The 144,179-nt window shown below is 45.7% G+C and overlaps 1 protein-coding gene and 1 long non-coding RNA gene across 3 annotated transcripts; both read right to left on the bottom strand.

The window, feature by feature from the left end:
* Positions 1-43,599: 43,599 nt before the first annotated feature.
* Tfap2a (transcription factor AP-2 alpha) lies at positions 43,600-57,628 on the bottom strand. The gene is made up of 7 exons (XM_075970953.1): positions 56,730-57,628; positions 55,046-55,480; positions 51,856-51,907; positions 49,787-50,018; positions 47,901-48,019; positions 45,820-45,961; positions 43,600-44,211 (listed from the first exon to the last, which is right to left on the bottom strand). Exons 1-7 carry the CDS (start codon positions 56,754-56,756, stop codon positions 43,923-43,925), a joined length of 1,296 nt encoding a protein of 431 aa, XP_075827068.1. The 5' UTR covers positions 56,757-57,628; the 3' UTR covers positions 43,600-43,922.
* Positions 57,629-79,649: 22,021 nt separating this feature from the next.
* Positions 79,650-141,829, bottom strand: LOC142848769 (uncharacterized). Of its 2 annotated transcripts, none has more exons than XR_012910470.1 (6): positions 141,329-141,829; positions 102,608-102,962; positions 99,689-99,823; positions 91,912-92,068; positions 90,240-90,374; positions 79,650-80,363 (listed from the first exon to the last, which is right to left on the bottom strand). It is a non-coding gene; the product is annotated as an uncharacterized LOC142848769 (long non-coding RNA). The 2 variants fall into 2 exon arrangements; XR_012910471.1 differs by having other exon boundaries at positions 141,386-141,829.
* Positions 141,830-144,179: the final 2,350 nt, after the last annotated feature.

The raw sequence follows: 144,179 nt of genomic DNA, 5'->3' as shown, positions 1-144,179 counted from the left end.
AGGCCAATATCTCCCTTTTCTGTAGCATGCACTCATTAGTTCAACAAAAATGTCAGGGAAATTAGGCATGTGAGAGGTGAGAAAGAAAGATCATGAGTTCAAGACCAGCCTGGGCTACATAGTGGGGCCTTGTCTTTAAAATGACAATATGAGGGCTGGAGAGATGGCTCAGAGGGTAAGAGCACTGGCTGCTCTTTGAGAAGAATCAGATTCAATTCCCAGCACCCACACGGAGGCCCAAAATCATCTGTAATTCCAACTCCAGGGGATATGACGTCCTTTTCTGGCCTCCTTGAGCACTGCATGGATGTGGTGCACAGACATATATTCAGGTCTACACACACACACACATAAAATAAAAATAAGTAACCCTCCCCCAAAGATTAAGAAATGGGATTTAACAATAAAACGATGGTATAAGGGCTAGGAATTTAGATCAGTGGGTAAGAGCACCTATGCAATCATAGGGACCTGAGTTTAGAGCCCCTAATAACATGTAAAGAGCTGGGCGTGACTGTACACAATATAACCCCAGCACTGTGGGGAAAACAGGCAGGAGGACTGCTGCCATTTGACGGCCACCAGCCTAGCTGGAAAAACAATTAGATCTAAGTTCAGTGAGAAGCTATGTCTACAGGGACTAAGGTGGAGACCGATGGATAAGATATTCAATGTTCTCTTCTGGGCTCTGTACACACATGCACATGTACACACACACACACTGATGAGTACCTAGTAGGCAGACAGGATGAAATGCAGCCTGGTCCCTATTCTTAAATTTCCCCCTGATTAGTGTTTTCATTGCCTAAAGCTTTTTCAGTTTTAGGGTTCTATTAAAATTCTATCACAGGGCACTGGGGAGATGACTCAGAAGTTTAAAGCACTTGCTGCCCTTGCAGGAGGCCCAGGTACAGTTCCTAGCACCCACACAGTGGCAAGCAACTGTTAACTTCAGACCCAAAGGATCTGACCCCCTTTCCTGGCCACTGCATGAATGTGATGCATACAGATACGGCCATGTAGGTGGAACACCCATATACATAAAAAAAATCTTTTTTGGTAAGCAACAGCCTGGCTTTTAAAAGCAAGCCACACCCACGTGGAGTGTAGAGCACTATTTTGACAGGGTTCAGAAGTATTTGATCACTAGCTAATTAGAAATTTAAGCAAGAAGGTAATAGTCATGAGGCCCAGCAATTCGCAGGGTAACCTGTACTTTTCTGTAATCTGGAAAACAACATAAACGACTCTCCCAGACATTCTCACTTACAGCTTAGTGAATAAAAAGGAAACTGTTTTAAAATTTTTATTATGTTTAGTGTGTGTGTGTGTGTGTGTGTGTGTGTGTGTGGTGTGTGTAACACAGACCTTGTGAGAAAATCAGAGGACAACATCCAAGAATCTGCTCTCTCCCTCTACTGTGTGTGCCCAGGTATGGAAGCCAGGTTTTCAGCATTGGGAGCAAGTGCCTTTACCAATTGAGCCCTCCCACTAGACCAAAAAAAAGTCAACTATTAAAAAAAAAAACTAGAAACATTTTACCTGTGTATTCCAAATTCTCAAGAAGTTATAATCGTAGTTAAATGTACCATATACAGAAATCCTTTGGGAATCTAGAATTTGAGTTACATTTTGAACTGCCATTATAATATTATATAGTTTTAAGAGATTTTTCCATTAACTCAGGGTTTGGGTTTGTTTTAACACACCACGTGGGAACATGGAGGTTGAACTCGCAGGCTCAGAGCAAGAAATAAACAACCGCCACGCCAGTGTTTCCTAAAGTGAGCAAATCTGCCAGTGTTGGTGGTGGCGGGCTGTTTCCCACACAAGCGGCTCTGCTCCTCAGAGCCCAAAGCCCATATGCTGTGATGCTCAAACCTGCAGAGCCAAGCTGTGCCAAGCAGTACCACCTGGAAAGACAAAAATGTAAAAACAACACAGAAAGCAAACCTGAACTCGACCTTCCAGATGCAGAAAGAGCATCATTCTGTCTGTTTCTCCATAAAGTGCCTGGCGTAAAAGGGACAGTGTGATGTCACACATGTGATCGCTCAAACAATCGCCTTTAAAGCCTTGGTTTTGCCTTTCTCACCTCCCCTACCCAACAGGTAGCCAAGATGACAACCCTCACGGTGTGGCGGTAGGAGCAAACTATGTGAGTCTCCAGCCCTCCCCCAGAAAGTCCCCACCCACACAGGAGAGCAGATCCCTGTCAGCAACCCTACTATTACTCCCTGCCTGGCCAGCTTTGTTTCCGTGTTGCTACAGCGTGCATAGTTCCCATGGGTGCTAATGGGACTTCCCCGCAGACACATAAAAGAGCAGCACCTTGAGCCTGAGCAGAAAGGACCTTCTGCTGAACTCAGACATTAGCTCATTAATTGTCTTCACAGCCTGATGAAGTAACTAGGGGCCAAGTATTATGGTGTCTGGTACCAGATAGAGAAATTGAGAAACATCTTGTGTGGAACAAAAGCAGATATTTAACAACAGAACTGAGTTAAAGGCCTCGGATCCCCAAGAATTCGGGGCTGGAGGGATGGTTCAATGGGTCAGACTCTTTTTGGGTAAGGTTAAAGACTTGTATTTGGATCCTCAGAACCTACACAAAGCTGGGCATTGTAGGGTATGCATCTGTAATCCCCAGGGCACTGATGGTAAGATAGGGGGACAGAGTCAGGAGAGTCCTTAAAAGCTCGCAGGTCAGCTAATCTGTTATATGCAGAATGAAGAATAAGAAACCTGTCTCAAAGTGCAAGACGACAGTCAATATCCTAGGTTATCCTCCGATAGTCACATACATACCCACAGTAACACATGCATGCCTGAACATGCACACACACACACATGCACACGTGCACACACATACCAAAGAGAGATGAGATTTAATAACAGATAGATAGATAGATAGATAGATAGATAGATAGATAGATAGATAGATAGATAGACAGACAGACAGACAGACAGACAGACAGACAGACAGACAGATGAATATGGAGCCAATCTGTCCGGGGCAGAAGCCATACTGCCATCCTGAATCCTTGAGATTCAGCCTTTCTGAATAAGAACACTCAAACACACATGACAAATTTCAAAGCCACTATGAAAATGTAAAATATCTCCTCATTCATAATGCTTGTACTGATTATATGTTTCGATAGAATATTATTTTCTATACATTGGCTTAAATCAAAGTGTAATTAAATTTAATTTCATCTGCTTCTTTTCTTTTTTTTTTTGTATTTTTTTTTGGCCTATTTATAGCTTCCACTATTTTTACACTGGGCAGAGCTGACCTGGAGTCTAATGAACACCTTTTCACTGCCACATGTAATCCTCTGATGCTCAGAATTTATTTTTGATAAAGGGTCCTGGCTTCTAGTCTCACCTCTACTGCCATCTACTACCAAGCTGCTTAACCTTGACTAAGTTGCTCAGCCCATTTCTATGGCCTTCAATTTCTTCCTTAAATAAAGGTGAAGTTAGGAATTTTGAACAATTGGTTCCAAAGACCTGGCAATGCATCCCTTGGAAATGACTTGGATTCTGCACTTCTGCATCCCGACCAGATTCCAGACAAGTCCTCAGATGTTCATTTTTAAAACAAAACACGGAGCTGTCTTCCTGTTTAGAGGTTCTACTCAGTTTTCAATGGGGTCCAGATAAAAGGATTGTGGGACATGGCAAGGGAACATGAGACCAACTTCCAGAAGCAGGCACACCCAAGAAATGTGACAAACCTAGAAACAGGATTTCTTTGGTCCAATGATTGGATTTCTCTATCAGTCAGGACGGCTTGGTTATGCTGCATAAGAAACAATTGCATCTCCAAGGATGACACAAAACAAATGACTATTCCTCAATTGTGCTGTTTGTCCATTATGAATAATCAGGAGAGTTCTCACCATAACCTCTGAGAACTCAGGCCAATGGAGAGTGACTGCCACAAGCAGTACCAGGGGTTATTCATGATGGAAACCTTGTGACCCCGATCATTTCTCTTCTATTTCATTAGTAGCTTATTAACCAGAATTGCTTTTGTGGTCCTGTGAACTGAAAGAGAGCCAAGAAGTTCAATCCTACTGCCTGACTTTGCTTTCTGTTAACTCTAACAAAATACCTGAGATCTGAATAATTAATAAAGAAAGGAGATTATCAAGATGGCTCAGCAGTTAAAAGCACTTGCTGCTCTTGCAAAGACCAGAGATTGTTGCACAGCACCCAAGTTGGGCAGCTCATAACTGCCTGTAACTCCAGCTCCCTCTCTGGCCTTCCCAGGCACCCACAGGCACATGCATGCACACACACATACACACACACACACACACACACACACAAACACACACACTTCAAGTAAATCTTTAAAAGAAAAGAGATTTGTGTAGTTCATAATTATGGAGGGAGAAAAGTTCAAGGGCACAGGGTTGCCACCTGTTTGACAGGTAGAAAATGCCTCAAGGTGTACTCCAACATGGGAAAGCCAGTTTCCATAAAGCAAAGATATGTGGGCAGAGGAAACAAAAGCATAATCAAATGTTTCTTTCCCACCCGCCAGTTCTCAAATAAGCACTCTGAGGCTTATATTAATTGTAAATACTTGACCAGTAGCTCATGCTTATTATTAATTTGCTCTTACATTTTAAGTTAATCCATATTCCTTATTTATGCTCTGCCATGTGGTAGTACCTTTATTAACATAACATGTTCATCTCCTGCTCCCTCTGCAGGTACTGGCACAATTAGGAGGTATAGCTTTGTTGGAGTGAGTACGGCCTTGTTGAAGGAAAGGTATTGCTGTGGGGGCAGGTTTTGAGGTTTCCGATACTCAGGATCTTATTCAATATCTCGGTTGACTTTTCGTTGCCTGCAAGATGTAAGACTCTCACCTATTACCCCAGCACCATGTCTGTCTGCACGCCATCATGCTACGCACCATGATGATAATAGTCTGAAGCCTCTGAAACAGTAAACGAGCTATCCCAAAGAAATTTTCTTTATAAGATTTGCCATGGTCATGGTGTCTCTTCACAGCAATAGAAACCCTAACTATGACACCATCCTATGAGATTATGGGGGCCAATTACATCCAAATGGCTACAGATGGCCTCGTGCCATGGTGTATACTGCCAAGCCTGCAATGCATAGGACAAGCTGACCCGCTGGAAATAGCAGAAATTGCTGCTAGAATCTGCAAGGGAATTTCTTTCTTCCCCCACAAGACCTCAGAGTTTGTTCTTAGAACCTTTACATAATTAGATGAAGTCCTCCTACATCCACTAACATGTTAGCTTCATCTGCGAAACACCTGCAGTGCATCATCCAGACAAGAGTTTGATAACACAATTGCAGACAACGGGCTAGCCAAGGGGATGTCTACACCAAGCCTTGCATATTGAAATATCACATTGTACCTCACAGACACATACACCATTACACAGAATCAGAACCTGTGGACTTGGATCTAGATCAGTAATAACACTGGGTTCAATCCACAACACATGGAAATTTTTAATGTTTATGGAAATGGAAATGCCAATGAGTGTGATTTGATCCTTATACACTTCATTTGTGAACTAAGTTATTTTACGGTACCCCGTAAATAGATACATCTTAAACAATAATCTTCTGGGTCTGGCGACACCGTTCTGTAATCTCAGCTACTGGGGAAGCTGAGGGAGGAGGATCAAACTTTCAAGGCCTGTCTGGGCTACAAAGTGAGTTCATGGCCAGCTTAAAAACTTAGTGAGACCTTGTTGTAGCATGAATTCTAATTAGTATTAATAATAAAATCATGGAGTCAGATATTAGGAGGTAAAAGCTGAAAAGGCAGAGAAGCAGTGCAGCCAAGCCGCTAGAGACCTTTTACCTCTACTGATGCTCACACTGAAAGGGCAATCGTGTCGTCAGGCTTGCCTCCTCAGACTGCACCTCAGACTGCATCCTCGCACTGTCTGTCTCCACCAAACTTCAAATTTCAGGGGTGATCCTGAGACTGCAGGGCCAAAAATCAGACTGCACTGAGCTCCTGTCTCCTCCCACTTTATACTCCTCTCTCCATCCAGCCCTGTCACCCATCTCCGCCTCCCTAGTGCTGAGATGTAAGGCGTGGGATCCCAAGTGCTGGGATCACCTTTGCGTGAGTTCTGTTTCTCTTTTAAACAGATTCAATCTCACGTAGACTGGGGTGGCCTTGAACTAACAGAGATCCCTCTCCCTCCTGGAATTAAATGTGTGTGACACCCACCACTGCCTGGCCTCTAGTGGCTTAGCTATGCACTCTGATCTTCAGACAAGCTTCAGACAAGTTTGTTAAAACACAAACATAGCTTGTCTTAGAATTAAAAGTAGCCAAGGTTGACCAGATAGATCACTAGGTAAAAACACCACCACACCTGATGACCTGAGTTTAATTCTCAGGTCTCAGATGGTAAAAGAGAGAAAACCAACTTCTACAAGTCGTTTTCTGATCTCCATACATGCTAAGTGCACCCCATTCTCATCCCACCAACACAGAATAAATAAATAAAATGTATCTTTTTAATTTAAGTAAAATAAAAAAAAAGTAGTCAGGTATAGTTTTTTTTTATTTTTATTTATTTATTTATTTATTAAGGATTTCTGCCTCCCCCCCCATCCGCCTCCCATTAATTCCAACACTCAGGAAGCAGATGCAGGCAGATCTCTACACATTTGAGGCTAGCCTGGTCTACATATTGAATTCCAGGCTAGCCAGAACTATATAGGGAGAGCTTGCCTCAATAAACAAATTAGTTAAATAAATAAAAAGTAAAAAGGAGGTTAGGATATACCTCAGCGATAGAGTACTCACCTAGCACGTTTGAGACCCCGGATTCACTTTCCAGTACTGAAAAAAGGAAGTGTATCAAAATGATGCCACATTGGTCCTTTGATTAATAATGTCCATTCTTAACCCCTCTGCCTTGGCCTGCTTAGTCTCCCCCTGTGAAAACTAATGTTTTCTACTGTGAAGCAAACACTGAGGGTTGGTTACTTCACATCCATGGAATATTTTAATCAGTCTTCTACCTTGAAAATCGAAACGTCAACTTTTAGAGCCCAATCTTGTTGCCATCTCCCTTTCTGTCTACCCTGGCAGTCAGACAAGTTCAGAAGAGAACCCAGACAAAACTGAAAAATGGCATTCTCCTCGAGTCCTAGCACTAATTCACTAGCATATGTATCCAAAGTATCACAATTAGCCAGTGCCCCCAGGATAATGGGACCTTACAGAAAACCAATATGATGATTCCTGCCTTCCCATGATCCAATAAAATACCTGACATAGCAGGCGATAAATAAATGCATGCTGAAAGCTGTGCCTTGCATAGTCAATGTTTTCAAAGGCCTGGGGGCTAAAGACATGAGTCTGGTCATGGTCTTGTTTTTAGTGATTTTGGTTGGTTGGTTGGTTGGTTGGTTGGTTGGTTGATTGGTTGATTGGTAAGTGGTTGGTGGATGGATGGGTGGGTGGGTATATGGTTATTGGGTGATTGTTCAGTGGTTGGTTGGTTGATAAGTAGTTGTTTGGTTGGTTAGTGAGTGGTTGGTTGGTTGACAAATGGTTGGTTGGTTGGTTTGTGGGCAGGTGGTTGGTTGGTTTTAATTAAAAAATAAAATGAGACTCACAGCTAGAGAGATGACTTAGCAGTTAAGAACAATTATTCTATTCCAGAGTATTCCAGTTCAGTCAACAGTGCCCACATCAAATGGCTCATAACTGACTTTAATTCCAGCTTCAAGCAATCCAACACTGTCTTCTGGCCTCTGCAGACACCTGCACTCATGTTAGGTACATTAACACAGATATACACACATACATGCTAATAAAAATGAAAGTAATTCTTTTTAAATTGAGAGTCTTAGGCTAAGAAATATTCATGGAAGAGAGAGTGGGGACTGTCTACTTCAGATCATCAAAAACTGGAATTTTCAGCTGCGCAAGATCTCCTGCCTAGCAGGTAGAAGACTCTGTGTTTGGTCCCCAGCACCACAAACACAAGATGAACACAAGAAAGCTTGAATTCCAAGAGTGCAATAGAAAAGCCAAGCATCTATTAAACATAGCTTTGTTTGTTGGTTTGGTTGGGTGGCTGGTTGGTTGGTTGGTTTTTTGAGACAATGTTTCTCTGGGTAGCCTTGACTGTCCTGGAACTTGCTTTGTAGATCAGGCTAGCCTCAAACTCATGGAGATCCACCTACCTCTGCTGAGGTTTACGCCACCACCACCCAGTTTATAAAGCATAATTTAATCCATTGACTCATTTATGTCATAGGAAAGGAAAAGCAAACAAGCAACACAAATGCAAATCAAGTCTCTACCATTAGAGCCGGGCGGTGGTGGCGCACGCCTTTAATCCCAGCACTCGGGAGGCAGAGGCAGGCGGATCTCTGTGAGTTCGAGACCAGCCTGGTCTACAAGAGCTAGTTCCAGGATAGGCTCCAAAACCACAGAGAAACCCTGTCTCGAAAAACCAAAAAAAAAAAAAAAAAAAAAAAAAAAATCAAGTCTCTACCATTAGAAACCTTGCCTGGCCGCCGAAGACAAAACCCTGAGTAGAACAAATAAAAAGCGAAGAAGAGAGGTCCCATCACAACTCGTCATGGCGATCCAGCAGCAGAGAGATTGTGGTATACAGAGGTCTTCAAAGATGAGCCCAGTTTGGAAAGAACATATCAAACCAAGGTACTTTTGGAAGGTTTTTTCCTTGATGGGCTCCAGCCAAAGCCCTGTGTGTTACCTGGCAGCTGAAAGTTGTGTAGGTTCACACAAGCACCTGGCAGAAGAAGGGCTAGGGATAGGAGACATTTCCCAGCAGCCAGTGCAAGTTGAAACAACCTGAGTGCCCTCAGCCTGAGGCAGGGAAGTGGGCCTTGTCACCTACCTGATTTTCCCAAGGCTCTGAGCTGTTCATCTGCCAGGATCCCAAACTCCTCCAACAGGTCTTAGAGGGTGACTCACCTCGTTTCTGATTCACAGAGGGATGCTGTCTGTCGTTCCCATTTCTCCTGTGGTATTTAGTCACATAGCAGCACTCTTGAAAGGCATCATTCTTCCGAGCCTGTCTGAGAATGTGACCATCAAAGGCAGAATGTAAAGTCTCCCTTGATATCCATGATCTACTTTCCTCGCAGGAGGTTAGACCGTGGCTTACTGTTAAGTGTTCATCTTCTGTTTTACCACTGCCCCCTCCCAGCATGCTGAAGACTTGGCATCTTTTAGGGCATAAAACAACAATGCCAGAAGATCCCTGTTATTCCCATAGTTCATTTTCATACTGAATGAATCTGATTTGATTTACTGGTTCCTTGAACTCACCCTTCTAGAGATTTTTGTGTCAAGTTTATTGACCCTGAAAAACGTGTCAATTCTGAAACCTCCCTACCTGGTTGTTTTCCAAGGTAACTACTACTGTCATGCCATCAAGAGTGGCATTTATGCCAGACAGTGGTAGTCCACACCTTTAACCCCAGCACTCAGGAGGCAGAAGCAGGTGGAAATCTGAGTTGGAGGCTAGCCCGGTCTACAGAGTGAGTTCCAGAACAGCCAGAGCTGTTCAAACCCTGTCTTGAAAACCAAAAGATAAAAAAGAAAGAAAATACAAAAAAATCCAAAAAAGAAAGAAAGAGAGAGAGAGGGATGGAGGAAGAGAGGGAGGCATTTACTATCAAAAACTATTTTTACAAAGAAAACTAAGGGGATCTAAGGTTTGTTGCTTTCTTTTGTTTTGCTTTCTATTAACAATAGTATCAACTAGAGGGGAAAAAACCAATAGAGCATCAGAGATTCAGTCCCATCTAGGAAATCAACAGTAGGTCCTAAAGATCTATCAAGATGTAGTTTGGTGCCGGGAGGTAATGGTGTACACTTTTAATCCCAGCTCAAAAGAAGCAGAGACAGATGGAGCTGAGTTCAAGGCCAGCCTGGTCTACAGAGCAAGTTTAGACAGCCAGAGCTACCAAAAGAAACCCTGTCTCAAAGCACAAACAAACGTAGTTTGGAGCTTCAGAGACTCTAACAACTGAGTCAAATAGGGTGATATGTGCCTGTAATCCCAGCCCTCAGGAGACCAGGGATGATGAATTGGAGGACAACCTGGGCTACATAGTGAGTCTGAGGGGAAAGATGGAAGCTATAGTTTAGATGGTAAATTGTCCAGTGACCTAAGCATTAAAGGAAGGTAGTGGCTCTTAAAGTATGAAACCTAATGGAAGGTTTTAGGTCACTGGGGACACACCCTTGAAGGGACAGTGAGACTCTAGCTCCTCCTTCTTCCTCTATTACTTTCTAGTCCCAGCCGCGGAGAGGGGAGGACTTGTTCCAACATGTGTTCCCACAATCGTACCACCACGTGCTCAAAGGGCAAGCATTGAGGGGAAACCTCCAAACCTTTGGGGCAAAACAAACATTTCTCCCTTACCCAATGGCATATTTGTTGTAGCGATGAGACATTGACTGGGAAAGCCTGAAAATCTTAGATTGAGGAATTTGGCATCATTCACTACAAGTCTGAAAGAGCAAACCTAGTGGAAATACCTTCAGAACCTAAGGAAAAGAAGAATTTATCCAAGTCAGAAAAGATGCCCTGGAACATTCCAGAGAGGATTAAGATTGTCAAAGCCAAAGACTGTTTCAACACTAGTAGCTTGACTAGACAAGGTTTTGATAAAGCCTCTTTTACTCCTTTGAAATGTTGGTGGAGAAATAGAAGCTGGATTAAAACACAGTTCTAGGTAAGCCAAACTCAGGCTAATGACCTACTCAAAAATATTTCCTTCCTGTGGGTAGGTAGTCCTTTGATGTAAACAAAGCCCCCTGGCCTCAACCAATAGCAGGAGGCTATTGAGCAGCATAGAAAAGTGTGTGTGTGTGTGTGTGTGTGTGTGTGTGTGTGTGTGTGTGTGTGGTGTCGTAAGAACATGCTCCACTGCCAAGCCACGCCCCTAAGTTTACAGTATGCCTTTGGTGCTGGAGATTAAACTTAGGGCCTACAAATGCTAAACCCACGTTCTACTCCTGAGCTATATACCCCAGCTCCTTTTCTGATTGTGTTAATGTGACCTTCTATAACAGAAGTCAGCATGGACTCAAGCTGTATATAATGAAAATGCAGAGGCCATGGGGACTTAATGTTCATTTAACTTCAATTAACTTATAAAACATAAAAAATTTCATATAAATAATGTCACCCACATTATTGTCCATAGGTAAATCAATGTTCTTTCTCTTCTTTCATTCCTTCCTGTTTCATTTTGATTTTATAAGTACAGTCTGAATTTATAAACCAGGCTGTCTTTAAACTTCTAATCCTCCTGCCTCAACCTCCCACATGTTAGGATTACAAGTGTACACCATCTTACTGGGTCTTTTGACATTCTTAGGCAGGAGGAGGCTTCTTGGCTCACTTCTGTCCCTATTATTTCTGATACCTCCGTGGAATGCCCTTCTGTATACTGTGAATATGTTTTATTACCATTGGTTAATAAAGACCATGCTTTGGCCTATGGCAGGGCAGAATATAGCTAGACAGAAAATTCAAACAAAGAGACAGGGAGAAAGAAGGTGGAGCCTATATAGATGCAAGCAGCCATGAAAGCAAGATGTAAGGTAACAAGCCACGAGCCTCATGGTAAAATATAGACTAATAGAAATGGGTTAATTCAGTTATAAGAGCTAGTTAATAGTAAGCCTGAACTAATAAACCAAACAGAATGTAATTAATATTAAGCCTGTTGAGTGGCTATTTTAAAAGTGGCTGTGGGACCAGGCAGGACGAGAAACCACCAGCGACATACCTCGTTCATTAGGTGCGCACTCGGTGACATAAACAACATCAAAATGCTTCTGTAACCTAAAGCCTAAAGACCAAAGATGGTAACTAGGGCCCTACACTCAGTACATTACCTACATATATCTACCAGCAATGTCAATACCTCTCCCTGCATGTAGCTTCCTTCTCAGGAAACCTGGTGCATACTTTGCTGAACAGTTATTCAATTAAAAGATAAATGAATTCATTTTGTGCCCTTGTAGTTTTTATCATAGTTGACTTTTCCTAAGATTAAATTAAGAGGGTTTTTGCCTGGAAACGAGTCCACAGAGAGCTTCAATATATGGTTTTCTGAAGAGCAGGCTCCAGTTACATATATCTTTAACAGAGGCTGTTATCCCGGAGACTCGTTGGAATCACGAAGAATACACACTGTGAATTCCACAGCTCCTGGTTCTGTTGCTGATGTGATATTAAGAGGCAACATGATTACTAATTTATGAGGTGCTATTGTTATCAACTCTAGGCCATGGGGAAGTATCCCAGGGCAGTTAGGGTCTGAACAAGGCATAAATACAAGCATCACTGCCCTGCAGTTGGCAGTGCTGGCAGCAAAAACTGGTGGTACAAAAGCGATCAAGGGTGATGGTTCAATGTAGGACGTCAAAGAGCAAGGGACCTAGCAAAATTTAGATGTCAAAATGACAAAAACGACCCAAGATCCTGATGGAAAATAATTGGTACTTATTTGCATATAATTTCGTATATGTTTGGTAAGTTAATTGAGGTCAAAATGAACATTAAATTCCCCTTGGCTCATGTATTTTTTTGAATGTATCCTCAGTCCCCTGCAGCCTCTGTTGAAGGAGGTCACACTAACCCACGCACAGAAGGCATGAAAGGGAGACTAGTATAGCATAGCAATCGAGTGTGTGCTTAGCATTCTCTTTTCTTTCTTTCATTCTTTCTTTCTTTCTTTCTTTCTGTTGTTTTTTAAGACAAGGTTTCTCTGTGTAGCTCTGACTATCCTGGAACTCGCTCTGGAGACCAGGCTGGCCTTGAATTCATACTAAGATCCACTTGCCCTTGCCTCCCTAATACTGGGATTAAAGACATGTGCCACCACCTCCTGGCATGTTTAGCATTCTTAAGTCACTAAAAAAATTAAAAATCTCCTTGGTCCTGCCTAAGCCCCAAGTTTTTACTCTTCTGTGCTGCTAAATTTCCTGGTCTAGCATCTCTCATCTCTTACTCATCTTCTCCTCCACTCCCTTCCCCTATCCAGATGGGAATCCAAACCAGGACCTGTGTTTGCGAAGCAGGTACTTTGCCAGTGAGCTACATCCTCAATTCTCCCGTGTCCTCCTTAATATCAAGGTACCGGTCAGAGCATTTACAATCAGCCAATATTTACCAGTACTCCTCAAGACATTCCTTACTTTTCAAACAACGCATCTGAAATGCAAAGAGGTTGAGTATATAGGCCAAACCTCCAGCTGATAACAGGGATTCACATCAAGCCCGTGACTCTGAAAGCCACACTTTTAATTAACCCCATGCTGGACTGAGCCACTCCTGCAGGTATGGGAGCACCAAGTTCACCATACTCAGATGGCTGTCTAAGAGCTGGACACCTGTCACTCTGAGCATCCCACCTGGCTGTGCAGCATCTAGGAGATGGCAGACACATTGAAGGTCATCCTGCTCAAATGCCCTTCCCTACCAGCCAAAAAGAGCACCCGGGGATTCAGAAGCTTGCCTCCTCGGGCTACCCTGATTTCCAAGAATGCATAATTTGCAAGGTGAGAAGCTCTGACATTCCCAGCCTCCATTGACATATTTCTCCTACAACTTAGTGCAGAGAATTACAGTGTTCTCACACTGAGGTAGATAGAGGGTGACCTTAAAAAGAAACCTTATGCCTTTGTGCTTCCTCTCTGCATTAACAATGAGGCACAAGTACTTCTCTGTTGTTGGAGGCCGCTTGCTCATTCCCAGCTGCCCAGACATGAAATAATCACTCAGAAACCATATTATTTGCAATACTGTTTGGCGTGTAACTTACACGCATTTCTGGCTAATTCTGTCTCTCTACTCCGCCTTCTTCCTCCCAGCATTCAGTTCAGTCTTCCCTGCCTAGCTCTACTCTACCCTATCACAGGTCAAAACAGCTTCTTTATTCATTAACCAATAAAAGCAACACAAATACAAAAGGACTTCCTACACCACTTCTCATCAAGAGGGGATGGAAACGATAAGATGAAAAACTGATGTGTAATAAGAATAAAAATTTGTAATGTATATAAATTAACCAATATCATCAATGACCACAGTATAGAGACAAGATTAGGTAAGCTCATAAGGTGGTTTGAATGGGATGTCCCCATAGTCCATGACATTTGAACACTTGGTCCCCAGTTCATGGTGTTGTAGAAGAGGTTTGGGAGATGGAGTCTTGCTGGAGGAAGTATGTCACCAGAGGCAGATTTTGAGAGTTTAAAAGTTCAAACTATGTGGAGTTCATTCTATTTCATGCTTGTGATTTAAGACGTGAGTTCTCACCAGGTGTGGTGGGAGCTAGGGAGGCAGAAGTAGACCTCTGTGAGTTCCAGGTCAATCTGGTCTACATAGTGAGTTCCAGGACAGCCAGAGCTATATAGAGAAACCCTTTCTAAATGAAATAAATAAATACATACGTACAGAATTAAGAGGTAAGCACTTAGCTTACTGTTCTGTCCCACTTCTCTATGCTTCTTTAAATTCTATTCTCTATTTCTTTTTTTTAACTAGTTTTTTATTTTTTTTAATGATTTACTTAACTTTATTTTACGTGCGTTGGTGTGAAGGTGTCAGATCTCGTGGAACTGCATTTTCAGACAGTTGTAAGCTACCATGTGGGTGCTGGGAATTGAACCTGGGTCCTCTGGAAGAGCAGTCAGTGCTCTTAACCGCTGAACCATCTCTCCAGCCCCTCTATTCTCTATTTCTAAGTGCTCACAATCATGTATCCACCTGTGGTGAAATTTTTTTCTCACAGGTTCCTCACATTCTCCTCCGTACATCTGGTTACTTCTCTGGCGTTTTTTGGGATTCACAGAGCAGCCTCTCGTCTGGGCACCGTTATATTGGGGTCCATTCCCAACATAAACTGTCTCTCTGTACCGGCGTGGAGGCACAAGAATAAAGACAACACTCACATGGTTTTATCAGGAGGGAGATTCTCAGTGATCCCTCATGAAATCCTGAGTTCACACCCTGAAAATTCCTCTGTGTTTATTCTCCAAACAGCCTTCTATACCAAAACCGAAACTGAGGGGAAAATTCATTAGCATTCTGTTTCCTAGGTAACCAGGTGAATGTCCCTGGTCACGTCCACATCTTTGACCACACCTTTCTATGCCCATTTTGTCACGTCTCCCTATCTTCCTGACACGTAAGCCTGAATTAATATCTCTATCCCAGGCATCCTCCAAATTACAAAGGAGCAGAACAACATCCTGACGCTTTGTTAGGGTAGCGACAGCCTGTCTGCAAGGCTGTGTGACCACCTCAGGTGTGAACTATGGCCTGAGAGACTGGCTGCCATGCCATGTAGAAATACGGGCCTACACTGTTCCAACTGCCATGCTTTCCCGCTGCCTTTCTTCCCTGCCATGATGGTGATGAACTAATTCCTCTGGAACTGTGAGCCCAACTTCTTTCTACAAGTTGCCTTGGTCAGGGTGTTTTATTACAACCATAGAAAAGTAACTAAAACAGATGGGAAACAAATGGACCAAGAGACTCTTGGTTGTGTATTGCTCTGTAGATGTTTACCTGTGAGCCATGTGAATATATTATATATTCTAAAGTCAAGCCCTGTCCCAGCAAGCTGGCTCAGCAGGTATAGGTACCTGCCCTCAAGACTCACAACCTGAGTTTCATCCCTGGCATCCATGTTGTGGAAGGAAATAACTGGCTCCCACAAGTTCTTCTCTGTCTTTCACACATGAGCCATATGTGTTGCCCATAGACAGAAAGACAGACGGACACACTCACAAATAAATAAATAAATAAGTAAATGTAATAAAATAATTAAAACATAAATCAAAAGCCAAGCACAAGGATTTTTAAATTATAAGAATTGCTGTCTTAAATATTGACATTGATTACCTGAGACTGAGAACTCAAACATGAGAGGACAATAATTAAATACCACAAGCTAAGTCACTTAAAAGAACAATAATGTGATCACTTATAGATCAAATTCTACAAATCCACATTTAGGGATCCTGTTAAAAGCTCATGACTTATGGCCAGTACTCCCTAAACTCTGATTATTGTTCTACTCTCTGCCTCTGTCCTCATGTGACATGTCACCTGTCTTTCTGTGTCCAAATTCCCTTTTTATGAAGATTCCTGTTGCCTAAGGGCTTCTTCTCTCCAGTATGATCTAAAATTAAGAAAGTGATCTTCAAGAACCCACTTTCCACAGGAGATGTCATTCTGAGAACTGTTGTGGAACATTATTTTAAGATGTATTTCATTCATTTATGCTGTGAAACATTTGTTTCATGATGCAAAGATGTGTTACATTCTTTTACGTTACATTTGTTTAACTCTGTGAAGTGGAGTTAGATACTTCGCCTATCTAAAACACCTGATTGGTCTAATCAAGAGTTAAACAGCCAATAACTGGCAGGCAGAGATGTAGGAGAAGGCTGCTTATTCATTTCCCGGCTGCCGAGACCTAAAATAATCACACAGAAACTATATTAATTGCAACACTGTTTGGTCGATAGCTTAAGCGTATTTCCAGCTAGCTCTTGCATCTTTAATTAATCCATTTCTATTGTTTTATATTTCACCATGAGGCTCATGGTTTACTGGTACTTCCGTATGGGCATCTTTCTCCTCCAGCAGCTACATGGCATCTTTTTCACTCTGCCTACTTTTCTCCCAGCATTCAGCTTGGTTTTCCCTCCTAGCTCTATTCTGCCCTGTACAGGACCAAAGCAGCTTTATTCATTAACAAAACACATTCACAGCATACAGAAAGGAATCCCACACCACAGAGAGAATAAAGAGGAGGAGAAATCTAGGAAAAGTAAGATCAAGGAGTGAGAAAAGATGCCACCCAGCCACACAACCAGACATGGAATAAGAAGGAAATAAAAGTTATACAGAAATAGGGAAAGGTAAAATCTCAAAGGCAAAAGATAGGTGGGATAATTTAAGTCAAAAAAGGTTGTCAAGAAACAAGCCAAGTTAAGACCAAAGTTTTATAAAAATAAAAAGTCTCCATGTATGATTATTTGGGAACTAGGTGGTGGCCCCCCAAAAATCCAAAGAGTAAGGAGTAACATATCCAAATATAGAGGACTTCACAACATTTTGGGAGACAAGCTCCAAGCAACCCATCACAAACAGGGTGGGGAGAAATTTCTGAGTTTTCTTTCATACAGTTTTAAATATATACATATATCATGTGCCAAAAGAAACACAGGACATTTAAAACTTTTTAAAGACTTTAATCACAAATTAATTAATACATGACTGCAAAGGGTCATTCTCTATTCTGGCTAAATTCCACAACCTTGCTGTACCAGAATTCTCCGGCCAGGCAGTGGTCATGCATTCCATGCGGTTAATCCCAGCACTTGGGAGGCAGATCTCTATGAGTTTGGGGCCAGCCTGGTCTACAGAGTGAGTTCCAGGACAGCCAGGGCTGTTACACAGAGAAACCCTGTCTTGTAAAATAAAAAAAAATTCTCTAGAAAAGGAGTGGGTTCAGTTGGGAGGGGAAGTGGGGAGTAATTGGGAGGAATAGAGGGAGCAAGTCTATTGTTAGGGTTTCTATTGCTGTGATGAAACACCACAACCAAAGCAGCATGGGGAAGAAAGGGTTTGTTCAGCTTCTGCTCCACATCACAGTTCATCATCAAAGGAAGTCAAGACAGGAACTCAAGCAGGACAGGAACCTGGAGGCAGGAGCTAATGCAGAGGCCACAGAAGGGTGCTGCTTGCTGGCTTATTACCTCATGGCTTGTTCAGCCTGCTTTCTTACAGAACCCAGGACCACAGGCCCAGGGATGACACCATCCATAAAAGGCTGGGCTTCTCTCACCAATCACTAATTAAGAAAATGCCCTAAAGACTGAGTATGGCCCAATCTTATGGAAGCATTTTCTTAATTGAGGCTCCCTTCACTCTGATGACCCTAGCTTGTGTCAAGTTGACAAAAAAAAATCCTAGCTAGTACAGAGGGGAAACTCTAATCTGGGTCTATTATATGGGAAAAAAATCATTTTTTCCTTTTTTTTCTTACAATTTTTTGAGACAAGATTTCTTTATATAGTCCTGACTGTCTTGGAATTCAATCTGTAGGCAAGGTTGGCCTCAAAAAGATCCACCTGACTCTGCCTTTCAGAGTGCAGGGATTAAAAGGTATGCTAGCACAACAGGTGAGACAATAATCTATTTTCAATAGAAGAGGGAGGAAGAGTTCTGTTTATACCTGCTTAATTTGAAGTTGGTTTTGCTGAGGTGGGGCATATTTTTGTTTGTGTGTTTCTTTCCCAGGATACTCACACACACACACACACACCTCCACACCAGGGAAGTGCATGCATGCTTACACAAACCTTCAGCAGTTCTGCTGTTTTCACTACTTTGATGCAATCACAAGGGGACCCACACCTCACCCCCTCCCAGAGTCCTTCACCCAGGGCACCACTCATATCGGTTTTGTATTCTTCTCTTACAAATACAGGAAAGGGGCATAGAAGCATCACCTACGATCCTCCTTTTCTGCATTTACTAATTACCTAATAATACCTAATCGTTCCATCATTGATTCTGATGACATTCATTCGCCTAGAAAGCCGTGAGAGATTTCAGCAGCAAAAAGGCACACAACCGCTGATACTTCAGTGGTGATATGCTGGAGGAATTGGTCGGTTACAGAGGACAAGCAGGGGCTGGAGAGAAGCCTCAGCAGTCAAGAGCACTGACTGCTCTTCCAGAGGACCCTGGTTCAATTCTCAGCACCCACATGGCAGCTCGTAACTGCCTGGAACTCCAGTTTCAGGGGATCTGACACCGTCACACAGACATACATGCAGGCAAGACGCGATGTGTATGAAATAAAAATAAATTACAATGAAAGAGTGATTAAATTGTGTGCCAGCAACAATTTAGTATTTGGGGAAAGGCTAACTATCCTTGGGTATGGGTGGCACATGCCCTTATTCCCAGCACTCGGGAGGCAGAGGCAGTCAGGGCTCTAAGTTCAAGGCCAGCCTGGTGTAGAGAGCAAGTTCCAGCACAGCAAGTACTGTTACACAGATAAACCCTATATCAAAAGGGGGGGGCGGAGAGGAGACAGTATGGTGGAACATGCCTGTAGTCCCAGCACTCAGGAAACTGAGGTAAGGGGACTGTCAGGAGTCTGGGATCAGTTTGAGCTCCTGTGTAAAACTCTCTCTCAAAAAAAAAAAAAAAGAAAGGAAAGAAAAGAAAAGAAAAGAAAAGAAAAGAAAAGAAAAGAAAGTAAACACCTAACTATGAAACCGAAAAACTGAAGCCAGTTTAACACATGAAGAACTAAGTTTAGTTAGCTAGTTTCAGGCCATCCATCTTTCCGTCCATTCATCTGTCTGTCCATCTTTCCATCTATTCATCTGTCTGTGCACCCATACATGAAAATGTCTTCTCTAAATGTACATCCTTCCTGCTAATCTCACCTGATGCTTTTGTCTAATGATTTCCACTATAAAACAGGGAAACTTTCGCTCACTATACCAATTGTATCAGCAGATGCAGCTCAGCAGTAGAGCACACATCTGGCCTACACTAGGCATGTTCATCGCCAGCACTGGAAAAGAAGAAGAATCTGTTTGACCACATCTATGTGTCATATATATAGTCACACACACACACACACACACACACACACACACACACACCCTGGCAAGCCTGGAGCTCCCTTTTTAGACCAGGCTGGCCTCGAACTTACAGAGGTCCACCTGCCCCTGCCTTCCAAGCCTTGGGATTAAAGACGTGTGCCACCACACCGGCTTTACCTAGCACTCTTGGTTGTCCTGATGTGCTACATTCTGTCAATCTCCATGTGGAGTGGAGACAGAAACAAACTTTATCTGCCCTTAATAAACTCACCATCTGGTGAAGGAAACAGACTTTAACAGTGAACGTGCACGCTTTGTTAACTAGAATGGCATCGTACCTGGAGCGCTCATGGTGGCACGTTGAATAACTTGATGATAAAGATAAGGACTACTCAATAAACACTGATGGCACTCCTAGGCTTATGCGGTTTTAAGCAAAATTAAGGCAATGTTAAAGTTACAAGGCACGTGCACTAAAAAGTGAATGGGAGAGAGAAATGTTGCTGATGGAGGAGGCACTCAAGATATGGGTGCTGGGGTGTGGCACGGAGGTAGGACTTTTCTCTAGCGTGTTTTACATCACCAGCCCTGCCAAACAAAGATGCTACATGATGTAAATTTAATGGATAGGAATAAATTCTGAAATTTCTTTGATAAGAACAGTGAGATTCTGGGCTGAGCAAGGACAGGACAGAACCCCGTAAGTTCTTGACGCATCAAAAACACAGCAGAAGCTTGGGGCTTCTCTGCCTGTGGCCTTTGAAGTTCTTTCATGAGACAAAAGGTCCAGGAAATCAGTTTAGGCGAGGTCAAAGCCAGCTTAAGAGGTGTAAAAAGAAAGGGAGCTCCTGGAGGCTGGTGGAAAAGCGTTTGGTATAACTGAACTTGGGCTCGGGAATATAATTGTCACGTGAAATCCCCCACTTAAACATAGTATGGACTGCGGAGGGGGTGGGGAGACTAGATCTGGGGATATCAGGAAGGAAATACCTGTGGGTCATTCTCGAGCACACTGTACAACCACCATGAGGTTTCAAGGCACTCTCTATTTCATCTTGTCTAGTCAGGATGTCAAGGACATGTATATAAGACACTATAAGCCAGGCAGTAGTGGTGCATGCCTTTAGTCCCAGCACTTGGAAGGCAGAGACAGGTTAGTTCAAGGTCAGCTTGGTCTACAGAGAGAGCTCCACGACAGCCAGGGCCACATAAAGAAACCCTGTCTCAAAAAAAAAAAGCAAGGGGGGGGAGACACTATATATAATTATGTCCATACTACAGATGAGAAAAATGGAGCCACACCCATAGGAAGTAGCTTACCCACAGTTGAACACTGCCCGCCCATCAGCTTCCGGATCAAGGATCTTTCCCCGAGACCTCAGCCAACCAGCTTCAAGCAGGTCCATCTTTAGTTCATACTGGGAGCTAGTCACTCAAAAGCAGCTTGTGTTATAACTAAAACATTTTGTCTTAGTTAGGGTTTCTCTTACTGCAATGAAACACCACAACCAAAAAGCAAGTTGGGGAGGAAAGGGTTTACTTGGCTTACATTTCAGTATTGCTGTTCATCACTGAAGAAAGTCAGGACAGGAACTCAAAACAGAGCAGGATCCTGGAAGCAGAAGCTGATGCAGAGGCCATGGAGGGGAGCTGATTACTGATTTGCTTCCCCGAGCTTGCTCAGCCTGCTTTCTTATAGAATCCAAAACCAGCAGCCCAGGAATGGCACCACCCACCATGGACTGGACCCTCCTCTATTGATGAATGAATGAGAAAATGCCTTACAGCTGGATCTCATCGATGTATGCCCTCAGCTGACGCTCCTTCTTCTGATGGCTCTAGCTTGTGTCAAGTTGACACACAAAACCAGCCAGTACACCTTTGAAATACTTGGAAGTTTAAAATCCAGTGTCCTGGATCAATGGTTAAGAGCAGTTGCTGTTCTTGCACAGCGTGGGAAGTTGGGGTGTGGTCTGAACAGATCACAACTGTCTATAATTTTAGTCCCGAGGAATCAGACATCCTCTGCTGGCATCTTTGAGGCACCAAGCATGCACATGGTATACATACATGCATCATACATGCATGCCAGCAAACACTCATACACAGAAAATAAAAATAAGTAATCTTTTTCAGTCCAGTGCCCCTTCCCTTCCCTCTCCTTCTCTCTCTCTCTCTCTCTCTCTCTCTCTCTCTCTCTCTCTCTCTCTCTCTCTCTCTCTCTCTCTCAGATCCAGAGTGAAGCAAATGTTAGTAGTCAACTTTTAAACTTTTGAAATGGTGTCATTAAAGGAGTACCAGCCACAATAACATGACTACAATCGAACAGTCAGCCCTGATATGGTGTGAATGGGAAGAATTGTTGCTCCGTTAGCAGAGGAATGCGGGTCAGCCTTCTCAGGCCTCCCTTGTTGCCTCGTCTGCCGCGCTAACAAGTGGCTTTTGTGTCCCTGTCTGGGTGACTATGGGATGCAACTGAGCAAGCCCTCACTTCACACGGAGGGTTTCTGTGTAACGGTTTATATCTACCCGTGGCCCTCTCTGCAGCCCTCTGACCTGTGGGGATTGAAAAGCTATTCCAGAGGGAGACACTGTGGGCTGGAGACTTTTCTCAGTCTGTGGCCTTGGTTTGGGAAGTCGCTAACTCCCAGCGGGATTGCCTTTGTACTTGGTTGGCAGGTTTTCGGCTCGCACAGCCTACCAGGTTCATGGCCTCCTCCGGCACTTTACAACTATTCTGGCTGTCTTTGTGGGTGGCAGGGCTTTTTATTTTTTAAACTTTAGTGAAGGGGAAACAGGGGTTGTTATCATTCTTTGTAAATGGGGCCATTTCGGGGAAAGGGATTTCGGAGACCATTTTTGGGCCCCTCTCCCTCAGGCCACCCTTCTCCCATTACTCAGTAATTATCATTATTTCTGCTTTCTTGATTGTTCGAGTCCAGCTTTTAGTACACTTTCCAAATTTGTCGTATGTTCCACCACTTCTGTCTTTATACAGTGAAAAATTCCTTCCAAGCCAGTCTCCAAAACTCCCACGTCTCGAGCTCAGCAATTTCTCAGGTTAAGCTTTGGACGAGATGTAGAAGAGGTAATTACAGCTAGTCCAAAGAATAAAAACTCCAAACCAAAAGAATAAATTACGGACAGCCTGGGGAGGAGGCTCATTGCTGTCTCTGTATATTAAAATCTGGTCCCTTACTCTCTGCGGGACTGGAGGGGAGCTTGCCCACCCCACAGCCATCTGTTTCCAAATGATAACGCGAGAATTCATTTGGGCCAATCCCAACCATCTTCAGGTACCGGCGCTTTATCTAGAAACTTAGTTTTCCAGTGGAGAAACTGAGACCAGAAGTTAACCCCAGAGATAACCTATGTCTGAGGCAGCTACAGATGCAGTTGAGAATTCAGTTAGCTTTTTTCTGAGATATTGGGGTAGGGGTATCTCTACCAAGACAAGGATCTGGTCTATTTTGTGGAAGTGTTGATGATCGAACCCAACACTCCTGTATGCTAAGCATGCAGTCAGGAGTGTTTTTTTTCCTTTTGTTTGTTTCTTATTTTGTTTATTTGTTTGTTTTTCAAACTAGGATTTCTCTATGTAGCCCTGACTGTCCTGGAACTCACTGTGTAGACCAGGCTGATCTTGAACTCAGGATCCTTCTGCCTCAGCCTCCAAGTGCTGGGATTGAAGGTGTGTACCACCACACCCACCATAAAGTGTTTTTCACTAGTAAAATAATGAGAAATTTTGGAGATATGAGCCAGGCTGGCCTAGAACTCACAAAGAACTGCCTGTCTCTGCCGCCTCCTAAGTGCTTGAATTAAAGGAGTGTCCAACTATCCCTGGATTGCCTTTTTTTCACATTTTTAAAAATAAATTATGTGTATGAGTTTTCTTTATATGTATGCATGTATGTGCAACACACGCATGCCTGGTACCTAAGGAGGACAGAAGAAGGCATAGGATCCCTTAGAACTGGATTTGTGGATGATAGTTAGCCACCCATGGGTGTTAGGAATTGAACCCAGCTTCCCTATAAGAGCATTAAATGCTCTTAATCACTGAGTCATCTCTCCAGGCCCACCACCAATGCTTTAAAATATGTATTATTTTATTTTATGTATATTAATGCTTTGGCCACATGTATGTCTATTACTAAATGCATGTCTGAGCTGGTCAGAAGAAGGCATCGGAGTCCTTGGAGCTGGAGTTACAGACAGTTGTGAGCTGCCACGTAGAGGCTGGGAATTGAACCTGGGTCCTCTGGAAGAACAGCCAGTGCTCTTAACTGCTGAACCAGCCAGCTCTCCACCTTCCATCTTCCACCTCGTTGCTGGGTTTTAGCCAGTTGCTCCAGTCTCTTTTTGCCCCCTCGGTGCTGGGTTGAGCTCATTCCTCACCCATGTTTTCCCCCAGTGTGCCCCCATCACAGTACCGCTGGTCTTAAACAGAAGCAACCACAATTCCTGAGTAAAATTTTTCCAGCTTGCCCAATGGCTCACCAGCTTTTTATTTCATTATCAGCTCCTCCAAGGAGAAGAAAATAAATTCAATTTAAAATCTAACAAGAGAAATTGAATCAGAAGGAAAACGGTGTTGTTAGATAGGGGTGAGCACAGAGGATCACAGATCATTGTAGTAGCTGAGATTATTTTGTTCCCCCAAGAGACAATTTTTGCCCCTTTCAGGGCAACGTCATCCCAGTTGGGAACACATTCCCTAGCCTAATTCCATATATCAAAATGACTAAGTTCCACTGGATGTATAAAACATTACTGTTCTTTTGTTGTACCCCTCCCCAACAAGCACACACACCCAAAACCAGCCTAGAAATTTCTAAATAAAACTTTTTTAATCCTATCAATGGAATTCAAATTTGAGCAGATGCAAGAACGAAGTATGGAAACCGATGGTTGTAACCCCTAGGAAGCCAGAGCGCCTTGCTAGATCTGCCTCTTCCTTGATTGATGAGAGTTTCAAACATTAAAGACACCTCCAGGTGTTGCCCCAGACAAGGAACTAGTGTGCAGAGACACTAAAGGGTTTCAGAACCCACAGGTTTACCCACGTTTTGAAGGATGACAGGTGCAGGAGGCAGTCACAGAGACCCGGTGTTTGTTTGATGTCTTTGTGGCCATTCCTCTAGTAGACACAATACGGTGTGGGAAGTAGTAATTATGTCGTCTCAGAGCAGCATTGCAAATTTCCGCACAAAAATGAACACTTAACCTTTCTCACTGTAGCGCCTGGACCAATTGCTAAGAGCGCAGGCAACAGCAGGGCTAATGGCCCGGGCAAGGCAGAACAGAGCACCCTGCAATTAAAAGGGAGGAGGAAAACCCAAAGGAAAATTGTGGAGGTGGGCAGTGGGCTCACCCACTCTTGCCAAGCCTAAGACCCCACAAGATGCAGGAGGAAAAAAAAAAACAACTCACCTTATCCCAACAACTATTTCCTTCATTTAGCCAAGCCCATCACCTCCGGCACCCCAAAGCAACACTCAGCGGAAGCTCAGTCAACTGTGGCTGCTGCAGAGTAGGCTTTGAGAAACTCAAGCGGCACAGATAAGAAGGCATGAAAAGATAAGTGTGAGAACGCAGTCACGGACGGGGTTAGCACTTCACAAGCAGCTAGGAAAGCTAAGATGCCTGTGGAACTCCTCCAGACTTGTGTCCCAGAGACTGGAGTTCCAGGTGGGGCACTGTCGGTCATCCCTGCGTGTCTGAGAGACACTGGATTTGCCTCCTCTCAGCTTTCTTTCTCTCATTAAAAAGTATAAAAGGCAAAGTCTGGAGCTGTAGTTCTGTGGCGCAGCCTGTGTAGCCACAGAGGACTGGGGGAACCATAGACTTTCTCATCAAAGATGGCTGACAGTTTACGCACTCACTGATCACAGTAGCTGACGAAAGATGATGGGCTGAAATATACAAGAGGAGAGGAGGGAACTCTGAGAGAGACGAGAGAAATAGGAATGCGTGGAAGTGGAAGGGAAGGGAAGGCTATCTGTGAGGAGAAAAAGAAAGAGAAAAATGGGAGACGGGACTAATGGAGGAGGGGAGTAAGGGGGTTGTGAGAATAAGACCAAAGTGTGTGTGTGTGTGTGTGTGTGTGTGTGTGTGTGTGTGTGAGAGAGAGAGAGAGAGAGAGAGAGAGAGAGAGAGAGAGAGAGAGAGAGAGTCAAAATGGCCCAATATACTGGATGTAGTGATTCAGGTGTCTAGCCTGCATTCAAGAGAGGCAGGCTGATCTCTATGAGTTCCAGGTTAGCCTGATCTACACAGCAAGTTTCAAACCAGATGGAGTCGTAGAGTAAACTCTGTCTCAAAACAAGCAAGCAAACCAAAAAGAAAAAAAGAACTGTAATGAGATCCACCAATTTGTAAGCTAACTTTTAAAATACATGAAAATTTGAGTTCTAGGCCAGCCTCATCTACACAATGAGTTTCAGGCCAGCTGGGAAAACATATTAAGACCCTGCCTCAAAGATAGATAGATAGATAGATAGATAGATAGATAGATAGATAGATAGATAGATAGATAGATAGATAAAATAACACATGGAATATTAATATGTGCAAGTCAAGTTTTTTATTTTTTTGTTTTTGTTTTTCAAGATAGGGTTTCTTTAGCTTTGGAGCTAGAAAGTCCTGGAACTAGCGAACTAGCTCTTGTAGACCAGGCTGGCATCGAACTCACAGAGATCTGCCTGCCTCTGCTTCCCAAGCGCTGGGACTAAGGGTGTGCATCACCACCGCCTGGCTCAAAATGACTTTTGATAGACTTTTCTCTAGCTCTTGAAGAGAAAGAGGAGCCAAGGGTGGCAGCACACACCTGTCATTCCTGCATTCAGGAGGTAGAATTAGGAAGATTGGGAGTCCAAGGCCAGTTTCACCACCAAGTCAAGTTTGAGGGGATTGCCTGAGACCCTGTCTCAACCAAACAAAACAGAGGAAGACAGAAGCAGACAGAGAAGCATCAAAGTACGATTTGCTTAGTGTAACCTTGTGATCAAATGCATTTGTGGAATACTGACCATACTGTGCCCTTGAGATTCACAGTCTCACTTTGGAATGTTATCAAGATTTCTTTAACCCGATTTAGTTAACCTCCTGCCGTAGATCTTCTCAATTTTTTTTTTGTCAACACACACCAAGGAAGGCATAAAAATACCCAAATAAAGTTGGAGTGTAGATCAATGGTAGAACTGGTGCTTAGCACCTGATAGGCCCTGGGTTCAATCCCAGAGAGAACGGAAGGGAGGGAGGAGGGAAGAGGGAGGAAGGTAGAGGGGGAGAAGAAACTCACCTGCTCTGGACCTCACGCTCTGGTTTCCTGGAGTGACCATGAGCTTGGCTGTCCTCTTCCTCTACATGGGAAGGTGCCTTTCTCCACACAGGGTCTGATGAATCTTGAGTCTATAGCAAGCTATCCCTGACAAAAAGGAGCAATTCCGAACTCTGCTGTCCATCTGACCTGCCCTCTTCTGTGCCTCTAGATGTTTGTTGTCGCTGCTGCTGATGCACCTGCCAGGGAGGCTGCCTAGTCCCTGTGTAGAGAAGAAGCTGCCAGTGGCCTACCTGGAAGGGGTCCAATGGAGCATGGCTGCCCTGGGCCTCAGCCACCTGGTCAGTGGTAAGGCCATTGTTACAGCTGCTGTTTTAATTACGAGTGGAGGTTAAGCGGCACCTTCCTTCCTCTGCCTCCCTTCAGCGGCAATGATGTATGGTTACTTTTTGGTAACTGGATTTCATTAACATTTATGAACTCTCATAAAGTAGTAGAAAAAGCAATTTGTGTGGAAGAATTTTCCACCTCATTAAACAGTGTTCTTTGGTGGGGGGGGGGGGGTCAAGCTGATATTTTGTTGTTGTAATTTTTTTTTTCTTTTTGTAGGTCCTTTGTCCTTCCCTTAGCCCTGGGGGAGTAGCGGGGGTGAAAGGAGAGCTGCCCACATACAACTAGGTCCCTGAAATCCTAGAGAGAGCATGCTCTAGGGAGGGTAGGTTTTCCACACGCAGCGGGCTTTTAGCACTCCCCAGAGCCTAGGTACACACACCCTTTCCTCCTGAACCAAATCCCACTCCTTTGTGATGGGACCTGATTGAGGGCCACCTGCAGTTACTGTCTGCAACTGGCTACCACACACATCTGGGACCTAAGAGGACTCAGGCTACCTGACCTTGAATAGGTCTCCAGCATCTGGGAAATCAGGCTTCCAGACACTGGAGGAGAAAGGCCTTGGCTCTATCTTCTCAGTATGGGAGTTATATGATCCCATTGTGTTTTGTGCACACAAAATGCTCCAAAAGGAGATAGGAAGTGTTTTTACTGGACCAAGGGTGACACCTCCATTGTGGCTGTACCCGAAACGCCTCACCCACTTCCAGGTCAGGATTCCTATAAACAAGAGCACTGCTAAACCCTGGCCCTGGGGGTGCAACTGAGGTTTTTTTCCACTGCTGGTCCAAGGAAATTGGGGGGAGGGCGGGGTGTGGCCAAACTGTCAGGGAAAGTAGCTAGAGACACTCTCCTTTCTAGGTAGATCCACCCCTAAACGCCCAAGAGGAAGGAAATATGCCTCACCAGAACCCCAAGATGTCACTGCCTGAGGGCATTAAGGGTGACAGGTGCTGGGAGAATTTAACATGCAAAGACTCTAGCTCATTCTCTAGACTAAATGTAAACAGTAGTTCAAACCCAAGAATCTGTATGTTCCCTATGACAAGGAAGCAAAAGCTCTCCCCCCCCCCCCCAAAAAAAAAAGAAAGAAAAGGGAAAAAGTAGTTATTTGACCCTGGGAGCATGCTGAAATCAGTTAGTATTAGTGGAACCTCTGAAGCCTTCAGGTGACCAGGACAGGCCCAAAAGCATCTGCCATCTATTCTGGGAAGAGGTCTGTATAGATCCCCCACCACCACTCCAGGCTACACAGATCTGCTGAGTCAGCCATGGGGCGCCCCGCTTAGCTGTTTCCAGGCGGTGGGGGACTGTGCTCCCTTGACTGGTGTATGGACTGGGTGGTGTAATGATTGTTTTGTTTTCTAATATGTAATTACTCTTTGTCGTCGCTATTACGAATTCACTGAGCTTGACTGGAAAAGCAAGATGGAATCAAATTTGGGGTTGGGATCCAATGCGTGGGAAACACTGGCTTCTCCCCATGCCTAGAACAAACATGGACCCTCCTGGCATCCCTAGCTCATCAAAAGGGGGAGAGTCTGGGGCCACCTCAAAAAATAGAGGCTATCAAACCTGATTCCATACCTCACATTCATTATCCCCAAAATGACTCTGAATAGGGAATTCCTAAGGAGCCTTGCTTCCACTATTTTTTTCCCCTTTTTGAAATAAGGTCCCACGTATCACGAATGGACCCTCTGTATGTAGCCTATGACAACCTTGAACTGCCAATCCTCCTAGTCCATCTCCAGAGTGCTGGGCTTACAGAAATACACCATCATATTCAGTTTATGTGGCTCTAGGATTTGAACCCACGGCTTCCAGAATGTTGGGCAAGCACTCTAACTCATGGAACTGAGTACATAACTGGTTCTTTTTTTCCCTTTTGAAATCTCTCCAGTGTGTTTATAAGAAACAGGAGGGTGGATAGGAAGGAGGGAAAGGAAAGGGAGGAGGGAGATTGAGGTGTTCTTGTTTGGATGCTGAGAACCCCTTTTCCCACTTTCTTTAACTCGCCCTGCCTGAGTTAATCCCTAGAAATAGTACAGCTTCAGCACTCCTTACCCTGCTTTGCTAGCCTCATTCTCTCCACCCAGGGATGCAACCGCTCCTGCCTTGGCTCCTGCCTTGGCTCCTGCCTTGGCTCCTGCCTCGCAAGGAGCTTCACCCTTAGGTCAGGAAAACGGACAAAGAACAGACTCCACGCTCTTGTCTCCCAGGAACCCAACACTGTAGGGTCACACTAGCAGAGGCTCCAGGCCACCAACAAGGTTCAGCGCTCTACTGAACAGTCACCCCTGATTTGCGCTGCCTCCGGCCAATCGTGCCTGTCTAGGATAACCTAGTGGTCAGCCCACAAGAAGAACCTGCCGATCCTGACCAGAAACGGGAGATCCCCAGCCATTTCTTTACCCATTTGTCCCACAAACTGTCAGAGTAACTCTGTCTCCTTGGCGGCCAAGAGAAGAATGTGTTAACAATTCTTCGCTGGGGAGTCTCCCCAGCCCCAAATATATCATTTTATGCTTTACCGACGCCAACCTCTGGTCCCTAACCTCAGCCACCTTCTCTCGTTGAAATATGCACATCGCTCTTCAATAATTCAGATACCTGGGAGATTGGACAACTATAATTTTTTTCCAAACACCCCAGCATCCGGGCTGTCATTCATCATTCTTCTGTTTTATTTGAGATGGGCTTTGTGTGTTTAGCGGCCCTACCCTGTCCCATTTGCATGCGACTGTTTAATGGGCATTTATTTTAGCTTTGAAGATCTGCTTTAAAAACCTAAACCCAGAAAAGAGGGAACTTCGCTTCTCTTGTGATTCAAGTAGATTTGCCTTTGGGGCCCATTGCTCTGAGCAGAAGGGCCCTGCGGGTCCTGATTACACATGAATTTTGATTCTGGGCTGGGGCACGTTGTGGAGATGGTTCAGCTTCCTCAGTCTCATGGTTTCTTTATAACCAACCATGCTCCGGTCGGTATTCGTGTAGGACACAAGTAATTGTGCCCCAAATGTTTAAATAAATCACTGATGAGTGAAATCACTCGTGCTCACTTAAAGTGCAATGTGATTAAAAGATTATGAGTTTGAAGCTAATATCTTTGTCTCCCGGTTCCTGGACCCAAATCTTGACATCAGAAATTTATCAACAACCACTGTCTTGAAATGTCCAGATACAATAGGTTTTCTATGACCAGTACATTAAAGCAAACCTCTCAAAAATAAAAATGGTGTGCGCGCGCTCGAACATTCATTATGGCAATCGTGGTTTTCTGAGAAAAAGATGGAAGATATACAGAGGCAATGGGGAGAGGGTGCTAGCTTGTGGCATCTTTTATTTAAAAAAAAAAAGTACACGAGAAGGGGAGGGGGCGCCTGTGACGGGCGCTACGTCTGCGAGCTGATTACTGGGGTTCTGAAAGCCGCTCCATTCCTCGCACGGTGGGTAAGTCCTTTATCGGGGGAAGCCCCGGCCTCGCCCGCAGCCATCCGTCGCCCGGAGGCGCTCGCTGGGCCGGGGCGCGGGAGCTGCTCGGCGACTCGGTAATGACCCGGGTTCGCCGCAGCTGCGCCCTGACCCTTTGTGATGGCGCCGATAGCGCTCGGATGAAATTATGTCCTTCTCCGGGTGTGAAATTACCATGTTTATTAATTGAGCTAGACATTAGCTCTACCTTTTCTTTCTAAGCCGTGAAAATTTGTGATTCAGAGCAAATGGTTCTCCGACAGACGCGGTGCTCCATGTCCCACTCCACCCCTCCCCTCCCCTCCCCTCCCCTGGCTTCCCCACTCCTCCCTTCCCCTCTTTTCTCTTCCCCCTCCCTTTCCCTGCTCCAACTCCCTTCCCCCACGTCCCAGGCAGTTCGCGAGAGAGCTTTCTAGATGCTGGTACCCCGGAACTCAAAGACAGCAAGGCAGCAGGCCTGCGAGCGCATGTTCATGGTCGTGAGCACACGGGGACGTTTTCCTCTTCTACGAGTGTTATCAAAAGTAACAACAACCCCCGAGTCTGAATTACAGCTTCGCCCTCAGAATTCCTGATCAGTAAAACCCAAATCGGCTTCAGGACAAAGAAACATCAATCAGCGACAAAGACAGATTTAGCGTATTAAATCTTTATTAAAGTGAAGTCATTCTTATTGGAATGATGTATTGGGTTACAGAAAGATTGGATTTTTTTTCCCCCTGACGCTAGGGATGGAGACGTTGGTAGTGGAAAGCCGCCAGCTTTGCAGCCCGCCCTGGATGTTCTGGGTTGCGATTGGGTGCCCTGGACTCTGAGGGGGAGAAGGGGTGTCCCTAGCCGGGCAACAAAATTTGGACTCTTCTCACCCATTCCGGTGCACCTTCCCTCCTGCCAGCCTGCACCTTGAAGGCCTGAAAATCAAGCATAACCCTGACCTTCCTCCCACCCACCCCCAGAAACTTTTCCCTTTGGTTTCTAAAATAGGGAAACTGAGGTATTGCTGGCATTAGGTTGTTCTTCAGTTTGAGAAATCTAAGTCTCCGGAGGCCTAGGAAAGAGAAAGATTATTCTGGTTTTTTCAAACAAGACCCTGCTTTGCATAACCTAAAGGAAGTCCCAGTGCCCGGAGTCAGTATATTTGCTCCCAGGAGGCTCTAGGTCGGTCTCCGCCTTCCTTCCTTCCCTGGGGCAGGATTGAAGGCAGGAGCTGGTGCCTTGACGCCTAAGGAGGACTCTCAATTAAATCGGCCGGACCGAACAGCAGTCAGCGTAAGCCTAGTGAAGAGAACTCGGGCTCAGAGGGAAGTCCTCTTGCCCCAGGGATGAGCTGCCCAGAGTTTTCCGCGCTCAGCTTGCGGAAAAACGCTCGAATTCTTATCTCCCCAGGAGCAAACGGAGGAGGTGGGTCTCCAAAACTGCCCGCAGCTTTACCGAGTGGCAGCCTCAACTCCAACAAGATGCATTTGTGTCTCTCCACCTTCAGACACGCAGACATCCACGCCGACTGGAAGACTGAAAATGAACTGTTGGAATCAATTTCCTTGGAATACTCAACTTCTTTTTCTATCATATTTCAGCAACGGGCTGAACGTTCTAGCCAGTTGATTCAATTTAATATTTGCATAACCAACCGGAGAAGGTGGCAGACCCGATGAATGGATCTCTTGTTTGTTGTCACTGTGTATGTGTTGTGAGGTTGAGTTTTTAAACATGGGTAGGGGGAAGGGTGTCTAGGACTGTGCTGACTTCCCAACCCTCAAGAACAGAGAAGCTGCTGATGACCTGAAGACAGACGATCGACCCTCCCCACCCCAAGGTGCTCGCTGCCCTTCCTGCCATATGCCTGCAGAATTCTCCCCAATATTCACTAATGGGGCCTTTCCCTCGCTCACTTCATAGATCTTAGACGGCCTTAGCAAAACGTTTAAAATCATTTGGTAGCAAGGCAGGGGGACAATGCTGTCCCTTACTTTGCTCATAGGAAAGAGACAAACAGCCTTTTCTAAAATAGAGGCCGTTTTAATAGGATTCCAGCCAGGGCACTAATTAAATATTTCACAGCTCCCCAACTTAATGTGCTAACACTGAGAATTTTTTCCACCAAATCATACAAATTGGCCTTCTCTAACGCCAGCCCCCACCCCTTCCATACTCACCGCCCCCCCCACCCACACACACTCACAGTACCACAAACTCCTACCAACCGGTTTTCTGAATGGCATTACAAAGAATTTTGTTAAAGAAAGGCCAGACTAATTGCTGCCAGAAGACCAGGCTCTTGGAGAAGTCTGGTTTCCATAAACCAGATTCAGTAAAGGCTGTGGTTAAACCTCAGCCTGTGGAAGGCTCTTAAGGTTTCCCCAGCAAAGGAGGGAAACACAAAGAAACACCAAGCTCAGCCAAAGTTCTGGAGGGCGGGGCGATAGGGGGGGACAGAAGAGTTATCTGAACTCTTGTTTCCTCTACATCTCTTCCCTCAGAAGAAGGCTCTCAAACTTTCACACTCCACCTCCCCACACAGCCCGCAAAGGACACCTCACAATTACTCACTGACTTGATTGTCACTGGCTGTGACACTCTTAACTAATGGTTGGGACCCGAGCTAGCAAGTATATAGAAGGCTTGTTATTTTTAAGACATACAGGAATCCAATGCCCAGTCAGTCCCTGTCTGCTACTTTTGCTCAGAACAAAAGCCCCCCTGAATAGCAAGCAGGTGGCTCTCCCCTCTTTGACTCAGTCCCTGGGAAGCACAGGCGCCCCTGAAGATTATAAGGGAGTACCACTCCTGGAATCCTTGCCTCTGGTCTCCCTGAGCCCGACAAGCAGGATGTCGCTTGCCTTTCTAACCAGAGTTAGAAAATTGTCTTCTGGGTGGGGGTCGTCGAGGTCTCGACCTTTGCACATTTAAAAAGGTAGAAGTCCAAAAAAAAAAAAAAGATCTTGTTATTGGGGAGCTGGTTTCATTTTAGGTTTTCCTGATCTAAATTTTCCTCTGGTCTCTTGTTCTTAAAGAGGTGTGGTCCCAGTGCTGGTTAGACACGCCCCCCCAACCACACCGTTTCCTAATTATGGGTCTCCCCCAAGCCCATCTCATTCCAGTTGATCCAGGAAGATGGAACTACCTGATCATATGTCACGATGAAAAGAAAGGAAAAACTCAAACCAGGCCTGGAAGCAACGGCCTATGAACCCAGCATGGGCAGGGGCAGGCAAGAAGCGAGCTCTCCAGGTCATCCTCAGCCCCAGAGCAAGGCAGTCTGGGCTGTCTGAGACCTCACCTCAACCACCAAACCAGAGAAACCCACTCAGTTTCCGTTTCATGAGCATCATGGGAACCCTCAAGTGTATTTAGCTTGGAAGAAAGAGCTTCAGTTTTGGGGGAGGGGGACTTGTTATTCCTATTATCCCTGATACTTAGAGGAACACCTTTCCTTTTTTGAAGTATTGTCTTGCTGAACATTTTCATCCACCTGGCTACGGAAGGCAGAGAGGGAAAGAGGAAGACTCTGCAGTGTTTAGTAAGTGCACTCTCCCCTCCTGGCTAGGTGTTCTTAGCCTTTGCCATCCTGGTGGCTCCTACTTGACCTCCTTCCCAAGATTCTTAGCGTTTCTTCTTAACACACAGCCCTGACCATGTAGGTGCAGGTACAGAAGAGGGGCAGTGGGCTAAGCAAGTAAATACCAATTTTAAAATCATTCTCTAGACAGTCATCATGGTTGGGATGTCCAGAGAAAGCATCCTTTCCCTGATTGCAATCACTGACAACATTGATGCTGTCCAACAAAGAATACTTCCCATTGTCTAGGTCCTGGAGTACTCAACCCCCTACCCATGACACACACCCTTCGCTTCCCATCAGAGTCATTTTAGCGATTTAAAGAAGCGTGTTTCCAATCATGGGCTAAAATGTGATTGTGGAAATTGACTTAGAACACTTACCTAGCCATTGACTGGACTTAACTGGGTAACCTAGTCAGCTGCCCCCAACAGTTTCCTCAGACTTAGGAAATAGGCCAATGGGGTTGCTGTTGAAGATCCATGCAGCTCTATACCTCACCAGATCAAGTACTTCAGCCTAAGAATGGGCAAGCGCTGCTCAAATGCTCCAGGGAGTTTCACAACTTCAAGACCTGCTGGTTCTAAATCTGCAGGATGAGGGGTGTGCCCAATAGCACCGCCTTCTTCCTCTTGACTATCATGAAACAAATGGCTGCAGAAAGGAAACTATCCATGTCATGGAGCTCAGTCCCGATGTAGAGTGATTTGGGGTTTGAAATCTGTTCTTTACCCCCATGCTCTCATCTTATTAGTTAGCAGCAAGGATCTTTCTCCTAGCAGAACTACTGCGGCTTCTGCCTGTGTGTATTTGCATAATAATTGCTACACAAAACCAAGCCTCATGCTTCCTTTTATATATTTGCTTTCTTTTTTTTTCCTCTAGCATAGAAAAATTTTTAATCGTTTCTCGGGTCTTTTCTAGCGTTTTTTTTTTCACTCTGTCATCACCTCCCCTTCCTCTCTCCAAAAACTCAGAATACAGTGAAAACATTGACTAAGAGAGTGTGTGCAGCATTCGCTGTTACCAAGAGGGTGGTACCATCAGGTAGAAAGGGCCACAAACAACTTTTATTGGCGCCTGTCACTGGCAACAGAAGAGATGTGATCTGTATGGAGAAATCAGCCCCAGGAATTTTTGTCTCAGCTTTCAGAGGCAGAGCCCACCAGTGATATCCTTCAGGCAGGGTCTCTCCTTGCCCTCTGCTGTCTTTGCTGAACTGGCTTCTGCCGGTCTTTTCATCCCACCAGGTTGGCCAAATGGTTCGGAGAAGCAATTCATTTCTGAGATTTCAAGGAAAAAAATAAACAAATAACTAAGATGAAACACGTTTTCCGCTTTGAATGCGACCTTTGACCTTTTCTTTCCAGTACACCTGACACCGGGGGACTTACGAGGCGAGTTCGGCTTTGGGTCTGGCCTGCTGATTCTGGCTCGCCCGCCCTCCCTCCCACCCTTCCTCCATCCCTCCCTCCGTTCGTCTCTCTCTCTCTCTCTCTCTCTCTCTCTCTCTCTCTCTCTCTCTCTCTCTCTCTCTCTCTCTCTCTCTCTCTCTCCCTCCCTCCCCTCCCCTCCCCACCACTGAACTCAGTGAAAAGTTGTAGCTATGAACGTAGCTCCCAGCTCAGGGCCAAGGGAGGCCGGCAAAACACTCAGGGTGTTTTGTTAAATGCTCCCGTCGTTCGCACGGGCTGGGACTTGATAAAAGGAGACAGTTTTCTGAAAAGATTTGATTGAAATGGCGTGTGCCAGGGCTGATGGGAGCCAGCGAGGGACAAAGCGCAGAGAATCCATGGACACTCGAGCAATTACGCCTCCACGCTGAAGGTGGATTAGCGCGCTGGAAAGAAGCATATGTTTGGCCCGGGGCGACACTTCCCCCCGGCTGAGCTTAGAGAATGGGAACGCGGAGAGCGGCTGGACCCGGAATATCAACTATCTGCGAAGCCCCCCTCCTTTATACAACCCAGCTTGTCTCCCCGCCCCCGTCCCCGAAAAGTCAGAGTGGGTTTTACAAAGAATAGAGAAAGAGGAAAGAAGTGGAGGGAGAGGTGGAGGAGGATGAGAGAAGAGGAAGGAGGGAAGGATGGACAGACCGACCGAAGGAGAGGAAGTGGAGAGGGTGTATCTCAGAGGTGCAAATGGGCCAAATATTTGTGCCACCCAAGCCTTTCTTCTCGGGTCGTACAACTGAGAGACTCGGGCTTGGATGTGGAAACCCAGAACAAGTCAGATGAACGGCGTTTCCACACTGTTAACTAGTTTAGGCTGAGATGTTCTCTCAAACCGGTACTGGAAGATGAATTAAATTGTTAAAATAAACAGAAAGATCTTGATGGGTACAGTATAGAGTCAATGGACAAGTGCCCCTGGACCCGCGACGTTCTAAGTGTAGGGGAAGAAAGGCCTAGGGACAAGTGTGAGGCAGAAATCGGTGCCATGGGCTAAAGGCTGACAGCTCCCAGAAGACAGTGGCAGAGAGAGAGGGTGTGCGCGGGGAGCCGGCCTGTTTACAGTCCTGGGCTAAGGGTGAGGGAACTTGGTGACGTCCTGGGTCTGGTGGAGCCACAAAATTTCCCAAATCCTGCCTTCAGTCATTAATTAGAGTCGATCCCCCCTAAAAAGGGGGCCCTGAGAACCCTAACTCCAAACCTTCCAGCTCTCTCTGAACCCCACCACCACCACCACCCCCCATCCAGGCAGAATAATCCTGGAGGTGGAGGCATTTCAAAAGGGTTTCAAACCTCTTTCTCAGACCTGTGCTTCAGTTTAATTGAATCTAACCTGGGTGCTCAGGTGGCAGGCGACCTCCCAGCTGCATTCTCCTAACTATAGCTGCTGTAGGAGCCCCAACCTTGTCCCTCTCTAGCCCCATGGGCACCCCAGGTTGGGCTTGAACCTCCCACCCGCATAGCACCTCCACCTCAAAACCAACAAAATCACTTTGTGAATTGCCCCCAGTACAAGGAGCTCTAACCAGGGTGGCTTGTGGAAATGGGGTGGGGGGAGCCGGGGTGACTTTAGCAGAAGGATTGCTGGATAAACCCCCCCTCCCCCCGGCCAGGAGGTGCACAAGGTACAGCCCCCCTCCAAGGATGATTCCCTTCAGTGGACAAAAGCACAGCCCAGACTTGGGGCTCCAAAAAAGACAAGGGGCATCTTGAAATAGGATTTGGTAGCTGACAAAGCAAACGGAAATTTGATCCTAGCATTAACTCGGTGCCTCAGGAAAAAAAAATTTATTTTAAGCTGTATTAGCTAAATTTAGTGTGTGTGTGTGTGTGTGTGTGTGTGTGTGTGTGTGTGTGTGTGTATTCCATATCCCCAGGACACGCTGGAGTTTTAAGAGCAATGGTCTAGAGAGAGTAAGTACCCAGAGATTTCTTCCTGGATAGAAAAGGTGGTCCAGGTTGGTGAAGTTGAAAGTCTGATTGACTGGGAACTTCAGCTCAATGGATGGGATCACATGGAGGATTTGTGTTTAAGATTGTTGTTGGAACTCAAAAGGTGGAGGTCCTCTTTGTCTGGTTTTGTTTCTGGGGTGCTGCTGATGGACCTTAGCACCCCAAGATCTAGCAAAGTGCCTTATCACAGAGTCTCCTCCTTCTCAGTGACAAAGCATGACCTTTATTTCCACAGGGCAAATCATTGCATGATTTGAGTCACTTTAGAAAAAGAAAAAAAAATCCTTCCTTGCAATTGAAGATATCCCCACTTGTAAGTTAATGGCACTGTGGAAATGGCAAGTCCATCCACAAAGCTCAAGATTAGCAGACTATTCCTGTGAAAGACAGAGAGGAAGGAAGAGCCTGCTCTAACGTATGGGAATCTCTCATGTCCTTCCACACTTTGCTCCCCCATGCTAGCATTGCTGTTTTGTCCAGAAAGAAGCATGCTCCGTGAAAACTAAATTGTTGCTGCTCCCTCCCTGCCATGAAAGACAAAACAAAAGCACAACCTTGCAAAACATAAAGTTTTGTTTCTGAGCCCCTCCACCCATCCTACAACCCCATTTCCCTCCTCTTTTTATATACAGCAGACTTTCTGTCTTCAACTGGGAACTGTCCACATACTTGAATTACACACTTTTCTGGTCCAGCATACTTCTATCTCCCCACCCTACAGACAACCCTGCAGTCCAATTATTTCTTTGGAGATAGCTTGATTTGGTTGGGAATATGTCTAATCCATGTCCTCACATCCATGTTCCATTCATTTACACTGCTCACTTGTTTCTAAATTGTCTATCCTGACTTCGTTCATCCCTACCTCCGGAGAGGCAGTTAACTCAACTCCGATCATTAATGGATCATTAATGACACCTTTAGTTCTGACTCGTGGTTCCCTAGGTTATTAAAGATCTGCATCTCCTAGAAGGAATGCTCAAGAGGGATACACTTTCAGTTTCTAGTCCCAGGTGGGCCAAAGGGAGGACAGATTAGCAGGGAGCAGAGGTGACATATTTGTACAGTTCAGCTATTGAGCCAAGTTTAGTCTAGGAAAGAATGGCTCGTTGAAAGTTACAAGGACAGATATTCCAATATATCCTAAGACAGGATGTAGAAGTGTGAGTGATTTTATTCTTCTAGGGTGGAGCGATTGACCTTTGCTGGGAGGTGGCTTTTGTGTTCCTAGATTATCTTTTCTCTCCCCTTCCTCCTTCCCTTCTCCCCTCCCTCCCTCTTCCCATTCAGCAGTTAGCAATAAGGAAATGTGGATCTGTTTCTTCAAGTCTCCAGTTTGGATAATCAAATAAATAAGAGCAAATTTCAATCATCTTGTCTTGGTTGCAGCCATCTCTGCACCTGTATGTAACTCGGGGATGGAAATGCTGGCTATTTGTATTGTTACTTCTGCCTCTAGTGAGTTGACCTGATTTTTATAGCCCTTTTACCCAGGCAGTGAAGGTTCTTTCCCCCACCCAGCCTCCCCTCCACCCCATCACTGAGTGGCTTAAAAGATCTGTAACTGGGCTGAAGCAGCTGTTGGCTTCATGCCCTCCTCTAACTTGATTATTCTTTGGACACGTTAGGCAAGCATTAGTGATTGATAATGACGCTAATTAACCCCTTTCCTTTCCAAAGAGTAAACGGCTGCCAGCAGGATGCTGCAAACAATAAATATAAAACACTGCATACATCAATATCTGCTTAAAGCACAACTTCATTTGGGCACATGCAACTGTACTGCTTTGCTTAACAGTTCCTATTTAATTCGTGCACTTCTCAAAAAGCCCTAGGGTGGGAGACAAGGGAAGAGCTGGAGTTAAGAAGGTAGCCTATGACTTTAAGACCACAAAATGCTGTGTACCTGTCCAACAAAGTAAAACTCTAATAGAAACCATGCAGGTCTTTTTTTTTTAATTTCAAGTCTATACTTTTAAAATGGAGTAATCCATCTTTGTTTTTAACCTATTTAAACTTAGAACAAGCCTGGTGACCATATGCTTTTTTTTTTTCTTTATGAGGAAACTCTCCTCCCTTACATAGAATTATTGTGAACACCCTTTGGGTTGGAAGAACTGGAGACATTGGTTTTTTTAGAGTAGATAAAATTTGGATTTTAAGCAGGATTTGGAGGAATCCAGGTAAATTGGATTTGATTGTGCAGTCTAACATAACCTGAGTTGTAAAGAAACGTACATTAAATTTGGAATTTTGATAAATGAATATTCCTAGCAAGTGAATAAAATGTATTCAATTAACTAAAACCCTGTGCACTTCTGAACTGAAGTGGAATCGACTGTAATTGATTTATTTGAAACCAGAGGTTAAGGACTGAATTAGCTAAGTACAACTGGGTATTTCAGCCACTGACTTCTCAAATGTCAAATCCCTTCTATTTTAAATATTATTTCAGCTGCGGGGCATTGCAGTCCTGATGGTAGTTCCATCAAGAACACAAATTGTATTAATATTCGATTTTGGGGAGGAGTGGGTTGGATTGTGCTTTTTAAAGGGAGTATAGAGGGGGTGACTCTGACTAGCCACCTAGAAAGAGCATTGTGTTTCCATGAAAATTGGGTGTAGTAATTAGCATAGTCTGGCGAGCATCTTTATAATTCAACTATGTATCCTGATCTGGTCTAATCCAAAGAAAATCTTTGTTGTTAGCATGTAAACACTGGGCCTGTTAAGCAATCCTCACATGTTTGGGAGGATTAAGTTACAACAGAAAAAGCCAAAATTCATATAGCCCTTGGTTATCTCAATTTAAAAAAATTATAATCACCTCCTGTAATGTTCATAACTCCTTTTAATTTTATTGTTTAAAAACAATGGCAATATCATGAGTCCCACTGCAAAATAAAAATTACTGATTCTCCGCATTTGTGGACCATTGTTTATTTTCACCATGTCCTGTTCCAGCCACCATTTCCTTTCTGTCTTTTCCTGGGATGCAAAGATTATATTGGGTTCAGGTTTTCCAACATAACAAGCATCTGTAAATCCAGCTCTGAATGAATGGTATTTAATAAGATTGTTTTCGTTTTAAAATGAGTATTTATGTGTCATTGGAGAAAGAGCAGCAATGTAAGGCTGTTTACGAATGCTATTGTGCCTGAGGTTAGGATCCCCCACACAATCTGAGATGCAGCCAAGAAAAGCAGTCCTGATAGACAATGCTTCACTTCACCTGCTACGACGCTGTGTGCACTTCATTTCTGTCAACAGTATGTACAGTTAGGGTTCATTCGCCTCATTATTTTGTTACATCTACGTTACAGTTAACCAGTCTCTCTAGGAAATAATAAATAACCGCTTTAAAAAAAAAAAACAATTGCCGCGTTGCGTTCTGAGAATACACTTTCCATCGGAAATGGTTTTTAACCCACTATTGTTATGAATTCTCTGGCTTTGGAAAATAGAATTTAAACCCCACCAACTCTCGTTGGTTGGTGGAGATTGATTTCACACTGCCTTCCGTAAGGAGATTAGAAGGAAAAGGTTGCAAAAATGGACACTCGGGAAAGACCTTTGCCTTCTCGTCCTCAGCATGCCAAAGCACAGGGACACAAGTCATTTCTTCTCCGCATGGCCATCTACACAGGTTCCCTCTAAACCTTCCACCTAGCTAACCTCCGTATTTCTGTTAAAATATTTTTTTAAAAAAAAGTCAAATAAAAAGCCACCTCACTTCCAAGGCAAAGAATTACAAATTCCATTTACAAAAGCTCTGGACTCGCCATCTTCCTGTGCAAGAAAGTCCTCCCTTTTCCCCAGAGCAGGCACACAGTTCTGTTATTGTGGAAGACAGATAGGAAAGCCTTGCATGGGCCGCCCTCCCCCACCCCTTCCACCTCACTTCTGAGGCTGTGTGTTTCTGAAAGGTCCAAGGAGGAACCAGTGGAGATAGAAAAGGGTGTGTCTGCATTTGGGAAGGGGGTGTGGTGTCGAGATTCTGGGGACCCACCTACTTTGCCATTCCCCTCACTGGCTCCAGTAGTGAATTCATCTCCAAATGAAATATTAAAGTAAATGGGGGCAACTGGTCTCTCTTTTTGTGGACTCTGTACCTTTCTGGCACCTTTCCTCCTCCCAGGGAAATAGGGTTAGCTTAAGCCATAAAAGCCTAGGCAAACAAGGGAAGATGAAAATGCGCATCTCCTTTGTGCTAGTGAACTAATCATTTCCCATTTGAGTTTTCTTCAGAGACAGATTGGAATGCAGTTATGGGAGGGAGAGCGTCTTTGGTCCTTCCACATGCCACCAGCTTTGTCATTCCTAGCGTTTAGTTCTGAGGGCTTAAATACGTTGGCTTCCAAAATGCAAATGAAAAGCTAAAGGATCAACATAAATAAAATAAAACTTTATTTTTAATAATAAAGTTAATGCCCCCAGTCAGGAAGCAATAGTACGTCATTCCTTTAGCAGTACAAACAATCTTTTATCCAAAAGAATACATTGGGTTTTATTGTGTCATTTGTCTGAATACAGACTCAGTGGAATATCTAAATGATACCCTGCTCTGAACTCCAAGTTGAAAGTAAGTTTTTATTATACTTGAGGGAAACAATGGGTTCAGCTGCTTATTGCAAAGAGCAATTGCCAAGGGAGAGTTAAACTCAATTACTGTAACCATACTGAATAAAAAATACTGCCAAGAACAAAAATACGCCTGGGTAAAGACAGCCACTGAATAAAAAAAATCGACATAAAGCGTATCAAATATTTATTTATCTGGGCAACAAAGGACTATGATACATTGACAGGCATGGAAACTACTGCCAGCGCAACTCAGCACAGTACATCGAGAACTGCTTCCAATAGTGGCCAGTGAAGACGCAGAATACCAGGTGGTCACCAATGCTTGAAGTTGAACAAAAAGGGAGAGAGAGAGAGAGAGAGAGAGAGAGAGAGAGAGAGAAAGAGAGAGAGAGCAGTGCACAGAGAAATCCCTAACCCTTGGTTTAAAGACAATATTCATTTATTGCTCAGAGGACACTTTTAAGGGAGCACAAGGAACTCAAATAAACTTTATTTTTCTCCCCACGATTCCATAGGAGGGTTATCAAACCATTAAAAAAAAATCTCTCCAATGATGTCCCAATATCACTCTGTTTTTTTTCCTTTCAGTTCAATGAAAATCTAAATGGAATACTAATTATATATAAAATTTTATTTTACTTTTAAAAAGTTTTGTTCAGCTGTTTCATCATCATCATTAACATGCTACCAAGGGGCTAAATTCATGAATTCCAGAAGGGGAGGGGGGAAATCACCCAAACCCTGGGTTTCTAAGTAAGTAAAACCACATGAAGAACTAATAGGGAGGCTCCAAAACCCACTAAACAGGAGGTAAACGAGATCACCAGATAAATAAAAAAAAAAAGGTTTAAAACAGACTCACCATATTTACAAATCCCATTAAATTACACATAAATAAATATATACAGAGACGTGAACACTGATTCCCTTATAGAAGTGTGGATTGTGTCATCAGAGGACGTTCAAGTGGGCACCTTGCAGAGACAACCTCTACAACTGAAGACAGGACATAGAACTTCTGTATTTGTGTTCAAGTTTATTCACAATACTGATAAAAATGTCATCATCCTCTTTGCCTTTTTTTAAAGTATGGCTACAATCTGAAGTATGCAAGGGAAGGCGATGAGTTAGTCCCATGAAGCTCATATATTTTTAATTTTTTTAACGTTCTTTTTTTTTTTAGAAAAAAAAGTTTTAATGTTTGTTGTTGATTTGATTTAAAAAAAAAAAAAGGTTCACAAACGCGACAGAACTTTTCTTTGCTGGCTTCAGGACCTGTTCTGTTCTTTTAGGCTCCAGATGAGGGAAAGGGAGTGTAGGTGCTGATGGGGAAGTTGAGGCAGGGCGCTTGAGTAGGCAGCGGCTGCCTCGCTGGCAGTCGAGAGAGCAGTCCCGAGGACCGGGGACGAGGGGCGGCGCGGCAGCGCGGCGTAGCAGCAGCAGTAGGAATGGCTGGTCCCGGAGCTGTCACCTGCCGGGTGGGGGAAGGGCGAGTGGGGGGCGCGGGGCCGGTGAGGCGGGTGGGCGCGGGGTGGGAGGAGAGCCTCACTTTCTGTGTTTCTCTTCTTTGTCACTGCTTTTGGCGCTGTTGTCCGTGTGGCTGTTGGGGTTGTTGCTGAGGTACATTTTGTCCATGGCCTTGAGGGCCTCGGTGAGATAGTTCTGCAGGGCGGTGACCGCTGCACACACCGCCGGGCTGCCGAAGCCATGGGAGATGAGGTTGAAGTGGGTCAAGCAACTCTGGATGCCAGGCTCCAGGATAGGATTGGGCCGCGAGTTCCCCAGGGGAGATCGGTCCTGGGCCAGCAGGTCAGTGAACTCTTTACAGATCTGTCTGCATTGGGAACAGAGAGCAAGGTGAAGCTCCAGTCAGGCCTTAGAGGCAGAGGAAAAAGCATCTCTCCCTGCGGGTCACCTCTGCCACCTAGGCCCCACCACCACCCCCAGGACCCTAGACCAGGCACTCAGAAGGATGAAGCCTGTCACTGCTAAACCATCTCTCCTCCCTTAAATGGATCCCCTTCCTACCTCAAAAAGACCTTCCCTTCTCACCCCACCCCCCAGGCACAACAAACTTCTGCCTGGATCTTTCTCATTCACAGCAAACACCCTGAACATAGGAAAGCATATTACAGGCTAGGGCTAGATGAGGGCAAAGTAGAGTTGCACCGGAAGTTAGAAACACAAGTGTCCCTCTTCAGGACTGTAGAACCATCAGTTTGCTTTTCAAAATATCACCGGAGTTGGCCTCCCACACCCCCAAAGGAACCACAGTCAGAGGTGGTGGACTGGCGTCTGCTCTCACTGACCTTCAAACCAAGTGAGGTTTGAATTTCGACAGAAAGGCAAATTTGGCTTTTTAAAAACAACAGCAGGGCTGGGGAGAGAGCTCACTGGGTAAAGGCTTGACCATACTGCTAAGGACCTGAGTTCGGATCCCCAGAACTCATGCAAAAGTCCAACTTGAAGGCTTATATCTGCAATCCCAAGACTGGATGACAGAGACGGGGTGCCCCAGTGATTTGGTGGTCAGCAAATCTAGTAGAAAATGTGAGCTCTCGGGTGACAGACTGTCTCAAAGACCCAGGAAGTCTGGCTGGCCCTGGAAGCCAGCTCTATAGCAGGCCTTCCTGCGATGGTGACCCAGGAAGCAATGTCACCAGGCCCAAGCCTCAGCCTCACAATTCTCTGCTGCTGTGCCCTCCGTCGACACCAGCTTTGGATAATTAAGGACTTCTCAACACGCCTTCTAAGTTTCCAGAAAACATATCAAGACAGTCATTTTCTCTTTAATCAGGAGAAGTCTATTCAGCCCAGGCACCTATAGGAAGATAAACTTGGGCCATCTTGAAACCCGTTTGACAGCTTTCCTGTAGGCTAAAACTACAGGTGAAGTGTGACCGTGCAGCTATCTGTCTCTGCATGTGTGTGTGTGGGGAGGGGGGTAACTTTGGAGGCTAGAAGAGAATGGAAAAATGGAATCCGGATTAGAGGTGAAAGTACAGCAGTTTTGGATGGCACATTTTCCAGGTCCCGGCTTCATCTTTGCCCTTGGAGAACATGCTGATAAAGACAAAATGTGGACCTAGGCTAGCCTGGTGGGTACCTTTGAGGACTTGAATCTGTTGGGTTTTTTTTCCATGAAACAATGCTGTCACAAATCCACACCCTTTCAGTGACATGCCTGCCACATACCACACACACTCCCATTCAGTTAAAAGTTAGCAAATAAGACAGAGACTAGAGTGAGGGGGAACACAGGGCGCACACTGACAAAACACTCTGCTTCCTCGAGGAAGCAGACTGTGCTCATTCAAGTCTGTGCCCTGCCCTCAGTATTCCCAGCAAAAGCTGCTCCATAAGAATGGAAAAGAGAAGAAAGCACAGGCTAAGATTCTTTTGACAGTGAACAGCCTAGACCCAGCAGAGGTAAATGCCTTACTTTGTAGCCAGGAGCATGTTTTTTCTTGTCACTTGCTCATTGGGATCGGAATGTTGTCGGTTGAGAAATTCCGCTACTGCTTTGGCAGGAAATTCAGTTTCGCACACGTACCCAAAGTCCCTGGCTAGGTGGACTGCTTCTCCTGGCAAGAGGTAGGAGGAGGGAAGAAGTAAGGGCCAGAGAAGGAAGAAATTGGGATCAAAGTTCCCTTCCCTCTCCACGCCCAACTCCCTTAACTTTCTTCCCTAAAAGTTGGAAGGAACAGAAACCCCTTGTTTTCTTACTTTAGACATTTCTCCTCTGTGAGACCTGGAGACTGTACTCACCCGTGAAAGTGCCAAGTTGGCTTACAAGGTCAAAATGGTTTGAGAATGTTAATCCTCCCTTTTTGCCCCCTACCCATCCCTAACTGGTTTCCCCAACTTCCGCTTGAAAATGGCCCCCGCTGTCCCAAACTCACACCTCTCAACACATTCATCAATGATGTTTCATAATTACTCCTCGAGCTTTTCAGCAAGGGAACAACTGAGAGTTTACATTTTAACTTGATCACATATAATTATCTGTTCATCCAAGCCGATTAACCAGGAGGATTTGAGGGTCACTCCACTGAGTCTGTCTGTGTTGTTGATTTTCGAATCTTTGGTTTTAATTTCCTGAACCAGTTGGTTTTTACTGCAGGGCTTCCTGCCATTAGCTCCAGCTCCGGAAGAACGCATGCGCCAATTAGAGCATCAAAGCCCTCTCCACAGAGCTTGTTTCCATAAAATGGAGCGGATCACAAACAATAACAGTTCTCCAGAAACTGCCTCCCCACTGCAGCTCTCAACCCCCAGACCCAGACCAACTCTCACACTCCATCCTCAGCTGCCACCACCACTTGCATGATGTATAATTTGGGGGGTAGGATATGAATAGTGGGTTTTCTACAGACTACCATTATTTTAATATAATGTATTTGAATTTTGGGACCTGAACAATGGCTGGGATTGTTTTTTTTCTTTTTTAAATTACATTCTCATCATATTCAACACCATTTAACACATAGAAATCATAGCGTTCCTCCCCAGAAGCATTTGTTTCAGATGCTTTCTAGAAACTTCCAAAAAAAACTTGTATGCAGTGGCAGTATCTCCCCCAACACACTATGCAAATCAGATAAATCTGCCTCACTGAAATACGAATGCGGCCTTAAAACTGCCTGGGAATAATAAATCACCAACTTTTTATTTTACTATTAACATGAGATATAACAGGCCACAAAGAAAAGCACAAGAAAATCATGCATTCACCCCAGCCCTGAATCCCAACCTTACACCAACTGAATATCAGAAAAAGTTAGGAATCTAGGAGGCAGGAATGTGAGCAGATTCTGGCGACAGGTTTTGTATAACTGGACAGGGATGGTGTTTTGGCTTAAGGAATTTGGAAGGGTGTGTGCTAAAAAACCTGCCACAAGAAACTCTTTGACAATGTGTCTGCCTCTTTTTCTCTTCTGTATCTGACCATCCAAATTCTAAAATTGCTCACTTTCTTCCCCTCCTGGAGAGAAAGAAGCACAGTGAAGCAAGAGATGAGAAAGTATATGTTTATTAAACAACAACCTACAAGGGCTTTGAACCCTGAGCTTTCAGGATGGTCTTAAATCAGGATGCAGGTCAAAGATTCCCAAATTAATTCAGGAAGTAATGGTCACGCATTTCTCAAATGCAGATGTCAGAATCACTTAGGTGATTTACCGCTGAGCTCTTTAGAGGAGGCAGGAACCCTGGGAGTGTGTAACTCTTAGATCTGTGCATTGTTTAGGTCACATTTGTGCTGAGGACAGGGCAAGTTTGTGGAGGGAGGAAGAGCAACATGCAGGCATGAGTGTATATAAATAGGTTCTGGACATTTTGTTTTGTTTTGTTTCTTGTTTTTCCTTGACATCCCAGAATTCTGCTCACTTCCAGTTACAGTTATATTCCATGGAAAGGTGAAACCATCCAAGTCCACAAAACATACTCCAATATCTGGCCACTAAATATTATCCATTTGCCCAGACAACAATTCCCTTCTAGTTAGCAAGTGGATTCGCTTACCTTCCACTAGAGATGTAAGCAGGGTTACATTGGCAGCTTTGCGTCTCCCTGCTGGCAGATTTAATCCTATTTTATCCAGTTTTTCTCTTAAAGATCTTCCTCCATTCTTAGACTTCGCCCTGTTTCATAAACACAAGGAGACAGGGATTTATAAAATACTGACTTGCTCTTCGTCACATTAAAGCCATTTTGAATACTTCCTGAAACATGTTCTTAAAAACTGAGAGGCGGGACCCCAAGGCAGGGGACAAGAGCCTAAGGAACTAACTGTACAGAAAGATCATAGGAGATAAAGGCTTGTCCAACTGTAAAGCACCCACTGTGTTCAGTTACAGTTGCAACTACTGTGGCAGGTTGGGAGCTTTTCACTTTCCAGTTCTCTGAAGAACAACACACACAGACAGACACACACACACATCTGAACTCTGGAGTTGGAGACATTCTTGAGATCAGCTGATAGCTGCGTGTTTTCCCTGTTGCTACAAGAACATAAAGCCCAGTGGGGTCTTTAAATTGTCTTCACAAGGTCTGCTGTTAGGTTGTTCCCAGTAACCAAAGTTATCATCACGCTCACATTTCATACTCTGGCTTTGGTCCCAATGGGAAATGCATCTCGACAACTGTTTACACGCCACGTCAGGAGCGTAACTGGAAATGTCAAAAGGATGAGGGCTGATAGCAGCCTTCAAAAGTCTCCCCGATTTCAGAGACAATGGAGGCACTTCTAAATAGATGTCTAAATAGACTCCCATAATCAGAAAGTGGTTAAGATAAATTGTTTAAATAAAACAGCAAATTAATTAATTTCAGATTTTATTCCCTACTCAAGTGGTTCTTTAATTGTGTGGATTAGATTATACTCCCTTAGGTAAGCAGTCTCCGATATTGGTGATGGGGGAAGGGGAGGAAAAAGCAGAGGGCAGAGAAAGATCTGTGACAGTAAAAGAGCTCAGGGAGAAAAAAAAAACAAATGACTGAACGAAAATGGGAGTCGCTGATATTAAATCTGCAAAACCCTCTAAGAGGATGTAGGTGGGCTGTACCCACCAAGGCCCACCTCCAGGGAGAAAAGTTAGACAGTGAATTATGGTCTTATATGGAGAAGATAGTAAGAGACATACTTTTTGGTCAAAACTAATAGTAAGTCTACAACTCACACCGTTGGGTAGACTTCTAAGATGGAGATGGACACACAACTGGCCCTTGTGAAATCTTATCTACTAAAGGGCTCACTCCACCTCAGAGAGGTGAGAATCCTTTGTTAACGGATGCAGTCCCCGAGAGCGACTACATATAATGAATAGAAACTGGAAATGCGCCCTGATCACTGCCTGTCACATATCACAGTAAATCAGAACCCTCAAAAGCCATTGCCTCTGGGGTTGGGGGTAGGGGATGCCTTCAGGAGGGAGATGCCAGCAACCAGGGTAGGAGAAGCATGCAGCAAGCAGAAGTCATTCTCTTGCTTTACTTGGGAACCAGGCTCCACTCAAGGGCGGCCGGTTCCCATCAGAGACCCTACAGTGTGGTAAGGCAAAGCAAGGAGCCCAGAAGTTTTCCTGAGCTTGTAACCTGTGCGCAACCAGGGAAAAGGCAGCTGCACGGCGCCCCATGGCTGTCAAGGCAGGGATTGAGCCCACAGCAGTGAGAGCAGCGCGTGCGTGCTGAAGAAAGCCGAGTCCCCGGAGTGCGCAGGCGCGCCGCCTCACACCCCCCCCCCCCTCATTTCTAGCCCCGCCCACCAGGCTCCCCTCTCCTCCCCGCCCCTTTTCCTGCCAGCGTGCCGGACCGCTACTGCCCCGCGCAGGCGCACTGGGGCCGCGTCCGCAGGGCGGGGCGGGGCGAGGTGGGCGGGACGGGGCGAGGTGGGCGGGGCCGAGCCTCACCTCCGCAGCACTCCGCCCAACAGCGACGCGTTGAGACACTCCGGCGGTGAGAGGCGCCGCTGTACTTCCGCCACCGTGACCTTGTACTTCGAGGTGGAGCTGAGGAGCGACAAGCGACCCGGAACTGAACAGAAGACTTCGTTGGGGTTCACCACGCCACCGAAGAGGTTGTCCTTGTTGATGGGGATGGCGGAGACGGCGTTGCTGTTGGACTTGGACAGGGACACAGGGCCTGCGGAGACAGACGCGCGTGTTGAGGGGACCGGCCGACCGCGCGCTGCTCAGCTCAAGAATCCCGCAGAGGCTTCCTGCCATCAGCCTTGCTGCTAGCTGTCTAGAGGTGGCTGGTGCTGTCGCTACCCCCGGGGCTCGCGGAGGGCTCCGGAGAGATGGAGATGGTGTTTGTTTGGGGAGACAGCGGGTGGGTTTCATGTGCAAACCCCAGGGCAGGGTTGATGTGGTCCGGGTTTTGCGGACGAAAGGCTCAGTGCGGAAAGAAATTGCCGTTAAAACCAGCGGATAGCTTCGATGGCTGCTGCAGCCAGTAAATGAATATTCCATTTAGCTGACTGGCAAGTGGCGGATTCTGTTGTCACACACAACACGAACGTCTTTTCACCGATAGACCCTATGTTCCATTTTGAAAGACACTCGGGTTTTGGAGATCATTCCAAGCCCAGTTTTGAACGGGACTCAAGAATAGGCCTACAGTTGAACACTAGGAATGCAACCTTTTGTTGAGCAAATACTAAATGAACCCTGTCTGCCTAAGTCCCTTCAAAGGGATAGGGGATAGGACATCCAATCAGTTAAAACCATAAGCTCTTCATTGTTGGACCTACCATTGTTAGAAAACAAATTCAAGCAAAACGAGGTGTCTATTTCTTAACACCAATATAATTCAGATGCATCGGCAACCATTTAAGTACAATGCATTTGAGTCTTAAAATTCCACATGGAGACATATAATAATAAACACACAGTCTCATCACAACGCTTCTCATGTTTTTTGTTATTGTTATTGTTTGTTTTGTTTTGCTAATGGGGATATTCTAGTCGTATGGGGAGGTGAGGGACTCTAGGTTTTGGATAGATCACTTGTGACATTAATAGCTCTGGGGAGGCTAATAGAGACAATAGGAGTTAAACGAACTCTTGAGAGATTACTAATAAAAGAGCCAATTATCATGTCGACTTGGAAAGAGCACCTCTTAAGATTTATCCCTTGTACATCTAATTTGACATGACAAAGACTTCACAAATGCAAAAAATGAAACTTTAAACTAGCTAACAATATACTGATTGGAGTTAGAAATGAGAACATTTTCTCTACCATCGTCCTCTGGTGGTGCCTAGAACCCTGAAATTATTTCCCCCATAACAACAAAAAAAAATACTGCTACTGCATTTAATGCAAGAAACTTTATTTCTGCCCACTAAGCACAATGCAGATGATAAATTCATTCAAACCACGTAACACATTTTTAACAATCTCTTTTCTAAATACGTAGGTCAATAGTGGCATCTTCAAGATGCCACTTTTGACCAAAAGCTAAATTTTTGTTAACCTAATTCTCCAAGTTTTAAAGCCCTGAGACTCCATCAAGAGACTAGAAACAAAATCAGAGAGCATGCAAGTTTTCTTCCCCCAATAGAGTGCTTTTTTTCATCTGTCTTTTCATTAATATTAAATTATTTGTATTATTTCAGCTTGATACACTTTTTAACCCTCATGGCCTTTAACTCCACACAATGAATTAACTATGAAACCATTTCCAAATTGAAATGCCACTTCCAAATCAGGTCAACTATGGCACATTTCATTGTGTCCAAATATGATTAAACTAAATTCAGCGCCGAAATCGTGATCTGAACAAAGCTAGCCTGTTGCCATTACCAAGATCCCGAAAGCCGGTTCTTTAAGCGCTGTTCTTCTGTGCCTATCTATTTGCTAATTCTGAGCCTTTAGGAAATCCTATTTGAAAAAAAATAAATACAGCCCGGAAAGTTCTTTTAAATAGCACTCTGCCTGTAAGGACATGCTTGGAATGCAGAAGGAAATGGCTTACCTTTCTTAATTACAGTTTGATCTGGGATGTTAATACCGGGGTCTTCTACATGCTGCAACAAAAGGATACACATGAATGTAAGTGTATAATCAAAACAAAAGGAAATGAATATTCCCTGGAAGGTGGGGGAGGGGAAGGTGGAGGCTGGGAGTGCCCCCCCCCCCGCATAATGACATTTATATATAAACATCTCATCTTGGCTTACTGAATTTAGAGGTTTAAAACTCGAGAGGTTTCACTGTATGCCCACAGCCCATTTTTCCCTCTCCCCCCCCCCCCCCCCCCGCCACAACCCCTGCAGATAATCCACATTGAAGAGGACGGGAAGGGGAATAAAACTTTCTTTGAAAATTAAATGAAGTTTGGGAGTTCCTAATCTTTCTCACAGGCATCTCAACCTTTAGAAATATACCTAGCTTTAGCAGCTCTAAGCAGCTCAGGAACCTCAGGGATCCCAGTGTACAGGCAGCCAAGGCCAAGGAAACACAATAGAAGATATGACAGGGGCGGGAGCAAGAGCAGATTGTTGGAAACCCAGCAGGTAACGCAACAAAGCACCAACACACACACACACACACACACACACACACACACACACCTTCACTCAAGGAAAACTAGAAATAATTTTTTTTTAAAAAAAAAAAAGCTGCTGCCTACAGTAAATCTGGCAGGAATGTGGAACTATGGAACTATCAGGGACAAAAAGCCTCTGAGGCTGCCTTCCCGTTGTCCAGCAGCAGTGTGGGGCGCCCCCCCCTTCTCTGTCTCTCTCGTCTCCCTCTCTTTTTACAGATGGATGGGTATACGTGTGCATGTGTGTATGTGTGTGTGCTAGAATCAAAACATGATTAGAAAGTAAAATGAAATCATGTTTTCTAATGCAGAAACTGACAGGCAATATAATGTCTGGCTGTGTTTACAAATTAGCACCAGGGTTGCTGAGAGAGAAGATTTCGCAATCGTTACCAAGCACAGGCATTGCCATTTAAAAAACTATTACTTCCTTCTCTAGTCTTTGTCCAACAATAATACTGATTCGAACATTTTCCATTCTGTCTTGGATTTATGCTCCTGTTAATTGTGCCTGATCGCAATGATTCCGGGTGGATGGTACTAAGTTGCTTTATTACAGGTTTTATTATACTCAATGCTCTCATTTGTAACTTGCCTAAAGTGCTTCTGGATTTAAGTATAATTAAATTGAGAAATGTTCAGAAATGACTACCGCTGCAGTTCTTGTGTTTTAACTATATGGGGAAATATGATCCCTTTATGCATGCACCCTAAACCCATAAAGTAAATGTACTGTGGCATAATACTTTTATTTCTGTTATTTCTAGCTAGACCTTGTCCAAACAGAGAAGACTGTTAAGTTTAAAACCCCACTGAGATATTAATGAGTAAATAATTTTCACCATTGACTTGATTTTCTTAAATATTTAGCAGTCATTCTTATTAAAAGTTAACTGTGGCAGCAATGAGAAAATTGAAAACAACCCTTTTCCTGACCCAAATTCCTTTGAAAGATCTTTTTTTTCCCTTGAAAGGTGGGGGAGGGTGGGAAGAACAGCAACTGAGTTTCTTGTTTTTATATGATCATTTGGTAAATTTCTCCTACTGACCAATTTCAGCACAAAGAGTGACCACACAGCTATAAAGAATCCCCACCAACCACAGGATATTTTTGCAGAAGTAAACCTATTTCCAATGCACAGGCTTAAGATACTATTTTGCTATTGGAGTGTTCCCAGAAAGCAGGCAAAGAAAAGAATTCAGAGACTCTATGAGAACGAAAACTAAAATAATCATAACTTCGAGTTTTGTTCAAAATTAATTTTATGAAATATTGCCTCAGATTCACTAAGCATCATTTTCTAAAAACATATAAATATGAACACACACACACAACACACACACAACTCACTAAGCCTTGCATTGGATCAAGTGCCTGCTTTCCTGTGTTCCATGCAAGGCTGTTAAGCATAACTAACAAATTTCAGTGATTAACTGGGCTAAATGAGAGAGGTAATAAATTTTCTATTTTCCTGTAGAACTTCAAGAACGTTTTAAATCTGCCAGGCAATCAGGTAAGTTCATGTGGCCGTTTTCCTTACAATCTAATTCGGCAATCATTAAACTGTCAACAGACATACCGCTGCTATATTTGATGCAGTAATTTGAAATAGCATTTAAGCAAAAATCACATCCAGATACATTTCCTTTCCAAAGAAAAGTACCTTTAATAGAAGCTTTTACAGCGTTTAATATATATATATATTAAATATATATATATATATATATATATATATACTAATTCCATTTCAGGAAGATTGTGAGAAAACCATAAATTTATAGAGCTGAAGTTGAGATGCTGGCTGCAATTTAATTTTAAAAAGTATTTTCAAATTATCAATAGCCTGAGTTACATTGTAAACAGTACATGTGCTGAGGCCGTCCTTATTTAGAAATCATTTTAAACCGTATTTATTGATAACTGAATTAGAACTCAACGCAGCGCCCAATAGTCTCCAAACATTTAATTGAATATGCAGTGTAGCAGATTCTGATAGGCGTTGGGAACCTAGCTAATGATTTATGAGGTCACCACTTAGCACCCCCAGGAAGAGAAGAAAGCTGCATTTTAAGGTCCCTGTGCTTGGATTTGCTACTTGCTTCCCTTTGATCAGGATAGGGGAGGCATAACTTCTGGGTTTCACTAATGCTTATAAAACCCGGTTCAAGGACCTTTTTCCTGAGTCTCTCACACTTTCTTTTACTTTGTGAGCGCCTTTGAGCAGCAGCTCTCTGGGCTAAATTTAACCTCTCTCCTAGAACAGCGAGAAATCCCCACGACACATTCAGCAATGGAATTAAATCCTCCCCCACAATCTACACAATTTATTGTCAAGGAGAGAGACGCTACAATGAAAGGTGACAAACGCCTGATCTTTTTCTGTGTTGGCTCGAAGTGGTGACCCAGGCATTGTTGTGCGAGCCCCAGGAAGCATTGTTCTCAATTACTTTTTCATCTTTAAATCCAGTGATTTAAGTGAATATCACTTCCAGTCCCAATTAAATTATTATTGAGGAAAACCAAGGCCCGGCAGGCCTGGGCTCCGTGAAGCTTCCGGGAGGGCAGGTGAGCCTAGGGCTGCGTTCCCTCCCCGCGGCCCGCAGTACCGCCTCTTACCGGGACGTCCTCGATGGCGTGAGGTAAGGAGTGAATCGGGAGGTCCCCGAGCCCGGAACCGAGCCCGTGTGGGCCGTGCAGGAGGTCCTCGTGCCGCCGGTAGTCCCTGCGAGGGTCCAGGCCCGACAGCTGGTGGGGTAACCCCCGGTGCGTGTGCAAGAGCCCAGACTCCTGGCTCTGCCTCTGGCCGGGCCAGCCCGGGTGCTGCGGCTGTGGCTGGGCGTGCAGGGGGTTCAGGCTGTAGGGGTCGTTGACGTGGGAGTAAGGATCTTGCGACTGAGGGTAGATGGGCTGGTAGGGCGGGGGGAAGTAGGGAGGCTGGAAGTCGGCATTGGGGGTATGGGACAGCGGCGGGGCGCTGGTGTAGGGAGATTGACCTACAGTGCCCAGCTGGGGCAACCGTGCAGTCCCGTTGCTGGTGCCGTCGTGACGGTCCTGGAAGAAAGCAAGACGAAAGGGAAAGAATAAGAAATGAGCGCAGAGTTAGCTGCCCCCACTAAATCCATTCCCCAAGCCGCTGTGGGGAAATCACCCATTCCCCTCCGCAGGACGCTGGGGGGGGGGGGGTGTCTATGCTACATTTGTTCGCATTGGAAAATACCCAAGAAGTGGAGCAGGCCTTTCCAAAACACGCAAAGAAATCAGAATATGTATATCTAGGGGTACAGCAGACTCTCCCAGACATTCTTCTCCAAGGAGGAAAGGAGATGCAAAAAGGATGTCCTGTAGTATAGCCCTTAATACACGCAGTACCAAACCTCCCTTAAGCAAAATTCAAACAGCCACTAAATATTAAACAGCAGAAGCGGCCTTTGCTTTTCCCGGATCTGAACCTGTCTGCCACTGCGTTATTGTTTACTCTTCCTTTAATCTGGAGGGGGAAAATCATAAACCTTCAAAGACTATTACCATTTCACGACTATTTAAATAGAAACATGTTTCGCACAGGGGCCGTAAGAAAGCACACGTTTAAATTACCAGCTTAAAGGCTTTAACTGCATGGTTGAAGTGGGGCGGAGGGGGGGGGGTCTGTCTTTTCAGCTTCCTCTGTTAGGAGGTTTTTACACGGCAGGGTTGTTTTATGATATGAATGGGGAGTAAGGGACGCCGAGCCAGGGTTTAAAATAGACAGATCTGCCTTACCGGATTCTTTTTAAAAGAAAGAGGAGCACCCCGGGGCGGAGGCCCCCGCCCCTTCCACCCCAGCCCCAAAGGGCAAAAGAAACCCCTAACTTTACGTTCAAAGCAAGCCAAGAGTGGGTTCCAGAGACCCGGAACCCTCCAAGGTTCAGCCTCAAGGCCCCGGGCTAGGGGACGCACCGCGGCGTCTTTCACTCCCCTACAGACGGATTAAGCATCAGAAGTGGAGAGCGGCGCTGGAACAAGCGAAGACACAAGGAAATAAAGAGGAACCAGGCGAGAAACTGGCCCAGGGAAAGAGCTGCGGGGTAGGTTTGCGTGAGCCGAGGGGTCCAGCAGGGATAGGGTAGTGACGACGCGTTGGTTTTGGGGGATGGAAAGAGCTAGAGTAAGGAGGAAAGGGGGATAGGAATGCAAATGGAAAGAGTTGTCCACAAGGAACCCGGGCCGAGAAGCCCTGGATCTCGGGCAGTAATTCGGCTGCGGGTTTCGGGAACAGAATTCCTAAGGAAACAGGGATGGGTGGGGGTGGGGTGGGACTCACCATAGCTGAAAAACTGTGAACTAACATCTGCGAAGAGTCTGGGGTAACCAGTCAGGGTGGAAAAAAAACAAAAACAAAAACAAAACAAAAATGCCAAAAACCACCACGCCTGGAGCACCCGGCGGCCCGGCGGCCCGAGAGAGCCCCACACAAAAGACTCTGAGAGCCCCGCGCCACCCAGGACTCCAGTCACCGCGCGGACGCTCCCGCGAGCGCCGGAGCCCCACTCGGATCCATCCGAACTTGTACCACCGAGTCGCGCGGCGCCTTCAGCTGGTCAAACCCACGATCCTGCCGCGATCGGTTAAGATTCAAAGTTCTTTAAGAAAAAAACAAAAACACCAACCAAACAAAAAATGCAAAAAAAAAGAGAGAGAAAAGTGTGTGTGAGTGTGTGTGTGCGTGCGTGTGTGAAGTGTGTGTGTGTCTGTGAGTGTTCCTTAATCCGTGTCTCCCCTCTTTTCTTAGCGGCGGCTTCACTTCAGCTTCTAATAACCGCGCTGGGCAGCGTTCCTGGAGCCTCCTAATAGCAGATATTCATGACTATTAATATTACACGAATACTTAATAAGGGAAGAATGCCTGGAAATCGAGCGTGAAGCGGAGAGGCAACTCGCGCCGGAGCCGGCTCTCAATGCAGTCATTGACGGGAGTCTCAGTGTAGCAAATCGGAGGTGGGGAGAGGGTGCGCGAGAGACAAAAAGCGGGCGACGGAGGGAGCGGGCGAGCGTGCGGGGGGCCGCGGCGCGGCGTCTGGCGAATCACAGCGAAGGGGCAACATTTTAAAAGGTTGCAGGGCCTGCAAAAGTGAAAGAGAAAGAAGGCGAGAGAGGGAGGCCGAGGGGCGAGAGCGCGAAGAGGGAGGATGTGTCTGCGTGCGTGCGCGAGAAAGAAAGTGTGGGCGACAAGAGGAGAGAGGAGAGGAGAGAGGGAGGGAGGGAGGAAGGAGGGAGCTCCGGGGAGGAGGAAGGGAGGGCAGGAGGGAGGGAGGGGGAGGAGGGGGCCGAGCCGGAGCTGCGGAGGGGGAGCCCGCGGGGGAGGGGGAGGGGAGAGGAAGCGAGGGAGGACAATCGGACCTAAAAGGCTAGGGCAGACCTCGGGATGGAGCGGGGGTCGCGCGCCGCGGGCTGGAGCTCCCGGGGCCCGCGCGCGGCTGCCCACCGGGTTCTGCGTCTGGGAGGTGCTTCCCGCCGCTCTCCGGCCGCGGGATTCTCTGCTGCGCGGCGGGGCCTGGGACTCGGGACTCGGCTGCCCGCTGACGCGCTGCTCCTCCATGACCAGGCGTCCCGCCTGAGACCGGTCCGCCCGCTTCTCCAACCCTTGTCTTCCGCCCGGTCGCTAGCTGCCTTCCCTAGGACCTCGGGGCCGTGAGCTCCTCGCCTGCGACTGTTCCGATCTCGCCTGGTCCCTGGACCCGGTTCCGGGAGCGGGAGCCCGGACGCAGCCCCGGGCGCGCACAGACGCGAAGCGGCACAGCCTAGGCGCCTCTGGCAAGGGCTCGCGGCTCCCGGCACAAACCCGTCGGACTGGCTGGGCCACTCCCGCCGACACCCCCCAGATGACAGGGCTAGCTCTCCCCGCGCGTCGCCGCTGCCAGTCTGCCCGCCCGGTTGTCGGAACAAGCGGCACCTCGCCTCTTGCGTGTCCCTGCAGAGCCTCAGCCAAATCAGACAACTCCAAGCCCGTTCGGAAACCCGAAATCCCTGCTCTAGCGCTAGCTAACCCGCCGCCACCAAAGTTGTTCAAATTGCCCAGACTTTTTTTTCTCCTTTCCTACTCCATTCTCATCACCCACCCACTCTCACCCACCTCCAGAGTCTCTCTGGGGGTCCAAATTCATCTCACCCCCTACCCCTCGAGACCCCTTGGGTGTGTGGAACCACGCGAGGGCTATCAACCCTCCCACTCAGGACCCCGGCAACCAGAACTGAGTTTTAGGCTCCGAGAAAGTAAAAAAAAAAAAATTCTCCAGGCTGGGGAAGGAACTCAGAACCCTAAGAAAGGAACTGTTCTAAGAGAGAATCAGTGGTGCCCAGGCCTGTCGGCAAAAGGCACCCTTAGCCTCTAAAACAAAGTGTCTGGTCCTACGTCGGCTCCCCGCGCCCCTCCTGGCCCGCCACAGGAGCCCTCAGAGATGCGCAGATCCTGATGGGGTGCCACCTGGTGTCCCATCCACCTGGTTGGGGATGGGAAGGGGTAAAGGGGGTGCCACAAAGGAGAAAGATGCAAGATAGTATAAAAAAAGGAAAAAGGGAGGGAGTGGGTGACACTTCCTTCACACAAACCCAGTTCCTGATTTCAAGACAGAATCCTTGCCTCTGTGCCCGCGCACAGACGCTTCTGCCGGAACCCCCAGCTCAAAATGCCAAAGGGAAAAGAAATAAAGCAAAAGAAGAACAGCAGATGTCAAGACTACTACATATTTATTTGGATAATCACGGGTCTCCCAGCCCTCCACTGCACCACGCGCTCATCAACTCCTTTCAATGGGGTTTGTAAAACCAAGGTCGAGACCCGGATCCCTGCAAGCGGAAGGTTCTTTTTCCATGCCTCCCTGGCTGTTTCAAAAGTCATGCTCTGGGACCCTGAGTTTTAAAATATATCCCCAAGGGGAGTGCTCTGTGGTCCCAGCGGACTCTCGAAAACCGGAGGTGATCCACAGTCACGCCAGGATTCTCAGGGTCCCGCAGCTAAGCGCCCGCAGGCACAAGTTTCCCCCTGACACAGAGAGGCCGGTAGTGCTTCTGCACCCAGCCACCACCATTGGGGTGTGTCCACCCCATAGCTCGGCGGGAGAAACTGCTTAGAACTTCAAGGAACGTAGGAGCTAAGCAGTGAGCCCAGAGGCCGACTTGAGGGCTCCCAAGCTGAACTCGCTAACAGGGAGGTGCGGCCCAGGTCAGAGCGAAGTGTGTGGACCCTTCTCCAAATGCAAGAAGGGAACCTCTTTAGAAAGAACAGAATGAATGAAAGAAAAGAGAATATTAATCTCAGAGAGTAGGTGAAAGTGGGAACATTTTCTTTTTTCTTCCTGCTACTGTGGGTGCCCCCAGATTCTTGCTCAGGAGACACTGGAGTGCGCAGGCACGTGCTTAGTTGCCAGCAATTGTTTAAAAAAAAAAAAAAAGCTTGTCTCTTAGTTCCACTCTCAGGCAAACCCAAAAGTAAGCAGAAAAAAAGGGGGCGGAAAGTGGGACACGAGCTTCAAAGGACAAAAGTGAAAGAAGCAAGAACCATGTCCACCCTCTCCCGCTTCTCCCCGTGCTCTATGGGCGAATTCGAGGGGCGGGCGCAGCGCTGGTGAAAGTTTTTTCCACCCGCATTTCGCAGCTAGCTGCATGGAGAGGAGGAGGAGAGGGAGGGTCGATCTCCAAGCCAGTGGCCGCAAGGATGACTGAGCCGGCGCCGCGCTTACCTCACAGTCTTCGTACTTGATATTATCCGTCAGTTTCCAAAGCATTTTCATGGATCGGCGTGATCGGATTTGCCCCTCTGCGCCTCGCACCCCAGCGGAGCTACTCTCTAGGTTAGCGCAAAGTGCGGGCTGCGGGCGGTGAGCACAAGAGGAGGAGGAGGAGAGGAGGGCGAGGAGGAGGAGAAGGGTAGGAAGGAGGAGGAGGGAGAGGAGGAGGAGGGCCAGGAGGAGAAGGGCGAGGAGGGAGGAGGAGAGAAGGGTTAGAGAGCTCCCGTGTGCGCTCGGAGATCTCCCTCTAATGGTAGAAACTTTTCCCTTTTCCTGCTCTTCACCAACAGCCTAATCGCCTCATTAGCATATCAACAATAGTCCAATTGCTCGCCAGGACCACAATCTGCCGCCCGCCGCTCCGACCCAGGTATAAAGGCCTCTTCAAGCCGCGAACTTGCTCCCAGAGCACACGTCCGCACGCCTGTCTGCTAGCCCAACAGCTCTGCCCAAAGCTCCATCACCCTCCCTTGCTCCAGAGGCCCCTAGCCTGGCCCAATTTCATCCCTTTTCCCTTCGCCTGTCTTCGGATCCTGCCAGCCAAAGATGCCTTGGATAAAGCTCCGTAGTACGCAGGGTACCACCGGCGGCGCCAAGAGACCAACTTTTAGTGTCCCCTACCCCTGCTGCTACAGCCGCCACTATCCGATCTGCTTTTCGTCCCCGTCCGATTTTATTAGAAACCATTATCCCTTTCGCAATGAATCGTAACCACCAAACCAGGACCAGCAAAGTCACTCCAGGATTTTTGCCCAACTGGAGATCGCCTCCGCTTGTGGCTGTTACCCCCTCGGGCTGCAGCGCCCTGGGAGTTTTATTAGCTTTGCGCTTTCCCCCAGGTTGGAGATTCTGCCAACCGGCTCCGGTGGCTCGGTTGGGGTTTGCGATCTCCTAATTGCTACGTGTAAAATAAAAGTTGTACCCTGAAGAGGTTACTCGACAGCTACGGGGGTTGAATGATTGTGCTCCCGTTTGTGTGAAGCTGGAGCGAACTGACAATTCATCGGCGTGTTTGGGCAGCAAGGTTTCCCAGGTGCAGCGTGGACAAGAACATAATTCGGATGGCGGTATACAGCCGCTTCTGGAGGGAGCCAAAAAGCAGAGCCAGGAGCGTCTGAGACTCTCCGTGCCGTGTCAAACGTGCATCAAAATAAATCACTGGGAACCAACTCTTCCGGTGCTAATCGGCTCCAGTTTTCCCAAGATTCTCCTTTTTAATTAAAGAAGGACGCGATCCTTCATGATTTGATGTTACTAACGCCGGCACGTTGGCGGCGCAATGGCCGGCTGGTGAAGAACCCGAAGGAGACACCCCCTTGGCCAAGTTGACCACTCCCCACTCTCCAGTTCCACTCAGGGGTTTACTCGCTCCACCGGGGGACCCTTCCTCCCTTTTAGTAATTATTTTAAAACTAAGAAAGAAACCCTTAAAGACTTTAATGTAATAGTTTGATACGCAGGCATTTCTCTGGCTCAGTTTTCCCACTAGCACTCTAAAAAGTATTTTCGTCTTTCTCCTCTTAATCGTGGAGAAGTGCTCGGCAGCAGCAGATCTTATCAGAGACTTCTGACTCACCTGGTTCTTTTCTCTGTTTCTTTTCTTTTTTTTATTTTTGTTCCCCCCCCCCGCAGAAAATCTCTAGGTCTCCCCTATTATTTCTATAGTGAATCTATCATGGGAGTGAAAACTTCGTGGAATCCAAGCGTTCAGTAACAGGTGGAAGAAAGGCAAGAGAGGGAAGAAGACCACCTGAAGCTGAAGGGGAGCAATTCTTCTTTCTTGAGATCCTACCTTGCTACACCTCCCCCCTCCCCAAAGAAAAAGCCAGAGCCAAGGCCAGAGGTGACAAGTGAATTCAAATGACCGGCTCCTCCCTAGAGATGACTTCTCACAGTTAAGCAGTTATTTGACTGATGGGTCTAGAAGCTTGGCACCCCACTCCGTCCCAAAAATGGTCAACAATCCAAGCCAGACCCTGCAAGGTTTTCCCCAAGGCCTGCTGAGCAGCAAAGTGGCTTGAATCCTGGAGCCCAACCTCTGGGAGGAGCCAGTACCTCCACTTTCCCAGAGGCAGCGACAGCAGGGTGCCCTGTGACCTGTAGGCCCGCTCCTAGGCCTTCGAGCATGGGTTTTTACGTCCTGCGAACTAGGACTTGCCAGGGTGCTTGAGGGAACTCTTAAGTTTCGCTTTCTTTTCCTTCCGTTGTGACTTAGAGGGAAAGGCGTTTGGGGTTTAGATCCTCTCCTATCGAACCCTCATCCCCTCACCTTTTCCTCGCTGCTCAGTGCCCCGCAGATTTCTGGCTCTAAACCAGCTATGGGCTACTAAACTGTTGTTGTATTCCCCCCAGGGGCACCATTGACGTGCAGATTGGGGCCTGGCAGCTCAGTGCCGCCGCCACCAGCGGTGTGGGCACTGATGAAAGAAGGCTGGGGAGAGCAGTCGGATAGCCCCCGAGTCAGGCGAAGCTCACGCTTGCACGGGCTTCATTACTATAATCCATCCCATTGCAGTCAGTGCCCCATCTGGGCAAGGGCCCTGGTTCCCTGGGACAGCAACGCTAAGCCTGGAGTTAGGGCTGAGGATGTAGGCCTGACCTGAGAAAATGAACTCTATCTCGAGACAGTGACACCAAGGAGAAACAAAGAAACACCAGGACCAGAATTATCTTCTGTATGATCGTCAACATCCATCGAGTCGTGGGGGGCGGGGGTATGCTCGAGTGACCAAGCCTGGTGGATGTAGTCCCGTGGGACTCAAAGCCACCAGCTCCAGCCTCTTGTCAAACCTTAAGGCTCTCTCAGCAGCAGGCCTTGGACTCTACCATTCCCGAGGCCTGGTCCCAGCCTCAGCCGACCCTGGGTGATGGGCACCTTCCCACGCCTTGCAGAGGTCTTCAAAATTTACTGAAAACTGTCCCAAGCTTCAGCAACCAGAAGGAGAGTTAAGTCCACACCGTGTGGGGAGGGCAGGGAGTGGAGCTTTAGCATTTTGGCTTGGAGTGGGACTCCCATCCTTAAAAAGTCAACCTAAGTTTGTGGAAGGAGTATTATTTAGTAGTTTGGACTACGGAGGGAGCATAAAAACATCCACTTGACAAATAAAAGTAAGAAATATAAGAGGAAAACAAACGCAAAGCTTCCTTTCTCCAACTCCTGGAAATATAATGAAGACGACACCTCTCAGAACTTTAGGGCGGAACTCTCAGGCAAAAAGAGAGAGGGAGGGGGAAAAAAAGCAAGGCTAACTCCAGGGCCTTGCCCTGGGAGGAGCAAAGTTTTCAGCTCGGGCTTTTCTTTGGGAAGGTCGAAGCCTTTGGTTCAAATTGCCCCTTAAGCTTGTGGCTTACAGGATCTCCTCGCTCTAACCAGGCCTCTGTTGGCTGGGGCAAAAACAAGGCCCCGCGGTTCCTATTATGAAATCCCCGACCGGGGAGAGGTGACTTGCTACTTCAACCTGGCTGGAGCCTCCCTTGTTTCCCTGAAAGGATAATGTGTGAAAACACGTTCCCGGGGCGGGCGCCGGGGTCTGGGGCTCAGGAAAGGCCAGTAAAAAGCGTCTATCCGCCTTGGGGGTGTCCTCGGCCAGGCAGGGTTACCTTTAACAGGCTTTAGTACTGAAAATTGCAGTCTTTATTCACCACCCACAATTCTGTAGTCCAAGAACCAAAAACCCATCCTAGGAAGTTGAATGAGCTAGTCGTTAAACTTTGGGCAAACTTTAAAAAAGTGTCTCTCAAGAAAATGTCACCGGGCTCTATTCAGTCTTCCGGAACCCCTTTCACCCACCCCAGACGTCCCCCAAATGCAGGGATACCAACCGGACAGGTGCACCAGAACCCCACCCGGTCTCGCAGCCCTGGGGTCTAAGGGCGAGGCAGGCACAGCTATGGGGAACCCACACCTCCAGGCCTGCGTCCCTCCCCGCTTCTTAATTAGTCATGCACCTAAGTTTCTGTTGGGGTGAGGGTGGGAAAATGGCTGGAGATCAAGCCACAAGTGACCCCAGGGGCCACCTGGCCACCTGTGGAACGTGCGCTGGACTTTTCCCCGGACTCCGGCCCGGAGGGCGGCACTCTTGTCCCCCAGCGCTGAGGCTGTCGCCTGCGCAGGTTTATCCAGTCTTCTGTCTCCTGGGAGCACTCTTGGGCGCTGCCAGGCGTGCCTCACCAAGGACTCCCCTGCCCAGGGCCACGGCGCTTCTTCTCCGCCTCCCCACTCCCGGCCCCCTCCTCCGCTCCACCCCCGCCCACCTCGGCCCCAGCCAAGGCAAACCCCCGTACCTGCCAGTCCCCCATTTTGGCAAGTATGGACATCGCGTCTCGGCGCTCCAGGCGACGGATCCCCGCCAGGCATGGGCTGGAGGGCTCTGCCTGGCCCGCTCCCTGGAATCGCTTAGGCAAATCCTTCTTTTTTTACCTGCTCACCAACATCTCACCTGGTCATAAAGAGCTGGGTTGCTACCTGCCGACGCATGCGCGCTGGCCTAGGAATTTACTCCGCCAGCCCTAGTCCCAGCACCTCTCAGAGCTGACCTGGGAAGTGATGAATTTATAGCCACGGCAATCTCACCATCAGCTCCAGCTTTTCCCAACAGCCCTAACCCGCTTTCCCGGTCAGTCCCTGGCCAGTGAACCGAAGCCAGGGACTGGCTGCTGAAGGCTGCTGAGTCCCACGCGAGTGTGAGCGCGTGTTTGAGCAGTCGTGTAGTGGGGACGTCTGCAAGCTCATTCCACCTTTCCCTTGGCCCCGGAACTTTTGGGTTAGAGGTGGGGGATGGGCTGGGGGATGGGCCAGACCCGAAGAAGGGCCCTGACCTAGAGTCGGGGCACACCTGGACGCTAGCGATGGGAATGGGTCCCCGCCCCCTCCTCCTCATCCGCCCACGGGCTTCAAGGCACGGCCTGCCTTAGCGGATCTGGCTGCCACCCCCAGGGCGGCCCCCGCGGTGGATTCCAGATCAAATGTTGCTCAATAGGTGAAGATATTCGCAATTCTGCTTCATTTCTGTCTCCGATATTTAGTCTCCTCCCATGGGCAGAGGAGGAGTCGGGGGAGAACCACAAACACACACATGCTCTTTTATGTCGGAATATTTAACAGTTAAGTAAAAAGCCCACAAGCCCACGTCCACGGTTCCGGGTCGAACCCACACCCCAACGCCCCATACGACTTCCGGACTCTTTATCTTTTTCATTAAAAACTTTTAAAAGCGAGAGTGGGGCGTTGGTGGCTCTGGGCTCGGCAGTTGAGGTTTTAGGGTTGGGGTTTGCTTTCCCATGACAGATAAAATCGCTCAAGTGACTTCACTCCTGCTTCTAATTAGAGGGGAGTTTAAAAGAAGCCACAGGATTTGGGGCTCCCATCTTGCTCATCTCGGTCAGCAATCACACCTGGCCAGGAACGAGGCGAGGAGATTCGCCCGGGGGTGGGCGCCCTGCTCCCACAGGGAACTGCGGCAGCCCAATTCCCCGGGAACCATGAGATCTCCGGTTATACGGAGCTCAGGCCTGGAGTACCTGGGACAGACCCAATCATTCTCCCGTGGCTACCATCGCCGAGACTTGAGGAGGAACAAAGAACCGGTCTCAAACCATTTCTCTGACAAGTCAGCAAATGTATGTAAAAGGTCAGCTGCAAACGGCAGCGCGAAGAAGACGTCTCCACCCCAAAACTCCTCCTTCCTATCCGGTCGGGGAGGCAGGTCTAGATGGTGCACCCCGCTTGAGTGTCAAGGGGAGGAGTGTTGCTGTCTCTCCTTGGAGTCCCTTCAGCATTTTAATCGTCCCTTAATCTGCTGGCCTTTCATCTCAGTGCCGATTTTCTACTTGATTGGAAACTTTCTTGGACCCGTCTTAAAACCTTGCTCAACAACTTTGTTTGTAGGTGGAGTTTTTGGGTTGTTTTCCCTTTATTTTGTTTTAGAGACAATTAATAGTCAAAAGGTGTCTTAAACTCATGAATGTCTACACTGAATCCTCCCATTTTGTTTTTGTTTCTTGTTTGTTTTTTCAAACAGGCTGAACCCCCCTTTTTTTAGTCCAGGACAGACGTGGAGGAAGTACTTGTAGCTCCTTGCGATTCCCCTGGGGGTCCCTGTGCTCCTTTACAGGTGAGCAGTGATTACCGATCCCGGCAGCCTTGCCGGCCCCTAATACAAATGGAACCATCGCGCACCCCCAGAGTGGGCCCGGCCCTGAAACACCAAACAGGATTGTGCCAGGGCTGGGGTGGAGCATGAGGATCTCCATCTTTACCCTAGTGTTTTGTGTTGGCGATGCACGCAGGAAGAGGCAAGCAAGGCTGTCGGTGGTGGTGTGTACAAAGTCAGTCGCTGCTCAGAGCGGTCAGGGAAACTGGAAATCAAAGAGCCTGAGACTTGGAAAGGAGAGTCTTGGGGATCCTTCATCAGAAGATGGAGGGTGGAGAAAGAAGATCGGAAGAGAGAAAAGATCTAGAATTTAGCTTTCCTGGAAAACTTCAGTTCTGCCCTATTCAGTTGTTGATTGTGTCTTGGGCAAATTTCTGAAGTTATCTGAAACTCGGTTTCCTCATTTCAAAGCGGATAATTGGTGAGAATTCAGGAGGGGAGCCTGAGAAAAATCCCTTCAGGAAGTTGCATGACCTTCGCTGAGCACTGGAGAGTCTGTCTACCTAGCTCCCACAAGGAGGTTCAATCCTACCACTCCAAACACACCTTGGATTCATAGCACCCCCAAACCAGTTCAATTGAAGACGAGGCCAGCTCCATTTTAGACCCCTCCCAGGACTCCCTCCTCAGAGTCCAGTCCATTCAAACTTTTTCTGAATCCTGTTCCCCAGACACCCCCTTGCAACTTCACAGCCTTTCCATAATGTACCCTCTCTCCTCTCTCTTCACCCATCGGGCTGCAGAGGGCTCGAACACCAGCAGTGCTCAGGACAGCATTGAAGGGCTGACCTGAGCCGCTCCCCAACATCCCCCCTCCCCGGCTTCATCTGAATTTAGGCTTACAGCGGCTCTCCTAGACAGGCAGCAGTACCCAGTACCGGAGCCGGTAGACTCCGCAACTAATAGGGCCTTATGACTTAGCACCAGACTGCAAACTTTCTGTGCGGGGGGGGGGGGGGGAGAGGTAGAGAAGACCGAGTGACAGGTGGCATGCAGTTCCAGCTGCAGGTAGAGCTGAGCTGGGGCTCTGCCAGGCCTGGGGTATCAAATACCCAGGAATCCATTTCTCTCTCCTTTAGCGCCACCAGCCCCGAAACCGCAAAAGGAATCCCCAACTAAGATTATTCTGTGCACCTCATTTTCATCCACCCCGGGGCCACCATGACTTCTCATTTGTGTCTGGTGCAGTGCTTCCACCGCTGGCCCCTGGAGCTCCTTAAAACTACTTGGGAACCTGAAGAGTCGGTTAACTCTAAAGTCGCTGGTGTGGTGACCTGTGTGTGGTTCGCTTTCCCATTTGGGGATCAGAAATCAATGAGCAAGTCCACAGCACCGCCCTCTCTCCAAGCAGTGCCTCATCTTTCTGGTTGCCCTTGGGCCAGAGAAAGTTCAACTCAACTTTGAATAGTAAACTAGTTCTTAGGGTCCCGAGTCAGGAAAAGAGGGGGGGGGGAGTTGTGGGGAGAGGAGAGTGGTGTTTTCCCACAGTACCTGAGGCCTTCATTGGAAGCAATGTCTCCAGGGCCCCAAAGCCCTCTGGACTCTCCAGAAGGATTAAGGCAAAAGAAGAGGATTACCAGAAAACCACAGGAGAAGGAAACTCTACCGCTTTGCAAAGGTGCCTAGAGAGAAGATGCTGAAACGAGGACTTGCGACCTCGAAGTGCATCCGGGCAATCTTATATTGACGTTCCCAGATGTCAGAAAGAGCCAACGTGTGCCAAAGGTCCTAGGTGTGCACCAGAAGGAAGGAAGGGCCAGTGACTGGGAATGTGGTCTGAAGGCTGAAAGAGTGCGCCGCCACTCGGTGGAGACCTTTCACGCCGGGCCTCCGGGCTCTCTCTGCCCTGGGCGACAGGTGCAACGGTTGCCTCGGCCGACCGCTGTGCCAGGGCGGCTGGTGCACTGGTGCGGAACCACTATCGGAACGAGTTTGTGCTTCTGTTTACAAAGCAATCCTGCCATCAAAAGAGGAACAAAATCACCACTTATCACACCCTGTCATAAAGTGATCTGCCCGGGAGCGAAACTCTGCAGAACCGCGTGGTGCTGGGGGTGAGGGGGACAGAAGAAGGGGGACTAACCTCGTGTAAAGTAAATCGTTTGGCCACAGCGAGCCCCTTCGTGTCCTGTCCTGTCAGACCGAGAAAGAACCAAGGTACCTCGGCTTTGGAGCTTCAGGGGGAGAGTTTAGGGGGCGCCTAGGATTGGGCCTGGCAAGGTGCAGCGTTTTCTTTCCTAGCTCTTTGGAATGAGCCCACCTGCTGTTCCCTAACTCCAATGCTAACTTTCCCCAAGTCTTCAGATTCCCTTAAGGCCCTTTAAAATAGGTGTGTGTGTGTGTGTGTGTGTGTGTGTGTGTGTGTGTGTGTGAATTCTTGGAAACTGTGCCTCCCTTTTAGTGTTCTTGGCTGCAGGGTTCTCACGAAACTCGTGACTGGTCCCAGTAGATATCGCCTCTTTTACTTGAGGTCATTCTTCTGATTGTGTATTGGAGGAGAAAAAAATTGAAGTAAACCCCGTTGGTACCCACTAAATGTCAAGGCAAAATTGGAAAGGTTGATGTCCTAAGAAACCCCAAGAGATTCTTGCTTGGAGTCTTCGAAGCATTTCTAGGTCTTTGTGAAGCCAAGTTAACATGCTGGGGTAACTGGGGGGTCCACCAGACACCTCTGCCTGCCTCTCCACTGCGAGAAAAGGGGGTCCTTCCCTTTAGATGGCCTCTTATTAATCTAGGCATCACTTTTCACAACCTACTATAACCCTCTGAGTTGGTATCCGAACATTCAAAACTGTGCCCCCCACAACCCTGGCCATTCTATCCCCCGTGGAGATTTCTTGAAGGGCTAGCATCCATGAAGCGTACGAATCACCCATATTTGGCAGTCTGTGCATGCAAGCCACCCTGAAATTGGGAGCTTCTGTCTCTGTCATTCCAGCCTGTGGCCACTAGCCTTTCAGAGCTGGGAGGCAGGGGTGTGCCACTGTTGGCCTCTAAAAGGCTAGCTGAGCCCAGGGTGAGAAAAGGAGTTATAAGCTTGCCCCAGATCTGGCAGTATTTCCAATGTGGAATTTTCATTTGCACTTGCTGAAGGCCCAGGAGAAACAGTGCCACCGTTATGACTCTCATACAGCCCGTGAAAGCCGAGTCAGTGCTATGCATGAGTCCTGGAGCCAGATCTCTGTCAGATGCAGCAGTGTGCTTCCCATGGAGCTGTGGAATTTAGGCTGGAAGATCTTCAAAAAAAACCCAAATGTGAGGCCACCCAGCCTCCTCTCCAGTTAAAAAGCTTTCAGGGGAGCAAAGCATGAGTAAGGCGCCCTGGCTTTCAGGCTCGGCTCTGCAGCGAGGTCGCCTGCGGAGATTTCCAGCATGGATGCTTTCTGACGCAGTTACATAAGAATGTCTTCAAGCAGGAATGGAGCAAAGATAGTTTAAGAGGATTTAACTCCATGACACTGGCCTAGCCTGCGAGGCCCTGGGTTTGATTGATCCAGCACTGAAGAAGAGGAAAAACAAAAGAACACAACAGGTACTGCCAGCCTGCAAGGGGGAGCTCGTCGGATTCTCCAAGTCCTCAGATGCCACTTTACCTAACTCTGCTGAAAATTGTGGGAATTTGTCCTGGCAATCAATATTTTAATCAGCTGCTTTCCTTGCCTACCCCTCAGACCGCTACTACACACTCGAAGCAATTTTTTAGAATAGATTTAAAAAAAACTTTTATTTAAATGTGTGTTGTGTGAAGGTGACTGCAGAGGTCAGAAGAAGGTTTAGGATCCCTTGGGTATTGTGAGTTGCCCGTTGAGAGTCCCCGAACCTGATCCAGGGTCCTTTGGACAGCAACAAGTGCTCCTAATTAGTGTGTCCACAGAGGCTGACTTTTAAAATCGGCAGCTTCACTTCATTTTTGGCCCCTAAATTATGCGGAGGGGAATTTCTCTCTTGGTCCCATCCTGTCTTCTAACTTTTCTGGCTGACCACTATCGTGTTCTGTCGCAGCGCCTTCTCCAGCACCCTCTCTCTCCTGGGACATTTTCTTTCCTTTTCTTTTCTTTTTCTTTGTGCAAAGGTGCTTTTCTGGTCCCAGCAGCTCCATTGACTTTTCCTGCACCAGCCTGCCGGACTAGGCGGCACGGGCAGTTTTGCACAATAACCCTAAGGCAACATCTGCTAGCCAGGGGGCTCTGCACGCAGCTCTTGGCCTTCGGGCAGCTTATTCTGCAAGAAGACGTGGGTCTCTATGGTTCTGCCATGCCTCTGGTGGAGTCTGGCCCCTAGTTGCAGTTTCTTTACTTGAATTGTACCTTACGTGAGCAAACAGGTGGGTGTCGTCTGCTGGCGCCGTAATGGAGACACCAGCGGCTTCTGGCCAGCTGAACGTCCCAACAACTCTGCTCCTCCCAGCTCCAGGGGGAGCTAGGGCCGGTGGCGAGAGTCCAGCTTGGGGGCGGCGCCGAGCACAGGGCGCCCCCTCGGGATGGACGGTCCCCGCTGCGCACTACGGCGCCAAATCCTGCCGGGCCAGGGGGCGGGGAGCCGATCTGGCTCCTTCCCATTCAGAATTTAGAGGGTGGTGGAGACAGAGAGTCTCCTAAATTGAAGCAAGTCTCCTGGAAGTCTGGGAAGGAAGCCTCAAAACTTCTGCCATGCAAAATCCGGGCTGTCGCCTGAGCTCTGTCCTGAGTTCCTTAATCCAGCCAGGTCTTTCCATTTACTTTCCCCGCAGCGGCTAGGGACGTGGGGGAATCCGAGTCCCGCACAAGCGTGGATAAGATTGCATTTGCTCTCAATTCATCTTAAATGACTGCCTGAGCTGCAAGGCGTGGCCTGGGACTTCTCAAGTTGTTACTCTAATCTGGAAATACCCGATAGGCCTTTCTTTTTGAAAAGTGGAGACACTTGCTTTGCCTCTTCCATCTCCTTAAAGGGTCCACCTGATGCTGATGGTGCTAGGCAGCTGATCCTCGGACCCCACAGTTCTCCCAGCACAAACCTCGGGTGCCATTAAAAGCAAAGTTCTTTATTTGGGTCTCTCCCTCCCCACACCCCACCCTCCACCGCGTTGTCTTCTTTTTCTCTTTTCTTTTCTAGACAGGAGTTCAGTACACAGTCCAGGCTGGCTTCACATGCTCTTTGCAATCCTCCTGTCTCAGCTCCCCTCCTCCAATACTGGAATTACAGATGGGAGCCAGTCCTAGCGCCAGTAATTTGTTGTTGTTGTTGTTGTTTGGTTTTTGGTTTTCCAAGACAGGGTTTCTCTGTGTAGCTATTCTGGCTGTCCTGGAACTGTGCCATGTAGACCAGGCAGTCCTCAAACTCAGAGATGTGCCTGCCTTTGCTTGAGTACTGGGATCAAGGGTGTGCCCCACCACTGCCAAGCCAAGCTAAGTTCTTTTCCTTTCTCTCTTTCCTTCCTCCCACCCACCCTCCCTCCCTCCCGCCTTCTTTCATCTTTTTGCTATTTTGTTTTGCTTTGTGAGGCAGGGTCTCTCCCTGGCTTACGGGAGTGAACTCACTATGCAGACTCTCAGAATTTGGCCTGTCTCTGCTTCCCAAGTGCTGTGATTAAGGGCTGGACCCCAAAGCCTTGCTAGGCAATTTCTTAACATCAGACACTTGTTTATTTTTTACTGTAAAAACAGCTTTTAGTGCTGGACTTTATGAGACTATTTATGGACAATCACAAAATGTCAAACCAGACACCTCTGGGTTTCAGATATAACTGGATTTTCAGTCTGGGGAGTTGTGCTGTGTTTTTAGGCATTCCATCCCACCACCACCACCCCAATAAAACAGTATTTAACACTGCTTTGGCACTTAGGGAGACCTTCTGCTAGCACTGGATTATCCTCTATCTTCCTTTTAAACACAGTAAGTTTTATTCAGATTTTAAATTGGCAGTTTAACAAAGCCAGATCAAATACATGGCACTGGAGTGGGAGGAGGCTGGGGGATTTTTGACAGACCCTCTGACATCATCTGCTTTCTAACATAAACCCTCTGGTACCCAAGCTCACAATGTAAATTGTGTAACCTTGTTAATTAGATCATTTCCGCCACAGGGCTGGGAATGCGAGAGTTTCACCATTTGCCTTTGAAGAGCAGTGCTCAGAAGAAGGGAAAGGACTGCTCTGCCCCCCCTCACCGGCCCCCATGAATGATCGAGAACAAATACACAAACCTGACAATTTATACACACTTTCTGACTTTGAGAATTACTATGTAAAATACGCAAATTATAGGATACTAGGATAATTGTGGCCTTCAGCCCAAATAGTTTATTTCTAATTATGAAAAACTGGTTTTCATTTGCCTCGGGAACTTCTAAAGGCACAGCTGTGCATGACACTTGGTTGAGCAAGGGTTTTACAGCAGCAGTGGGCTCTTCTTAGTTCCTATTTTAATTTTTTGAAAAATTTAATTTGAATGAAAGTCGTACGTGTACTAAATAAAGAATATGTACTTAAAACTGTCTCCTGTTATTAGAATATTCAGGCAACTATTACGTAAGATGCAGGGTAAGTAGAAGCATGTAAAGACACATATCCAGGCCGAGTATTTCTATTTCATTCAAATATTTAATACAAAAGAATCCTAGGATGTCAGCATTAGTTTTAACATATATATATACACACACATATATATATGTGTGTGTGTGTGTGTGTGTGTGTGTGTGTGTGTGTTCTTAGTTTTACTACTAGAAGGAGAGGCTATCAAATGGGCAGTCTTTGGCTTTGGCAAGTTCCAGTGTGTCGAGAGGCCAGCATGCAATAGGGAAAATTTGACTTGTGGTGTTTGAGGTTAAACAGTGGCTTGGCTCAAAGAGTCAGAACTCGGTACATTTTCCATCATTTTATCCCGAGGAAGAAGACACCCGAATTAGACATTGAGAGCCTTAGGGATTTTATCATAAGGGCCCTTGTAAAGTTTTCAGTGTGCATTTACTGAACTCTCTACAAACGTATATACCAATCCCAGCTCACCCATGTTTAATGATCCCAGAGGGACTTAGGCTCTTGTGGTAGGAGCAGTCAGATCTAGATGCCCAGGCTGGCAGCCCTCCCTCTCTACACACATTTCCTAAAGGAGCTAACGCACTAACGTGCGTCTGGAATTTGAGACTTCACTAGAATATCTTTTTGACTAATGAATGTTTGTAAACTTGGGGGTGGGGCTGAATGAACAATTTTGTTATGTATCCATTGCTCAAAGTGGGCAAGAAATGGGCAGAATGGAGAGGCAGAACCCAAGCTTTGATTTTGGACAACGTTAAGAAAAGGCTCTTCTCCGCTGTGTAGTACTCCATTGTGTACCACATTTTCCTTATCCATTCTTCGGTCGAGGGGCATCTAGGTTGTTTCCAGGTTCTGGCTATGACAAACAAAGCTGCTATGAACATAGTTGAGCATATGTCCTTGTGATACGATTGAGCATTCTTTGGATATATACCCAAAAGTGGTATTGCTGGGTCTTGAAGAAGGTTGTTTCCTAATTTTCTGAGAAATCACCAGACAGATATCCAAAGGGGCTGTACCAGCTTACACTCCCACCAGCACAGGCAAATGGATGGAGTTAGAAAACATCATTTTGAATGAGGTAACCCAGACCCAGAAAGACAATTATCATATGTACGCACTCATAAGTGGCTTTTAAACATAAAGCAAAGAAAACCAGCCTACAATCACAATCCCAGAAAACCTAGAAAACAATGAGGACCCTAAGAGAGACATACATGGATCTAATCTACATGGGAAGTAATAAAAGACAAGATCTCATGAGTAAATTGGGAGCATGGGAACCATGAGAGAAGGTTGAAGGGGAGGGGAGAGGCAGGGAGGGGAGCAGAGAAAAATGTATAGCTCAATAAAATCAATTTAAAAATATAAAACAATTAAAAAAGAAGGGCTCTTCACTTCACTGTTGACTCTCTCTCTCTCTCTCTCTCTCTCTCTCTCTCTCTCTCTCTCTCTGTGTGTGTGTGTGTGTGTGTGTGTGTGTGTGTGTATTGTATGTATGTATGTGAATATGATTTCCAGCAATGAGCTCAATCTCCTTTGAAAAGAAAGTCAGGGAATGTGAAAGTCACCTGATTATGCAAACCTGCTCCTGTACCTGCCTGCGTTTTTAAGGTGCCTGAAAGAGTTGAAGCAGTGTCTTAGGGGTTAAGAATATTTGATGTTTGGTTTACAGAGCAAGTTCTAGGACAGCTGGGACCACACAGAGAAATTCTGTCTCAAAAAAAAAAAAAAACTTAATGCTCTCCCAGAGGACCAGGTTCAGTTCCCATCACTCAAATGGCAGCTCACAATCTCCTGCAACTCCAGTTTCAGGCCTCCAAGGGCACCAGGAACATAGTTGCACAGATAAACGTGTAGGCACAGACACAGATGCAGGCAAAAGACTCATTCATATATATATACACACACATATATAACGACTAAATAAATAAATACTTTTAAATGATAAATTCTTTAAAAAAGAATGAATATTTTGTGATTATAAAGTGCCAGTATTCTCGGTATGTCCTGCACCATCCCCTCCAGTCTGTCCAGCCCCATCCCCCACCCTCATTTTGTTTCCTGCAAGCAATCCTTTTGTCTTAGCCTTCTGAGTACCTGCAGCTACAAACACATGCCACCTTGTCCTGGAACTCTCTCTGTAGACCAGGCTGACCTCAAACTCACAGTGATCCACCTGCCCCTGCCCTCATCCCCAGTGCTGGGATTAAAGGCATGTGCAACCACTGTCCCAGCAAGTTTCTTGCTTCTTAATCTGCACATCACACTAAACCTTATACTTTATGGAAGGATGTGATTCAAAATTAGCATTCAAAAGGGGACAGGCTTTCAGCTTCTATTTTAGCATTTATTTTTTTGTTTTATTTTATTGTGTACATGTGCACGTTTGTAAAGGCCAGGGGACAGCAGAAGTCTACTTTCTCCTACTATGTGGGTCCCAGGGGCTGAACTCAGGCTGGGGTAGCAATCACCCTTTCCTGCTAGTCCCTTTTCCCAGCCCACTTGTCCTATTTTACTAAGGAGCGCTTTTCACCATTTCTTAGCAAAAATACGTTTGGAAACAGATTGAACTATGGTGCAGAACACGTCTTCTGACAGCCCCAACCCCTCGTTGAAAAGTACAAGTAACAAACAGTCTCAGGGCTATCAAATAAACAAGCCCAAGTCAAAAGCTCTGGTAATTCTTTTCCAAACATGTAGTGATGTGTTGGCCAACGAACCGGACGTTTTCCCTAAACCTTTGCTGCCCTCTTGTGTCCCTTCAGAGAACTGATGGTTAAAGAAAGCTAAATCCTGTTCATGCAGGATTTTGCAGGAAACAGTTCACAGTTTAGGTCCCCAGAAGCACAGTCAGAGAAACCTTGGAAGGAGTCATTGATCACAGAAAGTACAACCAGAAGAATATGGAAATGGAGGGGAGGTCCGGCCTTTGCCACCAACTTCTGGGATAATACATTGCTCAATCCCTCTGCCCCAAGCTCTTCAAACTTGAACCCAATAGCAACCTGCTCCGGGAAGATAAGGCACATCTTCTCTGAGGTCTCATCTAATTTTTAGATTCTGACATTCTCCGGGAGGTTAAAAAGAGAGACTTGAAAAACCCCGTTCCCCACTTCTAGCCAAGCCATGAACTTAGAGGACACTGTGCCAAAAGCTTGTGAATGAGTTTCCTGTTTCGTCATCGGAATCCATGACCTCGGCTCTCTGTCATCTTGGCAAACCTGCATCAGTGTCTGAGTAGCTCTGGCAAGAAGGAATTCATTTCTGTAATGGCCAGCCTTTGTGCTCTGTCCCGCTGTGACTTCAAAATGAAATTGGTCGTCTGTGACTACAGGAGGAATCAGGAAGGTGCTGTCTCTCCCCGTTCCTCCCAGGGTTTTTTTGTTTTTTTTTTTTTATCAGGCAACCAGGTGTCTAAAGAGAGGACAGGACCCTCCTTTGCTTAAAGGGATGAATCTTGACTTAAGAGTCACACTTCCGGGCAAACCAGATGGTTCTTCGGATAAAAGCACTTGCAGCCAAACCCAGCAACGGGAGTTCAATTCCTGGGAGCCACATGGTGGAACAGAACACACCGAGAAAGCTGTCCTTGGAACTCCATACTCTGGAGACGTGGCCGCCTGCGCCACAACACTTTGTGGAATTTGTTCTCTCTTTCCACCATGTGTATTCCAGAGATTGCACTCAGGTCAGTGGGCGTGGCAGTCAACATCTTTACCCACGGAGTCATGGAGTCATCACGCCTACCCCTCCCCACACCCCCCAAAAAGATTCACACAACTTACTGACTCATATTCCTGTCTGGAGAAATTCAGATTCTTCTGGGGATTCTATAAGCAGTCCTAGACCAGGGCTCGTTGGTTAAGAGGCACACTGCTCTTCCAGAGGGTCTGAGTTTGGATGTCGGCCCCCATGTCGAGTGGCTCACAACTGCTTGTACCTCCAGCTCTAGGGGATTCCATGCTTCTGACTTCAGAAGATACCCACATTCGGGTGCACACAGAGCTCCCCATTTACATGACCAAAATAATAAAATAAATCTTTAAACAGAAAAAAAAACATACTAAGGCCAGAGCTACCTGCAAAGACTCAGGCTCAACTGGTTTAGACTTTGACAGCTTTAGAAAACTTCAAGCATATGCAGGCTGGATCACAAATCAGGTTATGTACAAATTTGGGGGGAGAGGGTAGAGAGGGAGGCAAGGTCTCATGTGTTCCAGGTAGGTCTCACTGGCTATGATGTTAAGGCTCACCTTGAACCCCTCATTTCCCTGTTTCCACATTCTAAGTGCTAGGATTACAGGCATGCAACACCATGTCTGGTTTAGACCAGTATCTGCCACCCCACCTGGTTCCTGTGATGCCAGGGATTGAACTCACGACTTCGTGCCCTCTATACAAGCATCGTACCAACTGAGCTGCGTCTCCAGCCCAGTCTGTACAGGTCTCAAAGCTATTTTGACTTGATTATCATTATTAATGCTATTATTATAGAGTTTTTTGTGATAGGGTCTTGCTAAAAATAGCTCAGACTGGCCCAATCCCTGCAGTCCTTTTGCCTCAGACTTCTGAATGTGTTGGTGACCTAGATTCCATATGGCAAGCTTGGTGATCCAAGCTTAACTACCACCTGGCTTGACATCACAGTCATTAAATTGTTACTACCATATCGACTCTTTCTGATTGTTCTTAACACTTACATTTATCATTGATGTGTTTGAAATTCCTTCATTCAAATCTATTTTTCTTCTGTCTTTACCCTCTTTCTGTAATCACTATGCTTATTTGTATGTGCATTTGAGTGTGTGTTTGAGCGTGTGTTTTTTTAAATATTCATTTTATTTATTATGTATACAATATTCTGTCTACATGTATGCCTTCAGGCCAGAAGAGGGCACCAGACCTCATTACAGATGGTTGTGAGCCACCATGTGGTTGCTGGGATTTGAACTCAGGACCTTTGGAAAAAGCAGGCAATGCTCTTAACCACTGAGCCATCTCTCCAGCAGCCTTGAGTATGTGTTTGAGCGTGTGTTTGAGAGTGTTTTTGAGCGTGTGTGTCTGAGCATGTGTTTGAGCGTGTGTTTGAGGGTGTGTTTGAGCGTGTGTTTGAGCGTGTGTTTGAGCATGGTGCAAATGTAGAACTGAAAGTACCTCATTTATGGGTCCTCACTTTCCACCCTGTTCAAAACCAGGTCTTCGTTGTTTACCTGTTTCAGTAGGTACCTGAAATTCACTGGCAGGCTAGACGCACCCAAATGAGCTCTGTATTTAGGGAAAGAACACAAATATGACCATCAAAAAAAGTGAAGGGTGAGCAAAGAAGATGTCCAGTGTAGACTTCTGGCTTTTATACACACAGGCACAAACATGTACATAACCCACCCACCCCACACACACACTCCAAAAAAAAAAAAAAGAAAGAAAGAAAGAAAGAAAGAGAAAGAGAAGAAAAGAAGAGAAAAGAAAAAGAGACCACCAACATCCATTAATGAATGCTACGTTTCTGATTATAGGATTCCAAATCATGGTCATATTTAGAAGCCGACTTCATTTATAGTGTGTCAGTAGCAGATAGAGCAAAGGCTAGCCTACTGTGTCTGACAAGGTAAAGGACCAAGTGATCACACCCTCAGCTGCATACAGAAACCTAACCCTAGTTATTGGCATTCTTATGTTTCCTGAATGCGTGAGCTTATCAGTAAGATGTGGATCTTGCAGTGCAGATCAGATGCACATACATCTGTGCTCCTATCTGAAAGAGTTATTACTGATCAGCATCCTAAACTTTAAGAGTTAAGAAATCCCAGCCCCAAAAGCAGGAAGGAAAAACACACACACACACACACACACACACACACACACACACACACACACACTTGAAGTTAACCCAGTCCGATTTTCAGCTTCTCCATTACCAGGTGGCCTAACAAGCGGCTGAATGTTTACAGAGCAGAAAATGCCCCTGTGTTCTCACCTAAATCACAGACTTGTTATTTGGCTTCTTTCATCGGTGGCATTTGATGAACAGCATTATTGATAAGGTTGACTGTTATTGGCGGTATCTGGGGTCAAGGATGTGTGGACTCACAGTCATGAACTCATCCTGAGGGTCACAGTTTAATCTGATAGGAAAGCAAGGTCCTGGAGCTGTTTGGGTTCTAGTCTTCATCCCTACAATTCTGCCACTCTGGCCATGATCCCTAGATTCCAAACCTTATTCCCAGGCTTTGATTATATCTTTTCCAAATCTCCACGATGGGATTTGGTATCCTACAGCCCTCCCCAAAGGCCTGTATCCATGCTTCACAGTGTTTCCCCCAGCACTGGGCAACTGCACTCAGAGAACCCGAATCTAACGTCAGCTACCCACAAACTGCCTGGATGTCCTGGGCAGGTTTCTTCTTGTCCTGGAGTCATATTTCCCAACCAGGAATGCAAGGTTGTCAGTCTTAGTGATTTCTGAGCCTTCTCCAGATGTACAGGCCCCACAAGTCCCCCAGCAACTTAGACTGGCAACGATGGTCCAGCTGAAACACACAGGTGAGAAAGCACAGTTTGGGAGGCTGGAAGAAACCAGGGGATGTCTTCTGTCACCTCCCCAGGAGATAATTCAGAACACAGCAGTACCGACCCCATTTAGATTTGCCATTATTTCTGTAGGAGGCAAAGCAATTTTACTGCTTCATCTCTCACGCTCTAAAATCCAAGTGACTTCTCTCTGGTACAGAAATAAGGTCAAAACTACCTTGTTGATTCATCATCTTCTGTGAGGAGAAGTATATGAGAACATGCCAAGGACATCCAAGAATGTCAAATGTAAAAATTAGGTGTTCCGTTAAGGGAATTGAATTATATAAGCCCTGAATGAATTCTGCATAATAATCAATATAATTGCTTATGTTATTTTTTTATTAAAATTCTGTGATTTGGTAAACCATAATTAGTGTTACAGTGTTATGCATCATCTATGCAAATAATCATGTTGTGGTTGCATATTCAAATGCACAGAAGTTACCGGTGGTGCACGCCTTTAATCCCAGCAACCAGGAGACATAGGCAGACAGGTCTCTGAGAGTTTGAGGCCAGCCTGGTCTACAGATAGAGTTCCAAGACCGCTAGGGCTGCACAGAGAAACCTTGTCTCGAAAAAACGATCACCAAAAAAAAAAAAAAAAGTACAAAAGTTCTATTAAAAACACGTTTGTTTTAGCCATATGCACTTAAACCCGGAAAAGCAGGAGACTTGATCACCTCATCTTCACAGTAATCAGAAAAACCACCAGTAAGTTAAAGCTCCGCCTGTTTTCCAGTTCCTGCTGTGATTGGCTGCTGCTCTTCACAGCATCCTTCAGTATTTCCTGCTGCAGTTGATTTTCTTGGGGCAGTGACCAAATTCCTATCACCGGCAATTTAAGGCTTTTTTGTTTCCGGAGAATTCGACCAGAAGGCTCCATGGGAGCAGGAGCGAGACCGTGAGAGGCTCTTCCCTCACACACCTGTAGATCAAGAAGCAGAGAAAGGGGAATGTGGGCCGCACTCTGGTTCCCCGAATGGGATGGTGCTACCAGTGTTCCCTCCTCTATTCGGTCTGCTTTGGAAACGCTCTCCCAGATACACCTGAAGGTGTGCCTCATCGGTGTGGTTTGATTCTGAAACATCCTCCCTAGGATCCTGTTTTGAACACTTTCTCCATCAGGCTGTAGTGTCTAGCTGGTGAAAGTCACGAGGGGGAGAGCCTCGAAGATTATATCTTCCCCTTCCTGTTTTAAGTGAACATCCACAAAAACACATTTATGGAGAGGAAAACATAAGAGGCCACAAGTAGCTTGCTGGGTGACTGTCCACTTGCTATCTGTACCTCTAAATCTTGTCTTACTTACCAAATGGGCTCTGGATGGGCTCAGTGGGTAGAGTCCTTGCCTAGCAATCACAATGTCCTGAGCTTGATTCACAGAGATGCTTAAATTAGGTTGGTGGCTTACACCTATGATTCCAAAACTTAGGAGCTGTATGAAGATTAGAAGTTCAAGGATATTCTTGGCTCCAAAGAGAGTTGGGATCTAGCCTGGACTACATGAGTCTCTGTCTGTCACCCCCATAAAAGACAGCACAAGTTATGGCTACAGCTATTCCTCTGGGAAAGGAATGTCATGAGGAGTGTCCTCAGCCTGGCCAGCTCCCTCCTCTTGTGTCTTGACTCTGAGCCTAGCAGTTTTCCTAACAGTGTCTGCTTGTTGTGGGGTATTTGATCACAGTGTGGAGATGTGTCTCTACCAAGGCACCTTCTGATTGGTTTAATGTAGAGCTGAATGGCCAATAGCTATGCAGGAAGAAGATAGGTTGGACTTCAGGGACTTTGGGAAGAATAGAGGTGGAATTTGCCATCAAGATGCAGAGGGAGGCCAGACAGTGGTGGCGCACGCCTTTAATCCTAGCACTCGGGAGGCAGAGGCAGGCGGATCTCTGTGAGTTCGAGACCAGCCTGGTCTACAAGAGCTAGTTCCAGGACAGGCTCCAAAACCACAGAGAAACCCTGTCTCGAAAAACCAAAAAAAAAAAAAAAAAAAAAAAAAAAAAAAAAAAAAAAAAAAAAAAAGAAAAGAAAAAGATGCAGAGGGAGTCAGAAGTATGGTACTGAGGAGAGGTAACGGGTCACATGGCACTCCGGACAAAGGCTGCAGAGCCAATACTGAGCCATTGTGCTCGGGAGCCCAGCCACAGACCCTTGGAGCTCAGACATTTGTTCTCTCATACTTCCAGAAGCTGCAAGTTCAAGCTCCAAGTGCCTCCCAGGCTGCCCGTTTCTGATGCAGTCATTCCGGTTTGAAAGCAACTATGTTCTTTTTGCATTTTTTTTACTTTATATTTCATCTATTTGCTGACATATATATGAGTCTTACGATGTTGCTCACAATTGCTTCTTGGCTCAGATTCCTGTGATCTGGGATGACAGGTCCATAAGATATGTGCAACTAGATAGTGACTCTCTTGTAGTGTCCTCATGTGACAATCTACCCCTCCCTCTCTCTATATGTGTGAGAGAGATTGAGTTCTTCCTCTCCTTCCTTCCCTCCTTTCTTCCTCTTCCCCTTTCTCCTTTCCTCCTCCTCTTTTTCTTCTTTTGCTGGTGGCATCAGATCCCAGGCTCTTGCCATGCTAAGCACCTTCTTGTCTCTGAGCAACACCCCCAACCCTTCCTCCTCTTCTTATAAGAACACTAACCTTGGCAGATTGGGACCCCGACACTAGACCTCATACAGTTTTATCTTTCTAAATCCCTATTTCCAAATACAACCATATTTTGGGTTCCTGCTTGGGCCTATGATTGTGTGAAGGAACACGACTATATCAACAAAGCCACCAGAGATCAACCCACCATCTACTCACTCCTTAGAGGTTGTTATTGCTGGGGTTTTGTTGTTGTTCTTGTTGTTCCTTTGTGGTTTTTATTGTTTTATAATTTATAGCATGAGCCATAATCAAAACACATACGTGTCATTCACAAATTTTAAAAGATATTTAACCAAACTATAATCAGCAGCTTCAGGCAGTCACTGTTTAACAAAAGTTAGGCAACACCGCCATCTAGTGGAAAAATTTCAAAGCCTGTTTATTGGATTTTTGTTTAATTTTGTCAGTACCTTAACTTATCTATGTCTATCTTTTTTTTTTCCTTTACTTTTTTTTGGGGGGTGGGGGAAGGAAAGGGTTTATTTTGCTTTCATTTTCATATCACCATTCATCATCAAAGGCAGTCAGGACAGGAACCCAAACAGGGAAGAGTCCTGGAAGCAGGAGGTGATGCAGAGGCCATGGAGGAATGCTGCTTACTTGCTAGCAGCGTACCTCATGGTTTGCTCAACCTGCTTTCTTATGGAACCTAGGATCAACATCCTAAGGTGGTACTACCTACAATGGGCTAGGCCCTCCCCCATCGATCACTAATTAAGAAATGCCCTACAGACTTGCCTATACCCTGATCTTATGAAGGCCTTTTCTTTCTTTTTTTATTGTTTATTTACTTTATTTTATGTACACTGGTTAACGGAAGTAAAAGATGCCCTGGCTTTTAGTTTAATCTAACCAATATTGGAAGACATATACAAGGATCCTAACAGCACAGGTTTTACGTGACTCCAGGATCCAGTCCAAACTTGTACCTCTTAATTGTACACCTGTCAGGTGTAAATTTGTAAAGTATACACCTGTAAACTATATGTATGTAAAGTGCGTACCTGAAAGTATAGTAAACCTGTAATGTGTGTACCTGTAAAGTGTGCAGCTCTAAAGTGTCTACTTGTAAAGTTTGAACCAGTAAAGAGTACACCTGTACTGTGTATCCCTGACAAGTGTGTACCTGTAAAGTGCACTTAAAAGTCGGATTTAAGTGATTGAAACACTGATTTCAGATACACACAACATGACTGGTTCAAAAAAAATACTAGAACTTACTATTTATTTCATTATATTTTTTAAGGTAATTTTTAAAGGAATTGAACCCAAGTCCTGGCACCCTACCTGGAATCTCCCTGGGACTTTAAATTTCAATCTTTTTTTTGTTTTGTTTGTTTGTTTGAGGGGAATTTGATTTTGTGTGGATGGCTGTTTTCCTTGCATGTATGCCTTTGCACCGTGTATTTGCAGTGATGTTTTGTTTGTAATCTAACAAATAAAGCCTGCCTGAAAATCAGAGTGCAGAGCTAAACCACTAGCTTAGCTAGTTAGCTAAATTAGCCTCTCGTTAGCCACAAAGGCCAAGCAGTGGTAGCACATACCTTTAACCCCAGCACACAGGAAACAGAGGCTGATGGATCTTTGTGAGTTCAAGGCCACCCTGGGATACACGAGATTAAATCTGTCTAAAAGAGAAACAGAGCTCACACAAAGGTAATCCCAGTACTTGGGAGACACAAGCTTTTAATCCCAGCACTAGGGAGGTGGAGACAGAAGTGATGTGGCTGGACGGAGAGAGGAATATAAAGTAGGAGGAGACAGGAGCTCAGATGCAGTCTGAGGATTCGATCTGAGCATGCAGTCTTAGGCTTTGCAGAGAGGATTCATAGAGACAGGGTCGCCCCTTTGGTCTGAGCGTTGGTAGAGGTAAGAACTCTAGTTGCTGGCCATTCTGCTTCTCTGATCTTCAGCATTAAACCCCTATATCTGACTCTGGGGTTTTATTATTAAGAACAATTAGAATTTGTGCTACAAGTATCTGCAGTGTCCATGGGGGAGAGAACCAAGAGGGCACCAGATCCTCTGGAGCTGAGGTTTCAGATAGTTGTGAGCTATTCTGTGGGTGCTGGGAACCAAACCTAGGAGCCTCTAGATACTGTGGAACGACCTTTGTACATTGTAAATATGTATTACTCTCATCAGTGAATAAAGAACTGACTGGCCTATCGCTGGGCAGGAAGAGATTGATCAGGAGAGCCAGGCTAGGAGGATGCTGGGTAGAAGAAGGGCAGAGTCTGAGAAGTCATGAGCAGATACTGAGGGAAGCAAGATGAATGTGCCGTGTTGAACAAAGGTACCACCACATGGCAAAGAGTAGACAAGACACATGGGTTAATTTAAAATGTAAGAGTTAGCTATGCCGGGCGGTGGTGGCGCACGCCTTTAATCCCAGCACTCGGGAGGCAGAGGCAGGCGGATCTCTGTGAGTTCGAGACCAGCCTGGTCTACAAGAGCTAGTTCCAGGACAGGCTCCAAAACCACAGAGAAACCCTGTCTCGAAAAACCAAAAAAAAAAAAAAAAAAAAAAAGAGTTAGCTAGTAGCCAGCCTAAGCTTTCAGTAGAGCATTTATAATAAGAAGTTCTCTTGTAGATATGTGCAAACTGGCTGGTAGGAAAGAAAGGTCCACCTACGTCTGTAAGATCCAGAAGTGCTCTTAACAGCTGAGCCATATCTCCAACCCCTTCAATTTTTACATTTTTAAATTAGCACATCAAGAGTTAAATTTCATTTTGGCATTTTAAAAACAAAATTGGCTTTGATTGTTCCTCCCCCTTACTCAACCCCAATTCTTCCTTTACACCCTCTCAGTCCCAGGAGTCTTCCAAAAAACAAAATGAACCAATCAAGGTGGACTGGTGAGTAGGGAACAGGACAGGGAGATGGACAGGTGTGTGGACTGGGGAATTTGGAATCTGGCAGTGACAGAGCCAGCTGGGAAGCGTGTAACTTGTACAGCCTCTTCAACCCTTGGCTGCGTTCAAAAGCTTTCTTAACAACACCTTGTCAAACTGGTAGTGAATTCAAAGTTCCAATAGCGAGGCTGGAGAAATATCTCATCAGTTAAGTGCACCCCTCCTTTGGCAGAGGACCTGGGCTCAATTCCCAGCACCCACTTGGTGGTTCACAACTATCTGGAACTTCAGTGCCAGGGGATCTGATGTCCTCTTCTGGCCTCTGCAGGCACCAGCAAAGGCATGTGTTCCCGCTACCCCCTACTCCAACTCCCCCACTCTCCCACCTCCCCAGCCCTTGCCATAGAAAGTGTTCTTATGAGGCTGGGACAGCATGTGGGTGGTGGTGTTCAAGATGTGACTCCAAATGAAAGCAATGTCATTGTACTTGTTCGTATCTTCTAAGGTGACACGAAATAAATGCCCTTTGAATGAATGATGAGAACGAATGATAGGAACAGCCCCCCATTAATAACTAAAAACAAACAGCACAGGAGACATGAGTGTGCTAGATCTGGTGGTACAGTCTGTAAGTATTCCAGCCAGTCAGAAAGCTAAGGCGGGGAGATCTCAAGTTTAAGTCCCACCTGGGTAACTTTGAGGTCCCGTGGTTGTGAGCTGCCATGTGGGTGCTGGGAACTGAACCTAGGTCCTCTACACAAGCAGGAAGTGCTCTTAACTGTGGAGGCAATATTCTTGATGAAAGTTCATTTGAAGGGATTAATTTGAAATAAATTCTAACTCTGACCACTTTTCAATAAACAGCTTCCTTCTGCAGCTTTCCTATAGACACACCATCTCTTTGCTATATATTTCCTATAGACACACCATCTAATATTGCCTTCGTTCCCACCTATTTAGTGTACTATTGCGTCCAGCTTGTTTCTAGACTCAGTGCAATGTTTATAGAACGTATCTTCTACATAAAAATCAGAGAGGAAACTGGGAGCATGGTTCAGTGGGAGAGCACTTGCTTAGCATGTGTGCAACCCTGGGTAAGATCCCCAACACTGCAATAAACAAACATTAAAAAAATAAAAATAAAGGAAACAAAGAAAAAGCTGTAGAGAATGTGTTTTGAGACTGATAAATTTCTAAGTCATCCTCCAGTTAACACAGCAGATTCCAGTTGTATTTACTCTCCCTGGTGTTGGTGGTCTTCAAATGCATCCACTACATTAGGAAGGCAAGGAGCAAATACTGCTATCTTTATGCAGCAATGAGCAACATGGAACATTTAAAATAATATGCATTCATAAACAAGAGCAACAATAGCATGGCAGGGAGGTTAAGGATGTTATGACACGGCTGCACAGGGAGAACCCAAATGGCTTTCTGCAACCAGGCACTCTCAAGACTCATCCATATTCAGCGACAGCCAGAGCATGCCAGTAAGCTCAGCAAATTGCAACCAAAGAGAAGTGTTATTTCCCCGCATCTGCTTGTGCAAAGTGCATAAAATACCTAATGTAATGTGTGTTCACTTCAATCCTGTTTCTGTTTCTCTGCCGGTGACTTTTTGTTGAAGTCAATATGTATAATTGAGAATCACTTGCATGCATTTGCTAGAACTAAAAGACAGAGACCCAGGCTAAACGTGTATTTTGATGTCACTGGGGCAATTTTCCATGGCTCACCCTTCTGATTTCTGGAAGTGTGAAACCCCCGTGTGTTGACAACTCTATCCCATGATGAGGACCAAAAGGAATACTGAGGTGTCTTTGATTCTAAGGAAGAACATGGGACCTGGTCTGGGGGCACAAGTTTTTAATTCCTGCACTTCGGAGGCAGAGGTGGGCAGATCTCTGTGAGTTCAAGGCCAGCCAGGGCTACATAATGAGACCCTGTTTCAACCCCTCCTTACTTTTTCCTACCCCATCCCACTCCAAAAAAAGAAAGAAAGCAGTTTTTTGGGCTAACTCCTTTTGAGAAAGAAAACGAAGGGGAAGTGATAGAATTGTATTTTAATTTTTAAAAAAGGAAGGTGCAGGGGCCACCTTCTTGAAAGAAGTGTGTTTTCTAGCCTGGCCATGTTGGAAGCACCTGGAGCTGGATAGAAAGAACCTGGATGCATTGTAGACTATGAATCTTCATGGCAACAAGATCTTGAGCTGATGGTTTAAACAGTGAACCTGGAAAAGCACCATTTGCCAACAAAGCGCTAAAGGCCCACAGTGACCTTGTCTTAGCTACGGATTCTATTACTGTGAAGAGACACCGTGACCACGGCAACTCTTATCAAGAAAACATTTCATTGGGGTGGTTTACAGTGTCAGGTTTAGTCCATTATCATCATAATGCGACATGGTAGTGTGCAGGCAGACGTGGTGCTGGAGCTGAGATTCCTAAATCTCGATAGCGCAGGCAACAGGAAGTGGTCTGCTTCACTGGGCGTGGCTTAAGCAAATCCCACCCACAGTGACAATTCCTCCATCAAGGCCACACCTCCTAATAGTGCCACTCCCTTTGGGGGCCATTTTCTTTCAAACCACCACAGACGTGCAGAGCCTGATGCACAGCATGGGGCAACTAATGATGATGTCACAGACTTGCATTTGGAGTAAATACTACCCAAGTGTTCTCAGGACCTGAATAGAAAATCAAACTAAGTGGCATGATGTCAATTAGCTTGGTTGAGCATCAGTTCACAATGTGTACACATGTTAAAAAAAAAAAGCACAGCTACACCTTGAACATGGACAATTATATTCCAATAAGCACGAGAAAAGGCCCGAGGTACACAGCCTTTTCAGCAGCCAACTTAGCTAAAACAAAGGTTAAAGCCAGTTTGCTCTATAAGCAAAAGCAAGCTCTGGCTCTTTTTCTTTGTTTTCTATAGTGTTCCCTGAGCCTTGAGGTAGAGGTTGATACAGATGTCCCACTTAGAGCCCAGCACTCAACAGTCACTTAGTCTCAGCCCTGTGACCAACTATGAGTCTCTGCATTGACTGATGCCCTCTGCAGAGAGACACGTCTCTGGCAAACCCTATGGGCATAAATGTAAATAAGGATAATTTATCATTACTTCATAACATAGTTATGAAAATCCAATGAAATAAAATATCCAATTAATAATAGATATCATCACCATATATTTTTATAATCAGTAAGGTATGCTGCAAGGGTCAGTAAAGAAGTGGTTCCCAACCTGTGGGTTGCAACTCCTTTGGGGGGTAGTCATGTGACACTTTCACAGGGGCCACATATCAAATACTTACAATATGATTCATAACAGTAGCAAAATTACAATTACGAAGTAACAATGAAAATAATTGCATGGTTAGATGCTGTAGGAAATCCTTCAGCCAGTAGCCTTTAAGTTACCTGCCCACTTGGGTGTGGCCTAGTATGTGCTCCCTCTGGATTTAGATGCTCTTCCCCATTTGAGCAGAGGACTGTGATCGGTGAGTCTACCTCTAAATAAATAATCCTTTATTATACTCAATTCTGAGCTAGTGTGGGATTTCCATCTTCAGTTAGAGACCACCCGCAACAAGTTTTCTTGCCAGACTATCTTTGGACCGCCAGTCCTCAAACAACAACATGGAAACTTATTGTTGTTTATGAAAGCGTAGCCTTTAGCTCAAGCTTGTCTCAACTAGCTCTTATAACTTAAATTAACCCATTTATATTAACTTATCTTCTGCCACAAGGTGTTACCTCTCTTCCAGCTTGCACCTCCTGCTTCCTCTCCATGTCTTGCTGGCGACTCCTATGCACTTAGATTCTTCTTCCCTCTCAGTTCCTCTCTCTACTGGGAAGTCCCACCTATTCTCCTCTGCCTAGCTATTGGACATTGAGCTCTTTATTAAAACCAATCAGAAAGTGTCTTAGGCAGAGACAAATCTTTACAGTGTAAACAAATATTCTGCAACAATCACCACAACATGGGGAACAATATTAAAGGGTGGCAGCATTAGGAAGGTTGAGAACCATTGCTCTAAAACATTAATTAGAACCCACTAAATCTTTACCAATGGTGAGTAGGGGGATATTTCATTGATGGGCCTAGAGGGTGAAATGAAGGCCCAGGAAGGTGGCGCAGCAGTGGGGTATTTAGTTAGTAGACAAGGCCCTGGGTTCAATCCCCAACCCTGAAGGGGAAATGAAATCATAGCTGCTTTCAGTCTCAGCTGTTTCTCTATTTTTGATAACAGAAAACAGAGCCAGGCAGAGGCACTGGGTCTTCTCTGTAAACCATGCTGGTGATGTATATCCGTGATCACCTGTCTTCTGCCATCTGTGACTCTGCTCTACCTTATTGAGATGAATGTCAGAGTACTTATTCTTTTCTATGACATCTTTCTCTAACACTCTCCTACAACCCTCTCTCAACACAGGGTCTCTCTATGAATCAGGAAGTCACAGTCCAGCTAGTGTGACTTAGACACAAGCTCTCTAGATCTGCCCGTCTCTGGCCCCTAGAGACAGCTATTTATGTGGGTGCTGGGGATTCAAACTCCGGTCCTCATGCTTGCAGAACACAAGCTTTTACTTGGTGAAGGATTTACCCAACTTCCTTTGGAATTTATTTTACTAAATTTTAGTTTATCTTTGTGTATATTCCTGGGTACCATGTGCATGGCTCATGTGTAGAGGACAAAGGATAACTTGAGGGAGTCCGTTCTCTCCTTCTGTGTGGGTCCCAGGGATTAAATTGAGGTCATAAGGTTTGGTGGCAGGCATGTTTACCCACTGAACCATCTCACCACCTCTCATTATCTCAAATGTATTTTTAGATTTTGGTACTGCAGGTAGAAACCATGCTCAGAACTCACTTTACCACAGAGCCAGCCCCCAGGCCCACAAAGAACAAATGCTTCATTTCTCTGGTTGCTTTTGAACATTCTGAGCATTCATTCAGTAAACTCACACAGAGCCCTTGTTATGGCCTGTGGTGGGCCTAGAGGACTCAGCTGACAAAACTTCTGCCATGATGGAGATCACTTTCCAACAGGAGCCTTAGGAAAATGTAAAACTCAGAAAAGAGCATTTTCCAGATTCACTAACCCATTACCTCATCACATGCAGCATGGTAGAAGACAAACATGTTTCTGGTACCACTGACTTCAGCTCCTCTGCCCCTCCCCTTCCTAGCCTCCTGGTTCTATACCCAGGTTTAGTGTCTGCCCACTCCACTCGGTCAATGTGGGTTAGTACTCTTTCCATTGCCGTGACAATGTACCTAAGACAACTTAAAAAGAGGGTCCGTTTACTTGGCTCACAGTTCCAGAAGTTTGCATGCAGTTGCTTTTAGCCCTTGGCCAAGCTTCAATCATGACACAATTGGGTGGTGGCTTGCCTCATGGTGGCTGGGGATCTGAAAGAAAGTGAAAGGGACAGAGCTGTTATGGGATAGTCTCTTTGTACACTGCAACTATGTGTCTCGGCCAAGGCACCTTCTGACTGGTTGAATCAAGAGCTGAATGGCCAATAGCTAGGCAGGAAAGGATAGGCGGGACTTCCAGGGAGAAAGAGGAAGAGGAAATGAATCTAGGCACTCAAAGATACCTGTGAGACACAAGCCAAATCTGATGTACAGAATGAAGGAGATTTAAAAAAAAAAAAAAGTCATGTGGCAGAATGTAGATTTATAAAAGCAGGTTAATTTACATTATAAGAGCTAGTTGGGGACAAGCCTAAAAAAAAGGCTAAGCTTTCATAATTAAGACAAAGTCTCTGTGTTATTATTTGGAGGCTGGCGATCCAAAGGTATTCCAACAAGAAAGCTTGCTACATTTGGTGCCCAAAGTGGGGCATGACCACATAGATAGACTGAGAAGTCACGCCAGCCAGTGCCGCTACCTGGACCTCTCTGTACGCAGTCAAAACAGTTGGCTGATGCTCACAGGGACTCTGGAAGGTGGACTCAGCAACTTTCCAGAGCTGGGGTAGTAAATGCAACTCTGGGGCCAATACCCACCAGCATGAGGCTATACTGAGGGGGCAGAGCCAGCCACCAGCAGCACTCTGCAGCAGGGTCAGGGAAAACTACAAGTGCATGGCTGCAGACATGCAAAAAGTCAGGTCCAGACCAAAAAAATTCTCTAAGCGGGTACAATATGTTTAAAAATGTGCTTAGGTATTAAATAAAGAAAAGAAAATGAATATAGACAGTCACAGAAAAGAAATGTTTAAAAACGATAAAGTCTTTAAAGAAAGCAAAAAGTAATATCAGAAGAATAAGCCACATAAAGATGGAAAATATACAGGTTGTCTGGACCCTGTATGGTACTTTATTGATTTTAATTTTTTGAATGCTGATGAGCAAAGCATAAATGCTGTGAGAGATATTGGATTATAGAAAAAAGTTATTAAATTAAACCAGTCTCTCTCTCTCTCTCTCTATATATATATATATATATATATATATATATATATATATATATATATATATATTGTGTTGCAGCTGCACAATTTTAAGTCGGACATTCAGAATGGAGAGGTTAAAAAAAAGGCACATGGCAGAACATAGTTCAATAAAAGGTTAATTTAAGTTATAAGAGCTAGTTGAGAACAAGCCTAAGCTAAGGTCAGGCTCTCAAAATTAATAAGAAGTCCCTGTGTCGTTATTTAGGGGCTGGCGGTCCAAAGATAGTCTGACAAAAAGCTTGCTGCACATAACACAAAGTGCACCCTTCAAGGCCTGTCACCAGAGACTTCTGACAGCCGGTCTGACCTCCTAACTCTTCCACACACTCCCAGTAGCCCGCTAGCTATGACTCCATTGATGGTGTCAGAGTGCTTGCAATCTTATCGAAAGCCCCACGGGCCCCATCTCTGAACACCACTGCACTGGGTGCCAAGCTTTTAATGCATTTGTTTTGGCAGACACGGCTAGATGTAATGGTACACACCTGTGATCCCAGCAATGCATGGGATGGGGAGGCAAGAATCAGGAGTTCCAGCTTGAACTACAGATGCAATCTTTCTCAAAATTCAGAGCAGTGGGGCTAGTGACATGGGTAGCGGTGTTTGCTGACAAACCTGAAGACCTGAGCTTAATCCCTGGGACTTAAGTGGGAGAAGGAGAGAGTCAGTTCTGGCAAGTTGTCCTTTGACCTCTGCACAAGCACAATGGCAACTGAACCCACATATTTATGCGTACACGCACACAAAAATAAGTAAATGTAAATAGAAAATAAACTCCGGATGTCAGTATAACATCAGTTTAATTCTGGAGAACACTGAGTTCATCACTGGAGTGAGTTTGGATCTAAAAGAAAAAGGCTCCAAACCTGTAGCCCTCGCTGTCCCCGCCCCCCAGTCCACTGAGGCCAGTCTCACAAACCGCCTTAGACATACCACATCTGAACTGCAGCTCCCAAGTCTGGAAAGTCCGTGACCTAAGCACCAGAGTATCCAGTATCTGGTGAGAGCTCCCTATATAGACTCATCTTTGTGTTTTGTCCTCACTTGACTGGGCTTGCTCCTCCCCCTCCCTCCTTATCCCTCCTCCCCGCCCCTTCTTCTCAGTGCTGGAATTCAGAGTCTTGTACACAGTAGACAAGCTCCCTACCACAGAGACACACCCAGTTCCCACAGACCTGAGGAATGCAGACGTCACAGATGCCTCAACCCTCTCGTGGCAACACTGGCTGGGTGAGCCCTGGCAAGAAGTGGGAGGATCCAAGCCTCTCCTTTCCTGCCCACGGAAGCAGCACTTCTCATGGGCAGACTCGCTTGCAAACCTTTCCATAACGGCACCCTGCAAGAGCATGCCCGCTTTCCGGGCATCCACTCCTTTCCATATCCTTATTTCTAAATGAGTCAGAGCCCAGTGAGTTCCAGGGGAAGAGGTATGGAACATTTGCACCCTAGTTTTCTTATACATACACACGAGAAAGCATGGTTTTGCTAATGAGCAACTATAAACCTGGAAAAAAAAGCATATGGAAGTAGATTTAAAAAGAGTTGGGTAGTAAGTTGTGGTAGAGTGTTTGTTTGTAAGTACAAGATATGAGGTTCCATATCTACACACACATATAAACACAGAGAGAGTCAGAGAGACAGAGACAGACAGAGACAGGGAGACAGAGAGACAGAGAGAGAGAGAGAGAGAGAGAGAGAGAGAGAGAGAGAGAGAGAGAGAGAAAGAGAGAGAGAGCTCTCACAGTGCACCAGCTAGGATTCTATATTTAGCAAGTGTGTTGGTGAGGTTTCGTTGCCAACTTGACACAAAAGGTCTCCAGGGATTTAGGCTTCTGAGCATATCCATAAGCATTTTTTTACTATATTAATTGAGATAGGAAGCCTTGCCCACTGTGAGAGGCTCCTTTCCCTAGGCAGGGGCTTCGGGACTATATACAAGTAGAGGAAGCAAACTGAGCCCCATCATGCATGCCCTCATTCATAGCTCTCCGCTTTTGGCTGTGGGTGGATATGATGAGACTTGCCGCCTTGACTTTCCTGCAGTAAACTTCCCTGCAGTAATGGACCTACAGCCTGGAACTGTGGGCCGGACAAACGCTCTCTCCCCAAGTTTTTTTTTTAATATATAAATATTTATTTATCGTGTATACAGTGTTCTGTCTGCTTGTATGACTGCAGGCCAGAAGAGGGCGCCAATCTCATTACAGGTGGTGGTGAGTAACCATGTGGTTGCTGGGAATTGAACTCAGGACCTCTGGAAGAACAGTCAGTGCTCTTAACCGCTGAGCCATCTCTCCAGCCCCTCCCTAAGTTTTCATTGGGGTCTTTTACAACAGCAACAGGAACAGAAAGTAAGACACCGTGTTGGCTGAAGCTTCAGGACGCGGCTTGAACAATTTGCCTGGTAAATCGGGTAACACTTCATTCAATGCTGTAATAATACTAAGATGCCAACCCTCTTTTTAGTGCTGAGGAAGGCTCTCAAGGGAAGAGCACTGCAGTGGACAGACAGCAAGTTTAACCGCATGTGATTGGTAATCGCCATGCCCTCCAACAGTGCTTCAGTCTGAGGGCTGGGGACACTCTGCACTCTCTTCCGTGATGGACTGTGCAGCCTGTCAGATGTTAGTCCGCTTGCGTTTCTCTACCTCTACATGTAGGAGTGGGGGTTGCATGCATGTTTGTATGTGGAGGTCAGAAGACAACCTTGAGTCTTCTTCCTCAGGCACAGTACAGACAGGGTCTCTCACTAGCCTAGGACTCACCAAGTAGGCTAGGCTGGCTGGCCAGTGGACAACAGGGATCTCAGCCTCCATCTTTCCAGCACTGAGATGACAAATTCTTGATATTATACCTGGCTTTCTCTCTGTCTCTCTCCGTCTCTCTGTCTCTCTCTGTCTCTCTGTCTCTCTCTGTCTCTCTCTGTGTGTCTCTCTGTCTCTGTCTCTCTCTGTCTCTCTTTCTCTCTCTGTCTCTCTCTCTCTCTCAGTTTGGACTGTGAGGGTCCTGCACATGCTAGGAAAGCATTCTGCCCACCCCCAGTTCTCTTTCCCACTTTTTATTTTCAGGTGGAATCTCACTACGTTTCCCAGGCTAGTCTTGAACATATTCTGTAGCTGAGGCAATATTTGAACTGTGATCTTCTTGCCTCAGCTTCTTGAGTACCTAAGATATAGGCTGACACCACCAAGCTTGGCTCAGAGACATTTTATTTGTCAAACTTTGGCAATGAAATATGACAGCTTATTTAAACATTACTTGAGCTAAGGACAAATGACTCTGTTTGGCCTTACATGGGACATCTTTATCATTCCACTCTTCCGCTCCCACGTACCCTGGGAAAGGCTGTGGGAGCATCCTGGGAGAGGGAACAGAAAGGATGCAAGAGCTGGAAGATGAGGATGAAGGCTGTGAAACGCTATCTACGGACATGATACAGACATTGCACTCATGAACCCCCAGTAGTGGTGGCTGCCTCCACGAGAGCTGTAGATCAAGCCAGTTAAAATCCAGCATGGGCCGGGTGGTGGCGGTGGTGGTGGTGGTGCATGCCTTTAATAGGAGGCAGAGGTAGGCGGATCTCTGATTTCGAGGTGAGCCGGGACTATAGAGTGAGTTTCGGGATGCCCAGGGATACAAAGAGAAACCACGAGTCAAAAGAGACAGATGCAGAGAAGTTAAATAAAATGGAGAGTTTTATGGGGAATGCATAGATAATACTGGGAGGCAGGAATAGAATAGAGTTTGTGGGTAGCCTGGGGGCAGGTGGGCAGGGAAAGAGGGTGGGGGTCAGGTGGGGGAGGGAGGGAGGGAAGGAGAAAAGGAAGGAGGGAGGGAGGTAGGGAGATATGACTGAAATAGGTGGGCATTCGGGGGGCAATATGGAAACCTAGGGCAGTGGAAACTTTCTGGAACCTATGAGATTGACCCTAGAGAGAACTTCTGGTAAGGGAGAATACAGAGCCTGAACCAGCCATCTTCTGTAAGCAGGCTAGGCTTCCCGCGGTGGCACGGGGACACCAGGCAGCCGCAAGGTCTATGGCCTCCAACCTGCCCTGCCTGCAAGATGAGCAGTGGCAATGGAGGCTTGGAGCTTGTGGGAGGGGCCAACCAATGGCTGGTCTAAGCTGAGGTCCTCACCATGCTAGGAAACCCGAGCCTGACACTGCCTAGATGGCCAGGATCCGGAAGCTAGGCGGCTCAGAGACCTGGGGTCTGGGGTAGAACCAAACATTACTGACAAAAAAAAAGTCAATGAAATGATTCCTGATGATATCCTGCTATACTCCGAGATCAGGGCCTAGCCAAATCATCATCAGAGAGACTTCCTCCAGCAGCTGATGGGAGCAGAGACAGAGCTCCCCAGCCAAGGATTAGGCGGAACTCAGGGAACTCTGCAGAATAGGTGGAGGAAGGATTGTAGGACCCAGAGGGGTCAAGGACACGAGGAGAACTCGGCTCACAGAATCAAATAAGCAGGGCTCATAGGGACTCACAGAGACTGAAGTGGCACTCACAGAACCTGCGTGGGTCTCCCCTGGGCCCTCTATATATATGCTGTGGTCCCTTAGCTAGGGTGTTTGTTGGGCTCCTAACAATGGGAATGGGGGTTTCTCAGACTCTTTTGCCTGCTTATGGGACCTATTTCCTTCTACTGGGTTGCCTTTTCCAGCCTTGATATGAGGGCTTGTGCGTTCATTTATTTAAACACATTATCTGCAAGGTCTTCATAAACAAAACATGGCTACCTGTGATTTTTAACAAAACTGACATTAGTACATAAATAATAAAAGAAAAGCCCAGAACATGGATGAACAGCGAAGTCTCTGGAGCAGGAGACGGAAGGCCAGACATGAGGAGAGCTGTTCCATTGCTATTCCATTTTCAACACTAATTAAAATTCTTTGCTGTTGGGGGCTGACATAGGCCCTGAATTTCCTGTAACCAATTTGTTAGGCTTGCAGCTGCTCTGAGCAAAACACCTTGTTTTCCTGGGTTTGCAGCTGCTCTGAGCACGAGACCCTCAGGAGTTCCTGATGGCCGAGGAGTGGTTTATGGTGGGTTTGGCTGGGGTGTAGCTATCAGTTAAGGATCCATATAGAAGCCCCTCTGGTACACAATAAAATTGACATTCTTGTTTCAAGGATGACCCATGTCTCTGTGCGTCTTTGTGTGTTTAAATCTCCAGGCCCTTGCCCGGCTGGTGAATGGTCTCGTAGTGCAGGCGCCACACTATACGTGTAGTACCGTAATACACATAGTAGATGGTACACTTTGCACTACACCAAGAAGGCACACACCTTACACACTGGAAGGTGTAAAATGCCACTAAGTGTGAGATGCAGGCGGGATACACTGCCTCCAGCAAGACCATCTCTCCTCAGCCTCCCCCAACAGTGCGAGCAATTGGGGACCACGCATTCAAACGCTGGAGACTGTGGGAGACACGTTATTCAAACCGCCATGGTGAAAGGCCCAGTTGGAAGGCAGTAAGGAGAAGAATCAAAGGATGACCTGGACACTCTGTTCCAGCCTCTTCACACGCCCTCTCCCTCACACACACTCCTGCACACACCTGTACCACACACCCACATAAATAAATAAATACACAGAACTGTAATTGTTTGATTTTGGTTTTTTTTGTTGTTGTTTTCGTTTTGTTTGTTGTCTTTTTGAGACAGAGTCTCACTAGTAGCTCTGACTGTCCTAGAACTTACCACGTTGACCTGACTGGCCTTGAACTCCCAGAGATCCACCCGCCTCTGCCTCCTAAGTACTATAATTAAAGGCACGCACCGCTACAGCCAGCTGTATGAGAATTATAATTGAAATGGGATGGAATGCTAGTTGTCAGGGCCTGGGAGGGCGTGGAAGGGAAGGTCAATAGGCGCAAAATATCAGCTTTGCTATATGAAGAGGTCTTCGGCCATGTGAGTGGATTTCATATCACAGACCTGTACACCTAAAAATAACTTTTCTGCTGTGTGTATTTTTGCACGCACAACATCTGTCTGTGTTCTATGCGCTACCATACAGTTTGCGAGCTTCTGAGCTTCAGACAAGGGGCTGGAGGTTGAAACATACAAAGACACACACAGAGAGACAGAAACACTGGTAAGAAGCCTTATTTTCAATAGCACCATGGAGGCTTATATACCCAACAGTCAGGTGGGCCAACAGGTGAAAACCTTATCCTCTGATCCTCAAGGCCAAGGCAACACGTGCTCGCGAAGCAGAGCTGGTAAACAACTTTGACACAGCTTTCAGTAACTCAAATCAGAAGGAAAGTAAAGATCTCTAGCAGGGAAGAGCAGCTGGAGGCCAGGACTCCAAATGGTCCCAACATATTTTGACAAGCCCCCCCAAACCCCCTTCATAATTCACATATGCACAGTTTCAACCGAGCTTTGTTAACTCTCCCGACTCTGTCACTAATGCCCTCTGGGAGGATTTTTGTCTTTGGGATTTGTCTTCCTGCAGTAGGATGCCACCTCATAGTCTATGCTTGTGCCCAGTTCCCAGCTGCCTCCTTCCGCCTGCCCAGTGCTGGGATGAAAGGTGTGGACCACCACACCCAGCTAGCCTGAGAAATCTGAATAGTGGGATAGGTCTAATAACACCACTCACACGGGCCGCCACAGTCGCAGCCTTCCTAGGTCACCAAAAAGAGCTTTCCTGGGTGACTCTTGAGTGTCTTGGTTTACCCATATGGAATCCATCCAGTGGTCTGTACCCAGACAGATTCACTGTGAAGAAGCCCAGGCAAGGGCTCTACCGATAGGACTTGCCGATCCTGCCGTTTGCAAAGAAAAAGAAAAACATGCCTCTTTAGTCCATATCCGGGGCGTCTGGAGCATCGACCAAAACGCTACTGGCCTGATAGGCCATTGGGATGGACTCCTGGGGGCAATGGATCTCTAGTGGGGGCCCACACACAGGAACCAGGCGTTGTCCTGAAAAAAGAGAGGGTGATTGGACTTTCCTTCAGAACAAGCAGCTAGGGTCTTCCTCTGACGTTTCTAAATTAAAGTTCTTAACAAGTTTCTGAAATGACTGCCAACAAGTCAAACCGGACTCAATTGTAATTCATAATATAACCTGCAGATGGCGACACACCACTACTCTTTCTGCCTTTCTCGCTCCCTCCTCTGCATCAGAGCTGAGCAAGGCATCCCACCATAGGGAAGTGCTTCGAAAAGCCAGTTCATGCTCCAGGGATGGATCCTGATCCCACTGCCAGGGGCTCCTTAAACAGACCAAGCTGCACAACCGTCTCCCATATGCAGAGGGCCTAGCTCAGTCCCATGCACAGCCTGACACTCCTAATCATCCTGTCTCAGCTGCTGGCATGCTGGGATCACGGGTGTGAGCCACTATGCTCAACTCTGTAAGTATGCAGTGCTTCCGAATGGAACATATTAACAATGCCTTAATTTTTAAGTGGTCACAGTGCCATGGAATTGCAAAATATTGAATCAGAGATGAAAACTAATGCTTCCTACACATTCTTTTCTACCAGGCTTTAACCTTGCTTTTAACTTTTATTTTTAGGCAGGACCTCTCTGTGTTGACCACTTTGGCCTCAAACTCACAGAGATCCACCTGCCTCAGCCTCCAAAGTGCAGGGGTTAAAGGCATGCACCCAGCTAACCCTTACCACATCCAGCTGACCTCCACCATGCCCAGCTGATCTCCACCATGCCCAGCTGACCCCTATTATGCCCAGCTGACCCCCACCATGCCCAGCTGACCTCCACCATGCCCAGCTGACCCCCACCATGCCCAGCTGACCCCCACCACGTCCAACCAATCCCCACCACGCCCAGCTGACTTCCACTATGCCCAGATGACCCCCACCATGCCCAGCTGACCTCCACTATGCCCAGATGACCCCCACCATGCCCAGATGACCCCCACCATGCCCAGCTGACCTCCACCATGCCCAGATGACCCCCACCATGCCCAGCTGACCCCCCCATGCCCAGCTGACCTCCACCATGCCCAGATGACCCCCACCATGCCCAGATGACCCCCCATGCCCAGCTGACGCCCCCATGCCCAGCTGACCTCCACCATGCCCAGCTGACCTCCACTATGCCCAGATGACCCCCACCATGCCCAGATGACCCCCCATGCCCAGCTGACCCCCACCATGCCCAGCTAACCCCCACCATGCCCAATTGACCCTTCCTGTGATTTTGAGCCTCCTTTTGGGGTGAAAGAAGACTGGGTGGGGGGAGGGGCTTTTGGGCAGTAGCTTACCCTAGTCAAGTTGAGGACTGTCACCTGTCTTACTTTTACCACATTGTCTTGAGTTGCCTATGCCATGTGGCATAGGCAGTGTCGTTTCAGAGTCACGAGGGTTCTGTTCTCTTCTGAATTCATCCTCTTGAAGATCTAAGTAAATGTTTGAGAAGTTATGATATGAGTGCAAATCAAACAGAGTGATGGAAGGGAGGAGAGGGAAGGGAAGGGGAGGGGAGAAGAGGGAAGAGGAGAAGTGGGGAGAAAAAGAGAGGGGAGGGGAGAAGAGGGAAGAGGAGAAGTGGGGAAAAAAGAGAGGAGGGGAGGAGAGGAGAGGGAAGGGAAGGAGAGGAAAGGGGAGGAGAGGGAAGAGGAGAAGTGGGGAGAAAAAGAGAGGAGGGGAGGAGAGGAGAGTGAATGAAAGGGGAGGGGAGAGGAGGGGAGAAGAGGGAAGAGGAGAAGTGGGAAGAAAAAGAGGGGAGGGGAGGAGAGGAGAGGGAAGGGAAGGAGAGGAAAGGGGAGGAGAGGGAAGAGGAGAAGTGGGGAGAAAAAGAGAGGAGGGGAGGAGAGGAGAGTGAATGAAAGGGGAGGGGAGAGGAGGGGAGAAGAGGGAAGAGGAGAAGTGGGAAGAAAAAGAGGGGAGGGGAGGAGAGGAGAGGGAAGGGAAGGAGAGGAAAGGGGAGGAGAGGGGAGGGGAGAGAGAGAAGGGGAGGGCAGGAGAGGAGAAGGGAGGGGAGGAGAGGAGAGGAGAAGGAAGGAAAGGGGATGGGAAGAAAGGGAAAGAGAGAGGAGGGAAGGGAAGGGGAGCAGAGGGAAGGGAAAGGGGTGCAGAATATAGACAATAAGAGATGTTCAGTTGGAGCCACGGTTAGGAAGAGGTCACAGTGGGAGACAGCCCCTCTGTCACGTAGGCATTAGAGAAATCAGATTGCTAAGGACTTTGAACAGTGAGTAGAGAAATTTTAATTTTATCACACAGGCCATGTGGTATCATTACTGAGTTTTGAGCAGTGTAAATCATGATATTTAAGAATATTAGTTTGACTAGAGAGAATAAATCCAAATTTTAGATTAAATTTTATTGAATTTAGGTTTTGTCTTGTTTTTGCTTGAGACAGGATCTTGCTATACAGTCATGACTGGCCCTGAACTCCTTGTGTAGGCCAGGCTGGTATTTAGTTCTTGTCTGTTTCATTTTATTTTATTGAAACAGGGTGTTTGTTTATAAGGCAGGCTAGTCTCAAACTCCCAACCCTCCAGCCCGTGTGTGCGATCACCTCCACGGGTTAGTATTTCAGTGAAGAGTTTCCTTCGTCAGGACCATCTTCCCCACATCCTGCATGCCCGTCTGACCCTTTCTCCGGCGACCTATGAGGGAAGCTTAACTTGGCCTCTCTTTCCAAGCCTCAGCCTGCTTCCTCCCGGGGCCTCAAGCAATGACCTCACCCAGCACGAACTATCCTCGGCCTAGAATTTGTCACCTTACAGCTCGTCTTACTTGTGTCCCATAGTCCTCTTGCCCAAGCTTTATTGAAGTAGATTCGTTTCAAAACGCACAGGTGTTGTAAAAAGTATTTATCTATATATCGTGAGCGACTACTAAGCTCGTGAACATACCGGTCATCTCACACCAGCACCTACTGTGTATGAGAACTTTAAGATCTACCATATTGTCAAATTTCCAGTTCACATGGACCATATTGTTTTCCTACTCCCTCCTCTGCTTCCTACACCAAACTAAACTGTGGAGATAAGCGTCCACTCTGTGTGTCTAGCCTGCAGTAGTAGGGAACAGACATGGGGACAGGCAGCACATGAAGAGTTTTGTCAGCATTGGGAATGGAGAGGGAATGAATCAGGAGGAAGTCCCACAGACCCTGAGATGGACCCTGAGGAGAGTAATTCCCAGATTCGATCCTCATACTGGTGACTGACACGTCTAGAAACACCACTAAGCAACTCTGGAGCTGACCTGACAGGGTGATTTGGGTGTCACTCCTGTGAGACTTGAAGTAGTGGGAATAAACTCCAGCGACACTTCCTGTTAAGTATTTTTCCTTAGCTGACAAACCTCTCCACCAACGCAATAATCCCAATCAGACCAAATTAGAAAACACCCAGGTTTAATGGATGGCAATACTCCCGGGTGGCCCCCCAGGAAAACATGGAGAGGGGAACAGAGTACTGAAAGACCACAGAAAACTGGGAGACCATGTGTTCATTCTCTGGGGGGCAGTTTAAATAGCCTGTGGGGGTGGTCTTGACCTTCCCTGGGGAGGACTCACCTTTTGGCAGGCTTTTTTAGGTGGAGTGTGGACTGAGGCAACTCCCAGGGGAGGCAGCTTATGCTAGGAGCTGGGGTGAAGCTCCCAGCTAAACATTCCAGGCTTTTTGGATAAGGATGTTAGGGGCTGAGGTGATGTTTTTAACTAAACATTTTTTCCTTGCATATTTGGATGCTAAGAGGCTGGGGTAAAGATCCCGGCCAAACAATAATAAAGAGAGAAATATATAACACCCAAAATATTGCTGTTGAGTCTGGTAAAGAAAATTAGAACCGCATTTATTTCATCTAAATAAAATGCAAATTTTGTTTAAAGGGAAAAGAGGAAGGGTAGGGAAGGATAAGAGGAAACAGAATATTTAAAAGCCTCATTTGTTTTCCTTGCAGCATAGCTAAGAAGCATGAACTGGGCTCCATCCACAAAGTTGCCAGTCTACCCTTAGACTGGAGTTTCTTTTCTCCACATGTTGTAATTTTTAGTGCCTATTTTACAACTTTTGTAGTTGGGGAAAGGGCATGGCAAGGTAAGGGGCAGGATTGGTGAAGTCGTAAATTCAGTCTCCAGTACCAAAAGAGACAAGAGCGAATATTCAAGGATTACCAGGTACTGCAGGAAAACTAACAGAGACAGGCGTGGATACCAATAAACTTACCCAATGAGGGAACTCGTGGAGAATTATGGGAAACACAGTAATTGATACCCTCAGAGAACTGCAAACACAATTGTTCCAATCACAGTTTATGCGCCCTGGTGGCCTTCCCATCCATTCTGTATAGAGAACTCTGATCTTCAAGTTTTTATTTCCACACCAAATGTTCGGGTGAGTCACAGTATAACTTGTTCATCAGCAGTAGGGCAGAGGACACAGTTGGCTGGCTGAGACCACTCAGCTCCCCATCTTGGGTCATCAGAGAATGTTTCCCGTGTTCTACTTCCTACTTCTTAGCTTTTGCTGCTTCCTCTCGGGTCGCTCCACATCTCACTGGCCTCTTTCTAGTCCCCAATTCCTGAGAAAGAGAAAGCTGCAGTTGTAGAGATATATGTGAACGTTTTCTGTAATACTTCGGCTGGAGTTTTTCCTTGGGCTCTTGGTTTCTGAGAAGGGAAAAGATTACACAGCAATAATAAGGATAATTGGGGACGTATAGCTTGGGATGGACCCTCACCAGAGAGCTACGCACTTGCCATAAACACTTTGAAAAGAGTACCATACTGAACGGGCAGTGCTTAGGAGGCTTACACAGGAGGATCTCAAGTTTGAAATCACCTTGGGCTGTGTCATTACGATTCTGTCTCAATAAATACATAAGCAAAGAGGAAAGTGAAGGACGTGAGAATCAAAGTAACTATGAACCCCTGGGAAAGCAAAAGTCATACAAATACAATCATAGCATACACCGCATGACTCAGCTTGATATCATAGCCATATAATGATTATCAAGTCAACATTGATTAACAAGGCAGAAACTATAAAACAATTACAGTGGGTAGAAAGGAAGTGTGTCTGTGTGTATTTATGGAACAGGGGAAAACAGCCACACAATCAAGTTAAATAATAGAAAGCCACTGAATAAGAAAAAAATATTAGGGAGTTTGGAGATGGCTCAGTCTCTGAAGCACTTACGACACAACCAAAAGGCCAATTGGAATCCCTAGAACCCCATAGTAGAGCAGCGTGTACCCCAGCTCTGGGAAGGGAGAGGCAGCTGGATCCCTAGAGTTGGCCGGTCAGCCAGTCTGCCAAATCAGCGAGCTCCAGGTCAGTCAGAGACCCTGTCTTAAGAAACAGAAAGTGGGCGGTGACTGAGGACGAGAGCTGACATTAACCTCTGGCTTCCCTATGCATGCACACACATACTCACATTGTACCTGCATGCACACACACACCCACTCACACTGTACCTACATGGACACACAAACGAGCATGTGCACATTCTATGCCTCCTCCAAAACTAGCATAAGAATATTCCTTAGAAATGTGAGAATAGATATTGTCAGAAGTAGTTGAAAGAATTGTCCTAGGAGACCAGAAGCTTGGGAGATAATAATACTATCTTTACTATGTGTCTTGAGGTAGTTCTTTTTTTTTAACTCTATACATATATTAACCTGATGAAATAAAAATTTAAAAGAAAATAGCAGATGAATTGGGTATGGTGGCACATGCCTTCAATTCCAGCACATGGAAAGAGCCAGGAGAATCCGAAATCCAAGGCCAGTTATGGCTAAAAATGAATTTGGAGCCAGCATAGACTACAGGAGACCCTGTTTCAAAACAGAAAAGCAAGGGGGAGGTAAACGAGAGGAGAGGGGAGAGGAGCAGAGGGGTGGAGAGAAGAGAGGAGAGGAAAGGAGAGGAGAGGAGAGAGCACCAGGCATGGTTGCTCACATCTAGAATCCTAGCACAGGAAGGCTGAGGCAGGAGCATCATCAAGATAAACCTGGGCTACAGAATGAGACTCTCACTCAAACAATAATATTAACAATAATAAAGCATCAATGCTCACTTTCCCCCATCACCCCCTCCCAGGGTGTTTAGAGTTTGGTGAGGTCTGGTTCCCTGTTCTGTGTTTTCTGCTCCTCATTCTCAAAGCAATAACTATAAAAGCTACACAAAACAAAAGGCTAGGAACATTAGACCATTTGGCTCAGTTCTCCTTTAGCACACAACCAAAAGTCCTAGAAAAAGTCTGCAGTGTGGCTGCAGCCCCAGACCAGAAGACCCTGCAACAGGAAGCTGCCTTTTTTTTTTCAGTCAGTACTTCTGCTTCCTGAAGCGGAAGTCAGACCTGAGGGGGATTTCTTGGAAGGGAGAGCACCACCTGGAGGGTTGTGGTTTCTTGGGTATAACCACTATCTGAAGGCAGAAAGAAATGGAGAAATGAGTACAAGACAAGGAACTTCTGGAACCATGTGATGCCTTAGGACCCTCTTACATGGACATGAGAGCACCCAGATTGGGGAGTGTTCTTGACAGCTGGTCACTGTCTATGCAAACTTAGACGTTTCTGGAAAAGGGGGAATCTTAACTGAGAAAATCCTTCCATCAGATTGCCTGATAGGCAAGTCTGAAGGGTGCTTTCTAGATTAATAATAGATGATTAATGATTAATGATAGTTCCCTGGGCGGGCAGTTCTGGGGTTTGCAAAAAATAGGCTGAGCAAGCCATGGAGAGCAAGCCAGTAAGCAGCACCCTTCACGACTAGCGCTTCAGTTCCTGCCTTGGGTTCCTCACCTGACTTCCATCAGGGATGGGTGTGACCTGAGAGGTGGAGGCTGAAACAAACACTTTTCTTCCCAAGTTGCTTCTGCCCATGGTGTTTTACCACAGCAATAGAAACCCTAACGAAGACACCCTTGGTTCATGTGCCAAAGAATGCCAAGTTCCGTGGACGTGACAGGACACTTTGCTGCACACGCCAATGTAAAACAATACAGTTGAAGGGTTTTCAAGAGCTTTATATTTAAACAACTGTTATTTCTTGATACAGCTGATTTCTCCATGTTACCTGTCTCCCACCCAGTTTTCAACAGTGGAAGCCACTTTGGAGACTGCGATCCGTATTCAGTCTTTGTTTGTTTGTTTTAATGTGTTGGTTTTTGGTTTTTTGAGACAGGGTTTCTCAGAGTAGCCCTGGCTGTCCTGGAACTCACTCTGTAGAGCAGGCTGGCCTCGGACTCACAGAAATCTGCCCACCTCTGCCTCCCTAGTGCTGCGACTAAAGACATCCACCGCCACTGCTCGTTGAGGAGGGTAATTTGAATTGTGGGGGCCCAACTCAAGAAATTTCAGAGAGGAAGAACATTAGTAAGTGGCCTAGAGACCATTCTTGTGATGTTTGTCAAAGAATGTGGCTGATTTTTGCCCTTGCCCAAAAAATCTGCCTGAGGCTAAATTGAAGTTTGGGATGGCATTGGCAGAGGAGATTCCAAAACAGGCTAATATCGACTGTGTTGCCAGGTTATTGGTGGCTACTCTTACACAGATCTATAATGAAGAGCAGCAAGCTGAGCAAGGAAAAATGCAAACCATACAGTCTGAGGAGAAAAGGAGCACCAGGAAGTGGAAGTGAGCTGAGGGTTGCAGCTGATAGTTCTGTGGCTGTGTTTAAGGCATTGGCCATGGCTCCTGTTGAATGAATAAGAGAGGCCATAAACGACTGCTCCTCCACAAGCTACCACAAGCAAGATGGCTGTGCTGATTGCTGTAGTTATTCCAAAGTCTCTCTTTATTCTAGTGGGACTCATAAGTTCTACCTTGTGATAATGGGTAACATTGGTGATGCACCCATAAGAATGTAAGAATATGTACCAAGACCATACGAGGGGCTTCTTTAGGATTCCAGCAGGCACCCAGCATGCAGAGGCTTCTTTTATTATTTGTTTATTTATTTATTTATTTATTATGTATACAAGGGTACCAGACCTTATTACAGATGGTTGTGAGACACCATGTGGTTGCTAGGAATTGAACTCAGAACCTTTGGAAGAGCAGGCAATGCTCTTAACCACCAAGCCATCTCTCCAGACCCCGCAGAAGCTTCTTGTACAGTTTCTAGCTGCTATATTAGCATTGGTTAGTAAAAGGAAGAAGGGGAGATTGACACCGTTGGGCGTGCCTTTGAAAGTAAAATTAGTTTTTGGTGTTATTTGGACAGTGTCCAAAAATGATTTATCGCCCTTAAAGGTTCCATTATGGTAGAAAAATTGGTTAGGGCTTATCCAATCATTAGCCAAGGGTGCTGTCATCCAAATGAATAAATTCCTTTTTCCCTAGCAACAAACAACCCAGTGTTTATAAGCAGGGTTAAGGTTCTCCTTATCAAAGACCAAGAATTTTTTTTTGAAGAGGACCTCCACCAAGGATTGGGGAGGATCCTTTATATTTTCTGCTCTCCAAAAGGAGAGCAGTTTGTTCTTTCTACAATAGCCTGGCCTTGGGCATTATAGGGAATCCCTGTTGGGTGTTTGATTTTCCAGCTCTGTAAGAAGTCCTTAACGGTTTGAGAGTCATATGCTGGACCATTGTCAGTTTTTATTGCCCAGGGTACCGCCATAACAAACATGGCTGTCTTTAGTACCTTGATAGCTTCTGTAGCCTTCTCTCCTGTTTGGGTAAATGCACACACACAAGAGGAATGGGTGTCAATAATTACATGTATACACTTAAGCTTACCAAATGAGGCATAATGAGTGATATCCATCTGCCAAAGTGCATTGGGAACCAATCCTCTAGGGTTTATGCCTGCCTTATTCAGAGGCCCCAAAGGGGCCAATGGAGCAGATGTGGTATAAGTTCTAGTTAAATGTTTATAGCTGGGTAAGGGTAAACCAGGTAAAGCTTCTGCTAAGGACCGCCCATGACTCCCCTAGTTGTACTGATCCAGAATTTGGTTGGGTATAGGCCCTTTCCTTATGAATAACTCCTGGATCAGGAGTACACTAAGTACCACGAGCAACTGCTGACAGGCCTGAAGGGCAGCAAGTGGTGTATTTTCATAGACCGTCCCCAGAAGCTGGCCTAACACGTGGAGGACGAACAGCCCCTGCATCTCGGTCCCTGTGCTCAGCTCCAGGTCAGGCTAGAGGAAGTAAAACTGGATTGGTTGAAAAGAGAGACTAGAAGAGGAAGTCCAACGGTTTGTACTCAGAAGAGCAGTTGGGACTCCCTGTAAAGCAAAAAAGCCTTCGGACAATCCCGGAAAGAGGCCCTGGGCAAAAGTCGTCAGTTGCTCTCAGGCCGAGGGAGTCCATGCAAGGACAAGGACAGAAGAGAAAGAGAAATCAGTATTTGTGGACCCAGTGTGCTGTTTATAGTGAGGGACTTCCGCGGTTAGGCCACTGCCATATGCTCAGTGTCTCCAAGTGAAAAGGACCTGTCGTGGGCCTTTCTTGGTTCTACCCTCGTGGGTGGTCAGCCCTTGTGTGGAGGTACCTGGACGAACCGAGTCAAGACAAACCAGGCAGACAAACAGGAGAAAGAAAAGAAAATGTAAGGATAGAAAAGAAAGCCCCAACTCACCAAAGGCTTGGAAAATGAGAATAGGGGTCAACTCACCCAAAACAGCCAAAGGGGGCGAACCCAAGACACCAGCAGAGAAGGTATCTGGAGCAACATGCAAGGAAGAAAAATGCCCAGAAGAGTGTAAGGAGGACCCAAAAAGAGAGCAAAAGTAAAAGGTCCATCCATGTCGGGAGCCAGTGTAGTTTTTGCTGGTTTATTGCTGCTCGCCTGTGTGCAGTCCCCTTTTCCTTTTCCGGGGGGCGAGGGAGCAGGAGGTAAGAAGACACGGAGCACGAGTCCAGGAGATTCCAATACAGAAGCTCTTTATTGTAAAAAGGTTGGTTTTTTTTTTATAGAGTTAGGGAAATTAAGCTGCCACAGGACCGTTTTTGGTTGGCCCTTTGGAAACTGGCAGTCACTGCTGGCATGTTGTGATTAACTAGGAGTGGGCGTCATTGGTTACCATGGTTTTGGTTCACTGACAGGTTGTCTTGGCCAATTTTGCTTATTCCTTGTGCATTTGCATGAGCTTGCTTGTGCTTGTGTGTTACTGCGCTGCCTCAAAGGATATAAGAAAAGGATTGTAGAATCTTCCCTCGCGGCTAAGGAAGGCTAATGAGGCCAAACATGGTCGGGGTGTCCCTGGGTGGAAGGCTAGAGAGGCCATTCATTGTGTGAAGCTATGGAAGTGAAGCCTCGGAGACCCCAGGATGCTGGAGATGCCAGTCTCGGGAGACCTGCCAAGGAGAACTGCTAACAAGGAGTGGCACCTGCCCAAGAGAAAGAAGCGTGCTGAGTCAACAGAGCTGAAATGAGTAGGAGATCTGAGGCATGCCTCAGTATTAGACCTGAGGATGCAGAGGGTAGATTGACAGCTGGTTTTCAGCCTTGCTTTGGTCCAGTATCTCTCTCTATGACACCTTACCTCCCTTTTGGGATGGTAATGTCTATTCTTGGCCATTGTATGCTGGAAGGATGTGATCTTGTTTTTGACTTTACAGGGTGTTGCAGTGAAGAGATTGCCTTGGGTCTCAGAAGAGACTTTGAACTTTCGATTTTTAAATCTTGTTGAGACTGTGATAGATTACAAGGACTTTTGAAGTTGGACTAAATGCATTTTGCATTATATATGGCTTCAAGCCTATGGGGGTCAGAACGTAGTGGTTTGAATGATTTATTATTCGTTATTTATTAGCCCATAGGCTAATAGATTTATTGCTTGGTCGCCAGGGAATGGCACCATTTGAAAGGATTAGGAAATATCGCCTTGATAGAGGAAGCATGGCACTACAGGTGGACTTTGAGGTTTTCCAAAGTCCAAGCCAAGCCCACTGTCTCACTTCCTGCTGCCTGTGACTCTGGATGTAGAACTCTCAACTTCTTCTCTAGCACTGTGTCTGTCTACACGATGCCATGATTCCTGACCTGATGATAATAGACTAAGCTTCTGAAACTATACAAAATCCCCAATTAAATGCTTTCTTTTATAAAAGTTGCTGTGGTCATGGAGCCTCTTGTCAGCAATAGAAAACTGGTACTAACATGGAACATGACTGACATGGGAAGAGATACTGCTAAGGAGGTAAATTAACTGTTTTCTTTAAAGCTATCTCTAGCCTACTCTGACTTTGCCGAAGATTGGCACAAACATGTGGGTGTTTTTGGCTATGTCTGTTTGGCAATTACTGGCCCAAACGTAAGTGTGCTGGCAGACATGGTTGTTAGCTGTGAGGGATTTGTGGTTAGAGAACGGGAGGGAGGCACTGTATTCTGTTCTGATAGAATAAGAAATATGGATTGGATCTCTGTCTTTGTTCCCTGAGCAACAAGAGCATACCCTGATATTCATAACAAGCTGCATTTGAGTTTATGCTAATGAGGTAGCCCTTAGTGGACCTCTAGTTAACTTCAGGAGGGGGGGGTTGGTTGCCCTAAAAGCTAGCCATTAGGAGGCTGAAACTTCAGCCCCACCCCAGACATCTACCAGAGAAAGCATGCTGGAGATTGAATTCAATTACCAATGGCTAATGATGTAATAAATCAGGCCTGTGCAACAGAAGCGCCACTCAAATGCCCGATATGATAAGGCTGGAGCACTTCCAGATGGCAAGGATAAACCTGCACCAGGAGGGTGTGCCAGGGGGGCATGCCAGGGGGCCATGCCAGGGGGCCATGCGGAAGAGGGGGGAGCCGTGCACCAGCTCCGCTGTATCCTTTTAGATGTCACCTCTTCATTTGGTGCTTCATGTGTAGCTTTTAAGGCAAACCTATAAAAGCAAGCACTGTTTTCTGGAATACTGTAAACCATTCCAGAAAGTTATCATCAAACCTGCAGAGAAGGAAGAGTGTTCTGAGCGTCCTCCAATTTGTAGCCTAGTTGGACCGAAGTGTGGGGATTCTGAAATCCTGGATGTGGTGCCATCTGAAGTGGGAGACATTGTGGCATTAATGCCAAAGTCTGTGCAGTCTCACACTGTAACAGTTCATTTTGATTGCCCACGTGATGGTGTCGAAAATCACCCAGGAGATCCAGCCCCGTTCATGAGAGAGCAGCTCCAGAGCGGCTTGAGTGATGAGGGACGATCCTCGGAATAGGTGAGGTTCCACCCCACACAGGCTAGGGCCTTGAGCTGAATAAGAAGGTGGGTCGAGGCACCAGCTTCCTTCCCCCTCTGCTCTGGACTCTGGATGCAATGTGACCAGGAATCTTAGCCTCTGCCCCCATGCCTTCCCCATGAAAGGGTACTGAAGCCCCTCAAACTGTGAACCAAAGCTGTAATCGGAGACTGCTTATTTGTTCCCAGCCTCCCAGCCCTGAAATAATCACACAGAAACTATATTATTTGCAATACTGTCTGGGCAATAGTTCCAGCATATTCCTAGCTAGCTCTTATATCTTAAATCAACCCATTTCTATTGATCTGTGTATCGCCACATGGCAGTGGCTTACCGGGTAAAGTTCCGGGGTATCTGTCTCCTCTGGCAGCTACATGACTTCTTCTGACTCCTCCTTTATCCCTCCTCTTTCTGTTTAGATTTCCCACCTTGCCCTATCCTGCTAAGCCACTGACCAAAACGTCTTTATTTATTAATCAATAAAAGCAACATATAGATAGAGGACTTCCCACACCACAAAACAAACCAATTTTTCCTTCAGGTATTCGGCCAGACCAGAAAGAACAATAACTCCTATAGTTGCTGTCATAGTTACAGTTATTATTGCTGTGATAAAACACTATGGCCAGAGCAACTTGGGGAGGAAAGGGTTTGTTCAGCTTATGCTTCCATGTCACAGTTCATCATCAAAGGAAGTTAGGACAGGAACTCAAGCAGGGCAGAAACCTGGCGGCAGGAAGTGATACAGAAGCCATGGAGGGGTGCTGTTTACTGACTTGCTCCTCATGATTTACTCAGCTTCCTTTCTTATAGAACCAGTGATGGAGGAAGGTCATTGGCTAATAAAGGAACTGCCTTAGCTCATTTCATTGGTTAGGACATAGGTAGGTGGAGTAAACAGAACAGAATGCCAGGAGGAAGAGGAAGTGAGGTCAGACTTGACAGCTCTCCTCTCCGGAGCAGAAGCCTCAGAGAGACGCCATGCTCCCCGCTCCAGGGAAGATGCACGCTATGAAGCTCCGACCCAGGATGGACTTAGGCTAGAATCTTCCCGGTAAGACCGGTGCTATACAGATGATAAGAAATGGGCTAGTCCAGGTGCGAGAGTTAGCCTAGAAGAGGCTAGATAGAAATGAGCCAAGCAGTGTTTAAATGAATGCAGTTTGTGTGTTGTTATTTCGGGGCATAAGCTAGCCGGGCAGGCGGCTGGGGTGTTGGGGACGCAGCCCCGCCGCTCATAATACTACAGTTGGCTCCCACATGGACAGCTGAATCCACAGAAAGCCTGAAAAAGCTTGGGAAAGAGTAAAGCATGTTTTCTGGATAGCAACAATTTCTCGGGTCCACTCTGCTTGCTAGAGGCAAGCAAGCTTCTCTCATCTAAGAGAAGCTTCCTGACTCAGCTTCAGCTGCAAAACCCTGCACCTCTTAAGAGGTCCTGCCACGAAACACTTAAACAGTGTTGACGAAAAGCTGAACACATGCTTTTCGGTTTTCAGCCGTAGCAGGAAAAAAGCTGCGCCATTTAAAAATGCCGGCTTTCTGGGCCATCCTGCCAGGGCAAACTCTGACTGTTTGAGGCAGGAGGGCCAGCTACCGAGAGAGGACTTGAGTGTTGTCTGTTGTAGCTCGCTGGCTGGCAGGGACCTTGAAACGCCAGTTGTGGCTATAAACATGGCTACAGCCAGTACCTCAGCCATGAGGCTGGAAAGCTAAGGATCCAGCCATCAAAGCCACGGCTTTAGTCCTACTGATATTGCTTGGTACATTAAAGACTCATGTGGTCAGAAAAACAGAGATACAGTAAAGAGAACGTCAAAAGCAAAGAAAAATTTTAAATGATTTACAGTGTTAAAATATATGCAGACTAAAAGTTAAAATTCTTAAAGTAAACTTCTGTGACTTCAAGGTGTGGTAGCACACGCCTTTAATCCCAATGCCTAAAAGGCAGAGACAAACAGATCTCTGTGAGTTCAAGGTGTAGTAGCAAACACCTTTAATCCCAATGCCTGGGAGGCAGAGACAGGCGGATCTCTGAGAGTTCAAAGACAGACTGGCCTGCAGAGTTATTCCAGGTCAAAGATATACGCTCAAAAAGCAAAAAGTTAACCTAGGAATGTCACAGCTTAGATTCTTAAGCGCCTAGTGATTTAAAGGTGCAAATCAAAAGTGCTCCTGGATAGTAAAAAATTGCAGATTCACAATAGGACAGATTCAGACCACTAAATGAGTCACACTGTTGGATGAATGTACGTAGGCTTGGGAGAGAGAAGAAAAAGAATATAGAAAATAAAGTTAATGTTAAAAACAAAGGTAAAGTCTTTAAAGAGACAGAATAAAGTAAAGTGATAGAGTAAAAATAAGCCACGTAAAAATGGAAAATTCACAGAGAGTCTGGATTATGTACATTGTGTTTTCTTTAAAATTTTTGACTGTGAAGGAGCTAAGTACAGAGAGACATTTCATTATATGGGCTGCCAAGTGGAACCAGAATGGATATCATGATTTCAGAATTTGGATCTAAGGATATGATACTTTGGAAAAGAGAGTCTCCTTTTGTTTTCACAGAGGATCAGACCTTGTGGATTGCATTTATCCCGATATGGTATGATAGACCACGCCCTCCTGAAGGGTTGGTGTGAACACCTTCAGAAAATTGCTTCGCTCAACTGCCAACTGAGATGACCCTGGCACACAGGTTATACCATAAAAGACCTAATTAACGACGCCCCCATTCAGCAGGAAGCAGTTTGGAGAGAAAAAACTGTGCCCATGTTCCCAAAATATTGTTTATAAATGTTCTTTTACATTTAAAGGGGGATATGATATAGATATGAATAATTTGCATTAGTATAGATTTTGCTTTATTGATAGAGATTTAAGGTCAATTTTGTTATATGTATAAGTGTTTCTGATTTTGATTAAGGTATTGTGATTGTGTAGTTCATTTAAATATGTACTGTATAATTAAGAAATATAGGTTGTTAATGGATAATCATCGATAATAGTAAAGCTTGTAGTCATGTTGTTAAATATTAAAAATCCTGGGTTGGCTGTAATGCAAAAGCGGAGGCGGTTACGCGAGGAAAAGACACAAACACGCGGCGGTCCCACGTGGGTGCACTTTAATGGGGGGAGGGGCAACGGGCAGGTACAGGTGTGCAAAACACTAGGAGAACAAGGGGGGAAGGGAAAAGAGAAGGGAAGAGAGAGAAGAGAGGGAACTCGTAAAGACCTTTGCTTTTAACGGGGAATGCAAAGGCTTCTGGGGAATGTCCGTATCCAGGAGAATGCTGGGAACTGTAGTTCGGCAAAGGAATAACATTACACCCTTTTGGTTTGATTAAAAAAAAAATTGGAGGACCTTGAAGGGTAGGGAGTAGGGGCGTAGTCCGGTCTCTAACTGCTTCCTGCTGGCTTTGGGCGTCGAGGGGTCCGGGGAATGTTCCATTGGCCTTTGATCGCTGGTGTAGCTGCTGGTTGTTTGAATCGCTGATTGAAGAAATCTCTGATTGAAGAAATTGCTGTCATCTGAGGTAGCTTCTGTCTGGCTCTCCTGAGTAGCTGGGTCATCATTAAGACGCTGGAAGGCAAAATTGCATTAGTAAAAGGAAAAAGATTAAAAAAGTAAAAAAGGAGGTTAAAAAATTTGGGGGAGATACTTATCCTTAGTGGTCCGCTTGTGCTTGATTTGTTTGGATAGGTTGGGCTGGCATCCTGGAGCTTAAAGAAACTGTCTTAAAAGAAATAGATTCTAACCATACATTTCTTAACATTTCAGGGGCCACTGCTGCAGTCAGTGGCTGGCCTGTTATGTTAAGGAGTTTGTAGAGGAGAATCTGCTTACCACTTGACTCCGTGTTTAGTGAGGGTACCTGCAAACGACAGCTAGATTATTTATGGATTTAACACAGCGACGGATGGGGACCAGTGTTCTCTTCAGCCTGTGGTAGGGGGACTGGATCAGGTGTTCTTTGGAACTTAAGAGAACAGGCTCTAGTTTGAGTTACCGTATATGAAGGATTATCTTGAGCTGTGGAGATAAACGGTTTAAGATGTGACAGGTGAATCCAATGAGGAATCCCTTTAAGCTTGGCGGCTGTAGGAGTTAAAAGAATTACTCTGAAAAAGCCGCAAAAGAGCAGAGCTGGAGAGCGGAGAGCGGCCTGCGGAGAGGATCGCGTTGTACCTGCGATCCCGGGAACACGCGTACCCAGACTCTCCGCCCCTGTCCTGCGGTCCCGGGAACACGAGAGCAGAGCTGGAGAGCGGAGAGCGGCCTGCGGAGAGGATCGCGTTGCACCTGCGATCCCGGGAACACGCGTACCCAGACTCTCCGCCCCTGTCCTGCGGTCCCGGGAACACGCATACCCAGACGCTCCGCCCCTGTCCCCCCCTGCTCGCGATGGTGCGACCCAACAGGGAAAGGCGAGCAGGGTCCACTGCGGGAGCGGGGGTGGGGGTGGGGGGGCGCGAGCGGGACCGGGCTTCTCCGGGAGCAGAAAAGGTGCAGGCGAGCAAACCTTGGGAGGAGGAGGAGGAATGTGTGAGCCAATAGCTATCGCTCGACTGGGCGGAGCGAGAGCGAGTGGCCCCTCCAGGAGCGGTGGGGGGGGGAGCTTGAGGTTTTAGAAGCTGCCCGAGTGGGGAGGATGGAGGGATTGGCTTTGAGTGCTCGAGCCCATGGCTAAAGCGAAGGTCACCCACGAAAAGGTACTCGAAAAGTACCGCAAACACGGCAGGCCAAAAACACAGGCGTCCGAGTGTTCTTGGGGCGTGCTAAGGCTTAATTGGCCCGAACCCAACAACCGTACGGGGTAGAAAAGCCCCGGTTGGGAGGAGACAATTAAGCTGTTTAGGGCGTGTTGCCCGAGAAGCACCGCAACGTAGCGGGGCCGGAGACAGAAAAGTTTAGAAAAAAAGGAGAAAAAAGCCGGAAGCACCGAACTCCCGGTTGTGGGTGACGCAGGCCTAGGCCAAGGGCAAGAAGCAAGGGGGGAGTGGGAAAAGAGGTTGGCGACCCAGTCCGGGACACAGCAGAGAAAGCCGGCCGGACAGTCTCTGAGCGCCCCGGGGGAAGGGTAGCCAATTTAGGTTAACTCACGGTTGAGGATGAAGCCGTGGCAAACAGGTGAAGTTGGCCGCAGGTAATCGGTCGAGATGAGTCACAGGGCACCAAATGTTAAATATTAAAAATATATTACTGGCTTGGCTGTAATGCAAAAGCGGAGGCGGTTACGCGAGGAAAAGACACAAACACGCGGCGGTCCCACGTGGGTGCACTTTAATGGGGGGAGGGGCAACGGGCAGGTACAGGTGTGCAAAACACTAGGAGAACAAGGGGGGAAGGGAAAAGAGAAGGGAAGAGAGAGAAGAGAGGGAACTCGTAAAGACCTTTGCTTTTAACGGGGAATGCAAAGGCTTCTGGGGAATGTCCGTATCCAGGAGAATGCTGGGAACTGTAGTTCGGCAAAGGAATAACACATGTTAGTTAGATTTTCTAGATATATAGAGATATATTTTAGATAGACATTCTTCATGTCTTTCAAAGATTACAGAATAGGACATTTAATGTTTTAATAACTGAGGACTTTTCATGACAATGAGACACTCTGCTCCTGGCACCACCAATCTACTTCAAGAGGAAGATGGGCATCGAAGAGGAACCTTATGGAGTTTGATAGCCATTTGGGCAAGAAACTGCTCTTGCCTTGACTATTGCATAAACTGGACACAGAGAACCCGCAGAGAGAGGACTACTGAACTTGCCTAAGGTGAGATGATCTTTTGGGGTTCCTGATTCATGAAAGAGTCTGCGAGACATTGTGCAGGACACAACAGATAGTGACTGAACTGACTTTGAATTTTCCTGCTTTATGGAAACGTCTGCTGGATACCATGGGCCTGAAGGCTGAAGATGGATATCCCAACAGTACAGAGGAACTTTGGGTGACTGTCCAGGCAGCGAGATGTCTCTGTCATTTCTAGAGTTTTAAAAGTTGCTTTTTTCTTGTTTGCTTAGGTAGTATTGTATCTTTCTGGAGTCTTTGATGGAGTTAAGAATAGTTAGTTATAGTTATAGTTTTCCTTAGTTATGATAAAGATTATTGTAACTTTTACTTGATAACTGTTTTGTTATATGTAATTTTGCTATGTTAAAGTTAAAGTCTTTTTTTTTTTTTTGTTTAAACCGAAAAAGGGGAAATGATGGAGGAAGGTCATTGGCTAATAAAGGAACTGCCTTGGCTCATTTCATTGGTTAGGACATAGGTAGGTGGAGTAAACAGAACAGAATGCCAGGAGGAAGAGGAAGTGAGGTCAGACTTGACAGCTCTCCTCTCCAGAGCAGAAGCCTCAGAGAGACGCCATGCTCCCCGCTCCAGGGAAGATGCACGCTATGAAGCTCCGACCCAGGATGGACTTAGGCTAGAATCTTCCCGGTAAGACCGGTGCTATACAGATGATAAGAAATGGGCTAGTCCAGGTGCGAGAGTTAGCCTAGAAGAGGCTAGATAGAAATGAGCCAAGCAGTGTTTAAATGAATACAGTTTGTGTGTTGTTATTTCGGGGCATAAGCTAGCCGGGCAGGCGGCTGGGGTGTTGGGGACTCAGCCCCGCCGCTCATAATACTACAAACCAGGACTGCCAACACAGATGACACACCCACCATGGGCTGGAGCCTCCCCCATCAATCACTGATTAAGAAAATGTCCTACAGGCCGGGCGATGGTGGCGCACGCCTTTAATCCCAGCACTCGGGAGGCAGAGGCAGGTGGATCTCTGTCAGTTCGAGACCAGCCTGGTCTACAGAGCTAGTTCCAGGACAGGCTCCAAAGCCACAGAGAAACCCTGTCTCGAAAAACAAAACAAAACAAAACAAAATGCCCTACAGACCTGCCTACAAGTTCATCTTATAGAGGTGTTTGTTTTTTTTGTTTGTTTGTTTTTATTGAGGCTCCCTCCTCTCAGATGACTTTAGCTTATATCTGGATAAAGCTTATATCCAGCTCTGAGGCTGTCCTTCAGAAATTAATACCAGAATAAAAGTGCATCATGGTCTTTGTCCAAATAGCTGGAAAATTTGTTGATGTTAGGAAATATCTCACTTCCCAATATATTTGGTGTTAAACACGCTGTGAACGGGAACAGCTCATTTGGAGTTGAAGGGATGGCCCAGCAGTTATGGGCAGCTGGTGTTCTTGCCATGGACCCTGGTTCAGTTTTTGTTCCCAACCACAGACTTTATTCACATCTTACCAGTGGAGTGCAAATCTTGTCCTAACTGAAAGCTTCAGAGGCTAAACTCCTTTCTTTGAAGAGATGAGCCTTGGCTCTGTCAGGGTTTTCCTGTGTGTTTTCAGAACTCGGGTTACTTCATCATCAGAGAACCATTGTGAGCACCTGCCCTGATGTGATGGTTTGGCTCACAACGCTCTTTCTGGGTTGTGTGAATAGGAACTTCTTTGGCAGCATTGCTGTGCACACAGCTAGATACGTGCAGTGAAGGAAAGACACACAAAGGCAGGGGGGTTCTGCTCTGCTCATCCAGGCTGGGAAATCTACTGCTTTTCTCTTGAACTTTAACTTTCTTATTAGTTATCATAGGGGTTTATGTGCAAGCCTGCCTGGGCTAGGATGTGCCCAGATAGCTAACCAAACATTGTCATGGGCATATTTGTGTGGTTGTCTCCGCATGAAACTCATAGTTGAATTGATAAACAAAGAAAAGCAGAAGGCCTCCCCTAAGCCGACCAGTTATTAGCCAATCAACTAGGAGTTTTGAATAGGATAAAATGTGGGTTTCACCTGGCTACTGAGCTAGGACATAGTCTTCTTTTACTCTTAAATTGGAACTGCAACATGGGTTGTCTTGATGCCTTGGCTTATCAACTGTAGATCTCGGAACTCTTTAGCTTCAACAATCATTAAATCCCATCTATTTTAAATGTGTATGTGCGTATATGTGTGAGTGCGTGCGTGTGTGTTTTACCCGATGTTGTCAGCGCTCTGTGTCTGGGCAAGGCTGGTGCTCAGAGATATAGCACTTTGGGATAGCTAGATGTGGGAGGCTCATGCAGACTGGCAACGGCAGGGCCAACTCTAGGGAAAGCAGAGATCCCACCTGTAAACCCTGAATGACAGACCCCTAGACAGGCAGCAGCAGGTGGGAGAGAGGTGATGCCAGCTCCAGGGAGTCTTAGTACCCAGTCTCCGATTCTGGCTTTTCTTTGGCTGACATAGCGTTCTTTGTTACCTCCTCAATCCCGCTGCTCCACCGTACCTACCCTTGCTTTTGGTCTGGTTTTCCTACGCTGTGTCACAGGCAGGCTAAGGAGAGGAGTTCTGATTGTCTTCTCGTTCCTAGGTCTGTTAGACATTACTGTTTTTCTGTGTCCCGATGTCTCCAGACTACAGACACTCACATGGCTCTCCTAATCTAGGCAACTATATTGCTACCCCTCTTTAAATTGAGGAGTTCACCCTGAATGCTGTCAGGCCTGCTTCTTTATCTAGATAGAGGAAATGTGATATGGATTGGCAGATTGTAAATATGAGGGAAAAGTTCAGAGAGGATGTACAAGAGAGCCAATAAAGGCTCCATTCACCAGGGAGCAGAGACTCTCTCTACCTCATATGACCTTTAGAAATCGTCTGGCTTCCTGATGTGTGAGGGTTAATATACTCATTAGAGGTTTCTTTGGATGATAGATCCAATTACAGGTAGGCAAAGAGCAAGATGTTTTCATCAAAGTCACAGGGTGTCACAGCCATATGGAGTCACATCAGTAAGAGCATGTGGTCTTCTGGGTTCCCCTTCCTCATCACCCCTAACTCGGGAGAACAAGATACAGAAAACTCAGATCTCCTGGGGTGAGAGTGACGAGTCCCACAGGCCTCTTCTGTCCTCAACGTAGCTTATAAAGGGAGAAAAGATAGGGGAACCTCTAGAGAATGCAAGGCTGGGGAGGACAAAGGAGAGAGGGAGACATTCAAATACATGTTCCTTTTGTGTAACCAGCTACCCCTAGACTGTATCAATTTGACCCAGATCTTTAAAAGAAAAGAAAAGATAATGCTTATGGTTTTCTCCACTCAAGCCTGCCCTTAATTAGAGGATTTAAAAGTGGTCTCTAGTGAACGATATGACAGTATTATCTTATTCTACCACTTTATTCCTTTATACGAGGAAGGGCACCCATCAAGTTTTTCGGATTGTCTGCCTCCACTTGCAGACACACGCTAACTAATTGTGAGTACAGTCTTCGAGCCAATGACCCCTTGAAGCCTAGCCAAGGAGGACTCAGTTTAGACACTTCTGTTAGATACTTCTATTAGCTTGATCTTCATGAACTAGCGGTACTCACTGCCACACACCTATGACTTCATAAAATTTTGTAATATCAGCTGGTGACCCTGCCAAATCAACTCTTCCACCTCTGATGGCATTCTAAATGGAAACAAGACTGCTTTCTGACTCTTATCACTTTCCATCTCCAGTGCACATCCCAGCAGATAATAAGACTCATTGGGACAAATCTACACAGGTTAGAAGGAAGACAGGAGCTTTGGGCCCCTTCTGTCAACCCCGGACGCAACACCAAGACTCCTGCCCAGCAAACATCTCCAGGTTCCAACCTCTCCTCTGACCCATTAGAAAATGCAACCGTTTGCTAACTTCTTCTGTTTTACAGAGGGGCAAATGCCTTTTGTGGACCCATTCTATTATTTGAGTTAAGTAAGAAGCTGGGTCTGCAGATGAGATTTGGCCCTTCCTTCCATGTCATAGCCAAGCATGTTTGTCTCGAATTTTCCTGCAAAAGTCGCTGTCCTTAGTCAGACTGACACCTGCCCCCAACTCTGTGACAAGGGGAAGGAGAACAGCAAGCAGACGAGAGCAAAGACATTTCCCTTTGAAAAGTCTAAGGACTTTTCCTATTTCCTATTTCCAACAGAGCTGGCTGTTATTTTTGACATTATATAAAATGGCTTATAATTAAAACATTTATTGGAAAGCTCATCCCCCGTTAGGACTCTTGGCTAGAAATCTCTCCAGTAAGGATCTCCAGTGTCATCGTTTTTTAACAAGGCTTAAAATTTCCTTAGCTGATTTTTGCTGGATGTTGTAAACATCAATTTACATTGATGTTTTGCTATTTGTCTGCAACTTTTTTTCTGATACTTCCACTTGTTCAAAACTAAAAGCACAGCTATGGTAGATCATGCTATAGACTGCACAGAACACAGACACACAGACACACACATTCACTTTTTTTTTTTTTACTGTTTTGTTATCTATCAGGTTCCCCTGGAAACTTACAAAGCCTCATGGTGAAATTAAAATGGGAACTTCGAAGTGATCCTCTGAATTCAATTGATATAATTTGCAACCTTCTTATTTTCATCTCTAGTTTCTTAAGTTGAATCCCTTCTCTTTTTTGGTTAGCTTGGCTAACGGTCTGTCAATTTCTTCAAAGAACCAACTCTGTTTCACTGGTTCTTTGTATCGTTTTTTTTCCGGTCCGCTTTCATTAACTTTAGCCCTGATCTTTCTTCCTTTCCATCTATTAATTGCTGGTTTGGCTTGTGTCCTAGTTTGCGTTCTGTTGCTGGGCTAAAACACCAACCAAAAGCAGATGGGGGAGAACAGGGTTTATTTTATCTTGCACGTTATAGTCCGTCATCAGGGGAAGCCGAGGAAAGAACTCAAAGCAGGAACCTGGAGGCAGAAACTGAAGCATAGACCACGGAAGCATGCTGCTTGCTGGCTTGCCTTCCTGGCTCCTGGCTTGCTCAGCTACCTTCCTCACACAACCCAGGCCCATCTGCTCATCAACTGTACTACCCCGAATAGGCGGGGCCCTCCCACATCTTTCCGCAATCAAAAAAAAAAAAAAAGCCACCAAAGACTGTCTGCAGGCCAGGCCAATCTAAAGGAGGCAGTTCCTCAAATGATCAAATGAGAGTTCCTCTTTCCAGGTAAGTTATTTATGTTATTTATTTCACACGCGCGCACGAGCACACACACACACACACACACACACCACATGAGAAAGAATCTCACTATATGGTTCTGGTGAATCTGAACTTCTCAAGTGCTGGAATCAAAAGCATGTGCCATTTTTCTACTTTTCTTGTTTCTGCTTTTCTGGTTTTTCTGGGCTTGTTTTATGTAGGGAATTATAGCTACGCACTTCCCTCTTAGGGCTGCCTTTATTGTATCGCACATATTCTGATAAATTATGTTTTTATCTTCACTTGATTATTGCAGTTATTTTGTTTCCTCCCTGATTTCTCCAGTGGCCCTGTTGACCATTCAATAGTTTATTTTACAGTCACCATGTGTTTGTTTAAGTCTCCGTACTTTTTCTTACTGTTGACTTCTAGATTTACCCCACTATGATACTGGCGAGACAGGAGAGCTCATTTTCTAGTTTTATATTTCGTTAAGACTTGATTTGGGGTCCAGAATGTGGTCTATTGTGCAGAAAATTTCATGTGCTTCTGAGTAGAATGTGTGGAAACAACTGGATGGAACACTGTAGATATCAAGTAAGTCCCTTTGATATAAAATGTGGTTTTGGTCAGAAGTTTCTTTGTTGATTTGTTTGGATGCCCAGTCAATGAGAGTGGAAAATGGAAATCCCTGTAACTGTATCAGAATGTATCTTCCCTTTATGTCCAGCAGTGTTTGTTTTATGACATCAAGTATACCAGTGTGCAGTAATATGTACTTCTAACCATTATGTAGTCCTGAAAACTTGTATTCATTTACGTATAGTAACTCTTTCCTTTTTTCCAGCTTTGGTTTGATGTCTACTCTGTCAGACATAAGAATAACTACTCCTGCCTACTTCTTGCTTTTCGTTATTCAGAGTTTTCCATCTTCCAATTATTATCCTTGCCCTTGAGGTGTGTCTTTTACAAACAAGAGATACCTGTGTCTTAATTCCATCAGGTTATTTTTTATGTTCAATTGTAAATTGAACAATTAACATTTGGGGTTATTTTTGAGAGATAGTTGCAGTTTTGTTGGTTGTTTTCTGAAGGGCTCTGGTAGGCCCTTGCATGGCAAACATGGGCTCTGGCAGGCAGGCCTTGCCCTCTCCTTGTCTCCCCCTTGCTAAGAACTGTTAGATTGCAGTCCTAAAGCTGGCCAGTAAGGTCTGTTCCCCCTTTCCCCTCTTCCTTGTTCCTTTTCCCTTCTTCCTTGTTCTCTGTCTCCAATCTTTGTCTCTTATTCCCTGCTCTTTGTTCCTCTGGGGCAAATAAACCTCCTTTGTGCTGAGAACTTAGTGCTGGGGTGTCTTATGCCAGCTCCAGGCCTTTCACTTGTCCTTGTTAGGCTGAATGTTGTCAGTTCTTTTCTTTGTCCTTTCTTTGTCCTAAAGGTTTGCTTACTTACTGAGTTGCATGTGTACGCCCAGTTCTTTCCTACTTTTTATGATTAATTTCTCTTCCCAGGAGATGTATTCTTTCCTGAGATTTTGTGTTGTGACTATTGTCTTCCTTCTTTGTGTATACAATTCCTTTAAATCTCTTCGGTGACAATGGCTTAAAGTTTATAAATTGCTTGTTTGTGCTTGACTTGGAAGGTCTTCACTTCTCCACCTGTCTTGTATTATTTGCAGTAGGGTCTGATGTAAGCCAGGTTGGCCTTGAATTCTCTAAGTTGTTGAGAATGATACTTAACTTCTGATCTTTCTTCTTACACCTCCCAGGTGCTGGTATATTACAGGAGTGCACAAATCAACACCCTTTTACTTCCTTTCTGGTTGAGTAGTAAGGCATTGTTTTGTTACTGCTTCTCTCCAAATGGTAGTAAGTAGCATAGGTTTAAGGGAAGTCCACCCACTAAGAGTATCTATGGATATAAAATAGATAAATGAACAAAAAGAGCAGACAACTACATAGGACTTTGTGGTGCTGAGGATCAAACCCAGGGCCCTGTGTATGTCAAGTGAGCTCTATACCAACTGAGCTGCATCCAGACCTCTGACAATTTATAGACTATCTTTGCTGGATATAATAATCTGGGCTGGCAATTATTGACTTTCTGAGATCAAATGTATAATTGTTTTTTCCAGATTTACGAGTTTCCTATTACAACTCCAAGGCTAGTCTAGTGGTTTCTCCTTTGCAAGTTGGCAAAGGTATAAGCAGTTTTTGTTTGGAAGCTCTATTTTTATTTGGTATTTTCTCTTGCAGATTTCAAATTGTTTTTGTTGTGTAGTGTGGGAATTTTTAAGATTCACTATATATATATATATATATATATATATATATATATATATATATACACATACATACATATATGTGTGTGTGTGTCTTATACATCTGTGTACATATATATGTGTATATGCCAAGCCTCTTGCCAACCCTAAAATGGCTCCCTTAAATAAGATATCTTCTTCCCTGCTCCCATATCCTATATCCTCCCTTCCAACCATCTCATTCCCCCAAGCTCTTCCCAATCCTCTCCTTCTCCCTTCTCTTTCCCCCTCTCCCCTTCCCCCATCCCACGCCCACCCCCATTCTCTCAACTCTTGCCTGGCAATCTTGACTGCTTCCAGTTTCCAGGCATCCTCCTGACTTTCTCGTCCGGATTCAACATTGATTTCCTTACTTCATTCATCTACTTGTCTGAATCCTCTTTGAAGTCACTGGATTTTTTTTTAAGTAGGATTTTTAATTCTTTGATGTTTCATCTAGTTAATCGCACAAATATAATAGAAAAACCACTGACACAAATCAGAGCCAAATTAGAGCAAGCTTTATTTGCGTACATGGGCTCTCTCCCACTAAAGAGGAGCTCAAGACTCAACCCCTGATATGGAGAATATAGGCTTTATAGCTCAGGAGTAGGGGATTTCCAAATGGGGGATTAGGCAGGATATAGTCAAACTCTTTGATACCATAACCAACTCCCAAATAATGACACAGGGACTTCTTCTTAATCATGAAACTTGCGCTTGTTCCCAACTAGCTCTTAAAATTTAAATTAAGCAATTTAGTTCTGCCACAAGGTAGCATGCCAGCTGTTCTACACTTGGATATACGTGGATGTTAAATAGAGTTGGACTGTGGACCATCCGCTCCCAAATAATGAGATGGAGACTTCTTATTAATCATGATTAATAAGCTTATGAAAGCTTAGGCTTGTTCCCAACTAGCCCCTAAAATTTAAATTAACCCATTTGTATAAACCTAGCCACATAGCTCATTACCTCTCCTCATGACAGTACATCCTAGTTCCTCTGTGTCTGGCTGGCGAATTCCCCACCTCTCAGATACTTCCTCTCTCCCAAGAAGTCCTGACTATCCTTTCCCGCCTAGCTATTGGCCGTTCAACTCTCTATTAAACCAATCAGAAGGTGCCTTAGCAGAAAAACATCTTCACAATGTACAAAAAGGTTATTCTACAACATTAGGCAAATAAGTGGGGTCCGAAGCAGAGCATGACAAAGGCATGGTTGCTGTTTCCTGGAAGAGGCAGTATAGCATCAGGTTTAGTTAAGGTTATAGGTGGGGCATGGCTTAATCCTTGACAGAGATTTAATCATAAACAGAGACAAACCTAGCATGACTTTGCTATAAGATGGCTTTCAAGCTCAAAATAGAGGCGGGCTGGTTTATCATTATTTCATTATTCTTGGCTTCTATTATTGAGGAATTGTGGGCTAAGTTATTTCCCATGTTTTTATGTATGCTTCTCTGCTGTGATCTGAGTTTTTTGGGGTGGCTGCATCTTTCAGACCTCTGTTTCTTTACCTGTCCTTTTTGTTGATTGTAAGTGCTGGCGCTTACTTACCAGGCCAAGGTTACCTGATATGGTCGTCAGGAATTAAGCCAGGCTGATGGGAGGGGTCCCAGCAAGACTGAGGATGTGACGATTGTATTGAGAGCATTCAGACTTTTTATACCTTTATCAGAAATAGAATATAATGGCAGTTTTCAGGATCGATACAGTTGTAGTTGCCAGGATACAATGATGTTTGCAGACTTTACAGGGCACATAAGACTAATGTCTAAGTCCAATTGTCCTGTTGAGTGTCCCTACTTCCTTGACTTCCAAAAGAACATATAGAGAAACCCTAAGAGGCCTGAATGTTTCACTGCCTGAAGGAGTCTTCCACTAACTGGAAGGCACATTGTGCCCCAGGAGCCATGAACTCTAGCCTGAAAAACCTATGATGTATGCCTTTTAAGACAGCCAGGCCAGACCAACTTCATGATTCCCTGTGGTTTGTGTATCTATAACTGTAGATACTCTTAGTAGGTAAGCTTCTGTTAAACCCACGATGCTGTTTTTGAGAGAAGTGATAACAAAACAATGTATTAACAGCCAACCAGATTTACAAAGGAGTAAAGGAATAGCACACACCTTTAATCCCAGCACCCAAAAGACAGAGACAGGCAGATCTCTGTAAACATGGGTAAGAGAATCCACGAGAGCCCAAGATAAAGGGAGTTATCAAATATTTATTGAGGACCACTCATGAGGACCATGGTCCTCGGCTCTATGGGCACTGGGAGCTGCAATCAAATCTCCAACCACCACCCGAGAGAGTGAGTAAGCCCCTCCTCTCTCTTAACAGCCGTCCTGTCCACAGACAGAAGACCCTGCCCCTATGTCTGGTATCCTCAAAAGCTATTGTCTAGATGAATTCCCACAACAGATCTCTGAAAGTTCAAGGCCAGCCTAGTCTACACAGTGAATTCCAGGCCAGCCAGTATTACATAGTATGATCCTTATGGTGACTCACAACCCATATGGTGGTTCACAGCCATCTGAAACTCTAGGGCATTCAATGCCCTCTTCTGACCTCCACTGGCATGCTTGTGGTACACACACATGCATGCAGATAACACACATTCTAAGTTCATGCAGACAACACACACAATCTAAAAAAATGTTCTTAACATCTACCTACTTTTAAAATAAATAAATAAACCTGGAGATGGGAAGAGGACTCATCAGTTAAGAGCTCTAGCTATTTTCCCAAAGTACTATTTCCCAGAACCCACATGGCAGCTCACAACTGTCTGTAACTCCACTTGCAAAGGACCCGACACCCATGGCAAAACACCAATGCATATAAAAATAAAGATAAATAAGATTTTTTTAAAAACTGCAATTAAAAAAAAAGGAGTTGCAGCCGGGCGGTGGTGGCGCACGCCTTTAATCCCAGCACTCGGGAGGCAGAGGCAGGCGGATCTCTGTGAGTTTGAGACCAGCCTGGTCTACAAGAGCTAGTTCCAGGACAGGCTCCAAAACCACAAAGAAACCCTGTCTCGAAAAACCGAAAAAAAAGGAGTTGCTGTGATCATGGTGTCTCTTCACAGCCATAGAGACTAAGACACCACACCACTCCTATTGTTCAGCGGTATTCCTTCTAGAATTTTCTCTTCAGTCTCTGGGCCCATTTGAACCTCTGCCAGGGTTTCATTCCTTGTGGGCTTTACATTCTCACCTGGATTTTTTGGGGAGAGGTGAATATTTAGCTGTGCTCATATTGTGTCCTTCAACACTGAGTCCTCTTTCTTGAGCCATGGAAGTGTCTCTGCCGTCAACTATAGCGCTCAGAAACACCTTTGCCTTTGAGATGGTTCAAAGTTTCAAGTGAAGGAACGCTCTCTCAAGGCAAGGATGGTTGGCTATTGTGTTTGGTATTCTGTAGCTGTGCTCATCCTTCTCACAGGCTCAACTCCATCCTGGGAACGCTGGGTCCTCAGCTCTGACCATGATGTGGAATCTCAAAAGCTTTCCCAGTGCCCCGGATGCACGCCAACCAGTTCATGCCTTGGGAATCTGAGCCTGGCACTAGCACTTTTTAAACATCTCTGCACAATTCCAGTGTGTGTCCAGGGTTAAAAAACACATGGACTCAGAAGTCTTTCTTACCAGCTGTCTTCAGTCTCTCAAGCAGAATTTTCTTTTTTCTTTTCTTTTCTTTCCTTCCTTTCTCTCTTTATTTCTTCCTTTTTTTTTCTGTTTTCCAAGAGAGAGTTTCTGTGTAGCCCTAGTTGTCCTGGAACTTGCTCTGTAGACCAGGATGGCCTTGAATTTAGAGATCTGCCTGCCTCTACTTCCTAAATGTTGGACCGAGATTAAGGGTATGCACTATCATGCCCAGCTTCGAGCAGAATTTTTAAACTGGGGCTCCTAGGATGAATTCTGTATGGGAGGGAGTTTGTAAATCCTTAAAATTATCTCAGTCTCTACATTTTTCAAAAAAAGAGGGCTGAGACAGTCCCATATAGCCAAGACTGACTTTGAACTCACTATTGAGTCTCCTCTTTCCTCTTCTCAAGTGCTGGGATTACAGGTGTGCACCACCACACCTGGTCTGATTCGTAAGGAGGTCTACAAAAAGAACAATAAAGAAAGAAACCCAACGCACCACGCCCTCTGGCACCCAGAAATCCATCTTCATACTTTTGACGTGAGGTTTAGGTTTAAGCAAAGAGCAGAAGATATGATCATTAAGCAGTACTTGCCAAAATGAAGTCCAGCCCACCAGCAGCCTGTCATTATCGGGGCTCCAGGCAATCCTTAAAGGTGGGCTAACCAGCTGTCAGGTCTCTGTGAAATCTCTTCTTGGGACACTTGTCCTTCTCTACCTGGCAGGAGGCTTCTGCCATTTCCTTTTCTCAGAATGAGATTCCCGGGAAAATTCCAGTTCCTGGTGGCGGTGGGGTGTTCTCAAAGCTAAACTGGGAGGTACAAATTCCTCTCACAGAAGAGCTTCACCCCTGCCAGAATTCTTGCAAAAAGGTTGTGAACGGCTCATGGGCCGTTACTCCCCTGACTTCCTTCCAGAAACAGTAATCTTACATAAATGGTACAGTTAACAAAGAGGCTTGAGCACAGGAACACAAAAAGAAAAACCTGATGGATCTGGGCCTGATTTTAAACAACCCCAGATCACCATGTCTCTGCAGAACTGGTAAAAACTGGATTTAGAACTACTGTGACTTTTTCCAGGCCAGTGTGTGTGTGTGTGTGTGTGTGTGTGTGTGTGTGTGTGTGTGTAGCGGGGCGTGAATATCAGGGAGCAAAGCTCGTTTCTTCAAGGAAGACCAAGTTTCATTTCAGACTCAGATTTCCTCTCGGTCAATGACCACTCATCAAACGGGCGAGTTAATATGAGGGAGGGAGGGAGGGAGGGAGGGAGGGAGGGAGGGAGGGAGGGAGTCATCTGGCTTGATTTTGCATTGAAAAAAAATTAAAGGATAATAAAGTGTTCGGTTCTTTGCACAAAAGCTCAGTAGTGGTGAGATAGGAGCATATAACTGTTATGATTTAGTGGCAGGATACCTTGGTAGCTCTAGGCCAAGCTATGGTGCAAAGATCACACCATACAACAGCCTCCTCTGAGAGCTTGAAAGAACTCCAGTGTCTACCTACAATTTGCTGTTTACATACAACAAAGCACTATACATACCTAAAACAAAATGAAATTCTTACCCAAACAACAGTGTAGCTTAGATTTTCACAGATCATTCCCAACCCCCTTCAGATCCCAAATAGAAGCTGAAATAACTAACAGTCATTTAAGCTGCTAGATAGTGCCACGCTGGGAAAAATCAGTGACAGGCAGGTGACAGACACATGGGCTGGGAATTGATTTACTGAAGATCATGCCAATGGAAAAAGAAGGATTTAATCAAGGATGCTGCAGAAGCTGCAGCAGGCTCATTCCTGGAGAAGGGACGGTGCCACCTGGATATACAGTTGTTCAAAGGTAGTCATTAGTCTTTCCAGAGGGGACACCTGCAGGGCCCCAGTTGGGAGGGGCAGGAGGTGTCCTGGTCTGTGTGACAGTGCTGTGAAGAGATACCATGACCACAGCAACTCTTAAAAAAAAAAGTATTTAATTGGGGCTGGCTTACAGGCTCGGAGGTTTAGTTCATTATCAGCATGGTGAGAAGCACGGTGACATGCAGACAGACGCTGATGCTGGGGTTGCTGAGAGTTCTACATCTGGAACCATCGGCATCAGGAAGAGAGAGAGACTCTAGGCCTGGCTTGGGCTTTGAAACGCCAAAGCCCACCCCTAGTGACACACTTCCTTCAACAAGGCCACACCTCCTAATCCTTTCAAATAGCACCAGTCCCTAAGTATTCAATTACAGGAGCCTAGACGGGCCATTCTTATTCAAACCACCATGTGAGGGCAGCTCATTATTTTGGTGAGGAATAACTTTTTCAGTATAGGTTGTCATTCCTTTGAGCTGGCTATCTGTGCAAAGGCAGGCATGGGTCACTCACAATCAATTGCTAATAAAGCTCCTAAGGGTATCCGCTTGCTACTTCAAGGGTGGCATTTTCTACAGTGGTGTCAGGCTACCCTAATACAGGTTGCAACCAGGGTTTGTTGAAGTGAATTCCTTCTGGTCCTGTCTAGAGGCAGCAAAGATCTAGCTCTGAGTCTAGCATTCCCTGAGGCAAAGGCAGTCTTTTCATTCCAAGGTTAGTATACCTCTGCAGGACCATCCTCCCAAGAAACTAAAACAAATTAAAGAAAAATATTGACTTTTAGGAACTCTTTTAATTGGTTAAGTCTTGATCCCAGTGTATAAGCATTTGGCTCCAAAATAATATTGAACTGGAAGCCAGACAGTAGTAACACATTCCTTTAATCCCAACACTCAGGAGGCAGAGGCTGGTGGATATCTACGAGTTCGAGGCCAGCCTGGTCTACAAAGTGAGTTCCAGGAAAGCCAGGGCTATACAGTGAAATCCTGTCTGAAAAAGAAACAAACAAAACAAAAATATTGAATTGGGTGGGGATGCCTCTGCCTCACTTTCCAAGAGGGTGGAATAGGAGGAGGGCAGAGAGTGGACCAGGGCAGGAGCCATGGTTTCTATCCTCCAACTTCTCCTCACTCTCAGAGGACCAACAGGAAGACACTGCTTCAACCTCCTCTTCGTTTACTTCTTTAATTTCACTTAAGCTAAGCTAAAAAAAAAATTAAAAAATAAAGTAAAAAAAATTTCACTTAAGCTGAATCAAACTTTTCACATGAAAATGAAAGCAATAGTATATGATGTTTAATATCATTATTTATTCATTTTTCATGTTTATTATTATTTATTTCTACTGAAGAATTTCTCAGCCTTTACCATTACTGAGAAAGGATACTATCTTAGGATGCCAGTGTTTAGTACAATATTTTTGAAGTAGAGGTGATGAGGAAGTTCTAGAATTTGGCTATATAACATACAAAATACTACTATACAGAGACAGTTTCGAAGGCAACTTTTGTTATATGTTCTGATTTTTTTTTTTAAACATGGCCTAGAACTGCCAGAGATCTGCCTGCCTCTCTACCTCCCAAGTGCCGAGATTAAAGGCATATGTTGCCACACCTGGCTTACTTTTACAACTTTTCAAAACAAGTCTAGAGAGATTCAGACTATAAGTCAATTGGTAGCATGCTTGCCTGGAATGCACACAGCCCAGGTTTCAATGTTGAGTACCACATTAATGAGGCTTGGCAGGACATGCCTATAATTCCAGCACTCAGGAAGTGGAGGCAGGAGGACGAGGAGTTCAATGTTATCTTCGACCATATAGTGACGTTAAAGTCAGCATGGAATACAAGATACCCCGTATCAAACAAAAAAACAAAACGCTTCGACAATCCGTGATTCAGGGTGGACTGGGGAGGTCTCAGGTTCTGAAGGTCAGTATTAGGGATTAGTGAGGGATTCAGGGCCGGATTTTCCTTTGATGGTACCTGATTAAAAGCTGGTCTTTCCTTCCAGCTAACTTGGCAGAAGTACAAGAACATGTTAACATGTTAGCTATGCAATGGCAGGTGGAAGAGCTGAGGCACCAAGTCGGTGCTTGGGAGTTAGCTGGTGCTCTAGGCTAACTCTGGAGCTTATAAGAAAGAGTCCATTTACCTGAGATTACGAAGGACGTAGAGGACGTGCATACACATGACTCATTAGATAATCAGCTGCCCTCCAAAGGGCGTCTAAATCTCCCTGCTCAGCCAGGTTCCAGAATCAGCTTGTGTTCCTTTGAACCTATTTACTAAATCCTGATAAGGTTGCCCCACGGTTAAGCATTACCAACTTTGTGTTTCAAAGTACAAATATTTTACCGGCCTCTGAAAAGCATAAATATTACCTTTTGGCTAAGGTTGGTGTCTGAGAGTCTATGTAAGAGCAAATCTTGTGATGCTGAGATAATCACATATCTAATATGTCCTTTAGTTGAGTGTTAAATATCATGCATTGTTGAATGTGTCTTCTGTTGAATACTAGTTATAGCTAGATATGCCGGTAGGATTTTGCCTTCTGAAGTCTTGCTGTGGAACAAATAGAAGGGGAGCAACTTGTCCCAGTGGCTGCTCTTAGAAGTCACTCTGTTTCCCTGGACAGTGTTTTCTTTCCCTACAAAATGTTGTGACAGATAAGATACCCAACCTCTCTGTTCTTCTTTCTTTCTGTCCATGGGGTGGCCTTCCTGAGAGCAATTAACTTCTCTGAACTACAGGAGAGTGAGAATTTAAAATTTGGTGTTCAAATAACATGAAAATTATTTATTTTTATTTAAGTGTGTCTAGGACAAAGGGGATGCTGTAAATCATGGGGTTTTTTTTTCCTTCTTGTTTTCTGTGGTATTGGAGCTGTAACACAGAGCCTTGCATGTACTAGGTAAGAACACTATCACTGAGCTGTGTTTTTAGCCAGGACTTTTGAAGCATCTCTACAGAAAATTGTTGTAGAATATTAGTTAGAGATGTGTTATATTTGTTCATGCTGTGGAACATTTGTTTAATGAGGGAAAGATGTATTGTATTCTTTTCTGTGGCATTTGTTTAACTCTGTGAAGCTGTGTTCCTCGGCCTGCCTAAAATGCCTAGTTGGTCTGATAAAAAGCTGAATGGCCAATAGCCAGACAGGAGGAAGGATAGGCAGGGTTGACTGGCAGAAAGAATAAATAGGAGGAGAAATCTGGGAAGAGGGGATGGAGGAGCGAGAAAAGAAAGGGCCAGTCACCCTACCAGACTCGGAGTAAGAAGGAAAGAAAAGATAAACAAAAATAGAGAAAGATAAAAACCCAGAGGCAAAAGGTAGCTGGAATAATTTAAGAAAAGGTGGCAAGAAATGTTGTAATTGGAGCGGCGGAGCTGCGTCCCCAGCGCCCCGGCCGCCTGCTAGCTTATGCCTCGAAATAATTACACGGACACTGTATTCTTTTAAACACTGCTTGGCCCATTAACTCTAGCCCTTACACGCTAATTCTCATATCCCGATCAACCCATCTCTAATAATCTGTGTAGCATCAGTCTTACCGGGAAGATTCTAGCCTACGTCCATGCTGGATCGGAGTTCATTGTATCTGCCTCAGAGAGCAGAGCTATGGCCGTGCCCGGGAGAAGGGAGCATGGCGTCTCTCTGAGCTCACTTCCTCTTCCTCCCAGCATTCTGTTCTGTTTACCACTCCCACCTATGTTTTAACCTATCAGGGCCAAGCAGTTTCTTTATTGCTTAACCAATGAAATCAACAGATTGATATATGACACTCCCACATCAAAGAAACAAGCCAAGGTAAAGCTGAGTATTCATAAGTAGTAATAAGTCTCTGTGTTTATTCGGGAGTTCAGAGGTGGGCCCCCCAAAGAGGAAAGAATAAAAACAACAAACTACAGGAAATAGCCTGAGTCCCTAACCCCATCATCATTTCTCCTGGATATTCATTACAAAGAATGGCTATTGGCAGCCCACACTCCAGGTCTGGCTTGCTTTTCTTTCTGACAGCCCCGTTGCTGGTTCCTTTGGTTCAGAGCTTCTACTAAGGGTCCTCAGTTGCTAATGGTTTAATAAAGTACACAGAAGTTATCTTGTGTTGCCCTGTAGAGGCTCAAAAATGTAAGCCTATTCCACCTTGTCTGAAGGTCAGAGAGTTTTAGCTTGCTCAAAGTTGTCTACAACAACTGTGGCCACAGGCCCCGACCTAAAGTGTGCTTACTTGATGTTTTGGACATTAAGAAGGCCCATAGAGGTAAATCCTTTCCACTCTGACCAAAGGTCAGAGAATTCAAGAATCCTTCTGCTCTTTCTTTTAAGTTAGGTTTGACCTAAGGAGTGGCTGCCTTTGGGATTACTTGGTCTAGGGTGGGTTCACTGCCTAAACAATAGAATGCTTTTCTCAAGAGTTAATGATTTGATGTCTCAAGTGTTGGGGCAAGAAACTGTTCTGGTTGTCCTTTGTATCATGCTAAAGCAGCCTTTTTCTCTCCTTTTTGTATTGGGGTGTAAAAGTGTATGGAAAATAAACGTGGATGAATTCAGCATTCGGTATTTGCTGAGTCGCCCTCCAGATACTATCCTATGTCCTTGCGATTTCCTCTTATCTCTGTTCCGCCTACTTAACATTTTCTAATCCTCACACTCCTACCCTGGAATGTACAAACCCGCCCAGCGAGGATCTCAACGGAAGTCACCCCAAATATAAAAAGGTGGTGACGCTAGCGAGAGGAAAGCTGTAAATATCTGTAAACATGGGGCAAAGACATAGTATTCAACTGTCTGTACAATTGTTTGAATGTGCTTTAACAGCCGGAGGAGCTGGCATGGGGCAAAAACAAATGCAGAGATTTTTAGAGTTTGTAGATAATGTAAACAGTACACTTCCTCTGCCTCGCTGCTCGCGCACCAGCTGACCTTTTTGGGCTGCTCCAGGACTCAGAGAGGCCAAAGTGCAGCCCCACCTTCGCCCAGGCAAGCAGTAGTGCTATGGTCTTAGAGCCATAGCTGCAGTTACTGAGCAGATAGAAAAATATAAGGAGACAAGGACATAAGGAGTGGCTTTTCCACCAAGCCCGTGAGCCAGGCTACGGTCTCGGAGCTGCAGTCTCTGCCACTGCTGAGCAGGTGAAAAGAGAAAAGGAAGCTCAGGACAAGGAGCCCAACAATGGCCCGGGCTACAGCTAAGATTATGGCAGCCTATGCCACGCGCCATAGCAATTGGGTCTGACCCCCGCGGTGCTGTGGAGTCAAAAAAAAGCAGATGACAAAAATGTTTGGAGGGCTGTGCTTCCCACACCCAATGCCCAGAGCCAGTCAGCAAAAAAATGGCTAGAGGCAGCATGGCCTGATAGAAAATCTCCTAATTTTGTGATTGCAAGGTTTAAAATTAAAAAAAAAAACAATAGCAGGTAATTAAGAAAGAAAGAAAAGAAAGGAAGGAAGCGTGGGAGGAATAAAGGGAGGGAGGGGGGAAAGAGAGAGAGAGAGAAACTGGGATGATTATACCTGCCTAAGCTTGTGGACATGAAAATCTCAAGACACTGCAATGACAGACACCTAAAAACCTAAGCTAAATTTGCCAGCCCATCAGTGAGGGACCGTCCTCCTGGTCCCAAATCCCCAGTGAGACACAGCCTTGCAGTGGAGAGCATGGCTTGCGCCCCTGCCTGCTCCCAGCTTCAGCTAGCCAGGCATAGCCTGGTCCCTATCAGACAGTCAAGCTACAAAAAACAAAGCTAACAGCCTTATCCTAGCAGACAGCTTGGGGTGGCAGCCCAGATTGGCCTTGCCTAGACAGGTATCTACAAAAACATAAATAAGCAAGTTGAGCCTGTCAACTAGGCAGACTTATAGTTTGGATTTAAAAGATAGCTTCTAAATGTTTGATAATATATCCAACGGCCATGGGTCTATGTATTGTTACTTACAGGGGAGCATGAACCCTTCGATAAATCATTAAATAAAAAAAAATTGTATCATCAGTCGCCACAAAATGCCTTCAATCGTGCCTGTTTACTCTAAACTTTTTAAATGTGGGTACCGGTGAGCAGTCTGCCACGGATAGATTTTGGCATGATGGCACCAAGGAGACCTTTGCTAAAGTAAGGCGAAAAGACCCTAGCCCTAGATTATAGAAAGGACCCGATCCAGTCTTAATATGAGGTCAAGGGCATATTTGTGCTTTTTTTTTTTCACAAGAAATGATGAGATGAAGATGTGTTATACAGAAGGATGCCAGCCCTGCTGACACAGCAGCCGCTGATGACTCCACAGAAGTAGCGGAAAGGGATTCCTGAACCAGTGTTCCTGCATATAACATCACGTTGCAATCTGAGAAGAGAAAGAAGACCGTGCCGATGACTGGTGATTCCTAATTTCTTGGTGGACCTACTGCACAATCTTCCAAGCCTTTGTGTGTCTTGTTTACTTTGGAGCCACTCCAAAGACACTGACAAAAGATATGACAGTTTATCCAGACTATGTCTTGGGACACAGAACTCATTTTGCCAGTGTGGTATTCAATCTGCTGTTGAAACAAAGGACCTAAAAATTGAGGCCTCAATTTTCCCCTCTGAGGAAAAAAAGACTCATTACAAAGTGTTACTGAAGCTTCTCTTCAGAGGTGAGGAGGGTAGCCTAAAGTTTTTACTGCTGCTCAGAGATTTGGACAATTGCTTATGTTGTGCTTTCCTGTCACTTTAAGGGACAAGCCACGCCCACTTTCATTACCTCTGACCTGCCCGCCGCCATCTTGGGCCCTTCCTTTTCTGCTTCCTTGACATGCGTGCTTTTTATTATAAGGAAGACCTGGGAATGTTATGGTTTTGGTCCCTTTAAGAGACAAGCCACACCCATTCTCCTCCCCATCCGCTGAGGCAGGCTGATCTTCAGCTTCTGGCCTGAGCTCTTTCTCTTTTCCATCTTCCTCTCAGAGAGGCAGCTTCGCTTCTGCCTCTCTCTCCACTTCTCTGCTTCCCCCCTTCTCTGTCTCTTTCTCCTCTTCTCTCTCTCTCTCTCTCTCTCTCTCTCTCTCTCTCTCTCCCCCTTCTCTCTCTGTCCCCCCTTCACCCTTCCTCCTCCATAACCCCCTGAATAAACATTCAACCTCACCCTGCATGTCCTGTCTATCCATGTTTCTGTCTTCTGCCCACCCGCCATGTGTCTCCCTGCCTGGAACCAGCCATTGCTCGAGGACCAGCAGCCGTCTCTGCCTGGGACTGGCTGCTCCCAGGGCCCGCTGTCTGCTGCCACATGGCCCGCCACCACTGCTCTGAGACCAGCAGCTGTCTCTGCCTGGGACTGGCTGCTCCCAGGGCCCACTGCCTGCCACCACATGGCCGGCCGCCACCATTTGGGACCTACAGCATTTCTGCTGCCTACTGCCGTGGGGATCTTGCAGCATTTTTAAAAAAGAACAATAGCTTAGAAGAAGAAATAAAGTTAAGACTCTCACCCATCACAGAAACCTTTTCTTGGCTGGGCAGTGGTGGAACACGCCTTTAATCCCAGCACTGGGAGGCAGAGGCAGGCAGATCTCTGTAAATTCAAGGCCAGCCTGGTATACAAGAGCTAGTTCCAGGACAGGCTCCAAAGCTACAGAGAAACATTGTCTCATGCTAGTTCCAGGACAGGCACCAAAGCTACAGAGAAACCTTGTCTCAAAAAACAAAAACAAAAAGAAACTTTTTCTTGTCTTTTGATTAAAATGGATTTAAGAGAATTACAAATTGTGTGTTTATTGTTAATTTCCACACTAAAATTATATTGACCTGTTAATGTTTGTAACTGCTTTCGTTCACTATAAGATGCTACCAATTTAAAAAAAGATTACAATTTGTCTAAGAAAAGTTTGACCTTACCGACAAGTTTTTGGATTGGACATGTTTAATAAGGAAAATTTTGATTTTGATACAGCTGAAAACTGTTAAGAAACACCCTAGACCAATTCAAAAGGGCATTCCCACTCCTGGTGATCCTCCACTCTTTTAATCAGGAGGTACTATAGCCATAGGCATATATGTAACACAAAGCACTATCTGTTTGCTTATCATTATCTAATTGCTGACGAACTTGCTTGACAGAAATTTGGCTCCGAAACAGAGCACTCTTCCTTAATCCTTGGCTTACAGAGGTCAACAGTCAGAGATGGATAAGATCCTTCCCCCATCCATCCACCAGGCACCTAAGACAAGGGCATCCATGAATAGAATACATGTAACAAAGACCGGTAAGTCTCTAAAACAACAACAACAACAACAAAATGTTCACCTAAGATAGCTGCAATCATCTGTCCTGTAGCAAAAGCTCAGGTTTTCTTAAAATTATTCAAAAGGAAGAAATATGTTGAGGCTCAAAAATGTGAGCCTATTCTACACTGTCTAGAGGTCAGAGAGTTTCAGCTTGATCAAAGTTGTTGACAACAACTGTGGCTATCCACCCTGACCTAATGTGTGCTTACTTGGTGTTTTGAACATTAAGATGGCCCATAGAGGTGTATCCTTCCACCCTGACCAAAGGTCAGAGAATTCAAGAATCCTTCTGCTCCTTTTTTTTTAATTAGGAGGTTTGACCTAGGGAGTGGCTGCCTTCAGGATACTTGGTCTAGTGTGGGTTCACTGTCTAAACAACAGAATGCTTTTCTCATGAATTAATGACTTGATGTCTCAAAGCATTGAAGCAAGCAATGTCTCTAGTAGTTTTTTGTATCATGTTAAAGCAGTCTTTTGTGCGCCCCCTTTTTGTTTTGGGGTGTAAAAGTGTATGGAAAATTAAACACAGGTAAACTCAGAACTCAAAACTCAGGAGTCAAAAGAAATTCAACATTCAATATTCATTGACTTGCCATCCCAATACTATCCTAAGTCTCCGTAATTCTTTCTTATCTCTGTTCCTCCTAGCAAACTTTTCTTATCCTCGTGCCCCTACCCTGAAACATATGCAACCTCTGTGGCTAGGACTGCAGCAAAAGTCACCCTAAAAAGGTGGCAGATGCGAGAACAAAGGGAGTGCAGGACACACAGCCTAGCAATGGCCTGGGCTACCTCGGACATATGGCAGTCAATAGCGTGGCTTACAAACATTGCCCTTCTTCGATAATAGCTCAATTAACTATCACATGCCTTATGATATCTCTCAAGCATCATTGTGTTAGCTTTGTTGGAGGATGGGGCTGACTACACAGGCTACATGGTGTTTAGAACCTCCAAAGGTCACACGGAAACACTTCTCAAGTCTTCCAAAGCTTAGCCTTTTCTTCCAGCTCTTTACAGTGTGTTTGGGAACTAAATGCTGTAACGTTTGAAAAAAAGTCTCGCTTCCTCCCAGGCACAGACTTCTGAAAAAAAAAGGGGGGGGAGTAATGGAGGGACGGGGGCTGGTGGTATAAGCCTGTGATATCAAGTCTGCATGAGGCTGAATGAAAAAGATTGAAAGTTCAAGGCCAGCCCGAGCAACTTAGTGAGACTATTTCTTAAAAAAGGAAAAAAAAATGTTTTTAAGAGGATCAAAAGGAGTTGGGCAGTAGTGGCACACACCTTTAATCCCCACACTCAGGAAGCAGAGGCAGGCAGATCTCTATGAGTTTGAGGCCAGCCTGGTCTACAGAGCAAGTTCCAGGACACAGTTACACAGAGAAAGCCTGTCTCGAATTACTCCCCCTCAAAAAAAGAGGAAAGAGGCTGGGGTTCAATGGTAGAATGCTTTCCGAAAGCATGAACTGCAAAGAAAGCAAAGCACATATTGAACTATTTCATAAAGGGACACTGGGTGGTAGCACCACATCTTGACCAGGTTTGGGCCACAGTTAGGCCCCCATGGAGCCGTGGGGGATTTGGCACTGTTGACGGTGCTGTGAATTTGCAGGTAGACCTTAAAAGTGACTCATACAGGTAAACAATCGGATCTAGCATTTGAGAGAATTTATCATGTGCTGGAGTTGAGTGAATTCCAGTTATTAACTCATCAGTTATCAAAACCATTTTCTCTTTTTTTTCAAAGAGATTGAAAGAGAAAGGTATTGTATTGTGGGATGCCCTCTAGAGAGGACCTCTCAGACACGGTTTACAGACAATTGAGCATCTTTAGTCTTGCGGGTTGGGGCTACACTAAGGTCTTTGGAACTCAAGTGCAATGTCAAATGTTTAGAGTAAGTTGGCTGTTTGTTTTGTTTTTAAAGACAGTATCTTGGCAGCTTCAAGGGGAGGTTTTGCACAAACAAGCAGTTTAACCGAAGCTAAGGTAAACAGTTAACTGGAAGGGGAGGTTCTTACAAGCAGGTTGTTTAACATAAACTACAAGTTAGCTGAGGCAGCTTGACCTCAGGTTTCTAGAATAGAGTTAAATAATTTTCCATGAGAATCTCCATCAGAGAGGCCAAATTCATGTTAACCTAAAATGGCCTCAGCAAGAATACAAGATAGAGGAACCGCTACGCTGTTTGCCTTGTTGACAAAAAGAAAGAAGTAGCTGTGTGGTGGTTGTGTACACATTTAATCCCAGCACTCAGGAGGCAGAGGCAGGTAGATGTACTAGTTCAAGACCAGCCTGCTCTACAGAGTAAGTTCCAGGACAGACATGGCTACACAGAGAAACTTGGAAAAAGGATGCGGGGGTGGGGAGGGAGAGAAAAGAGACAGAGGAAGGGGCAGAAGGAAGACTAGAGGAAAGGAAAAATTCAAGTTTAAGTCCCATGATGCCAGTAGGTACCATTAATTCATTGTTTTTTAATATTTTTTATTTATTATTTATATTATATAGATGAGTACTCTGCATATATACTTGAAGCCAAAAGAAGACATCAGACCCTATTATAGATGGTTGTGAGCCACCATGCAGTTGCTGGGTATTGAACCCAGGACCTCTGAAAGACCAGACAATGCTCTTAACCTCTACGCCATCTCTCCACCCACCACCTCCATTCACTTTTTGTTAGAAAACTCATCTTTGAGTTTTATCTTCCCAATCTGCAAAATGAGTATGCAGGCAACATCTCACTGGGTGTCCATGAGACGATGGAGACAAACCTGCTGCAGAATACTGGCCACCGTTCACTTCCATTTTTCTTCACTGGTAAATTGAGTTGACGTGAAAAATATTAAGTTCCCTCCAGCCTTGAAAAGTAAGGCTTCGTATTCTTTATTTTTAGATCCAAGTATGGAGCAATTGCAGCTGAGGGGTTGTCAATGGGACCCATCTTAGTACAGCTATGATGGCCTGACTTGAAGAAACGCAGCCTCTCTTATGTTGTAAAGTAACATCAGTGTTGGTGACAGCACTCTCTATACTGGAAGTAAACTCATAGAGCAGCACACATTCCATCGCCACCCCCCATGAGATGTCTACCCTGAGTTGGCCACTAAGACCAGTTTGCAGGATCTTCATACGACATGGACCTAGAGGGAGAAGCCCCGCTGTTCTCAGCTCCTCTATCAGCGAATAAGTTGTTCCCTGTGTTTCATTCTGAGTCCCTCAACTCCTTCCCTATCAGATAAGAGCCACAGACTTGAGGTTGATAGATTTTTCCATGAGACAATGTAATTTCTTGTTTCACTTCCCCTCCTTGCCCAAACAAGAAGTTAGGACATATCTGCCCCGACCCTGCGTCTGTATATAGATTAAGCCTGGCTGGCCTTAGTGTTGAAATGATACCAGGCAAGTGGCAAACCCAGACACGAACATCATAGGAAAAAAGGAAGCAGACAACATTCAGGTTTGTCACCGTGCTGACTGCTGTGCCCACAATTCTTGTTGTACTCTCTCTTAACAATTTAGTTCCAGAAAAATCCCTGAGAATAAGAAACACCTCAAATGTCTCTGTCATTACAGAAGTCTGTGACATGATTGCGACAGAGGGAAAAATGTATTTGGTGAAAATATACCCATGACTCCACTGAGGAATAGAACTGGCCAAGAATATTTGCATCAAAATCACTACCCATTGAGCAACAGCCAATCTAAAGATAGAAATATACCCAAGTCAAACCTGATCATTTTCTGCAACGAAGTGAGGCTGTCGAAGCTCCTGTGGTTTGGGGCTCACCTCCTTCCTCAGCACTCAACACATGAAGCCTGCAGCAGCCAGGCACTTCTCTGCCTGCAGAGGAAGACAGGACTCTCACAAGTACAGAAGACCTTGGGTCTTTTGGCTGCAGTTTCGGCCTTGTTTATCTCAGTGACATTTCTTGACTGAACTTGACAAGATGGACTGACTTCTCTCCTCCTTCCCCATTGCTCTGTTTCCAGTCACTTTAAGTTAAATCATGGAACCTGATCATTTTCTGCTCATTATCCTTTTCTTCCCCGTGGCTTGTCTTCAAGGTCTAAAATTAGCTTGGACATCACTGGCCAGCCATGAGTGGGTTGGGGGTGGGGTGGAGTTATAGTAGCCTCGGGTCCATGGTCTTCCCAGTACTGCAGGACATCAGTGTCAGTTATTTTAGAACTGAAAGGAAAGAAAAAGAAAAACTGAGACTCATGGCTGACCTAAGTCTGAAGGGAAACCAAATCCCGAAGCGGATAACCTGGAGAGTCTTCTCCGGTCTGAGACAGAGGGGGTGGGAAGGGGTTTGTCTTCTCAAGTTCCACCCAGACAGAGCTTGGGAGCATGAGAACACGTGACTATCAGAAGCTCCATGCCTGTGGAGAGGGCCACCTCTTTTCACCCAACCCAGGGAACTTTTTAACCAGGCTTCCTGGCTATTTTAAACCCCTGGTGCTTCAGGCTGTTTCCTGTGGCTGCAAACCCCAGGAGACTAAGATAGATAGGGCTCAGAGCTCAGCTGTAGTGACAAAGTAAGTAACTGAAGAGGAAGGAGGGAGGAGAGCAGGGAATGAGCCCAGCAAGATGCCCACAAACTTCATATTAAAACACGAGTTTAATCTAGGTTCTTATCTCTCTGAGGCCTCACCAGGCTTTCCTAGATTCAGAAGTTCCAAGCAGTTTATTTAGCTGCAGATTTGGGCTCAGAGATGATGTCATGATGAAATGAATTGTGGGAAGGCTACCTGGGGTGGCATAGGTGAGGCGGAAGAAATCCCCTCCCACAGGCACTGGTATAAATTCAGCTTTCAGTATAGTCATCTTGAGGTAATAAAGATTGGTTAATGTCCTTCAGTGAGAGTTTGTGATTATGCCCTAAGGATGTAGCAATCTGTTCCACTGACCTCTGAAACACCTGCGACCTGAGATTTAGTGAATGGTTAGCAGGTCTATACTGGTTCCTAACTTCTTTATTGTGCTTAGTCACCTCCTGAACTTGGACCGTGGGGTGTCGACTTTAATCTAATGTCCAAGCTGGATTGAACTGTCTCTGATCCTTTGGGCCACTTATTGCCCCGCCCTAATGGGGAGAGCTTAGAAATCAGAATGGCTGCCTCCGGGGAAATGAATGGCTCCAGACGTGACCTGGCTGTAGAGACGTTCAGGAGGCTAAGAGCACTAGCCGTGCTCACAGAAGACTTGAGTTTCATTGCCAGCACCCACGGGGCAGTGCACAACTGCCTATAACTCCAGTCTCAGGGAATTCAACAAGGCCTTCTTTCTCCAGCCTCAGGCACACACATGTTACACATACATAAATGTGGGTGAAATATTATACACATAAAGTAAAAATAAATATAAAAGATGAGAAAGAAAAACACAATCATCTTCATTTTTAATATTTATAAGTATGTGTGCATGCATGAGTATGTACCTCCGTGTACATTTGGAGGTCAAAGGACAACCTATGGACGTCTTCTCTCCTTCTGTCCTGTGGGTCTCAGGGATTGAACTGAGGTGATCCGGCTGGTTGGCTGGTTTCCTGGATAGCCGTCTTACTGGCCCCTACTCATTCTTCTTGAAGTGACAAGTATTATTCAAAATTATACTGTAAATAATCACAGACATTTCTGTAAGGAGCCTTGTGGCATTTCAGGTGAGGAATAAGAAACCACTGCAACCAAACCACTGCAACTACTATATCTATGGCTTCACTGGACAGACCTAGTGAGCTGAAAAGTCAAGGAACGGCCAGGCGATTGCAGATGCTTCCATGTCTGTAATCTCTGAAGGGGTAGAATTGAGGTACATGCCAGAAGAAAGGTGACACCATCCTCTGGATAAATCAGGAGGCTAGACCGTGAGAATGGTTACCCCAGTTCAGGCAAGCACATTGAGGCAATGATGTCTTCATGTCCCCTTCCCTACAGTCAAGTTCACTTAGTGTGTACAACGTCGGCCTAGAGGGCTACGAAACTTGAAGTACAAATTAAAGAAATTGTTTTCCTCTTCGGAAAGTTTTTTTTTTCCTGTATCGAGGAAGTGATATGTTCCAAAGTGGTGGGGGCTGTGGACCCCCAGACCCTGACTTTCTTGTAAACAACTTGTTAGGCTTGCAGCTGCTCTGAGCAAAACACCTTGTTTTCCTGGGTTTGCAGCTGCTCTGAGCACGAGACCCTCAGGAGTTCCTGATGGCAGAGGAGTGGTTTCTGGTGGGTTTGGATGGGGCACGGCTATCAGTTAAGGATCCCTATATAAGCTGCCCCTGGATACAATAAAGGGGGCATTCTTGTTTCAAGGGTGATCAGTGTCTGTCTCTGTGTGTCTCTGTGTGTTTAAATCTCCAGGCCCTTGCCCGAGACTTGCTAACCGTCTCGTAGTACAAGCACCGCACTACAGGCGTAGTACACGTAGTACAGGCGGAGAGTACACCAAGCACTCTGGATGGACACCAGAAAGGCCCTGAAGGAAAGAGCGTAAGTGTTGGCGTCCTGTACAGCTGCATCACAGGAGGCACACAACTAGTTCCTGGAGCATCTAGAGACTGTCACCGTCCTCAGGGTTTGCCCACAGC

Source organism: Microtus pennsylvanicus, chromosome 4 (assembly GCF_037038515.1).
Source record: "Microtus pennsylvanicus isolate mMicPen1 chromosome 4, mMicPen1.hap1, whole genome shotgun sequence".
NCBI lineage: Eukaryota > Metazoa > Chordata > Mammalia > Rodentia > Cricetidae > Microtus > Microtus pennsylvanicus.
Note: the sequence above shows the minus strand (reverse complement) of the source record. Positions and strands in the feature narration are given on the sequence as shown.

Bases quoted from the DNA above. Each gene is read 5' to 3' on its own strand.
- Tfap2a (XM_075970953.1), bottom strand. From the start codon at position 56,756: ATGTTAGTTCACAGTTTTTCAGCTATG. The intron at 50,019-51,855 runs GTAAGCCATTTC...CTGTCTCCGCAG, and splicing joins TCAAACTGTAATTAAGAAAG to GCCCTGTGTCCCTGTCCAAG. The intron at 48,020-49,786 runs GTGAGGCTCGGC...TTTATGAAACAG, and splicing joins TTGGGCGGAGTGCTGCGGAG to GGCGAAGTCTAAGAATGGAG.